Here is a 142,254-nt window from a genome sequence, read left to right as displayed (position 1 = left end):
GTAAAGAAAGCATACATTTAATGAGAACTATAGCAGACAAACCTTTTCGGCCTCCTGGTAGCGTGAATCCAGGTCCAGGCCTAGACCGACAGTGTTGAAGTTGTTCTCAGCAACACTTGTCATATTTTTCTGCACACACACACACACACACACAAGCACATGACTTGCAGATCTCCTCTGCAGATGAGTATTTCATCATATTTATTTTTATTCTATTAAAGAGAATAAACTTACCTGTATAGAATTAAAGACCTCAGATAATTTCACACAAGCCCTATAAGAAGAACGTGTTGTTAATTTTCTCTACTTTTGTTATTCATACTCATATTTCATTTTGTATGCAGATTTCAGACGCATTTACTTTTACTTTATGTGATGTTTGCATGTAACTGATGCTACTATTTGTCTCACTTTGTGAAAGCTTGTTTGGCTGGGTCCTCCCCTGGTTCCACAAAGAGTTGCAAGGCAGCGGCGAAGTGCCCACAGGCCACCGCTATTTCTGCAAACAAAGAAAACAGGAGCCAAAAACTAACATGAGACCTGGGACAAATACAATTTGTGCTGTTGTTTTGGGTCACACTAATGATCTACCTGTCCTACAACAAATATCAACCGCTCAATCTGTACAAAAATAAATCCCATATAACACAAACTGGTGAGCACTTCATGTTTGTCTTTTTAAACCTTCAAACTAAAAAGCAAAAGTCTCCTTACTTTGCTCAGTCAGCACCACATCCAGGAATTTCTGTATGAAGAACAAAGCCTTATTTGTAGAAAACACAATCTGGTCTGCTTATATAAGGGGGGAAAGGGGGAGGGGGGCAAGAAAATAATAAATAAAGTTGTCTGGCTCACCTCAGCTGCAGTCTTGGTGCAGCCAGTCAGAAGAATGTTATGATCACGCTCAGTTTGAAAGAACTCATCCACGTCCTGCGGACACACATAGTATCACAATAAAAACATAACATACAGGTGTAGAGGCTGCATCATTGGTTTGTTTGAGTGCCTGTTGCGTACCTTATGGCCATTTTTCCTCTTTTCCTCCACAGCATGGCTCAGCCGGTTGAAAATGCCTTTCCTTGCTTTCTGTTTGCCTGGTGGCTGCACACAAGATCAAAAATAAACAAGCAACGTTTGTTCAAGTAAATACTGCTTCTTTTGCAAAGTAAACAAGGTGCATGAAAGCTTCCTCACATGGGAGAGGATGCCTACAGGCCAGAGAACGATGATGCAAGAAAACAAGATGCTAACAACAACATTTTTTATTTTATTTTTTAAGATTTATTTTTGGGCTTTTTGTGAATGTTCTCTTTATTGGAGAACGAGGACAGTGGATAGAATCGGAAATCAGGGTCATAGAGAGTGGGGAAATACATGAGGAAAAGGAGCCACGGGTTGGATTTGAACCCTGGATTTGAAGCTCCCTTTGAGGACTATAGCCTCTGTCCATGGGACGCGCACCCTAACCACTCGGCCAACAGCGCCCCCAAACTAACTAACATTAAGCATAAAACTTAATTCTTATTGAGTTCAAAAGTCTCAGGATGAGCACTGACAGACAGAAACTCTGACTTTTAAATAGTAAACTATAACTCTATGTACTCATTCCTGCTTTCATAATGCATACATCTGTTTATAATAGACTCTATAAAGAATTAATTATATGTATTGCTTCAAAAAAAAGTTACTTTAAGCTAATCATTCTATTTAGTTAGAATCCTGCATCTGATTAAAGCTGTTAACTTTATACGTGTACTTAAGAACAAAGTCATGTCTTTTTGCACGCTCTCGGTAATATTTGCAGGCACAGCACGCTTGTGTTGATTCAGTGAACCTAACTTCCCTTTGAAACATTTTGGTGCTCTCTTTTCATGACATTTCACCAGCCTGTTTGATATTTCTCTATCCAACAATGGCACTGTAGCTGTGTCCTAACCACTCTCTTTTAAGTTCACATTACAGCTGATAACAGGCTAGCATGCATACAATAGATACATCCAAATGCGGACATGAGGACACAACTGTTGTGTCATGTTGCTATTTTGTCTCTGAAAAGTCAGTGAAAGTTTAGCCATTTATTGCTGGTCTTTTTCATAAAAAGGCATCACGTTGCACCTTTTTGCAATATGAAACGATTCCCTTTTACCTGAGCTTAATGTTAAAACATGTATGAATAAAACCAACTGATAAATAGCTGTTCATTTGTGTTCACTTACATCTGCGCTTGTAAGGAAAATTTCCAGAGCTGTATTTTTGCTGAGTGTGCTGTGTGCAGCAACCTGCCGGATGAAGGTTTCCATAGCTTTACAGTATGGCTGCCACTCTCCCAAACCAAGGAGGCCTGCAGGAAAACCATCAACATTTTTAACACTTTGAACACCTCATATCACATTGACTCTTAAAAAGAGAAAAGACACAGGAATGAAAAATATAGTCCGTTAATTTATCTTTTTGATCTTTCACATTGTTTTGTGGAGGTGGTTATCAGATGTACTCACCAAGCTGTTTCATCACCTTGGCAGATGGGTTCACCTGGGCCTTCGGAGGAAGAGGAGGAAACTTCAAGAAAGAAGAGAGTAGACTTTTATTATTTTGCATACTGATGTTCAAAGATGTATCTATTGATTTCTTCATAATTGTTTTTCCCATTAGGTGCTTGGCCTGATAGATGAACCAAATAAGGTTAGTACTTTTTTTTAAATGTAAAGTGCATGGATGATAATAAAAAATAACAATAACAGGCCACAGAGCTTCTACCTATTTTTTTAACAGAAACTAGGGCAGCTGGCACAATGACTGAATGAATCAGTTTCCACATCATTAAGAATAGGAGGAGGTAAAGAAGGCACACGGAAGCCTTCAGATACTTGGTCTGTGTTACAGGAACACTTCATTTCAAGTTGGAACGCTAAGTAAATAAAGCTTTAAATTAAGAGCCTAAAAATACAACATAACAAAGCCTGACATGAGTGAGTGAGTGACAGACATGTTTCAGCTCTAACAAACCATCAGGGCGGAAATCTGTGCAAAGGTTTACAAAGGGGTCTGCTTGCAAAAAAAGAAAAGAAAAAAAAAGAACTGACTATGACTCCCTGCAACCCGGGCACATCCTCTTGGGAGAAAAGATGCTGCTGCAGCCACTCAAAGTCATCGTAGATCCGAACCACATGGAACTCTCCAGTCCCCGACAGCTGCCACACAAAAGAGACATCATGACACCCCAAACTTTCTGTGTTGACAACATTGTCATTCAAATAAATAAAATAGACTTGCCCCTCTGGATTTACACATGTACACACATCTAGTGTAAACAAAGTTGGCAGCAAACAACTAAAAACAAGGTTTTCTTACTTTTTGAGATATAACAAGGAAGGTGAGAGTGTCCCCGTCTTTCAACAACTCTGTAACCTTGATGTTGTGACTATGGACACTCAGAGCTGATGTAGCTTCTTTAACCTCTTCCTGTAACATTCAACATGCAACATTAGCGAGACGATATTTGCGTAAAGTAAAATCACATTAGTATGAAAGATAATTACTACATGTCAAGGAAAACACTCAAAACAAACTTATTTTGATTTAAAACACAACTCCTCTTACTTTTTTTTAATTATGCAAACTGAGATTAAAGGATATTAAAAACTTCCCTTAGCAACAATATATGTCTGCATGGAGTAAAAAGCTGTCACATGATTGTCAGAGGTTGGCAGAGAGAGCATTTGAAGGCATACTTACCATCATTGTATAACTTGACAGTTATTCTTTCCAGTACGTCCTTCTCTGCTTTGTAAAATTCTTCAATCCCACTTTATCTTCCTAAAAACAGCAATAAGCTGTGAAGATCTTTTGTCTAAATGTTGGCTTTAGAGAGCTCACTCTCCAACCGCTGAGCAGGCACAGGATTTCCTTTCGGTCAAAGTGCACGCTGGCCCTGTATGAAATGAAGTCAAACAGAGCCAAATGTAAAGTGCTGGCTCAGAGAAAAAGATGTGTAACTTCTATGTTAGTCAGTAACTTGGACACACCCACTCAGTAAAACTAGCATACTGGTCCAATAAGTTCCCCCCAAGCTGTCAACTTTCCAGCCTAAAAACAAACAAACAGTAAACATCCACTGAACATACATTTTCCTATAAGATAAACACAAGTACTCAGAGGTTTGTTAACCTCAATTTCTACATCCTCAATGCAAGACACAGACACCGAGTTAACCATTTCAAATGAAAACTTTATTATTATCAATAAAAGACAATGCATTAAACCATAACAGGTTTCCTGTATACAGGACAACAATGCATGGTAGCTGGTAGCTGGAAGTGGTGCTGTTCTTCAAATTCATTCCCCATCACCAAAATAAAAGCTGAAGCCAGGCTCCTCGAAACTGTAATGTTCATAGGGACTGCCATCATCGTCCACATCCTGACTGAAACTCCAGTGGAAGACCTGCTCCTCTGCAAAGGAACTCTCATCGAAGTCATAAAAGAAGTCTGCAAAACTGAAACTTGACTCATGTCCACCCTCGGGGTTATAGGAGGTCTCCTTATCATTTAGGACAGCTTCATGGCCCACACTGTCATACAGCCACCTCTTCTTCTTGTTGGAAAGCACCTTGTAGGCTAGAAGAGTAGACCCCAGAGTTGAGATGTTTGGATTGAGAAATGAAAGTACAGTTAGCTGTAAGTTCATTAGGTGCATTCAATTGTGCTATAAAATATGTTTATTTTTTATCAATCATTCATTTTGGGCCACTATTGTTGTTTTGAAGGGTTGTGGTGCTGATAAACTGAAAAGCCTAATTTCACTTCATCAGCACTACAACCCTTCAAAACAACAATATAGTTGATCCATAAATAGCAGACAACGTATTGTAAAGCCTAAACCTATTAAGAAATCATCTAGAAATCAACGGCTGTAACTTAAACACATAAGGTTCAGCTATTGCAGGCATGTTTTAGCTTACCTTCAGCAACCTCTCTGAAAGTCTTCTCTGCATCGATGCTCTTGTTCTTATCAGGGTGGTATTTCACTGCCAGCTTGCGGAAAGCCTTCTTTATCTCGCTGTCACTTGCTGTGGGCTCAACTCTGAGAACTTCGTAGTAATTTCTGCTTGCCTCCGAGGCACAAGCAGGCAGGATCTGAGATAAGCAGAGCTGCAGGACCACGCAGGCTTGCATCCAGTGGAAAACACCTTGCACTGCCATGTTGGGCGACTTCATGTGCACAGATGAGGAACTCAAGACAGTTTCACAATAAAGAAGTTATCTGGAATTACAGCTACCGTGTGGTTTGACAGCTCATCTCCGTATGCACTGGCAGTTATCTCTACACGTCAGCGCTCTCTGCAGCTGTAGGCTGAAATACTGCAGCGAGAGGAACTGGCATACTCAAATGACCGCTTTGAGACTCGAGTTGTTTCGCCTGTTTCAACTCAACTAAACACAAAACGTGTTCGACTTGGGGAAATGCTAATGCATCAAATATTACCTCTTTTAATAAATACTTTGTATGACTAAGCGATATGGCTGTAATCTTAAATCTGTGAAACTTTTAAACCAGTGAAAAGGCAAGCACTGTGAAGCCCACAGCCTATAGGTGAAAAGGTGATAACCTACCTGTTTAAGCGCAACTCGCCATTAGGACCACTAGAGGGAGACATTAACACTGACAAGAGCAGAAAACAGTGGAACATGGTATTGTCCTATTTAGTCTATGGTTATTCTACACTGTCAGAAATATGAGGTAGAAAGAAGATGGCCTATTCAAGACAAGGGGAGGATAATGTGCGTATGGATTTAATAGACATTCTACAAAAGAACTATTGCATTTTATTTCATCAGCTTATACAAAGTAACTTGATTGGAAACATATTAATTTTTTGTAAATTGTTTAATCTTTTTTGTTTATAAAAAAAGTTAAAACCAAGTTGTTGTTTGCCAACCTCCATAAACCTCGAAGAACAAGAAGCGCCGGTGCTGTTGTCTTCTTCTTTGTCGGATCATGTGGCAAACAGGAAATTCCAACAAAATGGAAGTAATCTGTTATTGTGCCGATCTTAAAACCAGGGAAAGTGTAATCATACCTATCAAACTACAGAGCAATTGCATTGACATCTCAATTAGTCAAAACAATGGAAAGGATAAACTTCTAATTAATTTCTACAAAGTAAACATTTGTTTTCCCCATATCAGAGTGGATTCTGTAAAGGAAGAAATACAACTGCAGAAATACAACAAGGTTCCATTTTATGTAGACTTGTAGCTCAACAGCTACTTGTAGCTGTCTTTTTTGATGTAGAAAAAGCCTGCATGTGACATGTTATGGAAAGAAGGACTAAATAAATTAGGTGTAGGTTGTTGTGGGATGTTCCCGTATGAGAGCAGCCTTGGTTTATGGTAGTATTGCTTACATGTCAGCAGCAGAGAGTCCTGTAAAAAAAAAAAGGAAAAAAAAGAACATGTGCAGGCCTGGTTTTCACTAATGCACGCAAAGGACCCGGACACCTGGCGTGCAGGTGTAGCATTTTCTATCCCACAGAACACAAACATCAGAAATAGAGAAACTGATCTGCCATCAGTTTACACTGCAGAGCTTTTAGCCATAGTACTGGGATTACAATGGATTGAGGCAAACAATACACTGATTGCATCAGGTAGCCAGTCAGCACTAATCAGCATTAAGTCAGGAAAATAATGCAGACAAGATGTCACCTATGAAATATACGGCATAATACATATATACAGCAAAAGGGTTAATCATGTCAGCATTTGGGTTCCTGCCCAATAGGGTGTAGAAGAAATGAGGGTGCAGTAATGTTAATACATTACTCCCTTTCAAAAAGTTTAAATAAGCATCAGAGTTCCCCAAACCATGTCTGTGAAGTTTGGTTTTTTTTGTGCCAAAAATCCTTGTTGATCCTTAATTTTATCATGCCTATAACCTCTTCCATTTCAGCCCTGCTCAGAACAGGCTGTTTCTGTGTCTTTAGCTTTAAATGTAAATCAGCTGTGTTCAACCTTGGGCTCGGGTTTCTTGGGCTTTCTCGTTCCATGCCCTATTATTGTTTATTGTGAGAAGACAGACTCAGAGTTAGGATCAAAAACCTATAGCTGTGGGAGTTTCCACACACCTAAGGGAGGGGTTACTTACTTCCATTTGGGATGTCATAAAGGGAAAATCTGCAAACAGCCTGTTTGAACATTTTCTGAAAAGTGGAGCAGGCAAAGAGGGAGAGGATTGACTTTTCTCATAATTGGGGGTTTTGTAGACTGACTAGGGACAAATATTAATGTTAGAAAACCATGGTAAAGTGTATTTTGCATAATATGTGACCGTTGAACCATGAGGCTAGGGCTCAACAATACACTTTTCACATTATAGGAAAACACACAACTGGATTATTTACCTACATTGGTCAGCCAGAATCAATTGAGGATGTTTTAAGGAACTGCAGTTTTCATGAGGGGAGAGGAGGACGTTAAGGGGAAAATTCAAACAATTAATGATTGACTAATGACTACACAGTACATAATATTCTGGGAAATTGATCTTGTAAACGATACAATAAATTCATGATATTTGTAAAAATAAATCCCAATAAAAGACAGAAATGAAGGTGCTTATTATCTTCTTTTTTTCCTCGTTTAGTTTTTACTGCCTGTCTTACTCCATTCCAGTAGGTGGCGGTAATGCACCTTTACGCTGGTCGCCAAGAGCCAACTAACCGAAAAGAAGAAGAAACAGAAGAAGTGGTAAACAGGATTGTTAGAAATAGCTCACGTCTACTGAGAGTTTCGAGAGGGAGAATCAGAAGACGTTGTATGTTTCTGTGTGGGACTCACTCGGTTCTTATCCTGGACCCTGCTGCTCGCGTCAATTTTGGTCGGCTCACATTTAGCCAGTAAGCCAGAAAAGGTTCGCTAATCGCTAGCCAAACAAGCTAAAGTGGTGCAACGAGCAAGACAGGCTCGCTGCACCACTTCTGCTTTAACGTTACATATTGGGATATATGAGACAGCACAGGGGGCTTGTTTAGCAGCGGATAACCTGTGTAGTCGTGTAGGCTTAACACGATATGCATCTAATTGTTAGTATTTCTGTAATTGTAACCAAACATTGTGCTGCTGCTCTTCATGAGTGATGAAAACGACACCTACTGCTTGTTGTAGAGAAAGTGTTGTTTACAATGACTTAGTCTACTCTGGACGTACTGTGTTGAATTAAAAACATGTTGCTCCATTTGCAGTACACGACAATGAGCATCAAAATATACTGAAAGGTAAAGAACGTGTGCAGAATATCAGAAGTCATAGTTACTTTATTCACCTTCTGCTTAATCTTTAATAATAAATCATAACGTATAGCGTTACATTGTTTTTTATGTGTTTGTTTTTTAAATTAGTCATTTGACTTGGCAGAGTGACTTAAGAGTATGAAAGTAAAAAGTGCATCAACATTGTTCTGAAGTGCAGCACCTAAGTAAATGTTCTCAAATACTTTCCACCACTTCGATATGTAAGAATACTAAAACAACTTGGTGTATTCAGTACACTGTTCCCATCAGGTCATTTTCATGTCATAGTTTTCCTGATTTCAAAGCTCAACTTTGGTTTATATTTTTTCCCACAGATCTTCGAACGGGAGATTGCACTTCTCCAAGGAAAAGGCTATCCTCCACTCCTCTGTCTGTGTATGATAACATTCGCCTGGTCACATCAGCCCCATCATACACATGAGTGCTGTTTTCTCCTCAAGCTGGGCCAAGCGCCATGCCTGACCGGGACAGTTCCTACCTATCAGGTGGTGGTGGGAGTGCTGTTGGTCTGGGTGAAGAAGGAGGGCCTGGGTCTGGTCTGGTAGGGGGCTTGGCGGAGGGCAGAGGGGGTTCAGGAGGAAGCGTTGGAGGCAACTTATCTGGCTCTGGCAGCATGGGGGGAGGAGGGGCGCTTGGAAATGGTAACAGTTGCGGGAACGGTGGAAGTGGAGGGCAAGGGGCAGGACTGGCGTTAGATGGTGTCTGCAGGGACTTCATACGCAATGTGTGCAAGAGAGGGAAGCGCTGCCGCTTCAGACACCCAGACTTTAACGAGGTGCCAGACTTGGGAGTGCAAAAAAACGAATTCATCTTCTGTCATGACCACCAGAATAAGGAGTGTATGCGCTCCAACTGCCGCTTTGTTCACGGATCTAAAGAGGACGAAGACTATTACAAGAAAACAGGAGAGCTACCCCTCAGACTCAGAGGGAAAGTTGCAGCACGACTGGGTCTGTCGCCAATGGATCTCCCCCACAGCCGTGGGGAGGTCCCTATCTGCAGAGACTTCCTGAAAGGCGAGTGCCAGAGGGGCAATAAATGTAAATTTCGCCATGTCAAAAAGGACTTTGAATATGAGCCTGCCAGGGTTGGAGTGGGTGGTGTAGTAGGGCCCGGTGCCAGCGGAATGGTGAACACAGGGGTAGGGATAGGCGGTGGAGGAGGAGGTACTTGTGGAGGAATGCAAGGACTCGTAGGAGGTGGAGGCGGAGTTGGCAGTAACATGATTGGGATGGGCTGCCCCAGCCTGGGTGGATGTAGAGATCCAGTTATCTCTGGAGTTGGTGGAATGGGTGGAGGTGGGATGAGTGGTTGTCTGTCTATAAATTCTGCAGGTCAGCGGCGGTATGACAGGAGCTCGTGCTCTGTGTATGACCCTCTGCTGGAGAGTGGACTGTTTGATGCCGGTTCTCTGGAGGCTTCAATGGACCACACTGCTCTCCAGCTGAAGAGGCGGCGGTTAGAGGGGCTGCGCTTTACAGATGGGTTAGGAGGAGGCCACTACGAGCTGGGAGTTCAGGCCACCTTGCAACCCCGGCCCCTTGAGTTCAGGTTCTTGGAGGAGGAGAATTCCTTGCTAAGGAAGAGGGTGGAAGAGTTGAAGAAGCAGGTAAATGTAAGATAAAAATGAGTAGAGTAGATAGACTTGAAATGCATCTACTATATCTCATTGTAAAATGACAGATGAGGTAAGGTTTCTCAGGCTTTACATAGAAGAATTTGCATAAGCAATTTATTTTTTATCCAAACAGGGATATTACATCTTCATCTTCAGGCTGGTATGTCAGTCAAATAATTAAACTGGTTACACTGGTTGTTTAAAATGTTTGCCTGACCTTTGTTTTTTGAGTAAATCTTAAAAATAACAATTTACAACAATGGATGATTTCAGCTTGTCTAATGTGACATTTTTATGCTGTTTTTTTTTTTTACACTCATGACAATTACAGTACTTTTTTTTTTGGGTTTTTTTTTTTTAGAAAATGTGATCTAAATTGTTTAATTTCTTGAGACATCCTATTCACAAAATGATCAATGGATTAAAAGAGAATTGTCCAGGTCAAGAACTCAGTCGATAGCTTTTCTAATCCATGTCTCGTGTGTTTCTCAGGTTTCTAATCTTATTGCCACAAATGAGGTTCTTCTGGAACAGAACGCCCAGTTCCGGGGCCAAGCCAAGGTGATGACGCTGTCCTCCACTCCTGCACCCTCTGAGCAGAGTATGGCGCCCCCTGTTGGCGCTGTAAGTTCCTACAATCATGGCATCGCTCAGACACACACCACCCTGAGCAGCGCAGGACTGCAGCCTCGGCCTGTCACGCAGCAAGACCTTGTTGTTTCCACTGGAGCTCCTTCAGCTCCCCCATCAAATGCTGCCCCACCTACAGCCCCTCCACCCCACCTCAACCCTGAGATCACCCCCCTCTCTGCTGCCCTTGCACAGACCATCGCTCAAGGGATGGCGCCACCTGTTTCTATGGCACCGGTTGCTGTTTCTGTGGCACCAGTGGCAGTGTCCATGACGCAGCCTTTGCCAGGCATTACCATGAGTCACGCCACCACCCCAATGGTGTCGTACCCTATTGCAAGTCAAAGCATGAGGATCACCACACTGCCTCACTAACTGATAAGGTGCAAGACTGTAGTACCCACAAGTCAGACTGTAGCATCCTCAACAGGGATTTTTAACATAGATGCTTTTCTTTTACATGAAAAAAACATTGCCCATGTTAAGGGTTAAACAATACTTCTCCAGCAGAGGGCAGGAAATACTTTTATGCTCAGCCCCCCTTCCCCCTGCCTGTGGGCTTTTTGTGCTTTTCAGCCACCATATGAAAGGTATCTGCTCTCACATAGATGCAAATAAAGCCCCAACTGGCTCATCTGTAAGGTCACCAGTGGTGTTTGTACCATTTCTGAAAAACTGCTGTGCTCTCTTTATGGCTACATGAAGACTTTGAGCAGCTTGTGTTTATATGTTTGTGGATTGCTTTGGTGTAAATTAACTTTGGTACTTTGCACATTTAAAAAAAAAAAGAAAAAAAAAGAATAACATCTCAAATATAAATCTTGTGTTGTCCTTAGCTTTATTTACACTTGTCTTCATATTCACTGTTGACAGAGGTAAGGAAAACAAACCATGCCAAGACATACAGGTTCTTGAGACTAGCATGATGTTATAGTGTCATTACTTGACTTGGTTGGGTGGAGTCACATTGTGTAAACTTTAATATTATACCCTCTGCCCTCTTCAGTAGCCTCACATCCGTGTGGCTGTTTAAACAAGAGAAATATGTGATGTTTGTGTGAGAGCAGCCTGGGAATCATGGCTCTGGCATGTGAGCTCCGGGGATTTAGGGATTGAGAAAAATGCCCAGTCTGCTGTTTTAAAACAAAACGGGGATGCAGCAGAAACCAATTGATGGATTAAGAATTTGACACTAAGAGGTGTTTAAATGACTAAATATTATCCTTGAAAATTGAGCCCTTGTAAAATTCACCGGACAGGTACAGTTACATTTCAAGTTACTATTAAAGTAGCATTTGTATGAATACATTGCCTTGGAACATCTTAGCAGACGCCAACCTAGTGCCGCAGTAATAACGATGATTACTTCAAGTTTGATGATTGTGCTGCCACAGCAGCGAAAGAGTCAAAGATGCGTTCAATGCTTCAGCCAGTGGGCGTGTTTTCATCTTCATAACGGTACTCGTTGTGAAGAGCAAAACTTGTCGTCGGCCACTTCTCCCGAGCCTGTGCTTAGGACTTCTCCAAATCAGCTACAGAATTCAAATCCAGACCGTAAGATGCGACATGGACAAACGCTGAACTGAAGGTGACGTTGCAGTAGCCTACATTTGTTCAGACGGTAAGTTAACAAGCCGACACTGGAAATGGGACATTAGAAAAAACTGTCCGAACACGCAGGAAGCTTAATAATTGTTTTTATCGAAGGAAACTTACTTATTTTCTATTGATTTAAGAAGATACCACTATGCAGAACGACAAGTCGGAACCAAGTGAACCCAAGGGCGCCGTGTGTCCGAGCTCAGGCGAGACCGAGAAGAAAGCGTTGGTCCCCGCGGAGACAGAGGCTCCTCAACCCAAAGGGATCAGTGCGGTCGCGGTGCTCTGGACCTTCGGGAAATGCCTGGGAGCCCTGCTTCCCGTTTACCTGGCCGGCTACTATCGGGTCAGCACCAGCCTGCTGGTGTGTGGGATGATGGTCTACACTGGATGGAAACATGCCCGAGAAGCCAAAGAGGCACGACTGCAATCAGCCATTCAATTTCTCAGCAACGAGGAGGAGTACACATCCTCTAAAGTGTCCAAGATCAGACGAGATCTTCCTGCATGGGTAAGAAAAACACCCTACAGCTGTTAGCGAGTGTCCCCTAAAGTCAGTTTTCCTATCCTACCTGAAGCCTCTTTGACCTAGAGTAACCCCATAAATCACAACTACAGTTTGTGATTTTCTTTTCTTTTCTTTTTTTTCTTTTTTGTGTGTATGTGTGTGTGTGTGTGTGTGTGTGTGTGTGGGGGGGGGGGTTACAATCGTTCACTTCCGCATATTTAATAAAAGCCAAACACTGCTGTTGTATTGAATATAATTTATTTGAAAAGGGATTTAATTTACTTGATGACTTTTGGCAGCTTTGGGAACATGCTTGCAACGGCCTGTGCCTGAAGTCCCTTTTTTTTCTGTTTTACGAGTAACACTGTTCCTACTTTTATTTCCTCTTAGGCACTTGCTAAATCTGCTCCGAGTTTGATTCCTCAGTATGTCATGACTAAACTTGTTTGAAAGAATAATGGAGCATTGCTGAAAGCACTGCAGCAAGTACAACAACACTTGTACACACTGTGCAATCTCAGTCAAAGGTGTTTGCAACATTTGATTGAGATGTTGCATGGAGTATAACACTGCTTTGCATGTCATAAATCCTGAGAGTTTATTATGTACCCAAAATGGAAATGCTGTTTACCACATGGGCCTGTTTTGACTCATGTAGCCACACCCAGAAGAGGTTCCTGTTTGTTATACTTTAATGCAGTGAGTGATTTCAGGGATTGCATGCATATCTACCCAGCATGCACACTTCTCTTCTAACTCAAAAAGGAGCATCTTCATGCTGCTCTCAAGCATGCATATCAAATGTCTTGTTAATGCAAGGATAAACAACATAGTAACCAGCTAAAACATTTTAAATGATCGTTGAATGGACATTAGCTGCACTTGTCTGCCTTTCTTCTATTCTTTTAGAATGATTAGCCCTGTGTATGGCCCAGAGCAGAAAACACTGGGATGATATCAACAGTGATATTGATTATATTGAGAGACCGCATGCATCAGCTATGGCTTAATCACTTCCTTATCCTGTTGTGTCTATTTCGGGCTCTCTTTACAAGCTAACTGTGCCTTCATTGTCTTTCTTTCTCCCAGGTCAACTTCCCAGATGTTGAGAAGGTTGAGTGGCTAAATAAGGTAAATATCAATGGATACTATTTAGCTTCTGCTTCACATTATGTCCCCACACAAAGGGAACAGTTCTTCATCCTCTATATGGCACCCGCCTCTATGTTCTGTCTCCCAGCTGCTCTGCCGATTGACACTTCACTTGAGTATGCTCTTCATTAGCTTGTGTTAGCTGATAGATGGTAGCACTGCTGCTGTTTTAGAGAAGGCCACACCTCCCACTAGTGTATGCACTGTGTCTGTACCGCAGAGAGCAGGCCCAGTGCCAGGCAAGCCTCTCAACATTTCCATTTTATTACAGGCTCGCTCATAGGAGGGGGGGGAGGAGCTGCCCAATTCCCCCAAACTAAATACAACTGTGGCCATTGTCTCCGTGCCTTCCTTCTAGCCCTGAGATTCTACTGTAGGGCTTGTAATTTAGACACACTGTAATACAATTATTCCTGCAGGCAAAAACCACGAGATGAATTCGCCAGGGAAAGGAACAAGAAGAGGTTTGAGACTCTCTCATGGAGAGGGGGGTCAGCAGATTGCCTTGTTGTTCAGGCTGCAAGCGGCTGATGACTCACGCTCCACTTATGCCAGACTGAAACCAACTCGAGGGATTTTTTTTCACAGTCTCACAAGCACACAACCAGACTGAGCTGCTGCTTTTGTCTCTTTCCCCTATATGGATAAAAAAAAGTTTCCTCGTTTATGTGGCGAATTTCCCATTTGTTTAAACCGTAAAGGTAGAATATAGAATTATGTAAGGACCTGAAGTAGCAAAGGAACAGCTGATAAGACTGAGCTGGCTACAGCTGTCTCTGCCAGTCCTCTGCTGCTGCTAAAGGAAGCTGAGGAATTTAACAGATAGTTTCATTGCTATGTGGCCTAAATGACAACATTACTTTAAGCTGTAGTCTCTGGTTGCAGGCATGTGCATATGGTATTGTACATCGTATACTGTATGGTATTGTACGTTGTATATGGTATTGTGAGTCTTATTAAGATTCAAAGCTTATAACCAAATTGTTTTTGGCTTACATAGGTGCTGCAGCAGGTGTGGCCATTTGTGGGCCAGTACCTTGAGAAGCTGCTTGTGGAGACCATTGCTCCATCCATCCGAGGCTCCAGCACTCACCTCCAGACCCTTAGCTTCACTAAAGTGGACATGGGAACCAAGGTTAGGCCAGAAATAGCTCAGTCAGAGCACACCTATGTTAACTGATGCATGTCGATCATATTGTGCAAAACAAATATTCTTTCTGTTTGCTCCAGGCCATGAAGGTTGTCGGGATCAAGGCACACACAGAGAACGATAAAGGACAAGTCCTGCTAGATTTGTATATCAGGTGAATCCATTTGTATCTGCTCTTTGGATTTAAAAGTCACCCTCCACACTTTTCGAACGTAAAGAAAGGATTGTTGAAAATCACGTTTTTGGTTTTTACATTTTCAGCTATGTTGGCAATGTAGAGATCAATGTCGAGGTGAAGAGGTACTTCTGCAAAGCTGGAGTCAAAGGAATACAGGTATGTCTTCTTTAGAGTTCAAAGTGTTGTTTGACTTTGTTGCAGAGTAAAAAAAAAAAGACATTCATACAGATATGTTGCCTTACTAAAGAGATAACTGAAAACATTGACAACAACTTGCCATTCTGTAAACATGTATCCATATTTTTTAACAAACATCCCTTCTTTCTTCAGCTACATGGGATGATGCGCGTGATCCTGGAGCCTCTGATTGGAGATGTGCCCATAGTGGGAGCAGTCACCATGTTTTTCATCCGTCGGCCTGTATGTCCATTTAAACTCACCTCTGCATGTCCTTTTATTGTTGCTCCTCTACCCCCATCCCTGTGACTATCATGTATCTCAATATGGACTCGCCTCCTTTTCATTCTATTGATTTCTCATCAGTCCAGGCTGTTCTGCTACACACACAACATTCCTGTGTCTTATCTTCTTCCAGAAACTAGACATCAATTGGACTGGACTGACTAATTTGTTGGACGTTCCTGGACTGAAGTGAGTCGTACTGAAATAACCCTTCATAGGTTTACACAGCAACAACCTTATTATTATGAACACCATTTTATTCATGTGCGGGTTTTATCAGACCATAGACCAGGCCGAAGATTTTCATTGAAATGCGTCCTCTCTTTTGTCTCAGTGTCATGTCTGACAGCATGATTATGGATGCCATCGCGTCCTTCTTGGTTCTGCCAAACCGCCTAGTTGTCCCTCTGGTTGCAGGCCTGCATGTGGCTCAACTACGCTCCCCTTTGCCCAGGGTGAATACACATGGATGTAGAGAATTATTTCATTTCATGTCTCAGTCAGTGCTGTTCTATTACATCTTTTTCCCTTTTTTTTTAAATTTTATTTAATTTTATTTTTTTTAAGGGAATGGTACGCATACATCTACTCGAGGCACAGAATCTAGCAGCAAAGGACAGCTATGTGAAAGGGGTTATGGCTGGCTTGTCTGACCCCTATGCCATATTGAGGGTTGGCCCCCAGACCTTCACCTCCAAACACGTTGACAACACAGACTCCCCTAAGTGGGAAGAGATGTATGAGGTAAGACCAAAGGGGGGTTATGAATAAAACTTTGATCACAAAAAACGGGAGTGGGGAGTTTTGAATTGTTGTCATCATTTCTCTGCATATAAAGGCGTGAGAAGAATTGAATCATTTATCATTTCATATTGTTCTGTGTTTGAGGGATTAAACTGTTACAGATAGTGCTGCGAATTTTCATATCATTCATGGTCACATGAGGCCACAGCCAGCTTCCATATAAATCGTCCTGTCAGTCCTCATGTCCCTGTGTGTGTCTGGTACATCAGGTCATTGTCCATGAAGTGCCTGGTCAAGAATTGGAGGTGGAGGTATATGACAAAGACCCAGACCAGGATGATTTCCTGGGCAGGTACATAATGCATAGTTCATGTATCTTGTGTGCATATGTTAAATCAAGCATTGTCACCTTTCATCTGCCACCTATTATGACCAGGATGAAAAAATAATGTTACCTTTTATTTTCAAGTTTTGAAAGTGAGTGTCTTCGCTTTCAGTGCTGAATCCTTTAATCAAACGTAAACATATGCTCTTACAACTTTTTACTGACTGTGTTTTACACTTTTCCTCCTTGTAGGACCAAATTGGATTTGGGCATTGTGAAAAAATCCATAGTTGTTGATGATGTAAGTACAAAGCAGTTTTTGTTGTAGTCACCATTCTAATAAAGAAAAGTCTGAACTTTGAATCGTTAATGTATGCCTGTTGCTGTCTCTCCAGTGGTTCACTTTAAAAGACACAACATCAGGAAAGGTTCATTTCCGACTCGAGTGGTTGACTTTACTGCCAAACACAGATCGACTTGAGCAGGTTTGAAGCACCTATTTCCACTAATGCATCATAGATGACTTTAGAGTGTTTTACATTTTCATGTGGCATTCAGGGCAATTTATTACTTTGATAAATTATTCAAACTATTTGCAATTCTCCCACAGGTGATGAAGAGGAATGAAAGCATTAGAAGTAAGGCTGGTGATCCGCCTTCTTCTGCCATCTTGGTGGTGTATCTAGACAAGGCTGAGGCACTTCCTGTGAGTCAAATATCTCTACCCTCTCTGTGCCCACAATTGTGTCTGCTAAGTGCTGTTTCCTGCGTGCGGTCGAACTGAGGCAGAACTGTGACTACCACCTGTCTAGCATTCCTCAAAGCTGTTGCCTTGGCCTATAACCCCGTCCACACCCTTTGCATCTGCTTCAGTGAGGCTTTCTTTATCTAAGGCTATTAGACACTCATTTCTGCTGTCACATCATTCATAAAAGGGAACATTAGTGGCAGATTCTTTGAAAGGAAACTCAGTCGTTGTGGTTTAATACAATGCAGATTGTACTTCCTGATTATGCCATGTGCTCTGGTACTTCCTGTTGGTTATTTTTGCTGTTGCTATGGTAGCCTCGTACACACTACAATTCACGTCGACCACGTGTTTTCAACATGGAAGATAAGTCTATTTTTGCTCTGCACTTGGTTACAGAGCATCATTGTCTACATGCCTAACTGTGTATTCATATTTATCTTTAACTCTGTGTCTTTTAGATGAAAAAGGGAAATAAAGAGCCAAATCCCATGGTTCAGTTGTCTGTGGAGGACGTCACAAGAGAGAGCAGGGTATACAAAGTGGGCATTTTCATAACAATACTGTAGAATCTGTTTTCACTTGTTTTTAAAGGATACTCTTTGTTCTTGCATGTAGACTTGTTACACAACCGTTGACCCAGAGTGGGAGGAAGCCTTTACCTTCTTCATTCACAATCCTCACAAGCAGAACATTGACATTCAGGTAATAGCTCAGAAGATTCAACTCTGCACTGGACTTTGTGTTTGGGATTCTGATAACTGAACTAATTGTGGTCTTTTTTATTTTGGTTTTCCTTCACATTGAAACAAATTAGGTGAAGGACGCTGACCGTGTGCAGACATTGGGCAGTCTAACCATCCCTTTGTCCCGCCTGCTGTCCAATTCTAATCTTTCGCTCGACCAGTGGTTCCAGTTGGACAACTCTGGGTCAGCCAGTCGCATCTACATCAACACAATTCTCAGGGTAAAAAGGCACCAAGATCATTTCACTCCTTCTGCACTACATAACAACAATTAGTGGCTAAAAGAACGGAATTGTTTTTAATAGCAATTTCATGATAACAAATTGTTGGATAATAATTTTCTTCTCTCTACGTCTCCTTAATTCTTTTGCACATAGGTCCTGTATTTAGATGAGGAGCATATTCCATCTGATGTGTCATCTAATCTGGAGGGTGGACTGTATAAACAGCTGCCCCAACAGACCTCCCCACATCCTAGCTTTGCCACTGAGGTAACAAAGAGCCATGCTATTTTGATTCTGACTAATGGCTTTCTTTGCGAATTGCTAATGTCAATTTGTTTGTGATCTATTTTCCAGGGACTACTCAGAATTCACCTGTTGGAGGGGCAGAATCTTGTTCCAAAAGATAACATGATGGGGGGCATGGTGAAAGGCAAAAGTGACCCCTACGTCAAGATCAACATTGGGGGTGAAACATTCACAAGTCAGGTGATCAAGAGTAACCTCAACCCCACATGGAATGAGATGTATGAGGTAAGTAGAATAAGGATGTTCATTGGAAGATTGTTGTGAAATGAAGCGAGGAAGCTGAGTTTTGAAATGTGCTGTCTTGTTCACCCCTCAGGTTATTCTCACCCAGCTGCCTGGCCAGGAGATGCATGTGGAGATGTTTGATAAAGACATGGACATGAAGGATGATTTCATGGGCAGGTACAGTACTTATCAATAGTTTGATTATCAAACATGATGACTTCATTCAACTAAACTACATTATACCCCCATTTCCTGACATGCAGACTGAAGATCAATCTGAAGGACATCATTGATTCTCAGTACACTGACCAGGTGGGATCTTCCTTGACAAACACAGTGCTGCATGTTTGGCTTTAAAGAGTTTGGTCAAATGAAGTAATGTGATCTAACCCACATGCATGTTGCATTCATGTTTCTGTTTCTGTTCTCAGTGGTACACTCTCAGTGATGTGAAGTCAGGTCGGGTTCACCTGGTGCTGGAATGGGTTCCAACATCCTCAGAGTCGGAGAGAGTTGACCAGGTGTGTATTCTCCAGATAAGTCATAAACCAATGGACCTGTGCTGGTTAGCTACATCTATACTCACATGTTCTTTCCTGTGTTTTCAGGTTCTTCAGTTCTATTCCAGAAAGTCCTACCAAAACAAGGCAGTCCCTTCAGCGGGCCTGCTATTCCTCTTTGTTGAGCAAGCGGATGGCTTACCAGTAAGTCTTTTAGATTATTGATGCTAAGGATGATGTCAGGATATGCAGTTCATGTTTATTATACTTATGCTTTTATTCTAATGGTTTATCTCTCTCTCTCTGCAGGTTAAAAAGAGCGGCAAGGAGCCAAAAGTGGGAGCTGATATTACTCTTGGAGAAATGTCCCGTAAAACTACTGTAAGACTTTAAACTTTTCTTTTGGCAGTGTTTTGTCTGATATTTCCAATTTACAGATCGTAATATTGTAAGTGTGTCACTATATCTGTCACTGTATCATCAGGTGTGTGATCGTACCACATCACCCCGGTGGAATGAGGCTTTCTGCTTCATGGTTAAAGACCCCAGAAAAGATATGCTTGTAGTTAAGGTAAGGAACCTTTAGTGCATATTAAAGATAACCAGAAAGAGTTTCACTAATTCAGATGAAACAATGCACAATAATACCTGTGCTAACAGCCTACAATACTTTCCTTCAGCTTTCACACAGCTGGACTTTGCCCATTGGTTCCCTGGTGTTTCCCATCAGGGAGCTGCTCTCTGAACCAGAACTGGTCCTGGACCAGTGGTTCCATCTGGACGGAGCCACACCTGAGAGTCAGGTTCTTCTGAGGGCTGAGCTCAAAGTGAGAGAACTCATTGTCTGATGCTTTGTCTTGTTCTCTGTTTGTATTTAAGTTTCCTTCTCACCACCACTCTCACTTTATAGCCCTGATCACACATGCACCCAAACCTCTCAACACTTCCCAAAATGTCCAAGTCGAGCTGAGAACAAAAGATTTTCACCTCCAATTACGTGTAGCATTGATATTAAGGCAAAAACGGTCATCATGGTAACAGACTGTGATGCTTCTCAGCCACCTTGAAGCATTCTTTATTTTATTTAATGCCCCCCCCCCCCCCCCCTTGTGAATAAAGAACTCAGGAAGATTTCAGGGGCAGGCTGTCTGACATTTTCTAGAAATTTTCAGAAGTACATGTGTGAGAACAGCTCATGTTTGTGTCTCTTCCTCCAATCCCTCTGCTGTTGTATCTGTTTCTTTTAGTCGGTCTTAAACGTTGTTTGGCTGTAACATCTCTTTGAGACTTATTCTGTATTTCCTTTCATCTTTTTAACAATGTCTAATATTTATTTTGATATTTTTTCCTTGTTCCTTTGTTTCTAAACTACAGATGCTGATTCCTAGCAAAGTCATTTCAGTGCCAGAACCTCCTGCTGCACCTGAAAAGGAAACAGAAACAGTTCTGAGGTTAGATAGTTTTATCTGAAAGTTTTTGCTGACTTAAATATTTTTATTTTGTTTCCTGTAATTATTGCTTCTTTTACTGATTTTAGGTCAAGTTCAGTGGACGCTCCTCCTGTGGAGACTATAGTCTCCTCACATGAGGATGTTGACATTAAGGAAACAGCAGCGGATGTGATTGAGGAAAAGGTTGAAGAATCAGCCAGCTCTGCCATAGCACTACCTCCTCACACGTCTCCAGATCTCAGCTTCGCCAGTGAGGTATGATTAACACATAGTGGTGGATATATTCTACAGGACATTTCTCCTTTAAATGTAAAAAAAGAAACAAAATAATTCTAAAGTTTGATATCCTCCTGTAGGGGCTGCTGAGGATAATCCTGTTGCAGGCCCAGAGCCTGGTTGCCAAAGACAACATGATGGGGGGGATGGTAAAGGGTAAGAGTGACCCCTATGCAAAGATTAGTGTCGGAGAGGTCGCATTCAAGAGCAAAGTGATCAAGGAGAATCTGAACCCAGTCTGGAATGAGATGTATGAGGTTTGTAGGAATACGGGAATTTAGAGTTTTAGCATTACTTCAAATCAAGATGATTATGAAAACAAATCATGTGAACCACCTTAATGTCAGAGATTGAACTGTTCTGTGCTCCCTCAGGTAGTGCTGAGGCCTCAGTCAGGACAGGAGGTGCAGGTAGAGCTGTTTGACAAAGACATGGACAAAGACGATTTCCTTGGCAGGTAATGGACAACAGCAATGTTTTAGCTGTCCGACTATGTGGGCCCGTTTTAAAGGCCCAAACTGTCGTAACACCAAAAATAAATAGACAGCCAAATGACCATGTGGTGTATTTTTAAAGAGGTTGAATCTGCTTTGTGTTTTTTTCTTTAGCCATGATAACACCGTTTTAATAGTGTAGATGAAATGTTATAGATCATTGTCAGGACGGATGATGTGTAAAATGTGCTTAAATGTTTTCATTGTGAGCAGATTCCAAATCAGTGTGGCAGATATCATCAGTTCCCAGTACACAGACCAGGTTAGCATTACATGCTTTACTGGATCTTATAATTACTGCTGCTGTGTAATTATAGTCTTTAATTCAGTGAGTGTACGTCTCTGTTTCAGTGGCACACCCTGAATGATGTAAAGTCCGGATGCATTCGCCTCATACTGGAGTGGGTACCAGCAGTGTCCCACAGTGCAACCCTCGACCAAGTTAGTGACATTTTTTAATCATCATTTGTTTATATTCCTTCTCATATTCATGCAGAAATGAATGATCTTTGTATATACAGTATATGTACGGTATATATATTGTAATTCTCAATGATTTGCTCAATTCTAAGCCTCATTCCCTGATGAGTCCACTGTACATATCAGTACCAAGCCCTTCAAATGGTTTCATTCTGTGCTGCAGGTGATGCATTTGCAGTCGCTGCAGTCTTTCCAGAACAAGTCCGTTTTCACTGCAGCGCTGCTCTTCGTTTATGTGGACAGAGCACACTCATTGCCTGTAAGTTCTTTAGTAGTCTGGTGAATTGGTAACAAAATACAATGCCATGTGCTGTGCTACGTCCTGTTGGTTACAACTACAATTTTGCTGTCTCTGAATTTTATATAGAGTTTAGAAAGCACATGTAAAAAAAAAAAAAAAAAGAGTTTCTTTACCAGTAAGTTAAAAAAAACACAAGATATTTTTTTAAATTTAACACTGGATTAAATGCAGCATGCTTTGCTACAAAATTCCTATTGTTGGAAAGTGTAATGCTGCAGTTTGAGTCACGAATGTTTATTGCTTTAAAGAAACAGAGCTCTGGCCTCGATTCAAATTACAAACTATTTCTATATGGTCATTTGTTCTGTGTCTTTCCGTGTCCAGTTTAAGAAAAGTGGAAAGGAGCCCAAGGCCGGGGTTGAGCTTGTTCTTGGTGACACAACCTACAAAACCAAGGTATGTAACAGACAATGACAACACTGAACAAACACACTTCAGCTTTCCCTGCTTCGGATGAAACCATTAAATATTTGTATTAATATTAACAATCAATAAATAATTTAGGTTATAAATCACGATGAACTCCTCATCACAAACTGGTGAGCTGGTAAATGGTTTAAGATCAAATTAATGGTCTACATGAAGTAAAGTTACTTCAACTTTGCTGCCCCCAACTGGTGCCACTCAAAAATACACAGGGATTTATATACTGACAGCTAGAACATCATTATGCCCTTCAGATAACCTTTTGAAAATATAAAATGAAGATCAACTTGAGTAAAGATCATTTATCATTTGTTATTGTTATTTCCAGTTCAAAAGAAAACTTTCCCCTCCTCTTTTTCTATCTGAAGGTATGTGATCGCTCCAAGTCACCTCAGTGGAGTGAAGCCTTTTCCTTCTTGGTGCGTGACCCCAGAGAGGAGATGCTCATAATGAAGGTGAGTTTTATCACAACTCTGTATGCAAGCTGTATGTGAAGACTGTTGCCAGCGTCAGGGAAATCTCAGCCTCTGACCGACATTTTTCATGGTCCTTACCTCTGCAGCTGTCGAGTGCATGGGATAAGCCTCTGGGATCTCTTGTAGTCCCTGTGAGAGAGCTGCTCTCTGAACCCCAGCTCGTCCTGGATCAGTGGATGCCTCTCGATGGAGCTTTACCTGAGAGTGAGATCCTTCTGAGGGCTGAACTCAAGGCAAGGGAATACACACACACATACACACTAATATTACAAGTTATGGATTCACCAAATAACCAATTGTATATCAACATTGTTGACAGATCCTCAGCTCAAGGATGAATGAAGCGCCACAGCCCTCTGTGGCTGGTTCAGAGAAAGAAGAGACGCTCGTTTCAACCGAACAGACATTTGAAGCAGCCAGTGAGGACAAGAAAAGCTCTGAGCTGCCAGCAGACGAGTGAGTGTTATGTGCCCAATTTGATAATACTTACATCAAACTCTGCAGACTTAACATTTTAATTATTCAAAACTTCCAAACCACAAAATGAAGTATTTCTCCAAATCAAGTAAGCATCAAGTAAACACTACATTAAAAGTGCAGTACCTGTAGACTAGATTAGGAACAGAAGGATGATATGTGTAAGAAAAAGGCCCCGATAACACACTCCTCCTAACCCAAGTGAGACTAATCAAAGGTAACATTACCTAATTTTAGTCCCACTCAGAATGCTTCAGTTTTCAGTGTTTTGTGACAGCAGTGTGTATTTTCAGAGCTGTTTGTGCACCTAGCCAGTTCAAACACTTTGAAGCAGTAACAGCAGAAGAAGAAGAAGAAGATGCTCCTCCTGCTGAACCTGCAGACATTCACAGCACTTCTGATACATTCCCTGTTGCCATAGTGAGTCATAGCACACGGTAGTCTCTCATTACTATGTTCAACCTGTCTGCTGTCACCATCATAACCTTCATGTTATTCCCCTGCATGTCGAGGAACCAGCTGATATAGAGGAGCCTTCCTCTCATTCAGACATAGCAGCTAAAGGAGACTTTGAACCGCAGAAAATACAAACAGAGGGGTGGGTTTCACATTAAGGCAAATTAAACATGTTTTCCTTTTATTTCAGAGATAAAGAAAAAGAAAGATACCTAACAGGAAATCTTGCTCTGTGTTTTTGTGTGTAGAACTGGTTTGGGAAACCTTGCTCAGGCAACTGTGACTGGTCTTCCTGATAACACTGTGGGTCCAGCAGACGTCCCACAAATCCCGAAAGCCGGGAAAGTTCTTCCGCCAAACACCAACCCCAGCCAGGACTTTGCAAAAGAGGTGGGGTTAGTTCCCACACTGCTAAGCAGAGTGGAAGTTGAATATAAACCTTGTGCTTGGTAGACTCACTGTATGGTTTCAGCACTTACAATCTTCATCCTGTAGGGGCTACTGAGGATCCACCTGCTGGAGGCACAGAGTCTGGTTGCCAAGGACAACCTGATGGGGGGCATGGTGAAGGGCAAGAGTGACCCCTATGTGAAGATCAAGATAGGGGATGTTGCATTCAAGAGTCATGTTATCAAGGAGAATCTCAACCCAACGTGGAATGAGATGTATGAGGTAAGAAGAGGCCTAAGTGTTCAAATGTGTCCATATGTCACTGTGGGGTCAGTATCCCGTACAAACATGGCCTTTTATTTTTATTTTTTTTAACAGGTTGTTCTGGAGGGAAACAGTTTCCAGGAGATCAAGTTTGAAGCATTCGATAAAGATTTCGATTCTGATGACTTCCTTGGCAGGTGTGTTTCCTAACCTTGTTTAATAAGTTGCTTATATCACTGCTCAAGAAATGTTGTCACGTGTTTACAGATATGCATGTGAGTAATTGAAACGAAGATAAACCAGGGACTCTAAAGAAGTCAGCACTTTTATCCATAAGTGCAGACAAAGAAATCCCCCCCTTTGTTTTCCCCTGCTTCATTTCTTTCTGCTTCATATAGTTTGTTTGTTTTTTAAATCAAGAAACAGACTGGGAGAGATTAGTTGTGCTGTTTGTCATTGTTTGTTTGTTTCTGGAAGTTAGACACTGAAGTAATTAAACAGAGTTGTGTTTTGTCGCTCCAAGGTTCAGTGTCAAACTTAATGAGGTCATGCGATCCCAGTACACGGACAAGGTTAGTCAACATTTCATAATCTAAGTCTTGTGATTTCTAAACTCTGTTCCTTTTCATTTCCTTATTTAAATGTTGTTGTTCACTCGTTCTTTAACTGACTCCGTCCCTGTTGCAGTGGTTCACTCTGAATGATGTGAAATCTGGTCGGGTTCACTTGATACTGGAATGGGTTCCTGCTGTGGCAAATCCAGACAGACTGGACCAGGTAAATATTTACCTGTAAACACGCCCCAGCCCCCCCAGCCCCCCCCCCCCAGCTCCAACACCATGATAATCACACCTGACTCGCTGTGCTCTGCATCACAGGTACTGCAGCTTCAATCTCTCCAGACTTATCAGAACAAAGCTGTCCCCACTGCCGCTCTGCTCTTTGTCCACATGGAGAGTGCTCATTCACTACCTGTAAGACCCCTGCTCTCTATTTTCATACTGTCCAGAAGTAAAACAAAAAGAATAGTTGGTCGTATAATGAAATGTGTATGCTGCTTTCTCTCTTGACAGTTGAAAAAGAGTGGAAAAGAGCCAAAAGCAGGAGCGGAGCTTATTCTCGGAGAAACAACCTACAAAACGAATGTAAGACTAGTGATGCACAGTCATGTGTAGTGAGTCAGATAGAAGAATTATCATTGTAATACTTTTTTTTTTTTTTTCCTTAAAAATCTCTCTGAAGCTGTGTGACCGCAGTACCAGCCCTCAGTGGAATGAGTCTTTCTACTTCCTGGTTCATGATCCAAAACGTCAGATGCTTGTAGTTAAGGTAATAGGACATTTATTTACGGTACATATTTTTGTTCAAGTATCTGCACATAGACAGCAGTAATAATGAGGAGTTGTTTTCCCTTTTCTATTCTATCTCACTCTTTCTCCCGTTGCAGTTGTCCAGTGGTTGGGACCAGCCAATGGGATCGCTGGTTGTGCCTGTCAAGGAGCTGCTTGGAGAGCCACAGCTGGTTCTGGATCAGTGGTTCTATCTGGATGGAGCTTTACCTGAGAGTCAGATCCTGCTGAGGGCTGAACTCAAGGTTGGAATCAGAAACATCTCTGTTTACGTTTTTTTTTTTTTTTTTTAAGTTGATCAGAAACGATGATTGTTGTTTGTGTTCTACATTTATTGTCAATAGGTTCTTGAATCCAAAATGGTGGATATGATCAGTGAAGGGACTCTGCCCTGCTCTGCCTTAAGATCATTATCTGGAAACGGGCAGGTGAAGCTGTCTCTGTCATACGCCTTGCAGGAGAGAAAGCTCAGCGTCATCGTTCATGGCTGCAGGTGTGCTGATTAAACTTTGATCAGATAGATAGATCATTGTCATTTACACACTTCAAACATAAGCTTTAGCTTGTGACGCTTGCCTTCCTGCTGCAACATTTAATATGGCTGATGTGAAGTCCAGAGGAGGACTCATAAGAATGTTTGAAAACCTGACATGTACATCTCATAGTAAAATATGTCCATAAGTTCTACTTAAAGGTTTACTTTACTTTGTATTTCTTTCTGCTGCTGATAAAGTCATAAATGGATATTCAGTTAAAGTTGTTGAATTTCATGAATTGGTTGATTACAGTATTCTACAAATGATGTGTAAAGCTAATCAGAAAACATTGCCAAAAAACATCCAAAACAGACTTGAAAAAAGGGAAAACCGTTATAATTTAAAAGGAACAGAGATCTTTAATAAACCGAGATTCAGAAATAAATTGAGAGAAACATTGTTTTACTATAAGAGGAATCGGTTGATGGAACAATCTCAACAGAGAAACTAAAGAATCAAAATCAAACATGATATTTAAAAGAAAAATTAAAGCCAGTTTGTTGTACATGTGTGCCTTAACATGTAAAATGATCTAATAAGAAAGGTTTTGTTTTTCTGTGTACAGGGGTCTGACATCTCAAAGTAAGGAGGGGGTAGACAGCTATGTCTCCCTCATGCTGCTGCCCGACAGAAACAAAGCCAGCAAGAGGAAGACAGCAGTGAAGAAAAGAGATCTCAACCCAGAATATAACGAAAGGTAATTCATAATCTTACTGGCTATTTGATTTTTGTTTTTTTCTCCAATTATATAGCAAATTGTGTTTGTCAATGTCTTTAAGGTTTGAGTATGATCTCCCTGTGGATGAGACGAGATTCAGACGCCTCAGTGTATCGGTGAAGAATAACTCCGCCTCCTTTAGGAGTCGTGACGTCATTGGACAGGTCAGTCTGAAGCTAAACTCCACCTGTGACTCTAATATGGCTTAAAAGATCCACATCACAAACATCCACACCTAACATAAAGATCATTTGACCTTGAACAGCTGCTAGCTGAGCCGGTTCACTTACATTCAGGACATGATTGTTTTTAAGATTGTCTATTCTTTTTTTTTTCTTACACTCTGAGGTGCACTGACTACAATCAGTGAAATACTCTTTTGTACTGTACAGTCTCTAATTTTTCATTTCTGCTCTTTAGGTGCAGGTTGAGTTGGCCCAGATGGACCTGACTTCTGGTGTTACAGAATGGTGAGCAGGCTGGTTTCCTCAAATGATTGCTATGTTCATTTCTTCAAGAGAAGCATTGAGGAAGCTGAAGCGGGGTTTTACTATTTCTAAGAAACATGGACTTTTTGTAAAACATTAAATATAGAGAACATACATCAGAGAGATTATTTATCCCTCAAGCTTAGAATGAAAAGTTTCTGTGGACATTTGGAGCAGAGTATCACTTAAAATCACCTTAAAATGCAAATTGATTTAATCAACTGTTTTCTTTTACTAATTATATCTCTTTATTTACACCAGGTTCAATCTAAAAGATGAAGATGAATAATCGTTTTGCTCCCTGATCTCAAAGTAAAATGTCGATGATGATGATGATGATGTCGTCCCTCTGCTCAATAATGTTCCACTGCTGCAGCTCACACAGATGCCTTCTCCTTCCCTCCTCTGCATACACAACCACTGTGACAGCCTTACCTGCATCCACCCAGATCTCTGTATTAGTACACAGTATAGTGCGGAAATCACTGCACTGTATATTCACACACGTCAGTACTCTCACCAAAGATACAGTCAGTATGCTGAAGTAGCTTCATCATAAGAGAAAAGTGCAAATTCTCATAAATTTAAGATCACTTTATATGAAGACATGATGATTTTAAAATTGGGTTCAGTAAGTGAAAGATGGAAAGGTCAAGAAAGAACAATGACTTATTTTGTGGCTTTGTTTGCTGTATTTTTTATTATTTTTTGCTGCATGAATGTTTTTAATGTCTGCATATCTTGTTTGAAGTGCTGTAACATTCTTAGTGTTTTTATGTATTGATCATGATTGATCATGAAAGCTAATGCCATATCAGTATTTTGTTTACATTTGGAGTTATTTTATTTTCACCGCACTTTGCTTTGTTTGTTTGAGAATTATTTTAAAGGTGAACTTTTATTATGTTTCTTTTATACGAGGCATGTATAAGTTATGCCTTTGTCAAAGATAGATTTTTTTTTTTTCTTGTTTGATTGTGTGTATATTATGGATCCAATCAAATATGGTTGTTGAAAGATGATGACAAAAATAAACAGATTTTGCACAGCTCATTTTCTATAGTATTGTATTAAGTTTTTACTAATCATTTTTTAAAATCCTTCCTGCAGCGACTAACCCCGTTAATCTTTAATCTGCTGTGATAAATAATGTCTGTGCGTGGTAATATATATATATATATATATATATATATATATACTTTATGTGAAATATGGATAAATGATAGACCTTATTTTGGACAAAAAATTAAAACAGATTAAAAACTAACAAAACCAAAGTAACAGTGTCTGAAAAGGATTAAGTAGAAGTAAAACTTATAAATACCTATCCCTTTCTATTACTTTATGTATTATTCCAACAAATCAAATGTCACATCTATTTAAAACGTATATATTCTAAACACCCTTTGACTTTTCTGCATTATCGGCACAAGAAGCCTACTCAGATGTTTACATTAAGTAACAGTACTAATGACCATATCACTCACAGTATAGATGTGTATTATATTAGTGGGTAATGTTGATTGATGCATAAATGTGACAAAATCGTTTCAATCTTTCTCTGTTTAATTTAAGACATGTATACTGCGTGTAGCTTCATTTTCTTGAATCAGAAACTTTGTTGTTGATCATATTCGTAACAATAATGATAGCTGTTAATTAACCGAAGTGTTCAAATTGTTGCTTAGAACATAAGATATAGTTTTAATTCGCTTAAGACCACAAACACTTTTCATTAGTAATAGTGTAAGCCTTCAATGTGACGTCACATGTCTCGCGCAGCTTTCGCTTTCATTTAACAGGAAGAGTCAGCGTTTAAAGCGTGAAGCCTGGTGAAGGTAAGACAAATGCGACAATTCAAGTTAAACCATCTTATGTATTCTTAAGAAAGTTGACAACATATTTGTAACGCATTCCTTTGTTTAAATTGCGTGATACAAGAAAATGAAAGGCAAAGTTAGTCTTTAAAAGTTGCCATTCGCCTTTCGTAACCGAAAGTGCAGTCGAGCTGTGGCGTATATGTTTTTGTGCGGAAATCATAAAGTTTCAGAGAATATTCTTTATAGAATTAAACTATACAACTGTTATTCATTGATGTGGCTGCTACAAACATTGCTCCCATCGTTGTCACGTATGTTATGTGTGTTCCAGGAAAAGGACTCAAAATGTCAGAACCAGAGGAACAAATGGAAGTGAGTTGAACTTTGAAACAGTATGAAAGATTACAGATAGGTATCATTAGGTTAAGTGTTTTTATTGATTTGAATGTCTTATCTCATGGTTGGTACAGTGGCTTTCACAGGCTCCGACGTCTCACGCCAATTGTGACGTGGTAAGTAGGCTATTTGTGTGTGTGTGTGTGTGTGTGTGTATGTGTGTGTGGCGTCTGGGTGTTGCCATTTTGGTCATTTTCCAGCTGGGTAAAAGCCATTAAAATGTTGCATGTTTGTTGTCAGTTTCCTGTAATGTGAAAGTCAAATTCTCAGGATTGTTCTAGTCTCAAATTATCACAGGATCATCTTTCTCTCTGCTGCACTGTGTGGCTCTTTACTTTCTCTATCTGCCTCTTCATATTCCTTTTTACTGGGTCCTATACTCAGAGCACATACAGTTTTCTATCTTTGCAAAACTAAAGTGCATTACAAAAAGGTAGTTTAACTGAATGTCATGGAGTATGTATGTGCTAGCTTTCTTATAATACATTGTCATTAACTGTAACTTGTATGCTTCCTCTGTTAAACTACAGGATGAAGCTCAAGTCACTCTATCTGTCCAGTGGTCAGAGGGACCTCAGCCACCGAGGAGTGATAAAAAACTAGAGATGGCTCTTCAGGCATGGGCCAATAAAAACACAATGAATGGAAACTACTCAGTTTCCAAAGTCTCAGAAGATGGGAACGCTGTGATAAAGATTCAACCAAGTCCAGGTGCTGTATGAATAATTATTAAAGCTAAAGCTACATCTATTAAACAACACTGTGTTCACTCTAACAGCATTCATTTTAAGAAGCATATACTATTATACCTGCTTGAAAAATTCATTTTCCTTTTTAATTTTTGGAGGCAAATTCTTTATTTTTCTTTTTTAGCCCTGAGTGAGCTTCAGAAACTTTGTGGACAAACACTTCCTCTCAAAGATGGCAAACCAGTGAAAGTCATGAATATTACGCTGGCACCACCAGGGCTGGAGACAAAAATATCAGACAACACTTCAACAACCTCTGCTCCTCCCCAATCCAAGTCAGAGCCCCAAGATGTATGTACTGTGTGTAAATTAATCACTTTTAATTCAGTTTAAATCATTTGTTATTTATGTCCAGGTAGCAGGACAACCATGGAAACAAAGTTATGACCTGACTACCTCTACTTGTAATATCCCTCCAACAGATCGAGAAACAAATAGCAGAGGCGGCTTCAGACATCGCTCCTCCTTCACCTGGGTCAAAGCCACGAACTGTATGTACTGTGTGGAGAATCATTGGGTATTAATGATAATTTAAATGTAAGCCTTTCATGAGATGAGTGCATTGTATTTTCATCCAGGAGCAACCTGTGGAGCAAAGTAATACCAGCAGTCCAGAAGCAGTTTCCCCAGCAGATGAAGAGACGCTTATTCTCGCAGTGGGCCTTTTCTGGTACTTGAACCACATCTACAAAAATGAAGTTGAACATATAATGACAAAGAATCAGGTTACAATAACTTCAAATGCACACGTGACATTTAAAGCACAGGAAAATGGAAGCATTCAAAACGCCTCTACTGACTTCCAAACCCTTGTATCCAAGTGTTTTAATGAATTCAATGGTGCAGAGTTTTCTCTCAAGAACACAGATTCAAAACAGTTAATGGACGTACTGAAAAACGTCCAGGAGAAGGAGAACAAGCTTCTGCTTACTTTATCCTCTGAACAAGTGAGCGTATGCGGGCCAAACCAGACTGTTAATGCTCTCCAGAATTATTTGAGTCCATCAAGGTATATGAACCCTTCTGTTGAAGAGTCTACAGAGGCGCATCAATACACATCAAGCATCCGTATGAGCATCAAAGACCCTCTCCTCGACTCTGGGCTCAGCATTGAGGAGAACTACTGGAAGCTGATTAAAACTTCCTTTGGTGAGAAATTAGCAATGATTAAAGAGAAGTTTGGTGTCGACATTCAAGAATCAGTCACCAGTCAAGGCCAAGTACAAGTCAAAGCTCACTACAAGAGAAGTGGAGGAAATGCATCAATGGAAAGCCATGCTCTCAGAGCTCTTCTCCAACTTTACCAGAAGATTGCCACTTCCCCCCTCAACTTCAAGCAGCCCCATGGTGCCACGGTGCTCAATGGCTCGCTGAAGAACTCTGGTGCTGTTCATGCGTCAGAAGAGGCATCCAGTGGAACTGAATTAAACAGAAAACCAGGATACAACACACACAACACTGAGGAACCTGAAGGAGAGGGAGCCACAGCAGGAGACACCAAAGAAGAAGAAAACTGTTCGATATGCATGGACACATTCAAAAAGAAGAAACAGCTGAAGTGCAAACATGAGTTTTGTGAGGTATGTCTGGAACAATCAAAGAAAAGTTTGGGACCCTGCTGCCCTTTGTGCAAAGATGTCTTTGGTAAGATGGAGGGAGACCAGCCAGATGGAAAAATGAACTGGAGATCAGGTCCCAGTTCCCTCCCTGGATACCCACAGTGTGGCTGTATAGTCATCAGCTATTCGATTCCAGGTGGAATACAGACGGTAAATGCCTGATTCAGCTTATTTGGAAGTGTAGTGTACATTTTAAACTGTTCGGTTATTTTCTTACACAGATGTCAGTTTTCGGGTATTTAACTCTCATTTTGCAGGAAAAGCATCCGAATCCTGGAAAGCGCTATGAGGGCATCTCCAGAGACGCATATCTGCCAGACAATAAAGAGGGCAATGAAGTGCTGCGCCTGTTGCAGAAAGCTTTTGATCAGAAGCTCATTTTCACTGTCGGGACGTCAAGGACAACCGGGAAGGAGAACCAGGTGACTTGGAACGATATTCACCACAAAACTTCAATCTCGGGCGGTCAACAATGGTAAGCTAGTGAAATCTTCATTCTCTCTATTCTATCTTTATTCTGTTAATAATGTCAAGTTCACCAAAATGTTAAAAAAATTAACCTTAGTGTCCTTTTTCCACAGTTTTGGGTATCCTGATCCTGGTTACCTGAGCAGAGTCCGAGACGAGCTGAAAGCTAAAGGCATCGTGTGACGGGGAAAAGTTTGATTAAACGAAGAAAAGGAAAAATTAATGAAGATATTACAATTCTATAAGTTGGCTGTTTCTAATCTTCAAAGTGTTCTTAAAAAGTAGAAGATGATTTAAGGTGCAGCGGGCCGCATTTACAGCTTTAAGAGTTTGTGTTGAAGCAAAATGTTGAATCTTTCATTTTAAATGTTCTTTTCTTCATGAAGTATATCCATTTATTGCAGTTGATTGATAACGTTTGGTTGAGATTATAATGGTGGAAGAATACATGTTGAATATATAGATTGAACGTGTAATATGATATCATGTTTGCCTTTTAATGATCATTAAACAAACCCACACAGACCCATCTGTGTTCTTCTATTCATCAGCACATGTGAGAAAATAACACAAAACCCACAGACTTGTTTTCTGTACAATTTTTAAAGTTTTATTTATCACAATATCTGTTACTTAGTTTGTAAAGTACTCCAGCAAAAATTAAACATTATTCTCTTTCCAGAAGAAAGACTGAGCCTCCATGCATTGTGTACTATAAAAGCTATGTGTCATTTTTCATTAAAAAACAAAAACAAGACTAATCAGAAGAAAAAAAAAAACAATTTTGAAAATGCATGTATGATTTTGCATTTTTATACACTATACCGTAAAGTTTGTATCCTGTACAAGAAAGACAACACAATAACTTCATGAAAATTGTTCTCCGAGAGAGAAATTCATGTGGAAATACTGTAGTTGCCATCTGGTATCAACATTGTACATGTGCTATACACAAATGGTGCTATCACAAATCTGTCTCGCACAATCTCGCTAAAGAAACCCAGCAAGACAACATATGTACCGATTTAGAAAACTTTGAGTCACCTTTCAGATGAGATAAGATAATACTTTATTGATCCCAAGAGGGGAAATTGAGATAAATACAGATAGAAACAACAATAGGATGTATACACAAAAGAATATAAATAGTTGAGCAATTCAGGAAAATTACGAATTATGTGTAGTGGATGGCAAGTTAAAGTGACCAGTGATGATACGAAGTGACTTGTGTGATCAAAAAGTTTAAGGTTGGGGCGCTGGTGGCGCAGTGGTTGGTGTGCGCGCCCCATGTGTGGAGGCTGTGGTCCTCCAGGCGGGCGGCCTAGGTTCAGGTCCGGCCTGTGGCTCCTTTTCCGCATGTCATTCCCCACTCTCTATCCCTGATTTCCAACTCTATCCACTGTCCTATCTCTCCATTAAAGGCACAAAAAGCCCAAAAAGAAATCTTTAAAAAAAAGTGCAGTTATACAAAATTAAATATAACATAGTATAATATAATAAAGTGCAATAAGATACAGTATTCTGTTATATACATTGTATTGTATAGAATAGAATAGAATTATTTCCTGCTCAAAGTCAACACAAACAACAAACAGTTGGCACTGGTGAAATGGAACAATGTTTTTTTCTTTTCTATACAATTCATACAAAAATAAAAAATTAAAATTGCTCCAATGATAGCATCTTTTCTTCGGATTTTTCTTGTTTCCATTTCATTTTGCACAGAGGTAGTGGCTATTTAGGTAAAGGGTAAGGGACAAAATGTAAATTAAAAATCTCTCATAGAAAATGTTATTCATTTTTGACCAGAGGAATCTCAAAAGAACAAAATATAATACTGCAATCACATACAAAAGTAGTCCTTCATTTTTGTACATTTATACAGTGTATTTATACAGTACACTTTTTTATCAATTTTCTCTCACACTTATTAAAGATTTTTTTTTCTTTCTTTTCATTTTTGTTAAAGGCAAGAAGAGGGTTGTGTTTGGAATGGAAAATAAGCTGACAGCTGGTTCTGGGTCAGTGGTTCTATCTGGATGGAGCTTTACCTGAAAGTTCTGTTTACTTTTTTTTCTTCTTCAGTTGATCAGAAACGATGACTGTTGTTTGTGTTCTACATTTATTGTCAATAGGTTCTTGAATCCAAAATGGTGGATATGATCAGTGAAGGGACTCTGCCCTGCTCTGCCTTAAGATCATTATCTGGAAACGGGCAGGTGAAGCTGTCTCTGTCATACGCCTTGCAGGAGAGAAAGCTCAGCGTCATCGTTCATGGCTGCAGGTGTGCTGATTAAACTTTGATCAGATAGATAGATCATTGTCATTTACACACTTCAAACATAAGCTTTAGCTTGTGACGCTTGCCTTCCTGCTGCAACATTTAATATGGCTGATGTGAAGTCCAGAGGAGGACTCATAAGAACGTTTGAAAACCTGACATGTACATCTCATAGTAAAATATGTCCATATGTTCTACTTAAAGGTTTACTTTACTTTGTATTTCTTTCTGACGGAAAACCGTTATAATTTAAAAGGAACAGAGATCTTTAATAAACCGAGATTCAGAAATAAATTGAGAGAAACATTGTTTTACTATAAGAGGAATCGGTTTATGGAACAATCTCAACAGAGAAACTAAAGAATCAAAATCAAACATGATATTTAAAAGAAAAATTAAAGCCAGTTTGTTGAAGAAATATGTGGAAATATGTCAGTGAGATGTATTGTTCTGTTTCGTGATGCTGTGACAAAAATATATTGTGATATGCTTTGTACGGTGTAAAATTAATTGTAAACAAGGACCTATGATGTGGCTGTGTTTGCCTGCAGCCAATTTATTTTATTTTGAATTGTTTTTGAATTAAGTTTGTTTTGTTTTAATTAATGCTCTGTGAAAGAGGGGCAGACATTACAAGATTAGTCTTCTTTCTGCTCCTTTTCATTCAAAATTTAAGATTCTAAGTTTTTTAGTTTTTCTTGTTTTTTCTTGTTTGTTTGAATGAAATAACATTTACAAAAAAATAAACCTTATAGGCTCATGGATAAATGTTTCTTAATTAAATAAATGAACCTGTTTGTTGAATTATACTTAGGAATGTGATATACATGTGTGCCTTTACATGTAAAATGATCTAATAAGAAAGGTTTTGTTTTTCTGTGTACAGGGGTCTGACATCTCAAAGTAAGGAGGGGGTAGACAGCTATGTCTCCCTCATGCTGCTGCCCGACAGAAACAAAGCCAGCAAGAGGAAGACAGCAGTGAAGAAAAGAGATCTCAACCCAGAATATAACGAAAGGTAATTCATAATCTTACTGGCTATTTGATTTTTTTCCAATTTTACAGCAAATTGTTATTGTCAATGTCTTTAAGGTTCAATCTAAAAGATGAAGATGAATAATTGTTTTGCTCGCTGATCTCAAAGTAAAATGCAGATGATGATGTCATCCCTTTCTGAAGTAGCTTCATTGAGTAAAGTGCAAATTATCATAAATTTAAGATCACTTCATATGAAGACATGATGATTTTAAAATTGGGTTCAGTAAGTGAAAGATGGAAAGGTCGAGAAAGAACAATGACTTATTTTGTGGCTTTGTTTGCTGTATTTTTTATTATTTTTTGCTGCATGAATGTTTTTAATGTCTGCATATCTTGTTGAAGTGCTGTAACAGTAGGCATGTATAAGTTATGCCTTGGTCAAAGATAGATTTTCTTTCTTGTTTGATTGTGTGTATATTATGACAGATTATGGATCCAATCCAATATGGTTGTTGAAAGATCATGAGAAAAATTTTAAGGAACGCCAAATTCTCAGGATTGTGCTAGTCTCAAATTATCACTGACTTTCTCTATCTATTTTGGTCATAATCATTTTTATTGGGTCCTCTACTCAGAGCACATATGTCATTGTTATGGGTTGTGTTGTGTTCTGTGTCGTGTCTCCCCTCCCTCTCTGTTTCTTTGTGTCTGACAGGTTGGTGCTCCGCCCCTCTCTGGGGGAGATGGGAGAATTGGAATCACCTGTGTCAATAGGCTGCATGCATCAGGAGAATAAAAGGCACTGTGGGCAGTGAAGAAGATGAGTTCATTTCATATGCTTGGAGTCAGGCTGCAGGAGTGCCAGATTGTCTAATTATCCATTGGGCTTCTCAATTGTGTACCTTTTGATGCAGTTAAAGCTTGTTTGCTGTCAGTAGTTTATTTGTGTAATTAAATCCATCCTCTTTATTCTGATAACAAATTCTGGTCTCCACTTCTTCATTCCGGGTAATTATATTTGTTGTTCCCCGCATCCCCTAGCAAGACAGGGAACGCAACAGTTATTTATAATTTTCTATCTTTGCAAAACTAAAGTGCATTACAAAAAGGTAGTTTAACTGAATGTCATGGAGTATGTATGTGCTAGCTTTCTTATAATACATTGTCATTAACTGTAACTTGTATGCTTCCTCTGTTAAACTACAGGATGAAGCTCAAGTCACTCTATCTGTCCAGTGGTCAGAGGGACGTCAGCCACCGAAGAGTAATACAAAACTAGAGAAGGCTCTTCAGGCATGGGCCAATAAAAAACACAATGAATAGAAACTACTCAGTTTCCAAAGTCTCAGAAGATGGGAGCGCTGTGATAAAGATTCAACCAAGTCCAGGTGCTGTATGAATAATTATTAAAGCTAAAGCTACATCTATTAAACAACACTGTGTTCACTCTAACAGCATTCATTTTAATGTCACAGGTATAAAACAAGACATGACATGACCGAGGGATTTCATAACCCAGCACCTAGCTGCTGTTTTTAACTGTCTCAAAGATATTAAATGTTGGATGGCCCAAAGTTTTCTACAGTTAAATGACTCAAAATCATTCTATTCAACTACTAACCCAACTCCCATATCAACCACATATAAAGTTCCCTTGGTCCTATCTCCTCTAACATAACACCCACAGTCAGAACTCTACGGGTTATTTTTGATTCAGAACTCATCTTTGATTATCATATAAAAAAAAAGTTGTCCAGACATGCTTCATTCATCTCAGATCCATTTCCAAAATCAAAACCATTCTGACAAGATGTTGACCCCCTATGTTCCATTGCATGACCTGAGGAGATAAGAGTCAGTAACATCTTTTAAATCGCTTCTTAAAACTCATTTTTATAGACTTGCTTTTATGTGATTTCACCTTTAATCATTTCTATTAATCTATCCCTTCCTTTTCCTTAATTTATTGCCTTTAACCTTTTTATCCATCTCTTCTCTAAATGTCTTAAAAATGTATCCCGTCCTGTATTCATTTTACTGCTCTTAGTCTTTATTGATTCCTACTCCTTTTAATGTTTAACTCTTCAGCCCTCTGTTGCTTTACTCATTTAACCATCTCTTGCTTATTCTTTCGGTTTTTAGAGCATGTGATGTGATGTCATCTCCTTCAATTTTAATCCTTCAATTTTGTTCTCTCCTGGTTGACTTAAAACTAATTTGCCTTCACTGTATTATTTTATAACATTAACTGCCTCTTCTTACCTGCCTGTTGTAGCGCTCTTATTCCTGTTTATACTCTCTGTTTGGCCCGTCTGTGGATGTCTGCTTTATTGTTGTCCTGACTGTTGATGTATTTGTTTTGTCTGTCAAAGCACTTTGTAAACATTTGCTTTTAAAGGTGCGATATAAATAAAGTTATTATTATGTTACAAAAAGCAGAGGGGCGTGGCCTGTTAGCTGAAGGCTCTACCTCCCATAGGACATTTAGAGACTGTACCAGACCTACATTTTGTGAGTGTAAAGTTCTCGAAGGGTAATATGACACTTTTAGCTCTTTAAGCTAAGATAGTGCCTGACCATTTAAAGCTTTGAAAGTGATAAGAAGGATTATAAAATGATGTTCTAGATTTTATAGGGAGCAGGTGCAGAGAAGCCATTAGGCTACAGGGTTAATGTAGTCTAGATTAAGGTACTGGCAGATCTTTCTTTCAGGTCCACCGGAACATCTCGCTAGCCAGGTAGCTGCCCAAGCCGGGTTGGAATAAAGTCTACAGCTTTGGAGGTGTTCATGCACGGCTATTTCAGCCCATCGATGGGTTATGTCCGTATCATCAGCGAGTGGATCAGGAAAAAACTCTTGCAACATGTCAATTCGAGGCAAACTTGATGGCCAGTTCAAATTAGCTTAAGTTATGAAAATTGCGTTCCAAAAGTGATGAAAATAACTTTTGGGGGGGGGGGGGGGAAGAAACAAGCAAGTCCGAGTGGGCTGATGTGAGAACGCGGATATTCTCCGTCGAATTGACCTCGAGGAGATTGTGGTGGCGTTTATACTGTGACTGCTGCACGGTGCATAGACTGTCTGCACACGACCACTACGATCTCCGTTCACGTTATATAACAGCTGCTTTACGTTTTCTGTTCACCGGTATGATGTTGTTCTCCGCTCATTTGTTGATATTGTCATTCCGTTGGACTACAAATAGCATTGATAAAGGCAAATATTTTTATTATAGTGTCTTGTATCGGACTCTGACTGTTGCTCCGCCCGCTACTTCTGTGTTGTTTTTTTTATGTCACGTCTTACCTAAGTTAACCCTCATCTCACTCATCATATAGCAGTGTATTATAATAGTGATTGATGCATTAATGTGAAAAAAATCTCTTCAGTGTTGCTGTTGATAAAGGCTCTGTGTAATTTAAGATTTTTATACTGCGTGTAGCTTCATTTTCTTGAATGAAAATTATTGTTGTTGATCATATTTGTAAAATAATCATAGCTGTAAATTAACCAATGTTGCTTAGTTTAGGTATAAAATGAGATGTAGTTTTAATCCTTTCAGCCCTCCTGTTATGTTCGTTTGTCAGGTTCAGCAATAATGTTCCTGGGTCAATTTGACCTGGTGCATGTTTACTCATCAAAAAGTTGTCAGAAACCAAAAAATTGTTTCAAGCTCATTACTTACACCATTACTAACTATGCAATGAATATTTAGTGCAAAGTTGTTGTTCGTTCTATAAGGATATTTCACTCGTTTTTCATAAAAAAATACATGTTCAAACTATATTGTGTATATATATTGGAAAATTCTTAATATAAGATACATAAGTTTTACATAATATTTATTCCTTTCAAAAAAACCATTTGTTTCAAACTTTTTTTTTCATGGGGTGATAAAAAGAAATGAGACACATTTTCCTGTTCAGGGTCAAATTGAACCGTTTACTTAAAAGCAAGCGAGTCATAAGGATTAGAAGTGAAGGTAAACCTTATCTATGCAATGTTAAAAATGTTTAGAACAAGAAATGAAAAAGTAAACAAGATATGACTTGTATGAACAAGTTGTGTATGTATGTGTGTGACATGATCAAATAACAAGCAATGAGCAACATATCTATCGATTTATGTAATTAATATAAACAAGGTGTTTGTGTGTCTACACAGCACATACCAATAGACTTATAGACCCCAACCAGGATGAGGAGCCCTGAATAATGCTTGTCATCCAGCTCCTTCCTCTTCAGCCCCAAAACCTGCCTCCCTTCAAGAGGAGTCATTTCAACTTGAAATGACTCCTCTTGAAGGGATGTAAAATTTCAAGTATCATTTTCTGTATTGAATTGGGAATGAGGAGCTCAAAAGCTGACTTGTTGTCTGTGAAAACGAGTCACTGCCATCCTGGTGAGCCCTGGCACTGTCTTTATTATGTATTCTGCAGACAGTGTTGCCTGACGGATATTTGTGGACGTCACAAGGTGCACTGTATTTCACCAATTTTCGACTTGAATGTCTCGCACATAATTTACTCATCTGAGCTCTGACAGTGAGTGTAGGCTGCTGTATGTAGCTGCAGAGTGTAAGGTTGGTGGGACTCTCTTGCAGGGACCCTTTTATATGTTTCGCCCCTCCCCAGTTGTGAGGGTGGAGTCCTCCCGTGGGAAAATAAAAGGTTCCCATCAAAGTCATAATAATATCTGCAATTTCTGGCACGTTACAGGTGAGGAGAATAGGGAGATAGATGTGTGTTTGATTGGGGTGAAATATCTGGTGTGTGCGAGTGTGTGCTTGCGTGTGTGCATGTACAAAGAAAGAAATGGTAAATTTGACACTTCTTCTTTAAGGTGGTCCTAAAGTGCAAAGCACAATGACAAATCACAAAACACGTAAGAAATAAGAAAACACAATGACGTTAACTTCTAACGTAAATGGTAGGTTCCTGCGGTCGACAAGGATCGTCGTTGATTGTAAGAACGCACTGTCTGTCTTTTTAACCAGAAGGAAATGCTGCTTTTGCGTGTTTATTTCAAAACATGGGCGCAATCGTTGATTCAGACTTAGTCTCTATACATTTCTTATTTCTTGTGTGTTTGCCTATTTGTTGTTGTGTTTTATGATATGTCGTTGTGTTTGCCTATTTGTTGTTGTGTTTTGTGATATGTCGTTGTGTTTTCTTATTTGTTGTTGTGTTTTGGGGTTTGTCATTGTGTTGTCTTGTTTCTTGTGTGTTTTCTTATTTGACGTTGTGTTATCTTATTTGCTGTTGTGTTTTGTGATTTGTTGGTCTGTTTTATGATTTGTCATTGTGCTTTGCACTTCAGGGCCACCTTACATTTAGCCTCAACTTTCATTGCCGGGTGTCAATGTCATTTCAAATTGACCCGAACAGTGTGTTATAAACATGCTGGAGAGGGTTGCAAATACATAACATTAACCATCTTTTTTAGTATGTTAATAAGACTAATTAAGTCCAGCAGAAGAAGTTTCATATTAGAAAAATACTTACAATTTTTTTTCTTGGATTTTCAAACTTTAAGAAGAGTCAATTTGACCCGTAACATAGCAGGAGAGTTAAGACCACAAACACTTTTCATTAGTAATAAGTGTAAGCCTTCAATGTGACGTCACATGTCTCGCGCAGCTTTCGCTTTCATTTAACAGGAAGAGTCAGCGTTTAAAGCGTGAAGCCTGGTGAAGGTAAGACAAATGCGACAATTCAAGTTAAACCATCTTATGTATTGTCAAGAAAGTTGACAACATATTTGTAACGCATTCCTTTGTTTAAATTGCGTGATACAAGAAAATGAAAGGCAAAGTTAGTCTTTAAAAGTTGGCATTAGCAGTCGAGCTGTGGCGTATATGTTTTTGTGCGGAAATCATAAAGTTTCAGAGAATATTCTTTATAGAATTAAACTATACAACTGTTATTCATTGATGTGGCTGCTACAAACATTGCTCCCATCGTTGTCACCTATGTTATGTGTGTTCCAGGAAAAGGACTCAAAATGTCAGAACCAGAGGAACAAATGGAAGTGAGTTGAACTTTGAAACAGTATGAAAGATTACAGATAGGTATCATTAGGTTTGTGTGTGTGTGTGTGTGTGTGTGTGTGTGTGTGTGTGTGTGTGTGTGTGTGTGTGTGTGTGTGTGTGTGTGTGTGTGTGTGTGTGTGTGTGTGTGTGTGTGTGTGTGTGTGAGACGCGCGCACGTCTGGGTGTTGCCATTTTGGTCATTTTCCAGCTGGCTAAAAGCCATTAAAATGTTGCATGTTTGTTGTCAGTTTCCTGTAATGTGAAAGTCAAATTCTCAGGATTGTTCTAGTCTCAAATTATCACAGGATCATCTTTCTCTCTGCTGCACTGTGTGGCTCTTTACTTTCTCTATCTGCCTCTTCATATTCCTTTTTACTGGGTCCTATACTCAGAGCACATACAGTTTTCTATCTTTGCAAAACTAAAGTGCATTACAAAAAGGTAGTTTAACTGAATGTCATGAGTATGTATGTGCTAGCTTTCTTATAATACATTGTCATTAACTGTAACTTGTATGCTTCCTCTGTTAAACTACAGGATGAAGCTCAAGTCACTCTATCTGTCCAGTGGTCAGAGGGACGTCAGCCACCGAGGAGTGATAAAAAACTAGAGCTGGCTCTTCAGTTATGGGCCAATAAAAACAAAATGTATAGAAACTACTCAGTTTCCAAAGTCTTAGAAGATGGGAGCGCTGTGATAAAGATTAAACCAAGTCCAGGTGCTGTATGAATAATTATTAAAGCTAAAGCTACATCTATTAAACAACACTGTGTTCACTCTAACAGCATTCATTTTAAGAAGCATATACTATTATACCTGCTTGAAAAATTCATTTTCCTTTTTAATTTTTGGAGGCAAATTCTTTATTTTTCTTTTTTAGCCCTGAGTGAGCTTCAGAAACTTTGTGGACAAACACTTCCTCTCAAAGATGACAAACCAGTGAAAGTCATGTATATTATACTGACACCACCAGGGCTGGAAGAGGCATCTAGTGGCACTGAATTAAACAGAAAATCAAGATACAACACACACAACACTGAGGAACCTGAAGGAGAGGGAGCCACAGCAGGAGACACCAAAGAAGAAGAAAACTGTTCGATATGCATGGACACATTCAAAAAGAAGAAACAGCTGAAGTGCAAACATGAGTTTTGTGAGGGATGTCTGGAACAATCAAAGAAAAGTTTGGGACCCTGCTGCCCTTTGTGCAAAGATGTCTTTGGTAAGGTGGAGGGAGACCAGCCAGATGGAAAAATGAACTGGAGATCAGGTCACAGTTCCCTCCCTGGATACCCACAGTGTGGCTGTATAGTCATCAGCTATTGGATTCCAGGTGGAATACAGACGGTAAATGCCTGATTCAGCTTATTTGGAAGTGTAGTGTACATTTTAAACTGTTCGGTTATTTTCTTACACAGATGTCAGTTTTCGGGTATTTAACTCTCATTTTGCAGGAAAAGCATCCGAATCCTGGAAAGCGCTATGATGGCATCTCCAGAGAAGCATATCTGCCAGACAATAAAGAGGGCAATGAAGTGCTGCGCCTGTTGCAGAAAGCTTTTGATCAGAAGCTCATTTTCACTGTCGGGATGTCAAGGACAACCGGGAAGGAGAACCAGGTGACTTGGAACAATATTCACCACAAAACTTCAATCTCGGGCGGTCAACAATGGTAAGCTAGTGAAATCTTCATTCTCTCTATTCTATCTTTATTCTGTTAATAATATCAAGTTCACCAAAATGTTAAAAAAATTAACCTTAGTGTTCTTTTTCCACAGTTTTGGGTATCCTGATCCTGGTTACCTGAGCAGAGTCCGAGACGAGCTGAAAGCTAAAGGCATCGTGTGACGGGAAAAAGTTTGATTAAACGAAGAAAAGGAAAAATTAATGAAGATATTACAATTCTATAAGTTGGCTGTTTCTAATCTTCAAAGTGTTCTTAAAAAGTAGATGATTTAAGGTGCAGCGGGCCGCATTTACAGCTTTAAGAGTTTGTGTTGAAGCAAAATGTTGAATCTTTCATTTTAAATGTTCTTTTCTTCATGAAGTATATCCATTTATTGCAGTTGATTGATAACGTTTGGTTGAGATTATAATGGTGGAAGAATACATGTTGAATATATAGATTGAACGCGTAATATGATATCATGTTTGTCTTTTAATGATCATTAAACAAACCCACACAGACCCATCTGTGTTCTTCTATTCATCAGCACGTGGAAAAATAACACAAAACCCACAGACTTGTTTTCTGTACAATTTTTAAAGTTTTATTTATCACAATATCTGTTACTTAGTTTGTAAAGTACTCCAGCAAAAATTAAACATTATTCTCTTTCCAGAAGAAAGACTGAGCCTCCATGCATTGTGTACTATAAAAGCTATGTGTCATTTTTCATTAAAAAACAAAAACAAGACTAATCAGAAGAAAAAAAAAACAATTTTGAAAATGCATGTATGATTTTGCAAAAATGTCCTTTAGGTAAAATGATTGTACTTATCTCTCCATTAAAGACAAACATACAACAGCATAAAATAACACTCGCTGGCAGGTAAGCAAAATAAAAACTTGTTATTGTTGTTACATTAAGAGATTGGTGTTACTTTTCACATGCATTAAGATATGGCTGACACATTTCTGACAGAAGCAGCATTTTGGGACAGAGGCTGAGCGTGAGGACGTGCCAGAGCGACCAGAATGGTAGCATTAGCAGCAGCAGGGCGAAAGAGAGATAAGAAAGAGTAGAGAAATGCCAGAGAACACATGAATGGACATAATGCACTTAAGACTGAGTCTATACAAAACTGTGAACATACAGACATCACTCCTGTAAAGGTAAAAGATAAATGTAGACACAAATCCAGATGCTATCTGGTTTTTACAAAGGAACTGGACAGAAGAAAAAAAAGAACCTTCTGGGTCACCTTTTTTCCTTCAGTTTTACTGTAATTGCAGCCTCTTTCTTTCACAGGAAGACCCCTTTAAAAGACAACAAACTGCAGACTAGAGAGGATCCATTAGAGTTCTGTATCTGCTGCGGACCTCCGATTATCAGCCACCTATGAAGTCATCCACCCTTACCATCTCTACACGTCTGTGATCTCCACCAACCACTCTGCCTGGAATGTTTAACACATTAACCAACCTCCTCAATCTCCATCATCCTAAATCAAAACACCACTCATCCAGCAACACGAGCTCCAAACGATCACACAATGTCATAAAAACAAACATACCTGTTTGACATCTTAAGGTATAAAGCCTACAGTATACACTATACCGTAAAGTTTGTATCCTGTGCAAGGAAGACAACACAATCATTTCATGAAAATTGTTCTCCGAGAAAAATTCATGTGGAAATACTGTAGTTGCCATCTGGTATCAACATTGTACATGTGCTATACACAAATGGTGCTATCACAACTCTGTCTCGCACAATCTCGCTAAAGAAACCCAGCAAGACAACATATGTACCGATTTAGAAAACTTTGAGTTTTACCTTTCCCGCTCAAAGTCAACACAAACAACAAACAGTTGGCACTGGTGAAATGGAACAATGTTTTTTTCTTTTCTATACAATTCATACAAAAATAAAAAATTAAAATTGCTCCAATGATAGCATCTTTTCTTCGGATTTTTCTTGTTTCCATTTCATTTTGCACAGAGGTAGTGGCTATTTAGGTAAAGGGTAAGGGACAAAGTGTAAATTAAAAATCTCTCATAGAAAATGTTATTCATTTTTGACCAGAGGAATCTCAAAAGAACAAAATATAATACTGCAATCACATACAAAAGTAGTCCTTCATTTTTGTACATTTATACAGTGTTCACACTTTTTATCAATTTTCTCTCACACTTTTTAAAGATTTTTTTTCTTTCGTTTTTTTCTTTCTTTTTTTGTTAAAGGCAAGAAGAGGGGTGTGTTTGGAATATCATGATTCAGGCCTATAAACAGTCTATGCCAGGGGGTCCACAAGGGGCTCCTCGTCTCCACGGGATAACAACTCCTTCTTCTCGTCTGTGCTGGCAAGAGAGTTGCGACTGTTCTGAGCCCCCATGTACAGAGTGGCATATACTGGGTTTGTGAAGTTTGTGGGCTGGAGGGTCAAAAAGAAACATATATTTGATATTACTTTAATGTGCTAAGGCTTTAATGATTGTGTATTTAAAATGAATACCTGGTGTCTTTCCCTTACCTTGTCAGGGTCAAGTGTGAAGTCTACGTCTAGGAGCTCCCCTGCATCGTCATCAGGCTCACCCTCGTAGATCTTGTAGGCAGGGTTTCCAATCTCGACATTCATGGCCCCGTTTGTCATCCTTTGGTGCTGGAAGCCTTTAGCCCTGCAAGAAAATATAAAGCACACAGTCACACCTTGTGTGTCCTAATCGAGGTTAAATGATCCTAATCCTGATGGAACAAGCAGGGACACAGCCACATTATGTAGGGAGGGGCGAGGCATCACATGACTCTCATCATCATCCAGGCTGAGGGAACTAAGCCACAGCACAGGACACAGTACCAGCAGTCATGTAGCACACAAAATATCCACAAACAGTGAGCCTGAATACCACAATGTCAATGTAACGCACTTAAGATAACAACAACACATAGATACAACAGATGATCTAAAATGCTGGATTTTTCACATTGCATTTTCCAATCTGAGCTTGGAAGATGGCTGTTACCATTTCTACCACACTGCCACAATACAAACCAAAGCACAAAACAGGAAGTACAATATGGAACAACTTTATGGTCAACACTAAGGCGTCTATCTACACAACTGGTAAGTGCAAAAACAGATCTATTCAATGCATGTATTCAATAGATCACTGCAGCTGCTCTGATGCGGGCTGTCAAACAGAACTACAGCTCCCATGATCATCAAAGAGAATGGTGCGACATTCACCACAGGACCAAACACTGTACAGCAACCAAGACTTATGGGTAAGATAGAAACAGAGCGAGAGAGAGAGAGAGAGAGAGAGAGAGAGAGAGAGAGAGAGAGAGTATCAAGATGCAGAATTGAATGAGATTGTGGAAAGAAAGCGTGGAACCCTGGCAAAAGTTACCGCAAGCGCCTGGAGCCGGTTTTGCCGGGCCGGCTAGACCTGAGGAGCAGAAGACATGCCATTACAGGGAGGAGAGGAAAAGAGTAGACGAGAGGGGGGAACGCAAGGAAGAAAAAGAGGTCTTCATCGTTGCTTGTTTTTAAATGTGTTGCTGTAACTCACCCTCTGATTCTTCTTCTGTACCAGAACAGAGCTCCTGCAGCCAGCAGAACCAGCAGCAACAGCAGCAGCACTGGGATCACTATGGAGGCCGTTCCTATAAGCACACATACATAAAAGAATTGAATCAGTCATCCTCGATGATTTCAAATGAAGGAACTTCTGTAATGTAGTAATATCAAAGTCAACTTACGTCCACCTGTACCAGGCTCAACATCAATGCTGGCCACCGACTCACAGCGATGCCCCGCCCAGCCAGGAGAACATCTATACACACAAACACACAGGAGAGAGACTTTACCACTTTTCTTCTTCACCTACCTTATCCATATTGATTTTAACAACAGCTAAAAACTCCCTGAATATATATATTTTTTTCATGTCTTTCAAATGAAAAAACAAATCTTTATTTTGCTCATCTCTTGCTTTCTTCAGTATGTTTTCTATCTGTAGTCTTTTGAACACTGATATTTAGTTGTTTTTTTTAAGGTGATTCTTTGGGTGATTTACAGGATCCACCGCACCAACACACGCTTTAATATCTTTCTGTGTGTTGTTGTTTTTGTGTGTGTGAAAAAAACCAACAACAACCAACCCTAAACAGTCATGGTTGGAAACATTTCTCCTCACCTGCACTCTGGCAGCCGGGTCAGTGGGTTGATGGAGCACTGGCCATTTGCACAATACTCATTTGTATCACATGTGTAACAGCTGGGTTGGATTCTACCATTGGAGCAGCTATTGGAGAAAGAAAATAAAATGTAAGTTTCCATGAGAAAAAAATAGCATGCTTTAGATTAGCTTGATTGTTTGTGTGTGTGTGTGTGTGTGTGTGTGTGTGTGTGTGTGTGTGTGTGTTCTTACCGGCAGGTGAAGTCTCCTGTAGATGTAAAACTGTTGCTGGGGATACATTCTCCGTCTCGACAGTAGTGACACTTGTCAACCTCACACATGCCGCCAGTGTACTGAGGCAGACAGCGGCACAGTTTGGAGCCGTTTTCCCTCTGCAGACAGGTACCTTTGTTCAGGCAGTAGCCTTCACAGCTCCCTGCACACACAAACACACATACACGTATATACACGGGAAATGCTTACTGTACCAGCTACATTAAAAAATAGTTGTATCGCATATCTAACTGCATTGTTTTGTTTGAAAGGGGTTGGGGGACATTTTTCGACAATGTTTAAAAAAAAAACAATATTAGCAAGACAGTTGGAACACTGACTGTATTGACACTGGTCGCCCTGGAAGTCAGCGGGGCATCGGCAGGTTGGCTGGTTTCCCGCACTGACTGTGCAGTTGCCTCCATTTTTGCAGTAATCCTTACAGGTGTGTAGGTTACAGTTTGGTCCTGTAAATCCTATCAGGCATCGGCAGGTAGGAGAGCCTGTTGAGGAACAGAAAATGTTGAGGTTAAATAGATGGAAGACTCAACAGAGAGGATGACAAAGAAACAATATACAACCACTAGGCAAAAAAACAAAACATTTTGGTGGCCTGCAAAGCCATATTTTAGCCAACATCGCGTTATTTTAACTTCCAATTTCACGACAGTACCATTTAACACATTACTAGCACAAGATGAAAAAAAAGGTTGCAATGTCCTCGTCTTACCTGTAGGGGAGGGTGTACATGTGCCTCCATTCTTGCAGTAGTCCCTGCATTGATCAATCTCACACCGATCCCCTCCGTAGTTCGGCTGGCAGCGACACTTAGGCTGCTTATGAGCGTTCAGGAAACAGCTGCCCCCGTTCATACACTGAACCAAGCAAGGACCACTGGGGGGTGCTGTGGATAACGAAGTGTTTTAGTCTTACAGGGTTTAGATACTAGTAACTGGGTGTGTCTGTACAGTAAGTGGAAATGTGTGTCAACTCACAGATCGGAGATAGAGTGGGAGGGGGCAGCTCCACACATGTTCCGTTGTCCAGCGTGCGTCCATTGGGACAGATGCAGACGGGACCACTGGGGCTCAGAAGACACAGCCATTCACATTTCTTCCTGTCGCATGGATTAGTCACTGGAAAAGACAAGAAGTGAGATTAAAAATAAGGTTAAAAACAACTTCCTGCTGTTAAGAGGTCTCTGTTAAGTGAGAATTCCTGCTGCTGAATGTTTTCTACTCACTCTCAGGTTGCTTATAGCGGTGGTACAAAACTATATCTGTGGCGTGGTTCATTCCAGTTGTCAGGTTCTCAATAAGGCCTTTACCAAACTTATTCACCCTGAAAACATAGTTGTTGGTGTAGGTGACACCGTAGATGAAGTCCTCAAACACATCGATGCTGAACGGGTGATGGAGCTCTGAGTAGAAACAGAGAGGACACGTTAAAGGAGCTTCACACACTGTTTGTATCCTCACATTTCTTCTGCTATGTCTGCCTTCGTTTCATTGAAGCTGCGTCAACGAAATCAGTCTTGGAAAACTCTTTTAAAATCTTAAAGCTCCTGTGAGGGAACTTTCAGATTGTATCGATTTTGGTGAACTTCCTGGACAAGGTGGTACCTTTTTCTCAATGCTGATCTTGTGCTCTACATTCTTTTGTGTTTTCTAAGTAGCATGCTGTTAATGCCCTCTTCTTAGACCTACCTGGTAGGCAGAAGTGACAGGCTTACAAATGACAAAATTCAAATGTAAGCTCATCAACCAAGTTTTATAATCCATTTTCTTACTTTGAATGACTTCGAACTGACCCAATATTCAACTATGGCAACCAATTGACTCACTTTCAAGTGTGTTCCAATTTCTTATGTGGCCTTCATTCGAATGAAGCCAGTTTTGATATTAAATGAAATATGAAAATAAAGGAAATGTTGTTTCTTGTGTGAAATTTCAACAGCGCGCATAGAGAAAGAAATGAAAACACAATACAAGATACAAGGAAATCTCAGGAAGATTATGTCTTGGTGCTCTTTTAAACCCCTCAGCAGGCTTTGTGTTATTTGTTATAGGTAGAAATGAATAAAACATGTTTTGGCCACTGATTAGGAGGGTCCGGCTGAAAAATATTTAAAAGGGGGTACATTTAAATATTTTTCAGCCGGAGTAAAAAGTGTTTGAGGACCCTTTGATTGTGCCACTCAACTGTTTTTAATGCTGTTTACAGCCACAGCAGCATCGCTTCCATTCAGCCTCACACTGCAGATTAGGGAGAGTTTAGCATCGGCCCAGTACAGACGCTCGTTAAAGTAGTCCACTGCTAGACCTTTATAAAGAGAGAGAACAGTATTAGAAAAGGTTTGAACGATTATAAAATTACATTTAGTATGTTTTGTGTACAGTATGTGCATGTTTTACCAGTCGGCCACTGAATGTTTTCCTCTACCAGCGTCTCTCTCATGGTTCCGTCCATAGCAGCTGTTTCAATCTTTGGGTGGTTCCCCCAGTCTGCCCAGTACATTTTTCTAAAGAGGCACAAGTGAACCCTTCATGAGTCACTGCTCGTATAACCATTTTATCAACACTCACATTCTTTTTGTTTTCTGTAAGTAACTACATTTGCTGCTGTTATCAGCTTTCAGTCTCCGTAGAACCACTTACCCTCTCGGGGGGTCGACCACAATGGCGTAAGGCTCATCGATCATGCCTGAGATGAGAGTTTTACGGTGGCGTCCCCCATTGAGCTGGGCCACCTCGATGACATCTCGACCAGAGTCAGTCCAGTACAAGTTCCCCGCCACCCAGTCCACAGCAATGCCCCGGGGCATCTTCAGGTCAGGGATCTAAAAAAACAGAAAAAGAGAAAGAGAACTTAGACCCTCCACATTTAGAAACATAACCTCTCCCTATCTTGAATTATTTACATCATATACATACATAAGCGACATTGCATTCAGTGTTTACACACTCACCTCCACATTGTTAACCCTGGAGTCACTTTGGCGGCGGTTTCGGTTGCTATTTGGTGACGAGGAGGACGAAGGCAAATCATAAGAAGAAATACGCCCTGTGTGCCAGTTTGTCCAGTAAATACGATTGGTCTTGACGTGCAGGTCCATGGCATCAATGCGCACGTTGGCGTCGCCCTGGAAGATCTGCTCATAGCGCCAGTTTGGCATAGAAGGGTCGAGGCTACGTATCTCATTGTCGTCAGCGATATAGAGCACTTGCCTGGGAGCTGGGGATGTAAAGCAGGGAAAAGAGAAAATTATAGCTGGAAAAAGTTTTCTTTGTCTCAGATCCTCTTAATATTTTCTACAGACTATTTGGTTGAAATTCCCCCATTTGCCTGCTTTGTCTGGATGAGTCTTTCATTTAGGTTCCATCATGTTACATCTGGTTTGCATGATATGCACTGGTGGAGAAGAGCAACAAATCTTTCTTTCTATCAGTCATTGTTTCATCCATTTTGGCTTAAATAGGAGGTGCAAAGGCTACAGTCCTCAACACATTGGCCGCAGGTTTCACTCCCTTTAGCACATGTCTTACAATATGTGTCCTTCCCTCATTTCCTGTTATGTTTGGTTAAATCAGTCGTGATGTCAGTGTTGATGTTGGCCAGTAAATGTGCAATGAGCCAAACAATCAAAATAAAAAATGCTTTAAAGCTCAAATACACATCCTGTTTGTATAGTGTAAGGAGTAGAAGGAGAGTTATTGCAGTAAAATAAAGGGAATATAGTGAAACATTTTAAGAAAATGAAAGTCAAGGCACAGATACTTGAAAACTACGCTTAAATACAGTGCTAACGTATAAGTTCTTTGTGACTTCCCGCCTCAGGTAAATACATAGAGAAACGTGTTTGAATCATGGGTTACATGTGGTAGAAGTACCCACCATCAGCCTTGCAGGTGTCATTGATTCTGATGAAGTACTTGTGGCAGCTGCACTTGTGGGAACCCTTGGTGTTGTTGCAGATGTGGGAACAGATTCCAAACTGCTTACACTCGTTCTTATCTGTAAAACACCCCGAAGGCCACATGACTCACATTATCTCATCATTTCCAGTCCTCAAAAACAGATATTAACAATCGCAATCAAAAGCATGTGAAAACTGGATGAAGACTGCACCTTCACATCTGTTACGCCCATTGGACTGGAAGCCCGGTTTGCAGGAGCAGAAAGAGTCGGTGCTGTTCACCACACAGTGAGCTTCATCCCCATCTCCACACACTGTCCTGTTACTGCGGCAGTCATTCAGCACCGTGTCTGCAAGCGAAAAGATAAACAGGCTGTCACCCTCGTCATCGTGTGTGTCAACTATTATGAAGACAATCATAGTGTGGGAGAACACACCTTTCTTATTGCAGTTGATTTCATCAGAACCGTAGTCCTCACAGTCGTTGAAGTAGTTACAGCGAAGCACGGAGCTGATGCAACGGCCATTGGAGCACTGGAACTCGTCCTTTTGACATATCGGTGTGGAAGGAGGCAGTACTGAAGGAGAAAAGGGAGTCACAGAGAGGTTAGGACCCGGTTTATCAAGTCAACACAAGCTTATATTAGGAGTTATATCCCTTTGCAGTTCAAATAAAAAATATATTCTGTAACTATAAATATGACTTTTCAAAACTCTCTTTTTTTAAATGTCAAACATGTGCAAACAAACTCACAACAGTTGACTTCATCGCTGCTATCTCCACAGTTGTTGACCCCATCGCAGCGTTTTGATAATGGCAGACACACACGATCGTTATGACAGCGGAACTGTCTTGTTGGCGGGCACTGGAATTTGGCTGAAAGGACAGAAGCAGAGAAACATTCAGAGACGACTTCATTCAAACAAGGTGTAAAAGAAGACTTAAGGACATGTAAAAATCACAGATTCTCACCACACTCCTCTGGATTCTCATCTGAGTTGTCTCCACAGTCGTCCTCACCATCACACTTCCAGCCGAGTGGTTTACAAAGAGTGTTGTTGCACTGGAACTCATCCAGGGGGCAGTGTCTACCCACTGAAACACAACAGCAAGAGAAGATATAATAGAGAGTGACTGATACATTGTAATCAGATGCTACATTCATCCTCCTCTTCATGTGTTTGGCTTCACATTTGTTTCTTACCACCACTGTCACATTTCTCCTCATCACTGCCATCCACACAGTCAGCATCAGCATCACACCTCCAGCGGATGGGGATGCAGTGGCCGTTTTTGCACTGGAACTGATCGCTGTCACACTTTACATCACAGCCATTCTGGACCGAAGACACATCATTATTCTGTTATTGCCTGCAACCAGTCACATTCTTAAAAGCAGATTGTTCATGAATGGTTGAGGAATACCTCGTCTGACCCATCGGCACAATCGTGGTCCCCATCACACTTCCAGCGGCCTGCAATGCAACGGCCATTTGTGCAGGAAAACTCGCTCTCTGAGCACTGACGAGGCACTGAGGACGGAGAGAAAACTACTTGGAAGAGGATTCTTTAGAACAGACAGAGAGTATAGGCAGGGAGCGAGGACAGGTGGAAGGGAAAGGAAAAGAGAAGAGAAAGGTGGGAAAAGAGCTGACGGCTAAAAGAACAGCTGAAACCAGATACACATGAAAAAAACAAGGCTGATAATTCATATCACAGGATTGACTCATGGGGAACAGAGGTGGGGATGGTACAACAGTCTGGGCTTTAATTAGCGGAGGAGCTAAAGGAGCTAGTGGGATTATAGTTTAGAGAAAAGGAACACAGAAAAAAAGACAAGCCGGGGGAACAGGAAGGACTGGGTAAGCGGAGGTTGTGGATGTTGGAGCTGAAACTGTGAAAACACCTACCTCTGGCTCACATCAACAGGCCAGTGTGAAATGCAAAATAGACATGAGATGATGTGAGATGTGCAGATGGAAAGAACCAATTAACGCAAAAAAGAAATCAAAGTTTAACCCGACAAACACACAGTGAAATGTGATACAGTGCTTACCGCACTGCTTTGCATGTGAACATTCTGCACATAGATTTTTTCAAAAATTGTTTTCGTGCAGACAATCGGTTGATTAATATGAGGAAAAAACTGAGAGATCTTACCACACTTGTCTTCATCAGAGTTGTCCCCACAGTCATTGTCGTAGTCACACTGCCAGCGGCCGGGTACGCAGCGGTTGTTCTTACAGCGGAACTGGTACGGCTCACAAGTGCGCTCATCTGGGGATCAAATCAGAATAGTAAAGCACCAGCTTGGCTCCGTTTCCAACTTCCTTTCATTTTTCCTTCACAATCCATTCATTCCTTACCACACTCCTCTTTGGGTTCATCTGACGCGTCTCCGCAGTCGTCTTCTCCGTCACACTTCCAGCGTGCTGGTATGCAGCGGCCCGAGTCCTTACAGCGGAACTCGTCGACTCCACATGTCATTTGAGCTGCAATAGAAAGGAAAAGAAATGTTGACACTGGATAGAGGAAAACAGACTTATTAACTCTGTTTCTGTCTGTCTGCATAAACACCAGTGTACTTTTCCTCTAAATGTATTTTTTATCGAGCCTCCCATCAATATACACAGTGAGGTCATATAAGAGAACTATTTTCATGCTGTAAAGGAGAGAGACGTGTTTCTAAAGCAGAGGTGTTTCCTACAGTAACACAGAGGCTGTGTCTTACTGCAGTTGGCAGGCTCATCAGATCCATCCACACAGTCGTTGTCCCTGTCACACACCCACACCCGTGGGATACAGCGCTTGGTGATAGCACACTGGAACTGGTTTGGGGCACATGTCACTTCAGCTACACAAAAGACAGACAGACACTCAACTTAATATTGAAAAATCCCAAAATTGATCAAATTAAAGTGACTACAATGGAAAAAGGCCCTGAAGGCTACAGTCTTCATAAGATAATAACTGGTGCTGATTTTGCTCTTCTTATAGCCTTGTGGTCGAAGGTGCTAAAATGTAAATTTTGACTTTAGGATAGTGTGGGAAAACAGATGATTTAATATTCCCCTCTGTGCAGGATGAATGTGCTTAGCAAATGTCATGGCAATTATATTATGCAACATCATTTGGCTAGAGGATGTCCCTAAAGGAAAGGTCAGGATGGGCAGACATCCTCTGGGGAGAATGAAAGGGTTCATCTTTTTCCTATCTGCTCAGTGTATGTTAACATTTAGCACATGAGTGGAAACTTTTGCTTAAGGGAGGTGATAGGGGATAGACTAAGAAGTCACTGTAAACCACAGGGTTTATCCTGTTGGCACAAAATTTAGCCAAGATTTAAGTACAAGATATATATTTGCTCTAGACAGGTGTTTCATACTGTTCTAAGTTCATCATCGTGAAACTGACTCAAGAACTGAAAAGTTAACAGAGGGCCCAAAGGAGGGCACAGAAACTCACGGCAGTCCTTCTCATCCTCTCCCTCTCCACAGTTGTCCTGTCCATTGCAGCGGAAGATGCCAGGGATGCAGCGACTCGGGTGGCTGCATTTGAACTGACTTGGCAGGCACACATGGATGTCTGGAGAAAGAGAGACAACAGGAGATGAGTTGCAGTGCATACTGGTTATCCTAGATACACATAAGAACAGGGGTCTCCAATACATCGCTCAGAGCTACTGGTAGCTCATGGCTGTGTTTCAGTAGCTCACCAAGAACTTCACAGACTGCAAGCAAAAAATACATAGACAATAAAAGCATTTAAAGCCTCTTCCCACTTTAATTTGAACAAATACTCAGATTATCATTATGCTACATTATGTGACTTTTTGTAAGTGATGTCTGCAAGAAGCTATTGGCCACTTCAATCTTTTCAAAATAGCTCTCAGAAGAAGGGAGACCCCTGCCCATGAAGCAGTTTTAAACCATGTAACAATGTCTAGGTGTAAGTACCGCAGTTGGCCTCATCAGAGTTGTCCTGGCAGTCATTGTCTCCATCACAGATGTAGGCAGGGTTGGTGCAGATGCCTGTACCACACTGGAACTGACCCGGTCTGCACTTAAACTCAGCTACATGGACAACACACAGCTCATCATCAACCAAATTAAACAAAATCATTCTGCAAAGTCATGGTATCAGGACTATGATCGTCAGAATGCAATCATCACTCACGGCACTCTGCAGGCTCATCTGATCGGTCCCCACAGTCATCCTCTGTGTCACACTTCCACCAGAAAGGAATGCATTTGTCATTTTTGCAGACAAACTGAAAGAAGAGATAAGCATGTATTCATTCAGTTAGATCATGTTTACCTAAAGGCAAATGTCTAAATCAAGAGCATCGACATAATCTCTATCTCACCTGACTTGCAGTGCAGTTAGACAAGCACTGTCTACCATCAGCTGCCAAATAGAAGTTAGTGGGGCAGGCACACTTATAGCCACCTCCAGGTGAGAGCAGACACAGGTTACTGCAGCCTCCATTGTTGGTTTGACAGGGATGACCATCCACTGAGGCAAAGGGAAAAGACACAAGTAGAATTCAGAGAAGATCACACAAAAGTTGCAGTAGAAAAAGACTTAAATGTACTCTTGAAATAAAGGGGGTTAGGTGTTACCTTGAGGCTGGCGGTACGGGTGGTAAATGTGGACATCCATGGGTCTGTGTAAGGTGCTTATCAGCACGGTCTTGTTGACTCCCTGAGTTTTGTGAGCTCTGTTGATTGACTTTGTCTCCCAGTCTGTCCAGTAGATGTACTCCTCAAACAGGGTCATAGCAAAGATGTGGGGGATATCCTGAACCATAACTACAGGAGCACAAAGCACAGCAGCCAAAAAATTTGTAACAACACAAAAAAAAAAAATAATAATAATGGGAAAATAATAAATTGTGTTTTTTTTTTTACGTGTGTGTCTGTTGGTTCCATCAAGGCTGGCGAATGCGATGTAGTCCTCTCTAGCATCAGCCCAGTAGATGCGATCGTTGACAAAGTCCAGAGTTAGACCATTAGGCCAGGTGATCTTATCTTCAACAATGACACTTCTGTTGGTGCCATCCATCCCAACCCTGCCAATGTGGGGGCTGTCACCCCAGTCTGACCAGTACAAGTACCTGTGGTGATGTGCTGAATTAGTTTGGTTTGATGGTCTCAACAGAGCAGAATTCTTTACAACTGTGTTTTTTTTTTTTACTTAACAATACGTTTTAAACATATTTGCTAAATCAGAACAAGTGCATGACTTACAAACAGTCTAACTCAGGCTGTATATAAAAAGTGGCCAACGCCAGAGTGCCCTAAACTGCATCCTTTTGAAAGACCAGCATCGGGTCGACTCCATCGTTTGCAAAAAAGGTCAGATTTTATAAAACCAGATGAGAAAATGAACCTACTTCTCAGGTGAATTATCACCCCAGCAAACATTTTCCTAAACATGTTTTGGCCTCTGTCACTATTTCAAAGTCTTAAAATAGTATGATGATATATGGACCTACTGAATATAAAGTGTAAAATCCTCCATAAAGCAGGGAATGCTTTGCAAGGTGGCTACATCTACTTCTTTTATACACTCTTTGAGTCAACTATATATCTAACTCTGTTAGCAGTTTCTGAATTGACAGTGTTAATGAACTGAACCGACATGACATACAAAAAGTATGAAACAAAATCAGCTAGCTTAAAGGAACATTTCTTACTACTTTTGACCCACATCTGTAAAGTCTCGCTGTGTTACTCTTACCCGTAGCGTACGTCCAAAGCCACCGCACGTGGCTCCCTCAGGCCGCTGTTGACCAGAACCGTCCGGTATGCTCCATTCAGCTTAGAAACCTCAATGGTGTCCCGTCCTTTATCACACCAGTACAGGTTTCCTCCCACCCAGTCAACTGCCAGACCATCTGGGTTGCTGAGTGATGTGCGATGAAGGACCTAACAAAAAAAGGCAAGCAGAATAATCTTTATGAATCTTTAAAACATTTTTATAGATTATCGAACAACACCAACATAAACATGAAGATAAATGAATCATTTTTAAATTGGTCTCTAACACTAACAAGGTACTTTCAGCACATGAACTGTTTACTGCTTTAGTCAAGATCCTCTAACACTGACCTGAACATCGCTGCCGTTGATGTGCATGCGTCGGATCATGCTGCCTTGTGTGGTCACATCGGTCCAATAAATCATCTGCTGGCGATAGTCAAAGTCCAGAGCCACAGCATTGTTCAATCCCTGTCAAAGGAAAGGAGCTGCATCAGTCCGGGCCAAAGATAAGCCTCTGCAATGTCATATGCAGGATTCCTAAGCGCTTCTACAGAATTCTATCTGCTGGTCTCACCTGTTTGAGCAGAGTGTAATTGGAGCCGTCTAGGTTGAGCTTTCGCAGGTAGTAGCGGTTGGCAAAGATCAGGAAGGGTTCTTCATCTGCAGGGAGAGAGGCATAACGTTTGAGTGAATTTACTTCTAACTTCTCCTTGGAGCCATTCATCTTGTCATGTTCCTTACCAGAGGTGGATTTGCATATGGTGGGGTTTTCAGGGCTAAGCTGGAAACCCTCCACGCACAAACAGTGGAAGCTTCCGTGAGTGTTGATGCAGCGCTGCGTGCAGGGATAGGTGGTTGTGCACTCGTCTATGTCCACACACGTCTTCCCGTCGTCCTTCAGACGGAAGCCAGGGTGGCATCTGCACTGTGAGAAGGCAAAGTGCAGACAGAGCAGATAAAGCAAACTGTGCATGCTTATTTAACGTCTATCTGTTACAACGGAACCCACGTCAGAATTCCACGCTGTTCTTTTACCTTGAAGCCGATCTTGAGGTCTTCACAGAGCTGAGAGCAGCCGCTCAGTTTGCTGTTCAGGCATTCGTTAATAAAGCAGTTCAGCTCGTCTGAGCCATCGCCACAATCGTCTTTATGATCACAGAGCAGTGTCTCATTGATGCAGTTTCCATTATTGCAGGCGTAAGCTGTGTCGTTACATTTCTTCTCTGTTTGATGGCAAGATGAAACAAAATGAGAAACAAATTAAGTGTAAATGTCAACCTGTGCAGCTTATATCATTTCAGTGTGTTAGTATTGACAGAACTTTCTAGATAAAACCAAATAATGGTGTTATATATCTTTTTGGATGTCTGTTTTCTGTATGAGCAATAATGTAGTTTATCCTCATTTGGCTGCAACTTTCTTGTTTACATCATCAAGCTCAAAGGTGACAGATGAAAATAGGAAACAGCAATTTGATGCAACCACATCTAATTCACTCTAATGTCAATGACTAACCAGATACTGTAAATACAAAAAGTTAAAGTAGTTAAAAGTTTGGTGAGTCTGGAGAGGCTATGTTGACTAACCTGATCCGGTGCAGCGAGGGTTCTTTGGGGCTTCATCTGAGCGGTCATGGCAGTCAAAGTCTCCATCACACTCCCATGAACTCTGGATGAGGCATCGGCCATTGGCACAACGGAACTCGTTTGCTCCACATGTTGGATATTCTGCATCAGGGGGGGAAAAAAAAGGACAAAAGAAAGAAGGGGAGTTGTTAAAAGCATGGATGATGGGGTGAGAGCTTTTTTTATAATGGCCCCATCAGAACTGAGAGGTCATGGTTCCACTCACCGCACTCCTGAGACTCGTCTGAGCCATCGCTGCAGTCGTTGTCATGGTCACACACAAAATGTTTGGGGATACACTGGCGGTTCTGGCACATGAACTCATTGCTGCTGCACGTGTTGTTGAACACTGAAATACAAATATTCGGTGAGGAAAACACATTTTACAACCCCTCCGATGAAGAACATTGAATAAACCTTTTTAGATGATGACCCTTGCACTCACTACAGCCAGCTTTGACGCTCTCGTCTGCCCCGTCAGGACAGTCTTTGTCTCCATCGCACTTCCAGCGCTGAGGGATACACAAATGTGACCCTGGACACTGGAAGGCCTCGGGACTGCAGGTTTTGGCTTCTGTGATGAAGAGAAGTTCATAAGATACCCTTTAAAGTCCCCATAGGGAAGTTAGTAGAGATTTTATTAAAGATCATTTTGAATCTTTTCTGTATCCTAGGTAACCAAAAGGCTATGAGCTCCAAAAGCAACCACATAGTTCTATCACTGCAACATTTCAGGGAGAGAAAAGGCACTCCTAAGTTTTCATACTTTTTTTTTTAGAATGACTTTTTGCCAAATTTTTGGTGCGTACATGGTGAGTATAATGCAGTATTCACCTGAAGAAGTGGCAAGAAGTAAGAAAAAAATAGAATAAAAATGTCCACAAATGAGGCGATTCCTTTTAGTTTTAGGAATAAAACGCAAATACATATATTTTTCTATTATAAGTAAATATGTTTACAGCGTTTGTATTTTTATTCACACATGCTTTGTGCACAACACTCACTGCACTTGCTGTCCTCATCACTGCTGTCCCCACAGTCGTCAGCTCCGTCACACACCCAGCGGTTGGGGATGCAGCGGTGGTTCCCACACTCGAACTGAGAGGCTGAGCAGAATTTATCTAGAGGTGCGAAAAAAAGAATGTAATGAATGCAAAATAGAAGAAACAAAACAAAATAATCGTCCACCGCAGCTCCGCTTTGTTTAGGAGTTTTGAGTCTCGACTTACCACAATGAGCCTCGTCTGCACCGTTCTCACAGTCATTCTCCTTATCACAGGTCCAGCTCATGGGGATACAACGCCCACTAGGACAGGCGAAGAAGGGCGTGGGGCACTTTGTTTTCCCGCTCCCTGGCAGGAAGACAGAAAAGTTAAAGTAGGAAACCTCTCAAACTTAAGCTAACATGGAGAGGGATAATACTGAATTTCATTTTTTCCCCTCTCAAACCACAATCTAAGGGATAGAAAAGTTCTTAGTTTTTTCCATTTAAATGAATTGCTCCTATAATTCTGTGAAACCCATCATTTCAATTATTTTCTTGACTATTGCATGTACTTTAAGAAAAATCAAGTCATGTGTATTCCAGGAGGGGATAAAATACCTGGGCAGTTTCTTTCATCTGAGAAGTCTCCACAGTCGTTAGCTCCATCACACAGCCATGAGGGAGCATAGCAGAGTGTGGTGAACTCACACTTCTGAAATGTCACTCCCTTCACTCCCAGGTGGAAGTAGCTGGAACAGTCCGTGGCAGCTTAACAAAGAGAGCAGCGTGACTTTTTATTTTACTGAAGTCTGGGAGAAGGTGATATAGTGGGAAAAAAAAGTGGATCATTTTGAACTTACTGCAGTTCATCTCATCACTGGCGTCTGCACAGTCCACTTTCTGGTCACATTTGCTGGAGTTGGAGATGCAGCCTCCGTCTCTGCACTGGAACTGATCAGCTGAGCACAGTGTGGCTGTTAAACAGAAACAAAGGAGTCATTTAGGAGGACCTTCTTTTGAAAATATCACAAGACCTCAGGTGTGAAGAACCTGTTTAATCATTAGACTTGACTCACAGTTACAAAAGACTTCATCAGAATTGTCTCCACAGTCGTCCTGCCCGTTACACCAGGAGCTGTGCCCCACACAGCGGCTGTTCACACACCGCCTGTAACCCTTCTTACACACACGGTTTGCTGAGAACCGCACATGAAGAGATACAGAGTCAATGAACAAGTGTCAACAAAACGAACATTACTGACACTGTTTATTAAAACTCACCACAGTAGGACTGTTTCTCATCAGACTTGTCCTTGCAGTGGGCCATGCCGTCACAAGTCAGTGTGTAGTTAACGCAGTCTCCGTTTCCACACTCGAACTCATCAATGTTGTTGCATGTTGTGTTGAGAGCTATGAGGCACAAACAGAATAGTTTCCTTCAACGAGGCTATCGGCATGGAAAATTGGTAGTACTCCTAATCCATTCCACACCTAATCTTAGTTCTATCTTTTAACTTTAGTAGATTGTGATTAGCTTAACAAAAAGTTTATTTACACACACCAGTATCTGCATATTCAATTAAAAAAACTTTACTACAATATCTATTGTATATATATTGTATATAATATCTATTCCTTCTGAAGAACTTTTTTTTTTTAAATTCCCTGCCATGTATTATTACCTATGCATGTATTGTCTTCCAAAAGCTTCCTGTCGCCACGGCAACTGCAGTTGACCCTTCCCTCAGAGGTCAGCAAACACAGGTCCTGACATCCGCCGTTGTTGACACGGCACAGAGAGAACTCACCTATGCAGAGATGAGGAGAGTCAGGGGAGGTTAGCCACACACACACACACACACACACACACACACACACACACACACACACACACACACACACACACACACACACACACACACACACACACACACACACACACACACACACACACACACACACACACACACACACACACACACACACGGGTATCCACATCAGCAGACGGACAGATACACTTATGTGCCTCTGCTCAATGCATAATTCAATATGACTCAATCTAAATGGGATTTGCAGCTATGACTGCGGACTCTCAGCTTGTATGGTTGCTCTGGGTATTGGAGCGTAAGCGAGTACGAAGGAGGCAACTTGAGGGAGAAGATGGCTGTCGATATGGAAGAAAATAAAATGCAGGGTAGAATACAAACACTAAGCTGGGAACAAGGTGAGGTGAAGAAAGAAAGTTTGGAGTGTATGCAGTGCATCTGCTATATCACTCCTGTCATTTCATTATCTGCTCTGTCGGGTCAGAAAAGCTGCCTTGTTCATGTGTTTTCAGTTTGTGATTGTTTCAGTGCAACTCTCAACTGAAACAGAGGCTATTTAAAAACTTTTCAGTGAATTTTTAATTTCATGTTACTACCAAGGAATGGTGATTTGTATTGTTAAAGTTCACTAAACAGAACACATCATAAACATTAAAAAAATGTGTCCAATCCATAAGCTCCATAGTGATGTTGGTAAATTTTAAGTTATATGAGATAACATAATGTTTTACATTTAAAATTGACAATACATTTCAAACATTTACTGTTAATTTTTGATTAATCAATTTTTTCAATGTGATCTTTTTAAGTGTTTTTTTGGCACATATGAAAATAAATGCTTCCACTTTGTATTTTACTCCCTTCAATATTTCATAATAGATTTTTGTCCCTCAATTAATTATTTTTAAAGTTTTAAAATTAATTTAACATTCATGCAAGATGTCAATATTCATAAATGCAAACGGGTCACCTATCATTTTAGTTTATTTTTTAATTAAATTTAATGTAGTGGAACTTTTTTAAATTTATTTATAAAACATTTTATTGATTTATACATCCCATTTTTATATTGTATTCTTCTAGATGATCTTTTTGTGTTTTACTATATAATGTATGACATCATCTTAATTTGCTATCTTACATTTTTACGTTCAACCTTAAGATCTGTTGTTTATGTAAAGCATTTTGTGTTACTTTAATGTTCTTAGAAAAGTGCTATACAAGTCTGAAACAGTGCTGTAATGAAGGATTTTATCATTCCCGCCAACAATACCCTTTTTTAGTCACAGAATTTCTTAGACAATAGTTATGACACACACACACACACACACACACACACACACACACACAAACGCATACACGCGCACCAGATTATCAAAAACTGCTACTCACAGCTGTTGGTGTCGTTGGCCACAGCAACAATGCCCATTGGCTGCTGGGGAATATCGGCTCGCAGCACCTTCATATCTCCTCCTGTGTATTTGTCGGCCCGGAGCACAGCCCTCCTCACCCAGTCTGTCCAGAAGATGTAGTCCCCGTACACAGACAGGCCAAACGGGTGAACTGGCTCATTCTTCAATACCACCTGCAGGGGGAGACACAAGCACAGACATGATCTCATATATTCAGAATATTACATATTTGCAACAAACTTTTAAGAATAAACACAACTGATAGCAGTTATTAGGCAACATCATATTACAATCATGCTGCAGAAGAAGTATTTCTCCGCAGCTTGATATGCGTGCCAACCACGTGTGTCTGCATGGGAGCATCACTCACATAGCGCCTGGTTCCGTCATACTCGCAGCGTTCTATCTTGTCCAGCGTGGCGTCAGAGAAATACAATTTTTCTGCACGGTGGTCAATAGCGAGGCCATTGGGGGTTCTGATGTCATTGCCTATGATGACCAGAACATTGGAACCAGTGAGGGTGGCACGCATGATACTGGGAGACTGCTCGTTCCAGTTGGTCCAGAACATGAGGCTGCAGAAGAGAATGCAGATCAGTGATGTACACATGTTGAGATGTTGTGAATGAAAGGTAGGTGTGCTCTGATTTAATGAATTTATTCTAACCTCTGACACTCATCAAGGACAAAAGCTCTGGGGTGGTCGTCTCCAGACATGGTGACCACGGTGTGCCGGTCTACAGCACCCCAGCGGCTCTGATCCACCGTGTGCCGGGTGATGGTTGAGGTAGTGTAGCTGGTCCAGTACAGCATATCCCAGCCCCTGTGGTAGGCCAAGCCCTCCACCGAGCCCACATCTGAAAAAGAGGCAGGGGAGAAAGATAGCGATGAATACAGATAAAAAAGGAACAGAGGGAGAAGACAGGAGAGAAAAGAGTGAAGGAAAAAAGCACGTCAGTCTCAGCGCTGTGTTAAAAGGCCAAGTGTGGATTCTCTCTCAGCAGCTCAGTGCTGGCAGACTGTTATGTTTCAGCACAGAGTCAGTGCTGCGGACATGACAGCTTGGTATTAATGACCAAGAACACAGTGTGATTCAAGGCTTTTATCCAGCAAATAGCTCACTAAAAAGGTCACATTAACAGTTGCTGGCTATCGCATTATTTTCCATCGCACTACCTCATTAACAGATGAGAAGTATAAAAGTCATTCTTTCTGCTCCTTCAGTGTTGAACTAAGCTCCCTGCCTGCACAGAGGCCAGAGGACAGACAACAGTCAGCCAAAAATGGGGGGACATAAAGTTCTGTAGCGGAGGAAAGAAACAGCTGCTGGAATTTAGAGAAACAATACTTGCACACACTAAGACTTAATTTGAAAACACATCAGTCTAATACTTGCCTTTTGACACTGTGACTGCAAAGGAACAGTGAAGGTCCCCAGATTAGCAGCTTTCAAGGCATGAATGTGATCTCACTCTATCACAGCTGAGGCCGCAGGATCAGTGAGGTTCACTGCCAGGTGGGACACTTAACACTACACCTCAAAAACTCAAGTGCGAAGCAGGCCGGCAGACATGAATCAACATTTGTCTGGCTCGTGTTAAGAGGCTGTGAATGAAGCAAAGCATCTGGCGAGCCGAGTGAAGGCATGCAGTGCAAAACAACAACCACGTCTCTGCTTTTTGCACTCGTAAATCAATGCCCTGAAAACCAATGAGAAGACCCATGAAATCCATTCTCTCCTATTTCCTCTTCCTTGTTAGCTGTTAATGAATTGTAAATCTCCGGCTTCAAGCACTCTCCACTCACGTTCTTGCTTTTCACTTCTGTTTGTCTTCACTTTGTTGACCAAAGCCTATCTTGGTGCATGTACATTTTTGGCTTGTTGTTTACAGCTAAATAACACATGAGCTGAATTACAGCTCTTGAGCTCAGCTGGTTTTACTGACACTTACTTTTTATTGCAGTGGGAGTGACAGCAGTTCAGCGTTTCGCTATCAGTCAGGCAGTCAATAATTACCCTGATTTCTGAAGGCAAACAGTATTCCACCCCGCCTGTCTCTCATCGGTAAACCTTATCTGTGTATGTTCTGGTTTTTTTGTGTTAGACAAAACTTTTAGAAAACATAGGTATCCTTTCAGAGTGTGAATATAAACATTGGACCCTGGGAAAATAAAAACTATGTTTGGCTTTAATAGGCCCTCCCACAGAGAGAAGGCCAGCCCATCTCCTGCCAGCTCGCTGATAATCAGTCCAGAGTTCACCTGCCACTTAGCTCAGTTTTATCGTCTCCTACTGTCGAGGTATTTGCCTCTCGTTTCTCTCTCTGCAACAATTGCGTTTCTCGGGAGGTCTGTCCCTCAGAGGCTGATTGTGGATCGCTGAGCACAGGCCTGATTGAGATGTCGTGTGGAGTAACTGAGGTGACAGGAAATCGCACGATCGGGGGCATTTAGCCCTCAACGCTTGTGTCCTGGGAGAGGGTTGAAATCACCAGCAGCAGAGAAATCAGAAGAGGTCTTGACTTCCACAGAGACATCTAATGTTATTTCAGCCTCGTTACCACCCTCAGCCAATCAGAGGCGGGCCTGATTGCAAGGTCAGGAATGGATTCACATACAGAATATTTTCAGCGGCTTGAACTCAACTATGTAAAACAATTACAGGAGTGAACGAAACCTTATTCTATATGTTCACAATATAAGAAGCAAAGTGAATGTGTGTTTTTTAAGTATTTATTAATGTACTTTAGTACTTATTCTTTATTTTTAACATCATCAAGGGAAAAAGTGACATCAGTGTGATGGAATGTCTGTGTAAAACTGCTAATGAAGCCCTGTATGAGTTATTATTCCCACATGTACTATCAGCAGTTTTATGACCTGCTTGGGCATATTTGACCCAACCCAAAGCAAACGGTGTTAACAGTGGCAGCTTGAGTGGGAGACATATCCATTACTAAACACAGGATGCTGCTGAGAAACTCTAAACACGCAGAGGATCCAATTGGGAACAGCAGTGGCTCTGAACAGAACAATGTGGAGCAGATCCTTGTCCCGATATTAGATGTTCTGATTCTTCTGCTGGGAGTTGGAGGACACATGATGGTGATGGTGATCCTGTGTGGGAGGCGGAGACGCAGGGCTGGACAGTCTTCTCAGCGTTCCCTTACAGGCACAGGAACAGATGCCCTCCTGCTCACTCTGAGTGCTGCAGACCTGCTTCTGCTCTCTATGCTTCCCTTCCACACCGTTGCCATAGTGATGCAGCAATGGCCGTTCGGGGACGTCATGTGTCGTCTGGTGGGCTTCTTGGGATCGGCCTGCTCCTCTGCCAGCGTCTTCACTCTGGCAACGCTGGCTGTGTCTCGCTACCTGACTGTGGTGCACCCTACCAGAGCGCACAGCCTGCTCTCCCCTCGACGGGTGTCTGTAGCTGCTGCGCTCCTTTGGGTGCTCGCCTGCTGCCTGGCTGCTCCACAGCTAGTTTTTCGCTTTGTGAGAACCCCACGACAATCCCCCGACGGTCTTGCTTGCTTTTCTTTCAGTTCCCACCGAGACCAGCTCATCTATGGATTGTTTCACTTCATCGTGGCCTTCTTGCTTCCACTGATTACCATTGCAGCTGCATACGGCAGAATCTACATATTTCTGTGGCTCAGTCAGCAGGCCGGCAGAGCCCCTCAAGTCGAGCGCTACCAGAACAAAGTGACCCACACGTCGGCCATGTTAGTGCTGGCTTTCACAGTGTGCTGGCTGCCGTCCTACGGCCTGACGCTGGCATTATTGGCGGATAAAAGAACAGGGGCCACAGGCGTCTCACCACGTTATGGACCCTTCAGTGTTTTCGCACGCCTCATGGCTACTTCTTCTACAGTGATGAACCCAATCCTTTATGTTCTGATGTCCCAAAAATTCAGACAAGATCTACTGGGGCTCTTTAAGAGAAGAGGGCAAAGGGCCAGCGGGGCTGTGGCCATGGCTCCTGCATGACAGTAAAACTATGAACTATACTCTTATTTAACTGAACAGGAACTGATTAAATCACAATAAAACTATTACAAGCTGTAGCCCTGGAATGTGCTTCTCCACAGAGACCACGGGACAAACAGTCTTGAATCATGCATCTCTTGTAAACAGTTTAAAGTAAAGGCCCTTTGGTAAAACATTAACAGTGCACCTGTGTGTTCTTGTGCTGAGATAGGAGGAATGAATGTGTTCTCCGAGCACTGATAAAAAAGGTTTTTGTTCTTTTTGTTTTTTTGTGCTTTGGCAACAGCTTCAGAATAGGGTCTTCTTGTTTCTGTTTGGATCAGTGGGAATGTTATGGGTGCCTGCAGCTGTTTTCTTCTATGTGAATACTTACAGTATTGGGGGGGGTCGGATGTTTACAACGAAAGTTCTTTGTTATAAAAAAAAAAAGTAAAGAAACAAAAAATGACTAATGACAGGCCCACTATCAACTATGGGAGTGGGAATACAGTGAATATATTGTTGGTAATAAATCATGTGGAGGTGGATGGATGAAGAAAGACTATTATAAAAGCTTAACACGATGTTATGTGTGGGAATACTCACTCTCTACGACAGTTTTTCGGTCTGATCCGTCATCACTGATCCGCTGGATGTTGCCGAAGTGAATATCACTGAAGAATATTCGATTAGCACCCTTTCCTCCCCCTCCTCGGTAATCAAAGGTGAGCGCTATGACATTCTTCATGTGCTCTGGGTCCTCGAAGGGTTTTATCGGCGCATTGAGGTTGTTTTCATCCGACAGGTGGACACTCTTTAGTATGGTGCGTTCCGAGTAGAGCAGGTAACCGTCATAGTCGCGGCAGCCACAGCCGTCTTCGGCAAGCATGCCATGGGCGCAGGCACACGTGCGCTGTGCGTTGCCACGGTAAAGACAGAGCTGCTGGCACCCGCCATTTTTGTCTTTACAAACGTTTGTTCCTGGAGATGACATTAAATAATTATCGAACCTGTAGAATTTAGGAAGTGAAATGTTTTAAGTGACTTTTGATGAAGTGACCGTTACGCTCACGCTCATGCTTACCTTGCTGTCTGGCCCTGTTGAAAACCTTGATATCTTTAAGCTGCACTCCAATACCGGTCCTCAGGGACACAGAGTCAGTGGCGTTGTCCTTGCTTCCTCTCTTTATGGAGCCGTTAGCATGAGTCCTGGTTAAAAGAAGAGAGACAAAAATGTAAACAGAGAAGAGATAAATATTAAGACTACAGATGAATACCATTCACAAATAGTTCAAAGAGTATTTATCAGTGTCTGACCTGTCACTCCAGTAGATGTAGCTTTCAAACACGGACACAGAGAACATGTCCATGTTGTTGTTGGCCAGCACCACCTCCCTGTTCTCTCCCGTCTCCAGGTTGATTCGCTCAATCTTGTCCGTTCTGGCGTCACACCAGTACAGCAGACTCTCCTTCATGCACACAAACAGTTGTGGTTCAGATAACGCCCACTGTTTGCGTTTTAATACAGAGAAAGAAATGCTTGGGTGGTCTGTTATACTGCACCTCGTAGTCAATGGAGATGCCGTTGGGCCAGCTGATACTAGCATTGACCAGGACGGCCCTCTGAGTTCCATCCAGACGAGAGCGTTCGATACGGGGGTATTGGCCCCACTCTGTCCAGAACAGATAGCTGCGCACACGCGCGCACACACACACACACACACACACACACACACACACACACACACACACACACACACACACACACACACACACACACACACACACACACACACACACACACACACACACACACACACACACACACACACACACACACACACACACACACACACACACACACACACACAAAGCAAATAGATAACTCTGTTAGTAATTGATAATGAAAAAAAAAAGAACAGAGGCAGAATAAGGAAAGCTAGAGTTGTTTCCTCTTACCCTTTCTCAGGGTGAACAGTGATGGCTCGAGGTTTGTCCAGGCCCTGCGATATCACCACATAACGGAAGGAGCCATTCAGTCTGGCCACCTCAATCACATCGAAGCCTTGGTCTGTCCAGTAGATGTTTCCTGTATTGGATAGACGAGAAACGCTGATGATCTGATGGCAGATTCTTAGCATTTTTTTCATATAGATATTCAAAATAGAAAAAGGCTTCAAACATTTATTTCATAAGACAGGAGAGTGTAGGAGAGCAACGTGTCCCATCAAAAACTCATGCACACCGTCTTACTTGCAAACAAACGGACTAGAACTTTGTCAGTGAATGTTTGTTTGCAATTAAGACACTGTGCGGGAGTTTACCTTTAAGCAAATAGATATTAACCTGCTTGACAGCCACTATAACAAATATCGTGACCTTAAAAAAAATAAAGTCCTTGATCTTTTTTTCCTACTGGGTCTGTTTATGTTTCTCTTTACTGTTGTTAACAGTTGGCACAAAAGGTCCTTTTTTATTGCTTCTGATTCATCTTCCTTCGCTCTCTCCTCCTCTGGTTAATGATTATAGATACGCTGACAGTATGCGAAGTGAAGCACAGCTCATCTTTATGTATGAGTTACACTGTTTGGGTTGCACAGTTTTGATCGGGTGTGTTTATGCCACGTCTCGGGGAATCTCTTACCTGCTATCCAGTCGACGGCGATGCCCTCCACCCTACCGATGCCATTCGTGACCACGTCCTCTCTCCAGGTTTGGTCCCTCTTGGCCCTGCTTATAGTGCTCAGGCCCATGTCCACCCAGTAGATAGTGTCGTTGTCTGTGAAATTTGCATAAATTATTAAATATATAAGAGGTATTTTAAGATAAAACTTGGGTACCTTCATGCTAGGGTAAAAAAAAAATCACAAATGAGGGAAAAAATGTACCAGCATGGAAATCTATGCCCACAGCCAACGATGTGCCAGACACTGGTACCAGAGCGTCCGACTTATCTGATGGGTCCAAAGGAATTCCACGTATGCCTTCATGCACAGAGTACAGCAGGAAAGAGCCAACACCTGCAGAAAACAAAAAGAAATAAATCCCATGTTCTGAGCAGTTTCGAGGTTGTGTTGCATTACATATTTGTAGTTTCCATCAATTCTTTTGATTCCAAATTTAGCTAATTCAAGAAGGTAGTATGTGACATACCCTCACAGGACTGTTGCCCCGTGCGCAAGCTGTATCCTGCAGTGCACATGCAGGCTCTGGTGGTCGGGGAGGTGGGGAGACACAGCTGGGAACAGTCTCCATTATTATTGCTGCATAGGTTTGTGCCTGGGAACACAAAAGCAAAAGAAAAAAAAAATAAACAAAGCAAATCAAAGAGGAGTTAAAGAGACATTAACAGATGTGCTTTGAAATAGATAAACAGGCTAGGCTACACGCAGCAAGCAAATTTTATTTATTATTTATTCTTTGGCTTAGTCATTTAACAAAAAACAAATGTTGCATAGGCTCACAAAAAAAGCCAACCTCTCTGTACAGTTTCGTTGTAGATTTTCATGTGCATCATGGGGGATGTGCTATTTCTCAGGACTTTCCAGCTGCCACCATCCTCCTTGTCACAGGTTCCAATCTGGTCAGTTCCTTGGTCCGCCCACCACAACTTGTCCCCTAAAGAATACAACACAAGGCAGGATGGCAAACATTTAAAGGCACATAGGAAACAAAACCGGTTGTAATTTGTCATGGCTGAACTCATTGGTTAAATTTAAGATTTTCTGGAGGCTTACCCATGATTGCCAGAGCAGTAGCTTTGGTCAGTTTGCCTTTTACCCCCTCAAGCACCTCCAGTCCAGAGCCGTCCAGTTTGCAGCGGTTTATGGTGCTGTTTCCTGAGCTAATCCAGTAAAGCTGCTCTGTGTCGAAGTCAATGGAGAGACCTGGAAAAAGCAAAGTGATTAAGTGTCGTGGCTAGGGGTGAGCCCACATCGAATATTCTATGATTCGTTTGAAAGAGCTTCGAATCTCACAGTCGAACACCTGCTAATGAAACAAGGCTCATTCTAATCCAGCTAAACACACATTACAAAAAAGACATCTGCAGATAACAACAAGTTGGTTTCCACAAATATTTCTATTTGGTGTTTGTAAAGTTGATGTCCTTGATGGAAGGGGTAACAAATACTGTTTTTAAAATGATACAGTTGTTTGTATTACAGTCTGTTGTGCTGAGATTTTAAAAGCCCTTACAAAATAAAGAGGGAGTTCAAGTTTTTCTAACTGTTTCAGTTATTGTTGGATTGCAGCAACATGTATAGCCTATTTTGAACGAAAAATCTGTTATTCTATCTGTACAGTGGGATTTGTGATCTGTGACACCACTATAAACAAATACATGTTTTTTATCCAGCTACTCTGTTTTCCTTTTTAACTTGAAGCTAACAACCTTCTTCTGTCACCTTAATGCAGACTTAATGAGTGTGAACGAGGATGGATGAAGTCAAAATCACCAAACAGATTTGCTGCATGTAACTCCTTAGTAGGGGACACCCAGAGTAGTGCCCTTTCACTCGGGTGTGGTCACACAGAGTTGGAGAATACAACTCACCAACAGGGCCTTTCTGGTTGCTGAAGAGGACGCTGCGGTTGCTGCCGTCAGTGTTGGCCATGTTGATGGTGTCCCCATCGGTCCAGTAGAGTTTCCTGAAGGATGTGAGGAGAAAGAGAGTCAGCTAAAATCACAGCACACAAAGTGCTGTGAGAATGAGCACACAAATGAGATTTTTTTTGGTAATTCATGGTGACTTGATCACCAAATTCCCACCACAGGCCGTCTGATTCCACATAAAGGCCTCACAACACGGCCCGACTATGTGACTAAAGGTAAAACAAACTCATTATTTGGAGTTCCTGTTGCACTGAAGCCAACCCATCTCACACCTTTTCCCTATTTTAATCTCAAGTAAATCTACAACTGCAGAAACTAAGACATCCCATGTTCTGGATTATATTATGTTATGGTTACATAAGTAAGTATTGTTGAAAGATCAAGAAGAGTTATGCAATTGTTGTTTTTTTTTTTTTTTATCATTTAATTCTTTCATAATTTAATACATAGGTCATAACCTTTTTCCACATAGGAGCTCATAGGCGTATAGCGTTTCTGAGTATCTGCTTGGTTCGCAGTCTTCGAGCTGAAACCACATATGAACTTGGTATTACCTATGTCATGAACTTGGCATGACCTGTGGATGCATCACGTTTCTGCGAACGTGCATTGTTGAGGTGTTACAGGATCTTGAAATAAAAGAGATTTTTTGGCTATAAAAACCCTGTAGAAAATCTGATCGAGGTTCCCTTTTGCTTTGCTAAACGAATCCACGTCACTCTAACTTTTGAAATCCCATTTTGGGACTTAGTCTCTGAGCCAAGATCTTTTAAAACCTCAAGTGTCTACACTCACAGGTTTAGAATTTGGTCTTTGAGTTTTCATTTTCTTTTCCATTTTTTATATTTTACTTTTACTGTTTTGTATTTGCATTTGGAATATCATTTGAAATTTTTTTAAAGAAATTTTCAGAAACTTTTTGAAATCATTTTCTGACTGAAATCATTTACACCACAAAGACTGGAAGTTCCCCTTAAGGACCCCGTGTACCTCGGAAGGTAAGTTTTGAGCAGTCACACCACGGCACACTTGTCTTACTGATTTACATTACACACTTCATACACACCTAACATCCTAGCGAGGGGAGTTCACAGTTATTCCCTCTCTGGGGGGTAATCTAGAGTCCTATACCAGGGGTTATCCTTGAATCTAATTATTCTAGAAATGAATGTTAGGCAGATAAACCTGGGGCTGTGATTATAACTTGTTCATCTGTCCTCCAAAGGGTGTTAGAGGAGTAATTTTACATAGCTCCTTCCACTAGGAAAGAGTAGACTAGCAGGTTGGAAGGGAGTGAGCTCTCATTTAGTTCAATAATTAGTTAACTAATGTGTGGTGAGCTTCCGTTAGCTATAGTAAAGTTATTCACCCCTTTTTGCATGTCCAGGACATGCTACAGTATGAACAGTAATTCTAGAAACAAAACAGGAACAGTCTGTGTGGCATCTGGTCTGTTAATCACAACAAACTGAGTGACTTTAGTAGGAATGTTTTTACAATACAAGATGTGCTCTCAATTTAAGGCTGAAAAGAGTTTAAACAAAAGTATAGCTAAGGTTGCACACTGGGCTCAATTAACCCACTGAAAACATTTTTAAACCAATCATTGAGGAGCTGAAATATGATAGATGACTGGTCGTGGATGTCTAACACCCAAACCCTCAAATCTCTCACATACACCTTTTTTTAGCCTCAGGTTTTTATTCTCCTCACACTGTTTTAACCCCTCGCACCCACATGAGGAGGATACAAGACAATGTGAGTGTGCTTCTCTTTTTATAGACCACAATGTAGCGTATGTTTAAAGGGCATCTATCCTCTGCCCCCCTCACCCACTTCCTTTTACCACATCCACCACACCCTTCATGTGTTTGCTAACATGCCTTTAAATAAAGTTTCAGGCGCATTTAAACACCCACATGCTCGTGTTTTATTTTTTTTGTGCTCCCTGACTCTCTTTGCCCCCGCCCACTCCTAGACATCATCTGGGCTGTGTGTTTGTGTGCTAGACAGAGGAGATGGCCCCAGCATGTGGATCCAGCATCTGCTTCTCATCTTTCCCCCACGCCAACTATGCTCGAATCGGAAACATTCCTCTGCACAAGTAGACTTGCTCTTTGAAAAAGAGGAAGGAGTACACAAAGAGGCAGAGACATTTCTTAAGGAAATATCCCATCTTCTTCCACCACAAATCCTCCAAGAACAAATATTCCTGCAGGACAGTAGTCAATCTATATATACACAGATCAGATGGTCTGTTTTTGCTCTTTCAGGACAGGCTGATGTCCAGGTTCTGTTTGGGGAGCTGAGGGGGGGGGGTGAAGTTTCCAGAAGGGCGAGGGGAGGGAAGAATGGACATTTGCTTAACAAGACAGGAGTGGAGAGGGGGAGCAGGATGTAAGATAAACACAGGCACAGAAATAGTGACAGAAAGCGACAGAGACACTGACTGTGAATAATTCATAGATAGTCTAAGAGCAGAAGCTTTCTTTCAGAATAAAAAGTGGAGGGAGATACAGAGTGAGAGCGACAGAGAAGAAAGATGGCATGAGAGGAGAGAAATTGGAAGCACTTCCCGAGTGAAAAACTGTCAGAGGTCAGCGACCATCAATAGCACACTACTCAGCCTGTCATCGCAAAACCGTTAAGCCAGACAGCCACACTTCATTTTTGAGTGTGTATGAGTGTTTGGGCACTACTATTTGTGTTTGTGTGTGTGTTTGAGTTTAAAAGGGAAATCAGGAGGTTGTCTCAGGGAAGTTTGTAAAAGCTTCATTTTTACTAAAAGTAGTCACAAGAAGTAGTGAGTGTTTAGTGTCTGGGGGGGCGGCTTACCCAAGTATTGGATGAAGCACTAGACAGTGTGGTTTGTCCAGGCCCTGGATGACCGCATTTTTGAAGGAGCCATCAAGTCTGGCAACGTTAATCTGTTTCTTATTGGCATCATAACTGGTCCAGAACAGGTTTCTGGACACCCAGTCCACTGCCAGGCCATGAGCGTTGGGCAGATCTGAAAAAAGATAAACATATAAAGCCTTTCAACATATTTCTAACTCACGTTGTTTGATATTCTAATACATAAAACATTGTAGCTAATTAACTAATAAACGCTAACTCTGTGGGTTGTTTAACAAGTTAGCTGATGGCAGATGTTTAATGTTTTTAGAAGCATGGTGTGAAACATAACATTACGCAAGATGGTCTCAGGTACTTGATCATTACACTCTGCATGATGCCATGGCAAAAACTGATACTAAAGCTAAATGCCCAGAGAAAAAAGCCTGTGCATAGTTTAGCTCTCACTTAGCTCAGGCATGTGGACTGCTTTAGTGAGAACAAAGGTCAGAGCTACAGAGATTTGGTTGGATACAGGAACTCTTGACAAAAACGCACAAAATAAAAAGATTTGAAAAATTCCGTTTTCAAATGAATCTGAGAATTTCCTTTGAATTTCAGAAAGCTGAAAACTTTCTTCTCTACAAGAGGTTAACCTGAATGAAATTCTGATGTTAACAACCATACATTCCCTAAATATATTAGCACAACTGTGAGAAAGAACCCCTTGAAAATCAGTGTCCAATATGAGCAGGCCATCCAGCTTTTAAAAGCATCATTTGTTAGTTAAAGCTGTTAACTCATCTCTGCCTGTCTTAAAAATATCTTATTTTCATCCAAAAAATCTGAGAATAAGCCTAAGTGCATTTGGTGTGTTCTATTATGTCCTTGTGTTGCTCCGTACCAGCAGAAACGACTGTCTCGACTCCGGTGCCGTTGATGAAAGCTCTCTTGATGGTCTGTGTGCGGACATCTGACCAGTAGATACGGTGCTCCAGAGCGTCGTAGTCCACCACAGTCACGTTGTCGATGTCCGGCACAGTAAAGGAGATGATGTAGTTGTAGTAGGGGTTGTCGATGTCCACCCCTCTGATCTCGATCTGGCGAGCGTAAAGCAGGAACTGACGGGATTCTACGGGGAGGGGAGGGGGACACATGTTGACATGCATCCTTCAGTAATTCACCAAAACATCAGCCTTCAATGGAAGTAATCAGGAGTTAAATGCAGCTTCGAGTCAAACGTCAAATGCTTGAGCGCACTAATGTAGGGAAATTGTAGGGAAGTTTGTAGGGAAAGGTCTTTGCAGCATGGTTGGGTGCATGTGTGTATTATTCCTGCCCACTTGAACAAACAGTTAATCCAATTGCATCGTTGACTCTAATGATTGTGTCTGGCCGGCTAACTCAATAGCGCAACCATGACAGCGAGAGTGAATTCAATCAGTGCTGATGCATTACAAATGCATTGGTCTCAACAGTCCCATCATCATTTAACCATGTGCAGCTTAAATGATAGACAGGCAGAACAGCAGAGAGACAGAGATGGGAGGAGAGTAATGACAGAGTTGGGTTGCAGCGGCCGGGCCAGACTAGGTGGTGGATGTGGAGTCGTGGCTGATGTCTGCATCAGACAGAGTGGGGTTCTCTATTTCATTACCCCCCGAGATAATAGAAAGTGATGCCCTGAATACTAAACTCTTAACTGAATAAACAAGCCCGCTCTTTCGCTTCACAGACGGACACTTCAATGTGCTCCTAAGCTGTCACGGCAATAGCAAGTCAAAGTGAAAAAAAGCCTACATTGTTTCATCTGTCCTTTTCTCTCCCCTCTCTCTAACACACACACACACACACACACACACACACACACACACACACACACACACACACACACACACACACACACACACACACACACACACACACACACACACACACACTCTCTCTCTCTCTCTCTCTCTCTCTCTCTCTCTCTCTCTCTCTCTCTCTCTCTCTCTCTCTCTCTCTCTCTCTCTCTCTCTCTCTCTCTCTCTCTCTGCATGTACAGGCTGAGACATGAATATGACAACGTTGCTGAAGCAGGCAGAGGGGAGCATTGTCTGCTGGTTTATCTAAGAGTATCTTTTCAGATACTGCATTGAAGTACAGAGTGTGAACACTGTGTGTTCTGGCTTACCATAGCATGTGCGTCTGTCAGGGCCGAGCTTCATGAGGTGAGGGCAGGCACACGAGAAAGTCTGATTGTAGTTTATGAGGCAGAGATGTGAGCAGGGATCCTTGCCATCTTTAGCAGCACATGGGTTAGGAGCTATAGGGAAATAACAACAGAAAAATATTACAGAGGAAAGGACACTCAAACATCTCATAAATCAGTGTCTACCATCATAATTCATGTATTTTTTTAAATTTCTTATGTTTTAGGCTATATTGAAAAGCTGCACAAGGTCTACATTTAGACACTATAGTTTAACAGGATGTTTGTTCAAGAGTGTTTGTTTCTTACCCTGCGGCTGTCTGGATGGATGGTACACCTGCAGGTCAAAAGGTTGTGTGTTGGTTCTCTGAACAACAGTGACGTTGCTTCCTGTCCACTTGTTTGCTTTAGCCAGCGTGTTGGTCCTCCAGTCCGTCCAGTAAACCTCTCCTCCGTACATCGTGACTGCGAAGGGATGTGACAGATACTCGTGCCCCCTCAGAACCTCAATCAGTCCAGAACCATCGTATTTGGCTGAATAAATGGCATCAGACCTGCACACAACACAATTTTTCAGTTAGAATCTGGGCCTACCTTAAATATTTTGTACATGCATAAATTAATCGTGTGATTGTGTTCATGTCTGTGCACTTTTTTTAAATTTTTATTACCTGGCGTCAATCCAGAGGATGCGGCGCTCTAGATAGTCCACAGTGAGTCCATTTGGCCAGCCTCCGTTGCCCGTTTCTTTATGGATGGTCTTCCTTCCTTCTCCACTCATTGAGGCAGCTTCAATCCTGGGCAAGCTGGCATCCCAGTCTGTCCAGAAGAGGATCCTGCAAACATTGATATGCAGATATTAAAACATTACGATACAACAAAGCCTGTTCAAGATCTGTAGATAGACAACCCAGAAATCATTCAAACGTTATAAAACACTGTGGTTCTTTAATGAAATGTTTTCTGTTTGATATCAGCTGGAGATAGAGCATGCAGTGTTGAAGTTACCCATCGCGAGGATCCAAGGCGATGGCTCGGGGGTGCTCCACCTCTCCAGCCAGTAGAGTGGTCCTCATGGTGCCGTCCAACTTGGCCACCTCTATCTGATCCAGGTTGCTTTCCACCCAGTAAATGTTTCCAGCTATCCAGTCCACAGCCAGGCCCTCGGGGGTCGCCAGCCCGTACTGGATTACGACATCGAAACTGGTTAAAGCTACAAGGATGGGAAAAAAACCAAGGAGAGAAATGGTCAGTTATAGTTTCTTTAAACTGCTTTACCTTCTTTAAAAGGTAGGTCAACTTACATTTCCCCTATTATTAATAAGACAAAAGTAGAAACTGCATAATCATTTTATTGTGTCTACCTAATTATCTACTGTAGAAATGTGAGAACGAGCTGGTTCAAATCTGTGGGGTTTTTTCATTCTCTTCCTTTTGAAATAATTGGATCTCATCTAAATATCTTATTACTCAACAAAAAAAAAACATTCCTCTGAGGCTCTTAACTTTATTAATGAATTAACAAAATATTTCAATATGTACGCATAAAGGCATCAACCATGCAATTGGCTGAAGGCGGTGTTTTAGATTGTACTGCGCTGATCTACTTTGCCTCTCAGTATTTAAAATTCATGTAAATGTGAACAAGCTATTTGGATTCATAGTGAATGTTGCGAAACAAACTGAGATTTCCTTAAAGCAAAAGGTTAGATGATATGTTCAGGATAAAACAACATGTCAGTACAGTGAATAGGAACATAAACAAATACAGTAGAGGCTCAGCAGGGGGGTGTTAAGACTACAATTACACTGTGAGCTTTAAAAAAACTAAACATGTGGCGTACTGCAGGGCTGAAGAGACATTTCATCCAGCCTCTTCCTGTCTCTTTTATTTTCCGGTGGGACCCTAATCAGAGGGAAATGTCTAATTATTCCAGATGAGTCATTATCCTGTCTGGAGCAATGAAAACACACACACACACACACACACACACACACACACACACACACACACATACACTGTCTGTAACCCTGTTGGCTAACGTGGCACGCAGAACAACCACGTGTACACACAAACACACACATCATTTTTCAAACTTAAGTTCAGACCTGTACACATAATGTTGTCTTCATTACTGCTTCAGTGATGATGTCATCATCTGACACTCTGCTCACATGAAGCCACGATAACACGACCAACACTGCTGACATTTGACATGCTGTGCTGGATATTTTCAACAACAGGGCCATGTCACAGATATTCTAGGCATAATAAAGTTGTCAAAACTGAACTCTTGACTGAAAAGTCCAAATGGTTTACCTCAACAGAAATAAATATTAAACCCTGGTGTGCAATATCGTATTTAGAGATTAAAATGTTATGACTCATAAATGTCTCTAAGCCTGTAAAGTCAATATGGTAAATTGCCCCTGACACTCTGAGGGGCTTAATTTTTTTAGTAGAAAGTCACTTTTAATGCAAGTCTTACATTCTAAATGTCCATCTTTTACAAAATGTGATGGTTCTGCATTTATTTCTAAATGTAAATGCCCTGATGTGAACTAATTTAATGCTATCTCAATCTATGAAGACCATGTCATGTGTCAGTGGAAACCATGTAAGTGGATCTTCATTTTATGTCATATTATCCAAAAGATCTGGTGATTGTGTTTAAAACGCCTCACCTCCATTCTCGGACAGCTTCCCGCGATATATCTTGTCCTCCACCACGTCCGTCCAGTAGAGGGCGCTCTCGCTGAGATGGAAGTCGAGAGCGATGGTGTTTCTCAGTCCTGGTACCAAAACACTAAATTCTCCTTTATTCAGATCAATGCGTCGGATCTCGTGGCGGTTTGAGAAGATAATAAAGGGTTTGAAGGGATCTGTGGGTATAAACCGGAGAGATCAGTGGCCAGGTGGTAAAGGGTTAAAATACTCGGCTTAGTGACCATTGATTATCAGTGAAAATACTGCAGAGCAGCTTCACTTCATGCGTGGAAACCCTCACATCCACGCTCCACTGCGGACCAGGGAGAGAGGAGCTGTGTTCAAAGCAGCTCTAATCCCCGGTAATTAAAACACAGTGTAAATAAGACAGGAGTTATCACTAGCTAACAGGCAGCCAGACAGGCAGCAGGATGAATGACGGGGTGTTAGTGGCTGGTCTTTAAGGCCTGGTAGTGCAGCACACAATCATTATTTCATGTTTCCTATTGGCTAGTAGCTGCAGGCAGATATAATACTAAGATGAAATGTGACAGAGCAGTTTCCTCTTTCTTATACTTTTCCCCCAGACCACTCTAATGGAGCGCATATCTGCTCATTAGTTTTGATGTTTTTTCATAAAATAATAACAGCTCTAAAACATTTCCAATGTATTTTAATGTTTCCTTTGTGGACCTCTTCCCTCCATCTTATTCCTGTTTAAGAGGTATTCAAGCTGCTTTTCTGTTTTTGTCTGCAGTGCTCTGTCTACTGTCCAAACGAGTATCGCATTCTGGCAGAGTGAGCCTTCTCCAACCACACCGTTTCCTGCTTGGGCGGTCTCTCCTCTGCTTGAACCCACACTACACTTCTTGATTCTGCAGACTTGAACTCTGACAAAGCCCAGAACACAGCCACTTCTATAGCGTCCTTCCTTACTGTAGCATTAGTATCAATCAAACTTTGAAATTCCTCACTGAACCTCCATTTTCATCCATTTGCCACTCTGGTGCTGTTTTCTCTTTTCCTTACCAGTGCTCTTGCAGTTCTCCATGTCAGGCTCCAGCTCCCAGCCCTCGTAACAGGAACATTTCACACTGAACTTGTCTTGTTCACAGCGCTGACTGCACTTCAGGTGTTTGGCGCAGAAGCTCTGGATATGACAGGTCTTATTGTCGGCCCCTAACTCCATGCCCAGTGGACAGGAACAGATCACCCCCTCGCCAGGGGCCACTGTGCAGTTATGGCTGCAGTCACCATTATCGAGTGAGCACAGGTCTGTAAAAGAGGGAAAATTAAAGAAGCAATGACACAAGTGATAAATACAAAGAACTGTTATGTTTCCACAGAGGACATGGTTTTAAGATGCAGAGTTTTGCTTGCTGTTTTTGGCATCCCCTGTACTAAAACCCAGCCTGTTCTCTGTTGTCTCTTACCGCAGAGCTTCTCATCAGAGCCATCTGGGCAGTCATCAGTGCCATCACAAAGTTTCTCTGCAGGCAGGCAGATGGTGGAGTCGTTGGCACACACATGGTGGGACAGCTTACACACCAGCGCCTCGCAGTTGTCCTCATCCGAGTTGTCCTCACAGTCACTGTCGCCGTCGCACACCCAGGCTTTGCTGATACAGCGAGCTGTGGACAGACGGCGGCAATTACTTTAAGAATAGGTAATCAAGCTGAATCTAAGTAAACTGTATTAACATGGAGTGTGGCATCCTCACCAGAGTCCCTGCAGCCGAACTTCACAGCTGGATCGCACATGTGTGTGACGCCCTCACAGTTCTTCTCGTCGCTCAGGTCCATGCAGTCGGTGTCCCCGTCACAGCGCCAGCGCAGAGGGATGCACAGGCCGTCCATTCGACACTGAAACTCATCTGTGTGACAACCTCCTGGTGGACGGGTGGCTGTGGAGAGAGAGACGTCATCAGACTCTGACAGGACCATCTTCTTTAGTCCCTTCAGGACACAAAGCTTGTGCAACATCAACAGACACAAAACTAATGAGTTGTCTGTTAGAAACGTGGACGGCAAAAAGTGTTAGCCACAGGAAAAGGATACAGATTCAAGTATGCATTCACACAGAGTCATTGTTTCAGTCATAAACACAGCTGCCAATGACTCATTTTGTTATTCTTTCAATGTTGCTATTATCCAGAGATAAATGACTCATAAAATTACAAGAAGGTTTATCAAAATCTGCCTTGTGTCTTAATCTAAAAGACAACAGTTATTATATCACTTACTAAATGAGATGTATTATGTGCTAGTAGCTAGGTTGTACCCATAAGACTGGTTTGTGCCTGTGTGACTAATAGCAACCAGGGACCTCTTAAATCTACTGACTTAAATAAAAACACTCACCATGTTTGTAGTGCACGGTGCACTTCAGGGAACAAATGACAGAACAGTGCACAGATGCAACCATCCAGCATGATAATAACAACCACCTGTCACAGCTGTATTCAATCAATAAGGCTGATACAAGAGGTACAGGTTTCCCTGTGTGTTTCTTTTTGTGAATAAGGCCTTTCAACATCAGCTTTAGTTTTTATATTGCCAATATGTGATTGTATGCTATGGTTGGAAGTTGTGGTTTATTGCACCATCAAACAAAACCAGGTAGAGTGTTTAAATATTTAACAGATATTTAAGTCTTTACGGTCATTTCGATCAAAGTGAAAATATATTGTCTCCCTGCAGGTTTTCTGTATGAATAGTGACGGGAATTTAACACGCACTAAGACTATCCAGCTCAATATGAGAGTGCAGCCTTAATACAGCTGCACAGAGACTTAGTGGTTGTATGAAGACGTGCTAGTTATTACAGTTCCTTTTTGTCTCATTATAAGAAAAGGTTACTAACAGTTGGAAATCCTTCAATATTAATTCTGATTCTGTTTCCCATACACTGATCAGGGACTAGGCCAGGAACTGAGAACCCTTGCAGCACCAGTGTAAAAAAAACCCCACAACATCCTGTTATAACCAAACAGCTGTTAACTACTAACTCTGTACTGATGTGATATGACGGCTGTATGCTCTGGCTCAGTGCTCCGAACCAATACAACGCATGGCTGACATTCTGCTGAACTTTCAGAAAGAGCCACCAACGCCTTGATGAAAATCCTTTATTTTTGTGTCTCTACAGGCTTGCATGTCTTTACTTAAAATATTTGAAGAGATACCACTTTGAAATGTTTCATTGAAACACTTAAATTTTGCAACATATGACTTGTGTTGCTTTTGCAGCTCGGATCCCAAAATTCTTCTTTACAGCAATTAAAACCGTAGATGTTGGTTGTAGATATATATATTTTATTGTTGCTATGTAGGCTAAGAGTTTCAAGAAGAATACAGAAAGAGATTATGTAAGGCTCTTAAAAATGTAGTATTGTTTCGAGTGCATGGAGCGGCTTACTCCAAAACGCCTGATACTGATTTTTAGGCTGTATTGGAGCCATTCCAGTTACTGATACTCGATTTCATCTTTCTTATATAATTTCTTTTTCAATTAAGGTAGGGAACTCTGCCTAATCCTCAGGCTAACACTCACCCTGATTGGTGCAGTTAGCATGGGTCTCGTCACTGTAGTCCCCACAGTCATTATCTCCGTCACAGGTCCAGTAATCGGGGATGCAGCGGCCGCTGTTACACTTGAACTGAGCGCTGGAGCACGAGTGACTACAGCCTGCCTCGTCGCTGTTGTCCCCACAGTCATTATCTGAAAAAACAAGCAGTCAGACAACACTCACTCTCTCACATTATGAGGCGCCCGCTGCCTCAAAGGAAACATATCAATAAAAATATGCAAACAGCATAACACAGAGACAGTGAAAACAATGGAATACAAATGGAACAGAATATGAGAGGGTAAATAATGGCAGAAACTGCATAGATCACACCATGCACCATGAGGGAATGTACCGAGCGCTGATACATTGAGCTTGGCAGCAGAGCATCATAAGCCTATTATGCCCATACTAATGTTAAAGAAAACATAAAGTATTACTTTAGCACTTTTTAAAGCAGTTGATTTCATATTCATTGGGGACAGGAAAATCTATCCTGTGGTTTCACTTTTTCCCCTAATTCAAGAATTGATTGCTTACACAACAACTACACCTTCACTTTCCCTGTGAATTTGGTTGCTCTAATAAAGTATTTACATTTAATTAAATAAGCTTCAAACCCCTCTTGCAGAAACCTACAGGTAATTAATGGCAGCAGTTTTTTGGCCTCAGCTTGTGGCCGTGTTCAATTAGCAGAGAGAAGCAGCCCTAACAGTTTATTAGCCAGCCTAACTGGACGCTCCTAGAGCTCGGCTAGCATCACGGCTGTTTTGGTGCATGTTGATCTATGCACTAACCGGTCAGGTTCGGACAATTCAACTCATCAGAGCCGTCCCCACAATCCTTTTCTGAAAGACATAACCAACGGAAGACAGCAGAGTGGGCAAACACGGGACAACAAAAAACCAAACAACATAGAATAACAGAAGACAGGCGAGAAAGTAAAAACACACAACAACAACAACAACAACAACAAGACGGTGGCAAAAAAGTAAAGTGTTTAAATAACATGCACAGCAAACTGCGACAAAGGAAAGCAAGGGTGTTGCCATTTTAACAGGAACACAGAGAGAGAAGAGGACAGAAGAAAGAGCAGACACTAACCATTATCACAACGCCAGTTTATGTTGATGCAGCGGCCGTTGTTGCAGGTAAACTGGGTGAGGGGGAAACATGTGGGGTAGGCTGTGGACAAAACAAGAGTTTCAACATGTTGCTCTTAAAAACTGCTCACTTCATATCAAAATAGCATCCACAGTAAGAGAACTACAAATCATTAAAAAACCTGAGACCAAACCAGACTACAAGAATAAGTAGACCAACCGCACGAGGCAGGTTCATCTGAGCGATCGCCGCAGTCATCGTCCAGGTCACACGTCCAGGAGATAGGGATGCAGCGCCCACTAGCGCATGAGTACTGATTAGGAGGGCAAGTACGAGCTAAAGGACAACACGGAGAGGGGATCATGAGGAAAAGGAAAACAAGAAACAAACACCACTAAGATTTCAGTATGGGGATGTGTTTGTTTGTCTACCTGAACAGGTGGTGTTTGATTCGTCCTCGTCGTTCCCACAGTCGTTGTCCCCGTCACACAGCCAGCGCAGAGGGATGCAGCGGTTGTTCTTGCACTTAAACCTGTCTGTGGGGCAGGTGTGCTGGTCTGGAGAGAAGAAAGGATGCATTGAAGAGCAAGACGGAAACAGGGGGGGAAAAAAATGTGAGAAGCTGTGTTGGAGAGAGGAATACAGCATATGAAGAGGTGAGAAAGTGGAGGGATGTGATGTGCAAATGAGTGAAAGATAAGAGTTATTTTATTTTGTTTTTCTTTCTGGACGGGTCTTTATTATGTCTGGGAGAGGAACTTGTCTGCACCACAACCACAGGCAGACACACAAGAGAGCTTTTCCAGATTGCATGTGCTCACACATACACAAAATGAGATGGCTTAAACACACACTCACTCGATTTCAGCTCTCTCATTTTATTCTGGCATCACCAGACTGTAAAATTCAGCTTCTCTGGAATCATATGACTCAGTACCAACAAGAGGAGAGCTGTTTTTTTTTCCAAAGAATTGATACATTCGATGAACGAATGTGTTTGTGTAACTCACGGCACAGATCAAGAGCCTCGTCGCTGTTGTCCAGACAGTCGTTGTCTCCGTCGCACTTCCAGCGCTCCTGGATGCAGCGGTTGTTCTTGCAAGCGAACTCCCCGGGCTGGCACTGGGGAGGGGGCACATAGGACGGGTTGGCTGTGGAAGAAGGAGTTGAGAAAAAAAAAGGGATTAAAGAAATGTGACAGACAGTTACAACATTTTGAGTTACAAAATCCTGCAAAAGTTCAAAAACCAAACTTATTGAAAAGAGCAATTAAAGGATGAGAAAAAAGCCGGTTTAAACCATCTATCTCGTATCAAAAATAAAGCTCAGAAGACTAAGACTTGAATATAAGTTCAAACATTCAAGAGGGGACAGAATAACAGATAAACACTATGTAATATAGAGTCTAATCGATTCATTAAGACTTTGTCAGAGGTGATTAATTTGTCCAGTTTTTTAGTTTATAATCTGAACACAATCGAGGCTTTAAAAGGGACCTACTTACTGCAGGGGATTTTATTGGACTGAATTACATAACGCAGCTGCTTTTGTTATTTTGCCCACCTCTATGTGTTCATTATTTTTTGTCAAACACTTCCAACAAAAACCCACAGTCACACAGCCTGACTCATCCTCTCCCAACATACCAAAAATAAAAGCTTAATGTTGAGAAAATGAAGTGCCATGAGAAACAACCTTTTAGTCTCACACACACATGCACACACACACACATGAAGCATCCATGTTTGCACTCACCTTTGCAGCTGGTGTTATCTGCTGGGTCGAGTATTTGGTCTTCTGCACAGGCACACTGCCGGCCGCCTGGAATGGCCAGACACAAACTGCTGCAGCCGCCGTTGTACACACGGCACGCGTTTGAGCCTGTAAATGAAGAAACATCCGCAGATGTGTAAGGATGAATGCAAACACAAATTGGTTTCATGAATGCCTCATGTACTGTATTTATAGAGCCATCATTTATGCTTGGATGGACAGAACAATAATCCCTTGTACCTTGCTGCTGTTGGGGGTCGTACATTCGGATCTCAAAGATGGGCGGTCTCTCGTTGCGCAGCAGAGTGGCGACGCCAGTGGTGGTGTCCAACTTGTAAATGCTGCCACTGCGATACTCGTTCCAGAACAAGAAGTTTTTATAGTGGCAGAGACCAAAGGCGTGGTTCAGCTCCTGACCTTCGTACACAGTCTGGTGATGTGGGAAAAGCAGCAAAACGGTCAAATATTCTTCCTAAACAGACTGCTGACCTCTGTGCCCAGAATGACAGTTCCAAACATTTTCATACAAATAAAGATAGAAGAGAGTATACACAATTTAAGATGAAGTGTGATGTTTTTTGTTTTCTCCCTTTGACATTTCAATCAATTATGCTAAAACTCTAAATCTATTTGCCTTAAAGCAGAGATAGATTTAATAAAATAAATTTAAAAAAAGGTCATGGATCTCTCTGGTAATAAAATACATTCTTCAGTATGTAAGTAACATTTTTGATTTTAGTTTTTAAGCATGAACTGTTAAATTCCACACACTGGATAATACATTGAAAATGCTTGAAACCCTGCCCATTAAAAAAAACAGCACAGAGACCCGTTAAAACAACAAAATGCTGAGGAATGAGCAGTATTAAAAAGGCTAAAGCCCACAGTCTTCAGCCTGAAGGACCACACACAGTCCTCCACTGCTTTAAAATACATTCTTTATGAGCTCCCTCAGCAAATGCCAGACCCCGTCAAAATAATCCCCTGCCTCCATTCCGGTGCACCACTCCGTCTGTTTACTGCATGAAATAATCCTGGTGATGGCGAGCGAGTGCTGACCTTGCGTTCTGAGCTGTTGAGGTGGACCATCTCGATGCGGTCGTAGTAGGCATCCACCCAGTAGAGGACTCCCTGTGGGATGTCCAGACTCAGACCATTGGGCCACAGCACCGTCTTACTGGTCAGGAACACGTTTCTGTTGGAGCCGTCCATCCAAGCCCGCTCGATTTTGCCCCTTTTGCTCTCCTTAGGGTCCTCCTCCCAGTCCGTCCAGTACATCCACCTGAGGACACACAAAGGGGAGTGTAATGACTGACATGTGGTAGAAAAAAAAGTTGAATTTATATTCAGTCACTTTGAAGAGTCTCTGGGCATTAACAGAGCCGATTGCATATTGGTAAATCTCTAGCTACCCTAAAGCGCAAAACAGTCATCAGAGCATCCAGGTAGCTCCACAGTTTTTCTCAGCTGATCACCCAGAGGCAAACCAGGAACTTAAATACCTGTCAATCTTCTCCACTGATCTCAGCTCAGCCTGTGAGCCTCAGCTGTCAGGAATATTCCGCAAAACTAGACACAATCCCCCATACTGGAAGATGACTGGCATTAGCATTAACATTTCATATTCCCTCTTCCTTTCTTTTCTGCAGATTTCCCCCTCCTCCTCCTCTCTTCTCCCTGAGCCTGACTGATTACAGGCATTAGTGGAGGCGAGTGCCTTTCCCTTGGGGAGTGTGTGGACACACATCACCCTGTCACTAGCAATCCAAATAGTGTGTGTGTGTGTGTGTGTATGCCTATGAGAGCGTTTATTTTTTTTTATAAGAGAGTGTAAGGTCAGATCGATGATACTTATCCATAAAAAGCAAGATTAAGAGCTATTTGAAATAGTGCGAGAGATATGCCTGTGTGTTAAAAGCTTTGGAGGAAATCTATCATTTAACACTGAAAATGATCCACATGTTTATTAAATAGTGTGTGATGATGAGTGTAATATATAGCCACATCACATTTTTAAAAGCCATGATTTACAATGGATACTGCAGAACATTGTGAAGAGACATGACAAACACCCCTTCACTGCAAAACAGCTATCTCAGAACTGGCATCATTTGAACTGCTGCCTAAATCTCTACCTGGCAGAGCGGCTCTTACTCTTGATCCTTCTCAGTGACCTTTATGTACTATCTCTGGACTAAAAACATCAAACTCCATCACTCCCTCCACCTCTTTGTCCTCCTTACCCGTTGACGGGATCCACTACGATGGCTCGAGGGTGAGTCATTTTTCCCTCGATGAGGGTTTTGCGAGTCTGTGAAGCCTTTTCCAGCCGAGCCACACTGATGGTTTTCTTAGGCCCATCATCTGTCCAGTACAAGTTGTCAGCCATCCAGTCGACGGCTATGCCCTCTACTGTGTGAATGCCTGTCAGAAAAATATACTGTTTTTTTAGAACACGCATTAAAGCAATACTGACTGCAAAATCGCTTACACCTTACTACACAATAAGCATGTATTTATTAGTATTTTCATCATTTAGGCTTTTAAAAGTCTAAATTTGTGTCTTCTCCTTATAAGGATCATGTGGACAAAAATAACCCAAACCTTTTTTTTTTAAATAATTTTAAAGCCTATGGTTGATTATCACTCAATGTTAACCTGTTTATAAACCTTACATGATTTCAGAAAATACACACTGGCCCTTGTACTGTATTTTCTATCCAGATTTTGTTTCCATCATTTTTGTTAGACTAATTAGATATCCTACCTTCCTTCACAATAGTATCTCTCTCCGTTCCATCAATCTTCTGTCGTCCGATGATGTAGCTGGTGGCGTCGGCAAAGTAAATGAACTCGCTCTCTGAATGAAAGTCCAGAGCTCTGGGGTTCATCAGATTCTCAATTGGGATCATGTACTCGTCTGGCACCTTGGCATTCAAATCCATGCCCCTGATGACCCCTGGCCGACCTTTCCCATACACCAGGAAGAGTTCATGTTCGGGTTCTGCGGAAAAAACAATAAATCAGAGAGAAAAAAAGACTGTATGGTAGACCTGGATTTATGTGTGCGGAATACAACAGACATTTGACACTAACTTCTTTCACCTGCCTATAGCCTGCCCTTTACAGATTTCTGTTGACAAATAATCAAAAAACTAGCTGCTGACTCATGGTTTCCTCTTTTCCAAATAATGTGTATTGATTAAACAAGCAAATAGCATGCAAGACCAGCAAAAGGCCTAAATGAAAATTAAGTGATTTTCAATCATGGCAGAGAAAGATTAGCCGGAGGAGAGGGCTGCCTATAGTTGAATCAATTGTGTTTTTCTCAAGGACAGTTTATTCTCAGCAGGCAGATCGATGTGATTTCATTATTGGTTGATAGAATATGAAAACACCTCTCAGAACAAGCTGAATCAGCCTGACAGCTTTATGTGGAGGTCAGTTCAGAGGTAGAGAGTAAGACCTAGTTCTCTGCTCTTCTTTTTTTTTTGCATAGCTTTCTCCCAGCCCCCCGGCCCAGGGGAGAACCACATCCCTGATCCAACCTTGGCTGCCCTTGTCTTCAGGTCAGTAGAGCTGAATCACTGCAGCCCCTGACTTAATACTTACAGTTAGGCTGGGAGCACGCAGAGATCAGCTCTGGATGTGCTGAGTCTACACTACAGTGCAGCGGTTCCCTTCTTTATCAGATATTCACCCAAAGTCCTGTTAGATGAGCTTCTTGGCAGCTAAAGTGATAATGTGAATTTATTCTAAACTTATTTTTCTTGAATACATTAAAATACCAATGTTGATGTTACATCATTTTTTTTTAATCACAATTAAACTGTCAATGTTATTTATCAATAGTTTCAACAATGTATCCAAAATTAAGTTAGCTATTTTTAACCGCCATAATTTCCACTACTTTTAGCTAACCACGACGAATTAAACCATTAATGTATACAGCTACTTTACAGAACTATAACAAGCTAAAGTAGCCTTCAGCTACATGTTTTTAATTTTTTATTTATTTTATTTTTTATTTTTTTGTTAATTTATACATTAGAAAATAAGGAACTTACGTTTGTTTTTGTGTGTTGTTTTCTTGTTAAATCTTAACCATAAAGCCAGCATTTTAAGCTAACTGTTAGCTTCATTGCTAGTTTACCAGATGTCACCAATGGTCTCCATAAGGCTCAGTGCATACTTTCTCAATTTCTTTCAATTCAAAGAAGTAAAAAGAAGGCAGGCATGAGACTAGTTGAACATAAAGATAACAAGTGTTTAGCTCTTTGTAACTTTAGCTAGTTATCTATTTCAATTATTGGGTTATTTCGCACCTTTAGGTCACTTCACGTTTTTTACTTTAAGTAGAATTCAACCAATAATTCATAACTTTATTATGCTAACAATATTTTACCAGTGTGTTTTATAAAACAATAAATGTACATATTTTTTTACAAGTGTTTTACTTTACTTTTAGGTCTGAGACTGTGAAAGAGTATTTTGACAGCTATCTCACAGTAACAACTGAAATCTCTTTGTAGTCATCATTATTTAATTTCTCTGTAGTCCCACTCACTTTTGCAGGATTTGCCATCACTGCCTAGGCTGAATCCAGAGCGACAGCGGCAGGTTCGGGTTTTGTGGCCGTTTCCCAGCAGACAGATGTCAGAGCAGCCTCCGGCCTTCCCATTCTGGTCCACCTCACATGCATGGCTACGTACTACACACCACAGAGATCGGAAATTAACACCAAAGAACCAGAAGCACCAAAACAGTTTTTACAAGTGCATAAAATAAAAAAAAACATTTGAGTCTACCTGGCGGCTGGCGTCTCTGGTGGTAGACGTGCAGTGCTCCTCCTTTGTCTACCCTGGTCACCACTTGGTAGTCTGTGCTGTTGAAGCGGTTAACTCTGATCACGCTGGTTTTCGGCTGCATGTTAGCGTTGTCTGAGTTGGTGGCGTACAGATAGTTTTCAAACACAGTCAGCCCGTAAAGGTGCTCGATCTTTCAGTCGGGAAAATGGAAAGTCAGAATACAAAAGCAGTTAAGGGAGACTGTAACAGAGAGGAAGATGGTATTTGTACTAATGTTTTTTACTTGGTAAGCATAAAATATGTGTTGTGGATAAAAGACAGTTCTACACTCACTGATTTTCACTCTGGATGTTTGTTTCTGGATGTACTATGCCCTTATATAAACATATTGGACCATGATGGATAAAAATCTCAATATTCAATGTGATGTTCACTCCGGTTAGTCTGGTGAGTCCATCCTTTTTCTTATATGGAAAACCTCAGTCCATTACTGCCATTATACATGGCCACTTACCACAAAAATATAATTATCCTCCATGTTCAAAAGAAATCTTTTTAGTAACTTTTCCCCATGGTTAGTTATATTTTACAAGTGACTGTAAAATAGTAATGTAGCACCAAGATGTATCGTTGCCATGGTTTCTTTTAATTTAAAAACCTGCTGTGTTGTGGTGCACTGTTAACTGTTTACCAGAAGTCTTTTAGAGGTGTCCTGTTACACATCTCTGGCAGCTCTCTGGCTTTGGTTGTTCTATATTTATTTTTTGCTTATGGTACACAATAGTGTTATATGGTGATGTAAAGGGTAGAACTGTGAGGAACCAGAATAGCTTCCCCTTCTCCAACAGAAGGAAAATCACTGACAAATCAGTCCTCTATCTGACAAAATGAGGAAGAAAAGCAGGGCTAAGACTTTGAGATCTGACCAAACATAGTCAGTGACTCAGTGTCCCATGAGGCCATGTCTGCAGCGGCAGTAAACCTGAGGTGTCATTGTGGTAGGCTGCAAGGAGCTCGCTGGACCAAAGAGAGACACGCAGAGGGACACGGACAGTGAGTTAGATAAAAATGTTACTATCATAGGCTGAAGTACAAAGCTCTGCTGAGGTGACACTCTCTATGGAGACCTGCTGAGCTATCACACTGTCCAAAAAACACGATATTGGTGGAGGGCAGATGTCCAAAAGGTTAGGTTTGAGTCCAGCCTGTGGCTCCTTTCCTGCATGCCATTCCCCCCATCCCTGGTTTTCTACTCTAACCACTGTTCTATCTAATAAAGGCACCAAGGCCAAAATAAATCTAAAAAAAACAAAAACAACAACAAAAACAACACATTAGTTATAGGGTACTAGTTCAGCTCAGTTGGTGGAGCAGGACTAACATTTACAAAGGTTACAGTCCTCTTAGCATTGGTCGCATGTTCAACTTTTAAAGTTTCACCTTAAAAAGAGAGTATGTCAGGCCTTTGTAAAGATAAACATTCTTAATAAAACCGCCCACTCTAAGCCCCATCAATAACAACCTCCCTTTTAACCTTTACTTGAAGGATGAGCAAGTTCTAATGTCCTATAACAGGTGCTAACACACACACACGGAGCAAGAGAAGTGGTTTTGTTTGTCTTTTTTCCCTCAGGCTGGGTGAGTAAATGAAGCCATTACTTCTTTACAAATCACAGTTAAAGCCATGGCAACACGTTTAAGACCCTCTGTGCTTCACCAGCGCTGCAACATCTAAACAACAGCTTCAGTATTAGACAGAATTAATCAGCCACTTGAATGAAAAGGCAAATGTCCACGATCTTTTCGCTGCTCATTAATCAGTGTGCAAGAAGACATCATGGGAGCACACAGGAGAAACATCAGGTGTGTTATAAATGTAAAGGGAGCAATAAAGCACACTTTATAGTTCTTCAAACATTATAAAGGATTCACAAGACAGCAGATTTAAGAGAGATTATTCGATGCTAATGTTATGAACAGTAGCTGTTCTTACCAGCAGGCCTTGGATGATGGTGTGTCGGTTCTTGCCTTCGTAGTCCACGACCTCGATGTAGTCCAGATATGCATCAGCCCAGTACACCAGCCTGCTGACCAGGTCCAGCGTGATGCCATGCGGAAACACAATCTTACTGTCCACTAGCTTGGTTCTGTTCTGGCCGTCCATGTCGCAACGCTCTACTTTTGGGATCTGACCGTAGTCTGTGAAGAAAACCTTCCTGTGGACAACAAAGGATCAGACCTGATCAGGACACATGGACAAGATTCCATATTTGGCTCATTTATCTTTGTTAGTGTTAGTTTGTGAGTATCCCTAGTTATTTCAAGGCTCTGGAGCTTCTGGAGTGTATTTGTGAACATTTGTAGTTTTTCAGTCAGGGAATATTTTGAAGGAAAACATTTTCACTGGAAACCAGATTTATCAAGTAAAGTTTGTCAGAGCATAATCTTTATTTTCCTAAGTTTAACACTGCTGCTAAAAACAAAAACATAATTACACTTATCAAATATCTTGGGATTTCCTGTCAAAACGAAACCTAAAAAAAACTTTGCGAGTCATTCCGGAACCAGTAACCAGCAAACAAAGAACAGTAGAAATTTGATCTTGCTTTTTTTTTTTTTTAACAGAAAAAAAATGTCTATGTAAGAAGTGGTCATTGACCTTTAAGCTCAACAAAGGATTTTATTTTCTGTTATTCGTTCTTATTGCTGTTTTTCTCCCCCTCTAATGACCCTGCAGACCTGACAAAAGAAAACAGCTCCTGGGAATCCACCTAACCTTGTTACTGGGAGAACCAACTACACCCAAGGATATGTGCAGGAACGCATGCAGCTCCGAGCAACTTAGCGCACATACACAGATGTTTTCATTTTCCTTCGCTCAGACATATGTACACTCACAAAAACATGCACCACAGTTATACAAACACTTTGAGGAACTCAGTGATAAGGGCTGGTACCAAACAACATAGCTGTTACAAAATCATGGGTTTTTTTCAAACTGAAAATCTAGCATCAGCATACCACAGAGAAACAGGACATCTGTACTCAATTACTCCAATGTCAAAGCCTTCGTTTGGCCTCCCCCCGTTTCAACAAGTTTGGTAACAATGACAGATTAAAAAAACGGACTCTTCTTGCTCTCATGTAACTGTTAGTTTGCAAGGTTTACTTAGAGGGAATCTTACAGTATGTGCACATTTATAGTATATTTCCTTTCATTTCATGTGTGTGTGCTTTTGTTATGCATTAGACGGATAGAAAGTGGTCTAACTGACCCCATGGTGGGGTCCAGGGCGATGCCTTTGGGGTTGTACAGCTCCTGGTCCAGAAGGGTGACACATGTCTGCCCGTCCTTGTCACACACAAAGATCCTGTCGTCCACGTCATCCACAAAGTAGAAGTTTCCGGTGAGCCAGTCAATGGCCATCTGTTCCACATCTGGAGAGAGAGAGGGGGGGGAGGAGAGGAGGGGGTTCGACGTGGACACAGGAGATACAGGAAGAAGGTATACAATTTCAGTGTGTGATGTTTTTGTACACACTTGCACAGATGAGTAAGAGGTTTGACTCATAGTCATGTGATGAAGTACATTTGTCAGCAATACTGTGTAGAAGCTATTTCAAGAGCTGCAAAAACACAAGCACACATTCATACACAGTCCAGATTTTTAGGTTTGTATTTAGTGTAGTTTTCCTGACTGACAAATGAGATGACATACAACACAACTTAGCATATGTCTAAGTATCATGTCTATCATTCAAAGTTACACAGATGGACAGATAGTGAGACAGACTGTTTGGTGCCTCAAGGTGTGAGATGTTGCAGAGATGTAGCTAAGCCATGACGAATGTGCTTTTTTTGGTTATATTTCTTTTCCAAACTCTCAGCTCAAGGGGCAGGCTGGGCATGCATGAAAATCAAACATTTAGACTCATTACATGGCTTCACACACATTTAATGGAAAATTTACAGTCTACAGAATTTCAACAGAGACTAGGCTGTAAAAGAGAAAAAAAAACACTAGAATAACCCCGCTTCGTCGGAACTGGTCTCAATGCGGTTCAGGACCACATAGGAGGGTATGAAAGAAGAGAAAATAGTGAAAAAAAAAAAAAAAAGGAACGACATGAGACATTAATATACCCCTCTCTGTCTCATTCCCTGCTCTTCCTTCCTTTCGTCAAACACCAGCTCAGCCACAGTGAGCCCGAGCCAAGGGTCAGAGACAGAAAGCTATTGTTAAAGCTGAATGAAAGGAGATGTGAGGGAATTAAAGGTCCAGGATGATCAATTTACTGCAGCAAGTAAGTGGTGGAGAGCAACAAAGTCCGCCTTTAACATTGTATTTGACGTGAGATTCTTGCTCTTTTCTGAAGTTGTATTCATTTATTCAACTCCATATTTTTACTCAAAGTATTTCACAGCTAGAGTAAGCGATTTCATGGCAAACTTAATGTAATTCATATATTTAAATAAATATGTAAGCAGTATATTAAATGTAATGCACTGCTGAAAAAAAATATCAAACTACCAAACAGTATAAAAACTGTAAGAATAAGCTCTACAGGGGCTCAGTGTAGACTAGCGGTCATGTAAAGCGCCCCATGTGCGGAGGCTATTGTCTTCTAAGTGCTCCCCCTGCTCCTTCCCTGCATGTCATTCCCTACTCTCTCATCCCTGTTTCCAACTCTATCCACTGACTTATTGATACAGACATAAAATCCCAAAGATAAACTTAATAAAAGGGTAAGCTCCTCGATTAAGCTAGCACAATGCTTTCCAATAATTTAAAATATGATGACAGGTACAGGGGTCTGCCTGCATAGCTGATACTTTCAATACAAATGTAGCAATAAAACAGACGGTTTTGGCCCCTTGAGCTCAATGCAAACCAGCATTGCACAAACAGACATCGTGTTGAAAAGTTGTAATTAGGCAACAGTTCATTTCCATTTCATTTCTGACTGTGGTTGTGCAAAGGGACTGACTCATACTTCATCAAGCATAGACTTTTTTTAAATTTAAATAAAGAAATCTTAAAAAGTGAAATGAAGCTATACATGGACATTTGAATGGGCAAGAGAGTGAGAGAGGGAGGAAAGAAGGAATGGGAAGGAGGGCTTTACAAACCACAGGATTTGTATTTTAACAGCTGCCACAAGCTCTGCTCTCCACAGCCACACACAATAACACACTGACTCTCACACAACCTCTCAGACACCGGGCTAAAGTCGTGCTGCGGGGGGCCCTGGTCGTGCAGTGGGAGGTGCTAAGGGTGGAGGTCTAATAAGGTGGTATGTTTACTGAGGCGACTGGGTCACTGTGATGATTTGGGGGAACTCAAGGATCGATTTTCTCCAGCCGGAAAGGAAAAGCTTACATTGGGGAAATGACGAAGCAGATTCCTCACCATAAGAGCACATTTAAAATAATTCAGAGAAATTCCAGAGGAGAACTCAAGGTTTCGAAAAACTGACACGCTTCTCTGCAGTGTGAAAAGCAAAAGGGGGGGGGGGCACTCAGAAACTTTTAGTCTGAGTCAAAGTGGAAAACAGATAAAAGAAAAATGCAGAGAAAAGAAGAAAAAAGAGAGAAGAAAGAGGGAAGGGGTGATCCGATTTCCACTCGGGCAAACTTGGTCGTTGTGTAAAAGCATTTCTGAGGTTTAGGGGAAAGGGGGGGGGGCGTATTCCCAAAGGTGTTCTCAATTCTTCAACTCTGAGTTCTCCACTTAAATGCTTCCAGCTGCCCAACAACACGCTCATTCACTGATTAAGCAACGGATAAACAAAAAAAAAAGGAGGGGGGGGGGGGATTGTGCAATATTCAAAAAGTTTACTGAAGACTGAAAAAAGTTCATCGCCTGCTTTCCATTTTCCAAAATGGCTCCAGTGAGGTCAAAGACGTTTTCTATCTCCTCCCATTCTCCTTTTCTCTCTCTCTCCTCCTCCTCCTCCTCCTCCATGCATCATCCCCCTATCCCTCCCCTTTGTCTGTTCCCCAGAGGTGGAAAAACAGTCTGGATTCATTAACTGCAGCTCTGTCTGTCTGAAACTAGGCTATAAAAAACAACACAGCATTATTGAAAAAACAGAACCGGCTGCCTTCTTCATTTTTCCCCCCAGCTTTCTCTAAACAACTTGTTGTCCGCATGTTTTCTTATTCATCCCTGTTGGTCCAAGGAAAACAACAGGCGAGTGAGTGGATGTCTACATTATGTATTTAAAATGTAGCAATGGTAGTCAGAGTTTGTGAGAGAACAAGTGAGTGGCATACATTTTTACAGAGACGTGCTTGTACTTTGCCTCAAACACTGGGTATCCATAGTGTAGTGAGATCACTCGTATTACGTTTAAAGCACGATATTTTTAATCGTATCGTTTTTTTTAACTGTGATTGAAGCATTAACCCTAACTGCCCAAGCACCCCAACCCCCACTACACCTCGCCAAACTCCCGCAGTCCAAAACACTCCCTAAAGCATCTGGAGAAGGCGTCACAGCAGAAAAACACAGATGGGGGGGGGGGGGGGGGAGAGCATGACAAAAAAAAACAACGCAATTTTAGTGTGTGGTTTTGTTCAGATCCAGAAGAAATACAAAGCTAGACAGGAAAAAGTGGATAACTTGAAGCACTGAAATGTATTTCCTAGCTCAGAGGGGGAATGGTTTAAAGCTGAATAAAGTGTTGAATTGAGAGAAGATTTGAAAATGTGCTGACCGGCCTTGCCTTTTAACAGCACATGACCTCTTAAGGAGATTTCAGGCCAGTGTCTGTGCTAAGGAGACCGCTGTGGCTCGCTGAGCAGGTACTGGAGCTCTTTCAGTACAAGCAGAGAGAGAGGCGGCTTAGTGACAGCTCTGGAATCAGCCCTCCTGTGCATAGCTTGACATATAATACTTAATGTTGAGCTGTTTCACTTACACAGGGAGCCTTCTCAGCCCCCCTATGTTAGAATAACTGATTAAACTTAATGTCACCTTGACAAGCATATGCATGCAAAAGGTGCTTCATATAAATAATGTCCAAAGCATAGTCATGCAATTTACAATGAATTGCCAAGTTGTGAGGAAATGTTAATTAGATGCACCAGAGTCCCTGAAAGTAATCAACAAACAACAACAAATGTTTAAAATGCGCTGTGTGTGCTCTGCAAATGGTATTGTTTATGCAGTCTGGCTGTTCTTACATTTTTACCGTCACATGGGCCTAACATCACTCCTTTTTTTTTTTCACGACTGACAATGACTTTGTGCGACTTGTATAATTAGAAATGGCAAGTTAGAGACGGGGACAAATATAGAATGAGACTACGTGTATGTGTCATGTAATTTGGCAGAAGAAAGTGAGACTGAAAAAACAGCCAAAGGGAATGTAATGAAAGTAAGGGAGAGGGAGGGAGGGAGGGAGGGAGAGAGAGAGAGAGAGAGAGAGAGAGAGAGAGAGAGAGAGAGAGAGAGAGAGAGAGAGCGCAACGGGGGGCAGGGACACATCTGGACAACTCATCGTGGCATACTGGGGTCATGAGTCACTCCAACCACAAGCACATCATTTGATGCATGTTTACCCCTGCCATTAGTTGCTTTGGGCTTCCTCTATGTTGACTGTGGGTATAAACTTGCTCCTCCTATTCTGTCACACTCATGCCAGCGGCCGGTCAAAGAGACCCACTCTGCTGCCTCGACAGTCACTCCAGATTATTGACTGGGACAGACGACAAAATCCTGCACTTTTGTGTTTTGTATTTTTTTTCTGCTGACACGGGGTATGCTGTTTTTTTTAGACATAAGACCTAAGACCTTTAGACATAATAGCTACAGTCATCATTAACATGAAGATTCATACCTGGGTACGCCTGAGATTTGGTTGCTTTTCCTCTGCATATATTTGTATCTTCCATTTAGATTAGAATTTGTAATATTGTCAATTTGACACAAGACGATCCCTTCAGTTGTTTGTTTACATCATCAGTTCTGCTCTAATCGTTCATTATTAATGATTAGCATCCCGCCAATGCTCTTTAAGGCAGCCCCGTTTTGTCTGTCTGTGTGCACATTCTGTCACTGAGTTTTGTGTTCAAGAACGCTTTGCTGCAGTGTGTGTGGGAGTTTGCATGTGTGGGGGACAGCCGTGGAGAACCCAGCTAAAGCTGCTGGAATTTCCTGCAGATTTTTCTGCTTCTTAAATAGTCGAGTCCAATGTGAGCCAAGGTTTGGGTAAAGCTGCACCATTATAGCACAGCAACAAACCCTTGTTTTTCAATTACTCTGATCATTATTACTTTTAATAAACTCTGTATAATGACAGAATACTGCCTATTAAATTTTAAAACAGTCGGTTATGGAGCCTGATTGATTACGGTCTGTTCTGTATGATATGCTAATAACAAAAGTTCCATTAGCAAGGCTCAGAATAAACAGAGAGGTACTGCAGGCTCGATCTTCATGTTAATTCTGTGAGGGACACGGCCGCCTCATGCATAATTCTTATAGTTTGGATCTTGTCTGGTGTCATCTGATGTGAAACAAACATATTTCCACATGACAGCTCAACCACATTGTGCGTGCGTATGGAGGACAGAGCAGCTCGACTGTCATCATTCGGTGGTTTCATTTTCTCTGATGGTCAGCACTGAGAAAGTCATTTCTGCGATGTTAAAGCAATCGCTGTCCTTGTGGAAAAGAGATTTGAACGGAGACAAGCCACTGCACACTATGCTCATAATTCTTGTATGCAAGTAAAAAAAAAACGAAGAGCAAGAGAGAAGCGTAATAAATCTAAGGTGTTACTCCATGTCATTTGAATATGTCTGCAGTAAACCCTCTGGAAATTTGGCTTTAAATAATAAAATGATAGTTAACCACTCACATCTTAGAACACAGTGTCTTTCTAACTATTAAGAAACCTTAGTTAATAAAGAGGTCATTGAACTCTTTAGATCATTATAAAGACTGTGCAGGTGTGGCAGACATCCTCTCCCTAGCTCCCTGTTAGCATGAGCTGCTAACTTCGCACTTTGATATTTTATTAGAAAGTAAGCGAAGATGGTTTCATGTTCATATGAATACTTTAAATGTAGTGCTACATTTTTGCTCCAAATTGGTCAACAGAAATTAATCCTTGAAACTGACAGCAGTCAAAAAACCACGCAGACAATACAAGCATCCCGCAAACATATAATGGCAATTTACAAAGTGTTATGATTGGTTTTATTTTTGATTGCATAATTATTTGTCATGTATATCTAAGTTTGACAATGAATCAAAACTTTGATTGCAACTTATTTGTAATTCTTCGTAGATGGTCACAAATGACATAGCTGTAAGTACTGACAGTTCCATTGGCTTTTGTACTATTTAGCAGCAGAAGCACAAAATAAAAATAATAACCATGGACAGAAATGCATAAACTATAAATTCCTTTAACTAATGTTTGCAGATAAGTATGATAATGCTGACCATGTCAAACCACACGCAACCAACTTCCGAGAAGACACTGTAGGACAATCATGACGCAATTGTTTGTATAAATGTGTTGTTTCTGTTGCTGCTTTGCCTCTGAATCACCAAGACGACAAGCTGCCCAAAACTCAGGCCAAAACACGGCCAGAAGCTCGGGGCCTTGAATGATGAAAGGATAAAGGAAGGGCAGAGAAGCTGGCAGGTTGTCTACACTCAGTACACGCATGTATACTCATCTGTGTACATTCACGCCCCTTAAGATCGCCAGAGGCCAACTTTTAGTTTCAATTCTCCAGGAAAAAAGAACAAAATGTTTTCTGCAAAGAAACTGAAGTCATGGAAAAGCACAGCTGCCTTTAATGTGCAGCCACAACAATATGTCTGACTCACAGGCACAAGAGAAGAGACGTTGAGGACACGTCTATTCCACAGGTATTTATGCTCCATTCAGTCTGGCTACATTTTCCTGGAAATTTTTTTTTTATTTTTTTAAATCTGACAAACATTAGCATCCAGAGGTAGGATTATCGAAAGGCCTGTTCCCGGGGACGGGCTCTATAACACCCTTTTCTGATGGGTAAGAAAGAATATCAAAGAACAAAAACCCAGCTGAATCACAATTATCTAAAAGTCTAACTCCTTGGTTATATTTTAGAAAGACGGAGACACATTACAGATAGCAACAGGGACAAAGAAAACATCTGATTCCACCTAGTTTTACTGTTTTTAACAAACAGAAATAAAACATGCTTTCATGCTTATTCAATACATTCAAGGTCCATCTGCTGCAGGAGCCAAGGCTAACTGGACATCTGATGTGTAACTTTCTCCAGCTTGAAACGTATTACAGTTTACTTTATGCATTTCATCCATGCTTCATTTTTTGTCAGACCTGCAAGAATAATGGAAGTATGGAACATGTTTTTTTTTTTTTGAGAGCATGATGATACAGAGCTCTTCTTCTTCCTCTTCCTTATATATGAAATATAAATGTTCCTGCGTCTTCCACAAAAAGCAAAAACATGACTTGTGATGTGGCGATCAGTAATGTTTTTCATTTTAAATACAGAAGGTCTGTGTTTTTGAACTGTGTGGAACACTGACAATAGCAATCCCATACAGCCAGGACAAGAATATGTGGCATTATTACATCATGAGATGACATGTCACTATCTGCTCCTGGTACATGTGGCCACCAGAACTAAAATAACCACACACAAATAAACACACGCTCACATGCAATCACTCAAATACACATTACTTGACTTGCTGCCGTTTCAGTCACCTTTTCTGCTGTTGTATGAATATATGAAGAACTACTTTATTAATATGTCCTAGGTTTACTTACGGTGCAGACTGAGCGATATGTTGATGACTCTCTCCTCTGTAAAGCCCTTCAGATTGGGGATCTTGGCACATTTGAGGTGCGTGGATGAGGGGGAGTCACCCACATGGATCCAGCACACAGTCTCCTCTGCGTAGAGGAAGTCCATGGCAGTGGTCTGTTTGGTGCTGGTGGACAGCAGACTGTGGACCGTGGTGCCGCTCAGGGAGGTGGCCTGGATGTTCTGGGAGTTAGCGATCAACAGGACAGGCAGCCGGTCTACTGGCACTGAAAATAACATCGACATGACTTCAAGCTTGACTGAAGGAACATCTACAGAAAATCCCCACAGGCTCTGTCAAGACTGTTTTGTATTCAGTCCTGCTGCTGTCTGCTGGTACAGTACTCACCATTCTTGGCCTTGCAGGAGCGATTGTCTGGCTGGGACAGGTAGCCCTCCACACAGGAGCAGGTGTAGGATCCTTCAGTGTTGGTACAGGACTGACTGCAGGTTCCATACACACTGCACTCATCGAAATCTGAATCAAGTAACAAGTGATGTTTTTACTGCTCAGGTAGAGCGAATAAAAAAAGTCTACTTCTGGAAATGGACTGAAAACATGACAAATGACTAAAAATGAAAACACAATGATGCCACACTGTTAAAAATAAGTTACATTCTGGCATGTTTGACATTATTTCAAATATATATGCCAAATGAATCATTTTATTTTAATTTAAAGGTTGCTAAGCTTTTAAGGTTTCTAATTGCGGGGGATGCTCCAATCTCCCAGGCGCCCTGAACAACCCACTGCATGCTCTCTACTTGATTCAGTTTGGAAAAAACCTGGGTAAACACTGCTGCAGCTTTGGGCTCAGATACTTCAGCAGCCAGAGAGGAGTTACCTGACAGGTTACAGAGGCTTACAGGATAGAGTTTGTTATTGATGAATTTTACATATATAAAGTGATTAACAAAAATGCAAAGACACATTATTATGATATAATATTTTATAAATATTTGCAGCACATGCCTAACCACAGGTTTCATGGAGCGTGGCTATTGCATAAAGGAACTCACCTTTGCATGTCTTTCCATCCTGACTGATCTCATAGCCGCTCTTACAGTAACAAGCAGGTCCTGCTGGCGTCACCGCACAGCTTTCCTGACAACCCACGAGAGAGCAGTTGGAGATAAACTCTGAAAAGACAAAGAAAAGGAAGGGGGAGGAGGGAGAAGACAGGAGTGAGTTTTCAGGTAGCACATTGTGATTTCTGGCAGATGAGAGGTGTGCCTGTCGGTAAAAGGAGCAGGTGCTGCTCAAGCTAGCACAGTAAACGCTTTACGGGGAATATTTACAGCTCAGCGTGGTGATGAAGTGCATAAATATTTGATGTAGGTGGCTAAATTGTTGACCTACACTCTCTGAGGCCTCTTTCTTGCCAATGAGGCACACACAAATAACAAGCAGACAGCTTGAAGACACATCAGCTCATCATCAATCAGCATTAGATGAGATCCACACTGAGTCATGATGAATGTTGTTTAAATTCACGTCAGCACTTTAGACAAAACAAAACAATATTCTACGAGGCAGAGCCACAGATGAGAGAAAAGAGTTCAGCATCAGAGCTCATTAACCAGACACAAGGACTTTGTGAGTTAAATATATTAGTGATTTTAATAGTTAACCCTTCGAGGTCACAGTCTTATGTCACATTGTTTTGACATCTCTGCCTGAAAACACAACACATTCTTAAATCTATATGACACCTACATTACTGGCTGGTCCTGAGTGACATGGGGGGAAATCTAACCGCTAGTCCATCGGCGCCCAGTCTAAGCAATGGGTGACTCATATTGGTTAAATCAATAAACTATTAAGGCCTTTTTAAGAGAGTGGATTTTTCCCTCAAAGTTTAACCCACATTAAACTTTAAATGGAAGAGACTATTCTGACAATGGAAATCTTTCTGTACCTCAACCACAATCAATTCCTCTCCTCTAACCCTGACATCTCCAAAACAGCACACACATCAAATGAGGAAAAGGCACAAGCACACAATGCTACTATTGTCACACCTTCCAGTCAGCTAACCGTCTCATGATTGAATCTCAGCAGAGTTTTCAACAGTGCAGTGCGCATCCTGTGAGATACAGTGAGTCATAGTCAAACAAACACAGTCGTGTCAACCCAGGCTGAGATCTATCAGTCACAAGTGATTCACTTTGCCCAGAAACAGGGGAGGAAAATTCACACTAACGCAACACCTCCGGAGAGAGAGAGAGAGAGAGAAACGGGACCAACAATCTCACCACACTTTGAGGATGAAGGAAACAAACACCCACAGTTTGGTGTTATACTTGACTGTACTATACCTACTGTACTCCTGCGGTACAGAAAATACATTCCCTTAAATCGATTGTGAAGTTATACTGCAGCCTGAAAAGTTTCAAACTGTTTTAACAGCTGAACAAGGAAAACATAAATTGCAAGGCTCAGCAGATTTTCATTGTTTTGTGCAATTTTAGCTTTTGTTATCCCAGACTTTTGGTTTCCTAATTTGCTCTACTTTTTTTTTTTGCATATAACCAGCGCCCTGATTGTAGCTGAATCTGTGTCCATCAGGTAGGTAAGGTTATTTAATCAGGGACTTAAAAGCACTAAAAACACTGTTAGGCACACAGAGCAGATGAATGACCATTAACCAGTATGTTTTATTTTTTTTTTAATATAATTTGTATCTTAAGTTCTCATTTGTGCCTAAAGTCATAGTTGTTATATCTTTTTTTCTTTTTTTTATATATTTGATCTTTTAATGTCTTATCTTTTAATATTCTGAGTGTTGTGTTTTTAACTCTGTAAAGCAATTTGAGTTTCTCTATGGATGAATGTTGCTCTATAAAAATAAACTTGCATGCCTTGCATTGTATTGATACTAATCCATGTACACTTCATTGAATAATGTAGAAAGTTAAAAAAGACTCTGCACACTAGAGTCTTGGCGAGACAACCACAGGTCAAATTACAGACATGCCCGGAATTTTCCAAAAACAAGTCTGAGCACCCAACAACTGAGATGTGTTTACAGAACCAACATGGGCAACTATGTAAACAACCTGAAGTGACACATACCACACTAAATATTTGATCATTGAACCAAACTAAACTACATGAAATGACGCCTTAGAAAACAAACAAAAATCAACAAGAGGAATGTGACTGACACATATATACATTTACACACACACATAATAATGTATACACATTTCAACATACTCTTACATTTACCTTCAACCCAAGTTTAAACCATGAAAAACAGCTGCTGTTCATTAGAAAGCTTGTGCAACCCTCAAGTGGAAGAGAGGGAGATTCTGTCCGCTTGAGGGTCTCACACACACACACACACACACACACACACACACACACACACACACACACACACACACACACACACACACACACACACACACACACACACACACACACACACACACACACACACACACACACACACACACACACACACACACACACACACACACACACACACACACACACACCCTGAAAGTTCATGAAATTTTGATGTCCTCTTCCATGCCTCGCTCCATGTTTCTTTAATAAATATTTCATCCCCACTCAAGGTGTAGTGGTGAAAAATATCAGATATGGAAGAGACGATTGCACAAACCACGCCAATTTCATTATCAGAGCCTCCAGATAGAATAATAAGTATTATTTTTTGTTTTACTATCAAAAACAATATAATTTGTAAGACTTTGATGGAGCAGAAGGTGAGATATGAAGTGTGGGGATGAGTATTATCAAAATAGTCATTTATACAAATCAAGGTTATGAAACAGATAAAACAAACATCAGGGTACACATTCTTAGTGCTGCAGTAGTGATGCTAGTTTCTTGTTGTTCTGTTGTTGTTGTGGTTTGTGTGTGTGCGAGTGTATGTGTTGGGGGGCTTTTATGCCTTTATTAGGACTTTATAGGACAGGATATATGGGGAGTGAGAGTGGGGTTTGACATGCACCAAACAGCATCAGAACCTGGAGTCGTGTGAATGGACTACATCGTCTGTGTATGGAGCCACCGCTGTACCAACTGAGCTAAACTGGCGCCCTTCTGCTAGCTAGTTTAAAGCCTATTTGGCTTTAACAATTTAAAAGACAAAGCAGCTTGGTGGACATATTTGAATTATCTACCATTGACTGTGTTCCTCTGCTAACCTTTACACAGATATGACTTCATGTAGAAAAGTTTTACTTCCCTTTAGACCTTCACTCTTTCCTGTAATTGCTCATCCCAGACACACTGTATACGTACTGTTTTGCACAATCCAGATCTATTTCCTCTCATTATGTTCAACAAGATCAGCACATTTTTATAAAGGGCATTATATTCATCGGCCTCATCTTAAACGTCTTTGTGGTTTGAAAATGACCACTTCTCTTATTTAATGCTTTAACAGAATTATGTAATGACAGCTTGCTTCACATATATCCACATAGGATGTCACATAGTACAGACTCATCATTAGGTCGAGTCTAAAGAGAGAGTGGAGAATGCATGTGGCTTGATAAAAACCACACACACACACACACACACACACACACACACACACACACACACACACACACACACACACACACACACACACACACACACACACACACACACACACACACACACACACACACACACACACACACACACACACACACACACACACACACACACACACACACACAACGAAGCACAATCCAGTGTTGTTTCCATAGATCTGATAGACCAGTCTGTTGCTGTCACTTCACTGATACTTCACAGAAGATTTCAGAGGTGAGAACTGTACGATAAGCAAGCGATAAATATAACAGAAAACCAGCCAGACACTCTCACTTTCTCCCATTTCTTTCACACAGACATGATCCACACTAACACAAGAGCTGTATCGCTAACCTGCACATCTGCTAAAAACAGATATGTGTATTTGTAGTTGTGTATTGTGTGACAGTGATACCTCTGCAGTGTGGTCCCTCATCCCAGCCATCGGTGCAGTCTGGAGCCCCGTTGCACAGTTTGCTCATGTGGATGCAGAGTTCAGTTCCTCCACACTGGTACTCGTTGGTAGGGCAGCGGGAGATGGTGCTGTGTGGACCTGAATGAGACAAACACCAAAACGGATTACTGAAAAGGTCAGGACAGAATAAGTAGTGCTGTTGCATTTAAAAATGTGAACTTTTTTAAAACATGTGTGTAGCCTTTTATAGGAATAATCTTACAAATAATAAGTAGTCTATATCCTGATAGATTAGCCTCTAAAGTAGAGCCAGATCAATTAATCTGCTATCAGAGATAATATCAGCCGGATATCATGGGAATCGGCTGATTTTATCTCTGATATGTGCTGATACAACTAGGTTTATTCAGTTAAGTTTATTATTTCTTTTTTTTATATAGGCTAGTTTCTTAATTATAGTTGTTAGTTTCTTAATAAAAATTAGTGTTTCAGTGCACTATTGTTATTCTGGCCAATAAAGGTTTTTGTTCATCTGTAAAAAAAATAATAAAGAAGGTCTTCTTTACATATCTTGCTTGATTACAGCATTTGAGGGATCAACACAATTCGTGTGTGTGTCTATCTATCTATCTATCTATCTATCTATCTATCTATCTATCTACCAATAAAGTCAAAGATAGATCTAAGAGAGATATCAGAGATTCGTTGAAATCAGATATTATGACTTAAAAAAATACATGTTACCTTCAATCCTTAAAAAATGCTTCAATCCTTGATATCTTTTTCATTAATTGATAAGTTTACCACTTATCCAAGTTGTTTACATATCACATATTGTCATCTTCTTTTTTATCTTCATCTTTTTATATATATATATATATATATATATATATATATATATATACTGTATATAAATGTTGAACTTTCTGTTGTCCAGCAGCAAACTGGTTGGATTTTGGGGATATCTGTGAGCAACTCTTCACTAGATTTACTAGACTTGTTCTTTCTGCATGAGCTTGCAATAAGAGCTACTCAGTCAGCAGGCAGAAACACAAGCAAAATGTCATGTCAAAAAAGAATACCAAAACTCAATAAACCCCCGAAAATGTTCACCCAGATCCAGCTGTGCCTCCTCTGTCACACACAGTTTGCACGAAGCTTTGTATAGTACCCACATGCAGAACCATGAAGCTATGATTCCCTCTGATTGATCTCACCCTGGGATCCTTGTCAAGTGCCTACTCTCTTTGTCTCTTTCATCCATTTGGTTTTGACTACAATCTGTTCGGTAAAGCAGAAAAGCTTTAATATCAGTCTTTTATAAAATGCTACCCTTTCATTCTGCCGATGGATGACAGACTTTCTGACAGACACCGGGCCTCTCTGTGTGGCTGAAAACATATTTGTCAGAGGGAACAGACACAGAAATCTTTCTCCACCATCTCCCCCCCAGTGAGCGCACATCGAGCTATCATCACTGTGACGGGTCTCCTCACAAACCTTCATACACACAGACACACAACAACCTGTGGTGTGTGGGCTACGAAAACAAAACAGAGAAGATGTCGACTGACTGAGAACACTCATGTTCACCCTCGCTGGACATCGATAGGCCAGCTCGATCCCTTCATGTAACCCGCTATTCCCCTTAAATATTATCACAAAAATATAAGAAATGTCACTTTGTAGCAATCCATCATGCTCAGGGTCTTACAGCCACTTCTGATGAACAGAAGGGAACAAAAGGGAACAATCGATATTAGTCCTGTTCTAAGCACAAGATCAGGTCTGTAACCATCATCATCTGTCAGCACACCCCTCATCAGATCAGGAAATACACAACAGAAAGAGCAAAAAACAACATGCATCAAATATCTTCTCCAATCTGATCTGAAAACTCCCTTTCATTGACTCTCTCTGCAAGAACACCACAAAGGCAAATTCATTTTCATGTTATCAGAAGAAACCCTAAATTGATTTCTTCAAGAACTGTACCTTTCTCATCCAGCATGAATTTGAATTCATCTTTTGTTTCCTGCCAAATAAGCAGGCAGAACCAACAAGGCACAAATTCAAAAGAACCAATGTGGCAGCAAAAGATGGCCACTAGAGAAAACTAGCTGGTACTACAAACACCCTATTATCCAAGCAGAGCCAAATGACTACCTTCACTGCATCTGCAGCGTACACACAGCCATGCCAGAGGAACAACACCAACACTCCTGCCAGTGGAGTGGGACACATTTGGTATTGTAGTAAAGTTCTGAGAAAGGACTTTGGGATCCCTGGAGAAGAAAAATATTTATCTTGGATGAATCCGCGTTTGGCCAAAACTTTTCCCTCCATGACACTAAATCTATGCAGCTATACACAAAAGCAAAGGCTTTTCTCCTTAGTGAACTTATTGCTGAACTTCCATCCACATAAACACCAATGACTCAGCACAATTCTTGAGTCCAACTAGCCAATGTGTTGCCCACAACTCTGTGCTATACATCTAAACTGCTGCGCTACTTTCCCAAGTTTCTCTTGTTCAGTTGGTTGATGACCAACAGACCAATCAGAGACAGTGTTTGAATTTTGCTTCAATAACAACAAATATATCCCAATTAAGAACTCCTTATCTATAACTTACTGCTTATGTTTTTAAATTATGTTTTCATTAGGGCTATTTAAAAAGAATAGAATGATATTTGAAATATGGTAGACAAAAATGCTTTGACTTTTTGTGAAACACTCTCACTCTCTCATGAGTGAGATGAGAAGATTGATTTCACTGGCTATGATTAGCTTAGCTTAGCTTAACATTAAGTCTGAAAACAGAGGGAGTAGCTCTGTTCAATAATGGTCTTTTTTTGGGTTATGCTTACTATCATTATGTTAAAAAAGATAACTTAATAAGGCAATTTAATGTTGAGCGTTTAACAAATGTTTCCTGTTTTAGGGAGGGTTTCTTGGCAAACAGTTTCTGAGCTAACTGATAAGTACGGAAATTTGGATTTATCTCTCAGCAAGAAAGCAACAAACAAGCGTTTCAAATTTTGTATGTATTCCTTTACATTCTAAATAAATATTTAAGTAAGATGCATGGACGTCTTGCTTTCTTCTTTTTCATTTAAGGCATGAACTTTATTTGAAACCAATCACTCCTCTACAGAGTTCATTTCGCTCGGCCCATGTGGAAAGTCTGTCCCTCCTCCTCCTCCTCTTCACTCTCTCACATTTTTTTTTTAATCTCCTCCCACCATTTTTTTTCCTCCAACATCTGTTGACCCATTTATAGTTTAAGTGTACAAGAGGAGGAGGGTGATATGTAGGAGAAAAACACGGAAAGAAATAGATCGAGAAAAAGAGAAGTGAGAGTGGAACACCTAAACCACAGGAAGTGGATGGTGCCCCACAAGGCCTCATTCTTGTGCGAGCTGGCAGCAGTCGGCAGGGCTGCAGTGGAAAAGGCATTGCTAATTTGAATTAAACAGGGTCTTTTATTTAACATTCCTTTAGTGTGAGTGAGCCAGGTTAGCTGGCCCAAACTTTGGGAAGTTTCTATTTGCTCTATTTCTTTTAGATCTACACAGGCTGGCCTGTACAGCGTCAACTATTCTGTTTGGCATCCAGAGAGAAAGGGAAAAAAAGTCCTGGTGTCTCCATCATCAACCCGTACCTTGTGACAGAGCTAGTGGCTAAAAAAACTGAGGCTGAAGATTTGACTATTCTTTTCCGACGGAGAATTTGTTCCAAGTCTTGATTTCTCTGCTACGGACGTCACATAGACGTAACCAGATACCACAAGAGATTTCATTTCTTCCATAGGTCTAAATGACTCAACAAAATCACCTGAGGACATGCAAACAACTCCAACCTTCATGCAGTGCGATCACATGAACGTAGAATCCACATTTCTATAGGCAACAAAGTAAGCATTAGAACCAAACAAAGACTTTCTTCACTGAGCATATGTCAAAAGTTGATTGCAGCATGCCGGATTCCAGACACCTTGCACGAGTCTTTAAGCTGCTGCACATAGATCACATGCACTTTTTCAGTCCGAGGGTGTGAGGGCAGAGGGGGTGGCAAAGCGAGGGAGAGGTGGGGGCTGACAAGAGAACTGCAGCCATTGTTTGGATCACACAAATCCGCTGTGGCCCCCTACAAAGCAGGCTGAGCTGCAGTACCGTAAGCAGCGTCACGTGCCAAGCCTGATCTGAACTGTGGCACGGCCAGCGGCAGGAGGGAGTGCTGGGGAAACTGTGAGGGTCAGGGGCCGGTGACGGAAGAGGGAGCTGACCCTTTCTTGTTATGTGCTGTTTGAGGATTAATACTCCAAGATATATTTTGCTAAGTCCATGCTAGGACCTTTCATAGAGGGTTTTTTACTTTCACAAGAAACGTTTTTGCAGAGTTACTCATCTTGGAAAGCATATCATGATCCGTGTCTCCTTTCCAGTAGTGAAAGGAGTCCAGATCTGGGTCTGGTTTTCCTGAGCCGAGAGCTTGTTAGGCTGTGGGGATTTTCCATTTACTTGTTCAAGTTTCCCCCTCCGCATACCGGTCAACCCAATGCTTATTCACCCAACAACAAACGCACAAACAAATAACAAGATGCTGCCAGTGATGGAGCGAAACATAAAAGGGACTTTATGGGGCCCAGAATGAGGCCAACTGTAATGAGCAACAAGGCCTGCTCGCTGCCTTCAGTTTATTTGTAACATGTGAAAAAATGTTAGAAGTACACATAAACATCCAGAGTATTAACTCACATTCTACCAACAAGTACTTGATGATTAAAAATAATCCTGCTACTTTTCCCAGACATCAACCATCCAGATTGAGTTGAATAATTTAAAATGTTGATCCACAAATATACCTCATGAATAAATAGTGCTGCACCAGTTTGCTGCCAGCACCTCTTAATGACAATCTAATACAGGGTTTTTCTGACCATCAGTGACGGCATACTCATAAACCAGCTGGCCCTTCTCAACCCACATGACACACTCTTGGACGAAGCAACTGAATCCTGACCAAGCAGCCCCGAGGTACCCCCATTCGCCCCCACTTCTACCCCCTCCTTCTCCGCTGCCCTGCCAAAGAAACAAACTTCACACAACTAGGACACAGCACAACAACGAAAAAGAAACATTAACACACAACAACAGCCGAGCTTCATTGAGGCTAAGAGAGGACACGGTGGGAGGCAGGAGAGTTTGTGTTTGAAATTTTACACAGTCATAACAAAATCACATGAAGCAGTCGAACAGCAAGCAGCAGAATAAGAAGTGGACAATGACTGCGCTTCTCTGCTGTTTATTTGTGACCTATCCTCGAAATACTTCCTCAAACAACACATTAACCTGCAACTCCAACTCCTCCTCTGGATGCCTCGTAAATACTATGGGTTTTATTTAGGGCGGCACAACAAAATGCAATTTCATGGTTGTTGTGTTAGGAGAAAAATGCAATAAATACATCCCAAAATACTGCGTTAAGTGTAATGAATAAAAAAAATGATATCCAACAATTGACTTTTCAGATACATTTGCCAAGCAATCACTCCATACAGGTCACAAAAAGATAGATAGCCTGCCAGATCCCTAAAAGTGAAGCCAAAGTAAGTCAGTTTCCCCCTAGAGGCTGCCTTTAGTATTGACCATAAAGCCTGCCTCCTCCATGTTAACAGATGGGTCATGGGTCTTACTGAAAATCAAAAATACTCTGCAAACAAACGTATCTTGTGCATTCTGCGTCAACCTCAGGGTTCTTTGTGTTTTATCGGTAAGTTCAATGTGTGTTTTGGGTAAAAGAAAGTAACATCAACACCTCAGCTCAACCAGCCAACCTCTACTGCAACTATTGGGGTCCAAATGATGTAACCAGCAACAAGATGTCAGTGTCAATATTTTAAAAAGATTTTTCCCTTCCTTTTGTACAATGATGCGGATTGGAGACACAATGTCCATTTTTATACACAGTCATTGATTCACACCATTTTAGCATAAGCTAGCATTCCGCTACACTCTGTGCCACCGGGATTTAACCTCGGAGAAAAACGGTGTCCTCTGCGCCAACCCTTGGTGGATGTTGGGTTTCATGCTCCCTACTCATCTCTTTCCTTCACAGTTATCAACGCCACATTTCCATGTCTTCCTGGGGGGCTTTGGGGTGGCTGGCAGGGTGACAAGCAAAGCAGGAAGGCTAAATCCAGCTCTAGCAAGCACAACAAACTAAGCGTTCTCCAAACACAGTAGCACCACTGCTCCCCAGGGCAGAGAAACCACAAAGCAAACAGTTCTATCAGCAGAGTAAATTGCAAGATTCATGCAGGACAACACCGCCAGATACTCTGAACAAATAAACAGATTGAGCATATATCAGGATTGCTTATGAAACGAGAAAAGTAAAGGAATATGCACACAAAGGAAATCAAAAAGTTGTGTTATTCACTTCGCGCACATATTTCCTTAAGAAAAAAAAATAGAGTCATTGCTGACTGAATAAGGCTCTTTTATACCGACCCTGTTCAGATATGGAGGAGACTCACTATTTTATTCGTTCGCCTCTTATTTCCTCACAATAAACTGAGGATTAGCTTAAAACTATTAGTATTGTATAAGTGTTTTTTTTTTTTCTTGAAAGGGGACTATACAGCTGCCCCAGAATGGCTAAAAATATGACAGAGTCTGTTTTGGCTTATAGAGTTTTCACCCAGAGAGCAAGAGATTCACTTTAATTGTCACAAATTAAACACCAAGCCATCTCTCCTGACAGTCATCCTCGTTTGTTACAGAGTTGTTTGTCCTTTGAATTCGTTTTTTAATTATCACATAGATTAAAAAAGGCAGCTATGCTAATAACAGGAAAGGCCCAAGGGGGTCAGAGAGGAGAATGAGAGTAATCGTCTTTGTGAGTGCCAAGAAACCCGAGGAGACCTGAGTTAGACAACCGCTGCAGCAGACAAGCTGTGTATTCAATAATGCAGCCTCTCAAAGAGGATGTAGTCATTCATTACAGCTACTCGCCAGACACAAGTTAGTTTGCCATACGGAGAGAAAGATTAGGCACGCGCTACAGCCAGGTGTTTTGGTACTGCTTCCGTTAGCCAAATGATCATATCGATATTGTTGATGTCTCTCATTCTTCTGTTTCATAAACCTCCCTTTTTTTATCTTCTCTTAGTCTCAGTCTTAGTCTCCCCGTCCTCCCTCTTGGGTGCCTCCAGTCGGCCCCACCCCCTACTGGGGAGACAGCCCTGCTGTGATTACATAATGCTCTTTTTAAAATTTAAACCCCTGACACGCTTTTCTTGGCTGAACACTCTCGTCTGCTTCAAGGGGCCAGCTTTGCCCTCTTCTGCCCCAGCCTCAACTCCTCGGCTAAAAATGTCCCACCGGTGGCCAGCGGATCACATCCGCCTCACCACACCCATAAATAGACCCTGTATACACATATTAAGTTTATATGTTGTCCGTCTGTCGTTCATACATCTTAACTGTAACAGCAGCCCAAATTCCGTCTGAAAAAAAACTCATTTTGAGAGCCTTGTGAATCTTTTGCATACTTGAGTTTGAATATAACTTTATTCTTAATGTAAAAACTTAAGCTACAATATGTACGATTTTGGTTTGGTGTGCCTTGGCACCCAACAAAGGTCTCTGCCTGCAACTGCACTGCGGTAAAGACACAAGTGCATCTGTTGACAAGCAGAGGATGGGAAGGCTGGCAGACATTGTGAAAAGCCTAACAACCATGTAGACTGACAAAATACAGTAATATTACCAGACTTTGCCCAAATATGACTCTTATAGCGTCTTCAGTCTGTTGTTTGGAGTATGTGGCTGTGTATTTAACTGTTACCATGACGTCTATGGGCCTTGGCTACATGGCTAACATTAAAGAGGATAATTCATTTCTGTTCCAAACTTAAAAATCTAACTTGAAAATAGAGAAAGGGAAGACAATTTTGGTGTGAGATGCATGTATTTATTGTATTTGTATGCAAACCTTAGACATAACTTGGGTTAGATGACTGTCTGCGCCGGTACAGCTGCTAAATCAAGACAACAATGACACAGATAATGAAACAGCCTAACGCATAAAAATCTGTGATAAATAAATCTGCAGGGATGTACACACCACTTCTTGCTCGGCCACTCTCTCTTTTTCTCTTCTAAGCCTCATCCATCACCGTCCTTTTCCTCTTAGCCTCAGAACATTGTATCAAACTGCACTGGCTAATGGGGTACACACAGGTTTAAACTCTTATTTAAAGAAAGATAAATACTGCCTCTACTGTTTGTAGAGCCGAAAAAAGAGAGGAGATGGTAGAGATCGGATTGGCGCTCATGCTCTCACACCTGCAGCATGTTCTTGCAGGAACAAGGTGCTGCAGGGTGACAGACTCTTTCATGTTGAGCTGAGCTTGTTTTCTCTGACATATTGATAGCTATCTGGACTGGGTGGAGGCTGCCTTTAGGAGACAGTAACAGGACCAAACAGGTCACTTCCTCTTCTACATCTGAACAGCATAACCACTGACTGTGGGTCAACTGTCCGCTAAATGACACCACTGATCAAAACAAACACCAAACAATAAAGCCCCATGTCTCATTACAACTTCTGTGGGTCTGACTTCTGAGCAAGTAGATCAAAGAAAAAACATATTTCATTTCCACTTATTAGTCTTTGATTTCTATCGATAGGAGTCAGTGAGACTCGCATTACATCATGAAAGATGAGCTTCTCCACTCTGAAAGTGGCTGTTACAAAAGTGCTTCATCTCCTAAAAGCTAATTGCAGCCTAGGTGAGAACTGTCTTTAAACTGCCCCTTAAACAGGCCAGACGCAGGGGACGTCATTGCAACGTTACACACTTCCTGTACGTATTTATTATTTCACAACCCCAATAAAGTCTGCAGCCTGAGGAGATGGAGCTCAGGAGCCTCTGCCCTACCTGCAGGCTATGGAGCAGACTCTTTATCTCCCCATGTAACTCCACTGCACTGTTTTCAATTATTCATTCATTAGGGATGCAGATCAAAGTACTATATAAAAAGGTCATTTGCCCAGACAACCATTTTGTTTTTGTTTTACTCTTTCAGCATCCCTCTATGCCAGTCTGACCCAGCACCCAGGGGTACAAAGAACTGCATTGTGGGGGTGACACAGCAAGGCAAAGCAGCTGCACTGGACAGTGGCTGACTTCCCTGGCAATAGCCAAAGCGCTGACAAAGGCCACTGTGAAGCCCTGTCCACATGAGTGAATAAATAAACCTCTCTCATGCATGGTTCAATCAGCAGCATCTGCAAAAGTGACCTCCCAGAGAGCACTTTTATTAAACAATCAAAGTCAAAATGTTAATCAATATATTGGTGTTGGAACATGTTCATACAACTCTCTTGTATGAGAAAGTTGCATTTCAATGAATTTTCAATCTCACTGTGAGTCCAGCTCAGAAAAGTGGATCTGAAATTGTTTATATTTACCGGTATTTAAAAGTATATTTACAGTACATATGAGCAAGGTAAATGCAAATCAAACATATTTCACGAGGTTGAGATTTATTCAGTATCTCGGTAATTCAGCCCCAAACACCCGTTCTGCACCACACATCGCGTTTCTAAGCTTTTACTCAAAGTCGCATCTGATTTGATTTGATTGATAATTGACAGTACAGAGCATCGGTACACATGTGGAGGGAGGGCAATACACTTGAGACAAGGCTCTGAATGACATAGTGGATGCTGTGGTGGCACAGTTTTCCTCCAAGTGCATGTCAGCGAACAAGATGCACAAGAAAACAAATTTCATAATGCTGGAAACATACTTTTCAGTTCTCAACAAATAACACATTTGGACCCAAATTAACAAGTTAGTCAACTTCTCATTCCTCTTCGATTGTCCTGTCTCTAACTCTCAGCCCAGAGTCTTTTGGCTTCAACTGAAGAAGCCAATCTTTAAGGTCACAAATATGTACATTTATTTGATTTGATTTAAGTGTGACTGAAAGTAATAAAAACGTCATTAGTTTTGGACTATCTAAACCATTTATTCTGTGCATTAGAGTATGGAAGAGTGTATGACTGATTCATAAAGTTCCCAGAGTCATTGTCCAGGAAACGCCTGACCAACTTATATAATTAGTCTCTCAGTTTAGTTGCGGTGGGGCGTCATCAAGAGGTGCGGCCCAAAATGTCTCTGGACACTACAATCAATCACAGCAACATAATATGCTGCATAGCCGTATCTGCTGGACAATTGCTAGCATCAACCACAAATTCATCATAAGGCATAAACATGAATCAGTAACCAACACATACACACCCACTCTAAAATGCCCATTTTACAGCAAACATAAACATGTTTATAGCCTGGTTCAAAACACAGAATTTGGTCTGAGCAGATCATTTCTGGACACACTGATCAGGGGGGTGGGATTTTCTTTTAATCCGTTTTGATATGAAGGATAGGAGTTATTCATAAGTAGAAGCGTGTCTGTTTGCCCCGAGGCAAAACATTTTGAGATGTCATTTCCAATATGGCGACTTCCATCAAAGGGGCTTCAAAAATCCACTAGTCGTCACTGAGGCTACGTCCATGTTTTATCCAGTGTGAATAGACCTGTGTTTGCCACAAGCCTGAAAAACAATGTCAACAATCTTTACCTCAAATCAACAACAGCATTTAGAGAAAGTGAAGGACAATAAGGACTAGCATCTCCATTGTCTCCCTAAATTGTTTTTTTGGGGATTTCCAACCACAAACTGTGAAACGCCCAAAAGAGCAATGAGTCTTTTAGTGTTTAGGAATAACCTTGAGTGAGTACCAATAGATAAATCTTTGAGTTACTGTTGTTTCTGTCCCAGATAGAGACAGGGAAGGAGGCTGGCTCACAGATGACTGGGTAAAGAGCAGGTTGTGAAAAACAGCAGGTTTCTCCATTGCCTTGGGCGAGTCTCAAATGACTTCCAGACCTCCTCTCTGACAGTCTGTCGGCGTCTAGACTGCAGCTCCAGCACTCTGCCCTGCCCTCCAAGTCGCTCGCTAACTCTCTCCCAAACCGACCTCACACTCACACAGACACAGACACACACACACACACACACACACACACACACACACACACACACACACACACACACACACACACACACACACACACACACACACACACACACACACACACACACACACACACACACACACACACACACACACACACACACACACACACACACACACACACACACACACACACACACACACACAGTGCCCCCCATCCACCCGAAGCCCTCTGTCCTCTTAAAAAACTACAGGCGTTTTGAGAGCCAACCAAAAAGACACTGTTGCTTTCATTCCCTCCCCAGGGTTTCTGCTCTGAAGTATCTCAACTCAATGAAGACTTTAAAACGACAGATGGACGTCTTTTTATAGAAATGCTTTCTGCTTGGTTTTTTTTTCTCTGAAAGCTTTAGCCACTTTGATTTCAAAATCACAGAAAGAAATCACATGAATCTAACAAGATAAACTTTGCACATTTCCTTAATGAGCATGAAATGACTGTGTAAATGCAGAATGACCTCTATCACTCGCTGATAAAACATCCCATTGTTTTCTTCAGCCTTGCTGTGGTTAGCCAAACAAATCTAATAGGTTTCAGTCTGTTAGCTCAAGACTGTTTTCAAGTCAATACAATCTAAAACATTTACACAATGCCAAAAACATCTTGTGCTCGGACTGGCTGAAGATGTTACATGATTTTTGTGACGGCAAAAATCAAAGGTTTGGCACATATGGCACATAGATTTGTAGAACTAGTCTCTCTTGACCTGCTGTGAAAATGTACTTCTTTTTTTTAATGGGAGGGAACAGGAGAAGTCACAGACCGTATGTAGTGGTTTGTATTATCTCTGTAGACTCCAATGTTAACCCTGTATGGTTACATTTCAACCAGGCTTCACTCGGTTTTTTTTTTTTTCAAACACTTACAAACATCAGGCTCCTCATCAGAGCCGTCTGGACAGTCCTTCTCTCGATCACAGCGCCAGCCCTTCGAGATGCACGTCACCCCATCTTTACACACAAACTGCTTGGGGCTGCAGGTCTTCGGGGCTGAAAAGAGACAAAGAAAAAGGTGATTTAATTAAAAGATTCTGAGATGAAAACCGCTCCTTTTGTGTCACTGACTTTGATTGCAGAGGTCTCATTAGCAAGCGGGGTCTGTTGTGTTCTGAGTCAATAGTGGCCCTCACTGGCCCTAATTAGGCCCTGGAAAACTGTTATTTGGCATAGGGGGAAGAGAATGGATTCACAAAACACACTCACTAACACACACACACTAATGCAGGAATGGAAGAGCTTTACATAAACCTTCTGCACTTCAATATCCAGGTCAACCTCCCCAAGCCAACTCCAGTGATGAAAAACGTCCGTAGGATATCAAAAGAACATCTTGTTCAGTAAACTCTCTGTCTCTCCCCCCCAGCACCAATCATCCATTTATCTTTCAATCAAAAGCTTCCAGAAAAAGAAAGACTGCCCACTTCAGCCAAAGCCAGAAGGAGGAGGGAGGGGTAAGTATTCAAACCCACGTTAATTGAAGTCTTCTATGATTGGCATATAAACATTTTGACAAAACACACTCACAGGCAACCGAGCTGAGTCACCCTGAGGAATTTGAGTTGAAGCTCTTGATGAGGGAGTCTGATAAAGCCTACAACAGCTTGAAAAAGCCAGTGTTTTTTATGATGTAGTTAAAGATGCAATAGACCAAGGAAAAAAGAAAATAAAAATATATAAGACTTACACCTGTTACACCATTTATAATATTTGTTATTATACTGCAGTTAGTTTTGAATGAGTAGGCCTACTCCGATTAGACAAGCACCGAGGCAGTCCATGACCACTGGTATAAAGATCAACATCACTGGGACTTTTCACAATCTGTATCACTCCGCCTCAGCCAGGTGTTCTGAATACAGTAAGTTTACATTAAACATGAGTTTTAATTGGTAACTCCCTGCATGATAGGTTAAAACAAACAGATTAATGTCCAAAAAACTGGTGTCTGGTCTGTGGTAACCATTGACACAAACAGTGAAGTCTTGCAATGGTGCAATACAATGTTTGAGTTGCTTGGTAACACGTCAGTCCCAGTTTAGATGTGGAACTAGTTATAATCAATTATAATCTGCTGCAATTACACATAGCAACGGTGTGCTATTCCTTGATAACAGACTGTTGTTAAGAAGAAATAAATGATACTCTGAGGAGCAGACGGTTGCTAGGGACGTGGCTCTGATAACAGACTCTGGGGGATCTGTTAACAAATCAATCCTCGGAAAGAAGTCCCGTTAATTTGATATTGGTCTGTTTACTATGAGAAAAGGAGACGATAACAGCAAAAGCAAAAGATTGTAAGCCACAAAAACTGCAAGAAATGACAGAAAAATCTATAAAACTGAAGACTGGCACATCAGGTTAAAAGGGAAAGCTGGGCCCTTAGCTGGCAATCTGATCAAAACAGAAGCTTAAACTTTCACTTATGTACTTTCCACAATGTAGCGAGTTACTGATACTATACGATTCTATGCTGCTATTTTGATGTTTTTTTATTTCTTGTTAACAGACTGAAACAAATGCCTACCTCAACATGTTAAAAAAGTTCAGGCTATTAAGGTTGGCACTAAGGTTTAACACCTTAGGAAACGTGCAAACACTTTCGAGTTAGAAAAGAGTGTTCTTCTTATTCTAACACCGATACATACTCAAAAATTAGCATTAACTGTCAACAGCTATCTTAAAATTAGCCTTGATTTTAAGTCTTAATTAAAGTACCTTCATAACTAAAAGTTGAGTTAACTTTGCTAGCCAGCTTAGCCACGGTATTGAGACTGTTTTGGTGATATTAAAATTCATTCCCAGCTGGTAGGAGGGGTGGTAAGGTAGAATATGGAAAAAACATGTATAACTTCCAAACAAAGATTATTTCTGAGGCACATTAGATATCATGCAGGTAACAGACAACATGGCAAAGTGGTTTTAAAAAGGGGAAGACCTCTTAATATCATGTTGCACAGCATGTCACAATACTTTTTTTTTATTTCATTGAAATTTCTGATTGTAATTTATGGCGCCATCTGGAACCTTGTCATATTGTGTTTTGTAGCAGTAGAGGACATGGGGACACTAAAGGACATGTTGATAAGGCACTTGTTGATAAAGTGTTTGTCTTTGTGTGCTGCTTTCATCAAGCGTTTCTTTATTCCAGAACTTTTTATCTGTTTAAACCACAGATCTAACCAGCTGACATTAAAATACAGCAACCAGCAATCCCAACCTATAACTGGATTTCAGTTTTCCATAGTTCAGAGTGTGAAGATCTCTCTTACATATAGCTTTTTTGTATTTATTACCTTTTGAATATCAGTGGTCTGAGACCGCCATTCAAATATTTTACACATTTTAATGTTTTATTTTTTTTTTACAAAGTTTGATGTCTGGGGAAAGTTTACATTTCTCTTTCGAACCAATCGGATTTCTAACATTAGTCTGTTACTTTGGTAAGAATATATTTCACCGATTGGAGATGGGAATGTTATGGTAACTTTAACATTCTGAAGGCATGTAGCATGACGAATAGGACAGTAGGAAGCAAGTGGTAGAAAAGGGGTGGATGATGGGATAAAGCAGGATAAACTGGCTTGCTGTATTTACATTATAACCTAGCCACCAACTCCAGCAGTGAGGGGGATGGAGCTCAACCTAAATACCATGAATTCAACCTGACATATTGCCGCACACATGGACACACTCTCCACTTATCCCCCTCTATGTACTGCTGTGAGCTGTGCGTGTGTGTGTGTGCGGGCTAGTGAATGTGTGTGAAGTCCTAAGGATTTGAATTATTCATAAAATGCAACCAGGCATGTGTAAAAGATTTTTCTCTTTGCCCATCATCTCCTCATATTTTGTGCTTGTGTGCATGTTTATCTGTTTGTTTGTTTGTTTGGTGTTGTTAACAACGGATATTGCAGGCAGCTAGATTGGGTGCATCTGTCTATTGTTAATTGTTTATTTAGATGCTGATATGCTAGAACTTGACATGTCCGTAACCTGTGGGGGAGGAGGAGCTCACACTCGCCTCAGACTCAACCACAAGATGCAGCTGACAGAAACATATCAGGGAGCATAGGAAGTAGGTCAGGAGGTTAGCTAGCTGAAGGTGAAGGCAGGCAATCATAAGGGAAAGGTGCAACTGCCAAATCAGCTTTCTGCGATGGTTATTGAGTAGGAAAGTCAGGATACACAAAGAGACCGTGTACAGAAGTACCATTACAGTCAGTCTGAGGTCATCCAAAATGGAAGTACCACATACAGTACAGAAGTTAGATGTTGTGATTTTTAAAATCTGCTCACTTCCTTAGCACAGGACACTGGGGGTCCTCACATTTCTATATGTTATTCATGGGGAGGTATCATCTGCTCTAATTGTGAGAGCTGCTAAAACTAATTCACACAGCTGGTGATTTAAAATTGTGTAGGTATAATATAGTTCTTGTTACTGTATTTTAATTGTGTTGATTTAAGAGTAAGCTGTAACTCTTATCCAGCCAAAGATACAGTATTTTCCCCTCATTTGTCTGTTTCAAGGTTTTTCAATGATTTTTCAACTGTTTTACTGACAGCAGGTATCACTTGTGTCTTTTGTTTGCAAAGGAAATGATAAATGGCCAAACGGATGAAGCCAAAAATTGTAAACATAGAGATGTAACATGGGGTGACATAACAGAACCCTCTGGATGAACTGCAGCTATGAGAACAAATGTAGAGGGCGAAGTGAGGGGGAAGGGCTCCCACAGCTGGGTTCAGGGCCTTAAGATCTGAGAACCGACCAGGCTGGGCTGGGATACTAAGATGGGATGGAGGAATGTCACACATGGTATCAATGAGCTGCCTGTGTGTTTACCAAAGTGGTGGCTGCATGAAAATGCTTTGGGTCATCGCCATTTTGGACAAATTACAAGCGCACTGCCCTCTGCCCCCACCGCTGTCTGCGAGTCCTCCAGGATGAGCTCAGTCTGGTTTGGAGCAAGAGTGCAAACACAAGCCTCGCCCCCAGCCACAGCCCCATTTCCTCCAACACCCACATCAGGGCTATAAATAAGCTGGAGGCCTGCCCTCTGAGATCAACCAGGGAACTACAAAAGCTCAAGTGGGCACCAGCACCTCATCACACATCACTCAACAGAAGTTGAAGTAAAGGTGGACTTAAAGTTGTGTCAACAGAGGTGCTGAAAGGGAGCCTGAGCAGTATGGAATCCAGCTTTCAAAGCTGTGTAAGGTATCCTATTGAGAGACTGTCCTTTAACTGGACAACAACAATTCAGGTCCCCGAAAGAAAGACAATGTCCAAGCTACACTGCTGTTTTTTCTGTTATTGACCAAGAGCTTTGACCTCAAAGTAGAGGTGTATAAAACACCTTTATTTAAGGGAATGTTTACCAACTGAAAACACAATAGATGAGACACTCAAAAATAATTCAAAGGTCTCCTTCACACACGCAAAGTCCAAAGAAAGTACTGGAGCACACAAATCACTTACAGCAAATGTATTAAGGTTCAAAGGACACCTTCCTCAGACTCAAACCTAGATAGAGACGCTCATTTGAAAACCAATTAGCTGCCTTGAGACTAAGGCTAACTCAAGAATTACTAAGAGAAACAAAACAATATTATCTAGACTGTTTTAGTTAGCATAGCCTTCATAGTTAACAAGCTAATATGTTAAAGGCAGAATGCGCTCCAGATTTTCACTTTTTATTGTGTTGTCAGTTTCTGGTCAAATAGGAATTGGTTAAAATAACCGATTTTTTTCATTCTCCATTTTATATGATTAGTAACCTAGCACTCGTAGGCCGTTCAATGTTATAATTACTATTAAAAGGCACCCATGCGTATGGCTAACACACTGCTTTGAGCAAAGTTTAGCAAGCTACCCTGAAAAATTGGCAATGCAAACATGTTGATGCTAAGCATGTAAAGTAAAGAACATCTTCATCCTCTTGCTTACATTACTAATTAGTGCAATTATAATTTTTTGCAGGTATTTACAGCTTCAGACAATCTTCATATTTTGTCCTTTAGAAAACATTTACATTTGTACTAATTTTCACAACAATCCATCAAAATTGTGTTAAGATATCTTACTCAAAGCTTTAATTGTCAAGCACATGATGACCTTAGATAAAATACAATGGATCATAAGTACCATGGATTAATCCTCTGGAAATCATTAAAAAATCTACGATTATTCACCAAATCTTTGATCAAATAATTCAGTAGATTAGAATGGCAGTTAGACCAATTCATAGAGATATGCTGCTAGAGCATTGCTAATTCTTCAATACTCTTTTACACTGTGGATGATCAGTTTTGGGTTAAGTTTGTTACACAAGTCTCATTTCTTAATCCTGGAATCTACCCATCTCTGTGCAGTAACAAGAGTCTGTTTTTTCCTGAATGTTACAAGTCAGGAAGAACAGATGTAATACAAAGCAGTCAGCAGTATGCCAAGACTGAAAAAAACACCTCCTGGAAGTCTGTGTCCACACAGATCAGAGAAGGTGATTCTTTTTGGTTTTTAAACCTCTAGAACTGATTCATCCAAAACTGTTGAAAATAATACAACTGGCAAGCTGCACAAAAAGCACCAGGTGGGTGTGCTGGATGAAGGATTTCAAAATGGCAACAGAGACTGCTGCAATGTCTGCTGGGAAAAAAAGTAGTTTAGTCTACTGAACATAATTTGTACTCACAATAATAAAACACTTTCTCAATCTTTTCACAGTTTCTCAAGGGTTGAGGATTTTCCTGCTATCCCAAATACTCCTGACTTTTGACATGATAAAGCTGCATTATATTTTTTAAATATTTAACAAAGGGAGGTTTATATGAGACAAAGAAAAACAATGTAGGAGTCTGTGTACTGTAAACCATTTTGAACAATGACGCCACTTGGCAAAACATTGAGTTTAACATGGACTCAGAGCTGGACATTTTGAAACAATGTGAGATAAATAACCAGCAGAAATGCAGCAGAAAATTAATGCTAAACAAGTTGAACCAGAGCACAAAAAAATGAAGGGTTAATGATAATTTGGTTCCAGTATTACTGGAGCCGCCTGCAGATAATGACACTATGATCTCCTTTTTAGATTTAAATGACACAAGGTGAAATCTGGCCAGTAATTAAACTGCAAAAAAATCAATCCAGGGAAAAGATATAGAAAGAGACTGTAAGGGGGGCGTTAGGGTCTATTTTGCCAACCTTTGGGCTGACCTGAGGGGTTCTCTTAACCCCTGTCACCTCCTCATCCTTCTCCACAAACAAGCAAGGAACACTAAAGGACTTTGTATTGGAAGAGAGTGAGGAGAAGGAAGCGAAAAAAAGTTTTCCCATTTGTCATGTAACAAAAAAGTCGACCAAGGCTGTTTTGTTTCAAGTATTTGTGATAAGCTCAGCTAACCAGCATGTCTTACACTTTAATAGACATAGGAATGCGGCATATCTTCTGGTCTTACATTCGAAGAAACGCAACATCTCAATGCTACAAACAAAGATGTTGAGGGACACATGCAAAACACATTCAATTTGCAGACAGTGTGTGAAGTCTTGTAACAGTAGAGCATATTCTTTTCATAGAAACTGAAACTGCACAAGCACAGGGTCTGCCCACATGAAGATGAGTGTGGAATAACCTCCACAGTACATGCAAAGATCATTTGCATGACAATGGTGTACAATATTCAGAATTGCATTCATAGATTTATTGGATGTGATACACCCACGTGGCTTTTGTTCAGGCGGAGGTCAGAAATACCTATTGTGTGTCCACTACAGCCCATGTGAGGAGATTTCTGCCACAGAGTGAAGGGCGAATGCCTGCTTGAGGGATTATAGTTACAATTAGGCTTATGTTAAGGTTATGGTTGGGTACTTTGTGTTAAGGATTAAAAGTTTGAAAATAATTCTAAATCACAGTTGCATGAGTCGTGATCTTTATGCTGATGTGACTGAGCATGTGTGTCGCTCTGCGCTGTCTGTAACGTACCTGAAAACAGAGTTTTCGGGCACGGTGACACTGGCCAACCGTACCGTGCCGTACTCAAGCACAATTGGCCCCCCGTTGTGCTATTCGCATAACGTCGTTATACAACACATGCATGCTTTATGTTATTATGAAGTGTGCTCAATTGACAAACAGGCGGACTCGATCGAGAGAGAGAGAGAGCGGTCACACTGGCCAAACGAAATGGACTTTAGGGTTGAAGCGTGCTAGGGCACGGTACGGATGGCCAGTGTGACTGCGCCCTTAAGGCTGGAAAAGGGGGTAGGGAATCTTTTTAGGGTTGTTAAATTGATCCCGGAAGAATGGATGTCAGTAACTATGTTTACATGATGATGATTACAAAGTGAAGTTATTTTTTTAGTCCAACTAAAACTGGACTTTTAAATACATTTTAACATGTTTCTCTGAATGAAATCAGTTTACTCTTGCATGTATGCACTTCCATTAGCCCCAAACTGTCATGGGAATTTTGCACAACAGCACAAAGAAAACAAGATGAAGATGTGAAATTGGTGAGTGCAGAGTGACAACCTACAAAATGTACAAAGCTAAAGTTGACTGCGTTTTCGCCATTTGACATAGTTATCAGCTGAAAAGGGGCATACTGTACCACTGCCTACCATAGCTTCAGTCAACTAATCGATTCACCTAGCAGCTTGTATACTAGGACAAGGACAGTAGTCCAATTAATTGGCCTAACCGAGCTAAAACCATAGCTCAACTTGACTGTGCATGTAAATGTACTGAGGGGCTTAAAGGGTTTGAATGAGTTTATTTGTTGTGTGGGTTCAACTATTTCATTCTGTAACTGGACTAAAAACTCAACAACTTCCATAACAAAAAAGGATTACGACTGTTGGAATAGTACATCTAATAAAGTCATTGATTTGTTCAACGTCCTGCAACACATTAAGCGATATAGACTTATTTGTGCATTCCACTCCTTCATTGTAGTACCAATACAACATAACATCTGTCAGAAAGCCATCCTATTTTAAAGTTCACTACTCAATATCCCAGATTTGATGGTGATATGAACAGCAATGAACTTACTAACTGAACTATTGTGAGATATTGATGCTAACAGGTTATTCGTGACTACTTTGTCATTAATGTTGGTAATACGCAGGCTGACCAAAGGTTCACTTCCTGTATCATATTGATCTGTTGAACCAGTGTTAAGTTTAATTCTGACAAATACTACTTTGTCTGTCTTACACACATTCTTACTAATGAAGACAAGGTGTATTTACAAATTATTAAGAGAGTATGATCTCTAAATCAGAGTGTTCCCTGACCAATGATTGTGAATGCTACTAGCACCAAGGAGTGACATTTGCCATGATTGGTCTATCAAGTGAATGGGTTCAGTAACTAAGTGTTTTTGACACTAAACTAAAGAAAGCTATGGTAACAGTATCAAAGCAAATGTTTTATTTGCACATGACTTACAATAACGTATGTTTTAGGCATGAGATCTATGGCTGTTATTATCAATATATTTTGATTGCTAACAATGGATTACATGGGTGTATGTGAGTGTGTCAAAGGGGTCCCTTACATTGATTAGTTACCTGTCATTTGATTCTCCTGAGCTCAGCTGAAGTATATTTAAGCTTGTTGTTTTGGTTTTTCACCCAACTGATTTACCTTTGGTTTACTCTCACTGCTTTACAGAGTTTTACAGAGCTCTATAAACCCATTTGACACTCAGATACAACGTATGTCCCCTCCTCATCTGCTTGATGCATTCATATACAACTGTTTGCAAAAAAAGTTTTCCATATACATAAAAGGTTATAATATGTCAGAGTAGCAACCACAACTGGTTTCGCTGCCCACCAATGATAACAAAAAAATCTGATATATTCCAAATTTTAAGATGAATGTCTGTTATCGTTTCTTTCAAGTATACTTTTCTTTTGTGTATCAAATGGTTGTTGTTGGTGGTACACAATGAAAATGTTACTGACTTGAGCAGTTGACTTGTTTGATAAAACTAAGGAAGAGTGTGCACTCTAAACACAACTTGACAACATTTCCACATGCAGCAAAAATAGTGACCCAAAAACTTGATTAGCATTTTGAAAAGATGGATGTTCTTGTTGGTGTTTTACCTCAACACTGCACTGTACGGACAGATACTGTATACTAACTTTAAAACAGTGAGGTCCTTAAAATGAAAATCTCTCTAGCCAATAGAATTCCTAATGTACACCAAAACAAAAAAAGTATTCTTAGTTTTAATAAGTAATTTTGAAATTTTAATCCTGTTGAACAGATTTTTTTTTCCAAATAAATGTAATACATCAGATTGTCCTGGCAGTACGACTTCCCCTTAAGCATTTGATCAAAGCTACGAATGGAAGCAACTGCCAGAGAGGCCTTTGCATTTTACTCAGCCTTCCTTTTCCAAAGATTTTAATCTTTTCTTTCTTCCGGCATTGATAGCCTTGTGTCAACAGCTGCCTGTTTAATAAATTGTGAATACACATGATATACCCTAACAAGTTTCTGTTCATATATTCTTTAAGAGGGTTTCCTGAGACTGTCTTCTATCTCCAGTCCTTAAATAGCCTTATCTTGATGGTGTATCTCAATCAGTGGGTAAAGACTGTAAAGTGGGTCACAGGGCTGGACTGCATATCCTCGCTACAGAGCACTTAGCAGTAAAAGACGTCAGCTTTTATAAGACTTCACCAGTGTTTTCAGATTATTAAAGATTATAGGGGACATTTAATTTCTGATTTGAATTGAACAAAGAAATTTGAAGGCATCTAATATTTATATACAATATCTGGAGCCAGGAGATTGTCAGGGTAACTTAACTTTTGGACTCTTCTCTGGTTGGCTTAAAGCTGTAGGTAGGTGAATGTAAACCTTTTACAATAGGTCTATGTAGTCAAAATGCTAAGCTAAGCTAACCAAACTGCTGACGGGCTACATACTGATCACAAATGACTGTGGTATCAATCTTCTTAACTAACTCTTGGCAAGAGGGTGGATGTTTATTTTGCTAAATGTCTAACCATTACTTTCAGGATCATAATACAGTATTTATTTCATGACAGAACAAGACAAATGGAGGAAGTGTTGTAAGTGTTTTCACAGATGGACAGAACTACTGTGGCCATTACAAAATAGAAACCTCCAGGACACTATGGTTTCAGATCTAGGTTAACGTACTTCTATTGACAATTGTTGTTATTAAGGCTTGTGTCAGTGGAATCTGTATCTCCAGAAGCGCAGCATTTCACATAACAATCAGTGTACTAATGTGATTGAATTTAACTTCGCCTCTGAGTTGTTTTTCTTGAGAGAAAAGCTGCTGACCAAAGTACTAGATTTTATATCTGCTCAGATATGCAGCCGTGGCTGGTTTTCAGAGTGTCATAGAAGCTATTTAGCCAGCAACTGACATTCTTTCGATAATGCTCTTATTTAAAACCACATATTCATAGCAGTTTTAAATATACTTGTCTCATGTTAAGTGCTTTTCCGCTTTTAAATCTTGCTAGCATGACAAACATTCAAGAGCAAAGAGGGATTGACAAAAGTACTCTCTTTTCCATATCCCCCTTCGATGTCAGTAAACAGCTTAGTGGAAACCTTTTGGCCATGTGGATGCCGTTGTAAAGGCAGTGTTGCATCAACAACAGCCAAATGCTGCGCCAGTTAAAGGACTTCCACCAAATGCTGCAGCAGAGGAGTCCACAGGGGGAGAGTGTCAGGAAGTGGAAGCACTGAATGGTGGGTTAATTAGGAGGAACTGTACCATCAAGTTAGGATGTGTTTTAAGTGAATCAGACAGGTACATTTCAGGCTTAGAAAACAGGGATTGGAGAAACAGGTATATTAGATATCAGATAGATACGACTTAATGCAAGTAAAGGGTTTGTTTTTAAAAGGGCAATTTTTTTTATTTTTGTGATGTTTTTAAGGTCTTTACCACCATTTTTGTATTGAAATTATCTCTTTTTGCATTACAGTACTTTCATGTAGTGGAACAATGCGAATTCTTTCATTAAGTTCTTTTTCCACTGGTCCCCCAATTAGTGGCGTCTTCTGAACAATTTGAGACTGTTAATGGAGGTCCCCTCTGGGAAACAAAGAGCAGTTTGGACCCAATTAAAGTCAGGGTTTGTTGGTGGCCTGAGGACTTTGCTCTGGCTACAGTACTAACATACAGTGAGAGAAAATCTTCAGAGGTTTGGAGAATGGAAAAAGAAGAGTGCAAGGCAAGAATGAAAACTTTACAAGTAACATATGTGGTTCAAGGGGGCTCTATGGATTAAAGAGGAAATTAAAGAGGTTACAAAAGCGATGTAGCCATGCTTGGGAGGAGGTAGCATGCTCTGTAGCTTCCTCTACAAGTTGCATGTTCAAGAAATAGGCGTGAGGATTACAATCTTATTTTCAGTTTCAAAGATTCATACGAGTCAACTGTTGACAATTTCTCTGTGTTTCATATGTTTCCTCAGTCAAGCACAGCTGCATCTCAGAAGCTTTTCCAGTAAAGCAAAGGATTGAAAATCTGATACACTGCACAGGGCTGACTCACCGTGTGAAGGCATGATTACTGACAGAGGGGAAAATTTCACGAAAACAATAACAGTGAGTTGAGGGAGAAACTGTCTGATGGCGTTATGATTTCTCTGCTTTTGCTGTTAGACTGAGGAGGAGGGTGAAACTGCAGGTGATTGTAGGCTATCTAAGTCTATCTTCAAGGTGGTCATTTACGTGGATTTTGCTCCCCAAGAACCTCACAACACTGGATTGCCAAGTCGATGAGACGACTTCAAAGGCAGAGGCAGAAACTTTTATAGCCTGACACATCTCCAAAACGCAGCTCAGTGGTTGAATTCAGTCATGCATGCAGAGTCTTACTGAATTTAATGAAATGTTAAATTTAGAACCCTGATTAGCTTTACAGCAACCATTCCATAATGGAAACAATTTCTTACCAGTGAAACACGACGAAACACCATAGACCATACATTCCCAAGATAAATGGTAGGCATTATGTGTCTTTTAAAAATAGAGTCCCTTCTTTTTTTTTTTTCACCTGTAAAGAATTCAACAAATCTGTGTGCAATCAGTCTTCTGTGATAACGCCCTTTTCCTTTTCTTACCAAACAGAGACGCGTGTGAGTGCAGACTGCGCAGCTTAATAGTTTCCAGAAGTTGTTCTAGTCTATGAAGGTATTCAGGGGGTCCTATAGCCCACACAGCTCACTGACTAATCAATCTGATACACAACAATGACACAGTGCAACACATGCCTGTTTATGGCAGCACTGAACATCTGAGCTTGCATGTGAGAGAGAAAACCATGACATAAATTGATATAGTGATGTAAAAAAAAAAAAAAAAAAAAAAAGTTTTATTCAGTCTAAGTGTGAAAGTCACTCTCCAACAACAAATAAGAAACTAGAGTTGTTCGTATCAGTTTTACCTTCCTGGTAGGCCTACTGATCGTAATGTAGGCTACAGATACATTACTCTCCCCTTTAGTATTACAGTGTTGTTTGTTTGTTTGTTTGTTTGTTTGTTTGTTTGTTTGGCTACATGATACAACCTGTTGATTTTTGATGAGGCTAAAATATTGTGGTATCAGCTCGTAGCATTGCCTGGCTTATAGCAGTTGTAAGATAGGCCAACTACATTTCAGGAAGTATCAGAGGATGACACTGCTACAGGTATCATATCTGATGGTATCAGACAGTGTAGTGGAAGAACTCTTAAAAAAAAAAAAAAAAGAAAACCACAAAAAAAAACACTTTCATTTCTCATCTGGGTGTAACTAATATGGTATTGTAAGATTGAGCAATGGCACTGCTGTCAACCCATCAAGCCACTACTTAAAATCCTATCAATATGAACTGATAAAACTACAGACCAATTAAAAAAAAAAAAAAAAAATGTAGGCTATATAACGCTGATATGTGTTAAGATAGGAAGCCAGGCATGGGTTTGCCTCTCTGTCACTGAAGCAATCAAAAACTATAGTAGTGTGAGAAATAAAAGCATCGATCTGCATACCGGGGCCTTTGCTACAGATCCATCACTGACTGTCAGTGGTGAATGTGAGATCAAGTGGGGGGGGTTGGGAGGGGGGTTGCTTGCGGAAATGTGCGATCACTGCTGTGACATTGCAATATTCACATGTGGCAGTGGGGGACAGAAACAAAAGAGCGCTTTAATTGTCTCATCCCCTCCACGTAGCTTCACTCAAACGAGCAGTGAGTCCTTCAAGGCGCAAGACTTCTCTACTTGCACGCAGATACAAAACATAGTAAGCCTTACGATAATCCCCATGACCACAGTTATAGTTATGAGCAATTTTTTTATTTTTATTTATTACTTATTTATGGGCGAATCAGTGTTGCTTACCATCAATAGCCCTCCCTGGAGCGATTACTTCCAAACTGTGCAACAATCCCAAGAAAAGCAATCCAGTTGCCAACATGTTGGCCGTGGCGCGCAACATTGTAGCCTATCTCAAAGAAAATTAGTCATCAATCGCCTCTTTAGTCCTGTCAAGCTGGAGGTTGCAGACAGGCGACGACGTGTAACCCACCGAGCCCGGGCTATGATGCTCCTCTGTGGAAATCCGCTTTCTGGGTGCGCAATGAAGCTGACAAGGATGCTGCTGTGTGTCCACTCGGGGGGGGGGAGGGGGGGGGGGGAATTTTCACAGACTGTCAAGGCAGGAAAAAAAAGCCGAGGCTTCTCCCAGCCCGGGGTTTCTTTAGGGGCTCCACGGATGCATGGACAGCCTTGCCACAAAGGCTGCTAGCAGGCTGAACCGAGCATCAAGCTAGCCCGGCGTGCAGTCGAGATGAAGGGGAGCTGGCGCCTCTGGTCGGGCAGTGCTCTGTCTTTTGTTCTCACAGTGTAGAAGCCGCAGGAGGGAATGAAGAAAGTGGATATAATGTTGCTCTCCTCCCCACCAGCACCACCACCACCGCCGCTGCTGCTGCTGCTGCTGCTGCTGGCTGCAGATTGAACCTGAAGCCTGCTGAGGCTCAGTCAGTCAGTCAGCTCTGAGTGACGTCGCAGCAGCAGCAGCTTGCGGGCCCTCCCCTCTGTCCCTCTCTCTCCCCCAGCACCCAACAACCCCCATAAGGACCCATCCACCTCCTCCCTCAGATCACACCCCTTCACCTGAGAACTTTCTGCAACAACGCTCTGTGTCGTGTGTCAGTCCCATTTCTTCTATATTTTTTTTTGTCATTTCGATTTAAGCTTCTTTTAACTTGCACCCAAACTTTTTGTGTTTGTGGTGCCAATAATGATGATGATTAATTGTATTGCTAATGTGTTTATTAAAACAACTGCAACAGTAGTAAAACGTGATGGTAGGTTCTCTTTTTGTTTATTTATTTTTTTTTATTTCGAATGAGCAACAAATAATTTTGCACAAGCTCATTTTGTTCAACCAAGTATTTTTTGCACAACCACAACAATTATTTTGAATCCTGGTCCATTTTTTCCCTCAGAAGTTAAGTACGGAGAAGCTCCAGAACCTTGCAAACATGAACAACCAAACAATTATAATCAGCATGAAATTAATCACTAAAAAGAAGAAATAATTAAAGTTCTCAATAGAACGATAAAGCTATTCATAATTTCTCACTATTATAAAGTGTAATACAAAGCAACAGGTGTACAACACTGATTTTTGACCTTTTGAATGGAAGTCAAGACACATCTTCAACTCAAATGCACTGGGGTTTCATTGACCCTGGCTTAAGAGATTCTTTTTTCATTTCTAGCATTTATCAGGGTACTGATTTTAAATGACAAGCGATAAACATTGAATACACTGCATCTGATATTTGATTGGTTTTGTATTAACTTATCTGGAACCTTTAATGGATGGTCGAGGGTTCGACCCCCAGCTCCTGCTGCGATGTGTCCTTAGGCAAGACACTTAAACCCAAGTTGCTCCTGCTGCTTCGTTTGCGGCATATGAATGTGTATGAATGTAATTAGTTACTTCTGATGGTCACTTTACATAGCAGCCTTTTCAATCAGTGTGTGACTGGGTGGTGTAAAAACACTTTGAGTAACCAGAAGAATGTAAATGAGAAAGAGACAGACAGACAAAGAGGTAGGCAGGCAGGCAGGCAGGCAGGCAGGTAGGTAGGTAGGTAGGTAGGTAGGTAGGTGGGTTGTTTGGTAGTTAGGTTGGTAGGTAGGTAGGTGGGTTGGTAGGTAGGTAGGTGGGTGCTTTGGTAGGTAGGTAGGTGGGTGGGTAGGTAGAAGGAAGAAAGATATTTGTATTATAATTTATCTTGGGAAATCTTTTACCGTAGTTAACATAGGACATTGTCACTACCCAGTGGACTGGTTGATTTTAAATACTGAGTAAAAAACAATAATATCCTATTGGAAAACCTCAACCTAATCTTAAAAGATTATTATGAATAATTTAAAGGTATACACTTAATCCCTGATGTGTTTTGTTTAGTCCAACTGCACTCCCATTCATTTTTCTATTTGGTAATATCTTATGTACTTGTGGATCCATGAATTTTCTTAATACGAGAATTTGAATCTGTATTCAGTAGGCTTCTATCTCAAGGATTGTCTTCTTTTAAAGATCCAGCCATTATGTGGCCTTCAAGTCAGACTGACTGTATGCCTCTATTGACATGACACAACAGAGGATTGTTACATCATCAAATAATCCTGCTTGCAGTCACAGGAGGACCAGAACAGGGACCAGCATGCAAATTAATTTCAGAGTGGTTGGTGGCCAGTTGTGTCATTCAAATTCTAGAAAAAAAAGGCTACATTATGAGACCTTTGAATGAGTCTTTCAGATGGTCTTCTTGTCTCTAGCTCCTACTTGTAAGTCAGATATTCAAAGCAACTAAACTGTAAGAAGGAGCCAAATACACAAAGGTTTTCAAAAAAGAAAAAGAGTAAACCTTAGCAAGACGAGGAAAGCCAGGTTTGTTTGTAAAGCCCCCTTTCAACAACAAGGGGATTCAAAGGGTTTTACATAAGATTTAAAGAAAGGGAATAAAATAAACTCAAGACAAACATTGTTATAAGTATGTGCTACTTCAATGACACATGCAGTTATGGCTCCATTTGTCCTACATGTGTTGAGTTTCATATAAGGCATCACGAGCAAGGGGTTTAAACAGTCCCTCTCAACTAGATCCCACTCACAAAAATGCCAAATTTTGTTTAATAGAATAAATGGTTTATAAATAAGTCAGGGGTAGTAATGTCATGGGGCAATTTGTGGATTTTAATCTAATTTAGATCTACACTGGTCAGGATCGGAAAAAGCAGGAGTAAAAGAATCCCATCTCTTGTTATTTCTTTTAATCCACATGACATTCCACTCTCCTTATTCTTGGGCAATGACTTGACATTTTATTGCTCTGAGACATAACAACTTTCTTGATTTCCTTCTGGCAGATTTATCCCAACAGACATAATTTATGGCTCTTATGATATGCTCACAACACCCAACTGTATGCATGTATGTACTGACCAACCCAATTTCAGTCGTATCAGTTGTCTTCCCATTTGAAGGGTTATAAGGTTCAGACACTTCCAACCAAAAACACTGAAGATTGAGGCTCCATATAGCAAAAGACATTACATCCCACAACCCATATTCTTGGCTCTCCAATAGAATATGTCATAAATCCTGGTCTTAGCTTTGTCTTTTTACTAGCCTTTGTAAAACTCACTAAGCAGAGAAGCTTCATGGAAGCCATAAAGAGTAAGAGGTTTACAAAGTCCCTCTGAGATCCCTCCCTTAACATTCTTGTGACATCACCAACCTGTTTGGATCACATGTGCAGCAAAAATCATTTGATCCCTCACCAGATTCCAAACTACTTATACTGAAAACTGCGTCTTTTGGAATTGATTCTTGGACAGTGATACCAATAGCATGGTGATTAAGATATCCCTTCATTGCTTTTCTATCTTGAAAAAACCCAATTTTACATATAAACTGAGAAACCCAACTTCAGCAATATGAGATGTATCTCCCTTTAAGAAGTAATGAGCTACAGACTCTTCCAACCAAACATCTCATAGATTCAGGTTCCATCGTTTGTATAATTCAATACTCAATCATCCACATAGCCTTTAGTGGTGACATAAGGTTTGGCTTGTTACTTTGGAAACCATGCTGGAAAAAAATTGCAAAACTCTTGCAAAAAAAATCAAATCAAAAGAAGGTTATATAAAGGTTAAATGATTTCAGCCAAACTTTTTACATCACTTTAAAAAATAACAAGGTTTCTCTATTAAGTTTCACATTCAGAAAATCTCTTGTGCAAGAACAAATGAAACCAGATTTGTTCTGGTATTAAACAACACAAAAGCAAACAGCACTCAACAATTAAAGCCATGTATTACCAATATAGGCAGGCTTTACCCTTTCCTGTTACATAAGGACATGGACATAAAACAATCCTGTTGTTTAGTTCAAATCAGTCACTCTGAAACACAACAAGTGTAACTGACCTTCAGCCTTCAAACACTGGCCTGATGTCTGCTCTGAATATGTTTTTACAGTCTGCTCTGAGGTTTGGATGAGTGTGAAATCATTTAAAGGGACAAGTCCAAAGCTAGTCAGAGGTTAATTGCTCTAAATGTAAGTTGGAGGACTTTTTACACGTATTATTTCTTGTGAATCAAGCTGGACCTAAATCCAAGTCCGAATTTGACTTAATCTGTAAATTATAAACAATGGGAAATGTCATTTACCTTTAAGTTATCACAGCTCCTCTTTTATTGGTTAGTTTTCACACCTATTTGTAATTTTACATGTGCCATTCCAGTGGAAAAACACAGTCAGGAAGCATCTGGCATAGCACATAAGAAGAGAAAGAAATGCGTCGACGTGTCTCGAAAAGAACAGACTTTTCAATCCAATAACGTTGACATCTTCAATATGTTTCAAGAAGAGGAAGATTCAGTAATTCTGTACCTGAATAAATTCAGGCCAAGGCATTCTTTGATACAGTTTTTAAGTAGTCTCCAGCTGGTTTGCATTTCTTATTTGGCTGATGAAGTTAAGGAGGCTTATACCAACTGGTTTGGTTTACATTAACCACCACAAACGGATCTTCTTTGTGAAAAGTTGCACAGCACTGACCCCTAGTGGGTCTGCATTGGCTGTATGACATTTTAAAGAACAATAGATCCTTTGTGTCCTTTTTATTTATTTTTAAAGTAATAAAAAGAGAAAAATCAGTTATCCCATAAAGAGTCCATCAAAACACATTACAGAGCTGTATGGAAGAGTGTAATCCAAACCATCTTCTCTTGATTTTAGGGCCTTGCTTTCATTGTATTTATTGAGCTCTTTCCTGTCAGGCTGCTGGAAGGGAAACAGCTCTTTTTGAACAAATTACTTCATTATCTGAAATGAGGCTGTTAGGCTTACAGAGGCAGACAAAGTGCCACTTTAAACGAGCTTTGTCGTGTGATATGACAGTTATTTTACTGATTTACTCTTCCTGATGTGTTTTTAGTTTCCCTTAGTTCTTTAGCTAGATTCTAGGTGCTTCATTTTTTTTTCTTTCAGTGTGGCATACAAAGTCACAGTTGCACAACGCTGATTCTCAACCTTGGAATTAAAAAATAAACCCTCAAAATAAATGTACAGGGTTTTCATTTAGCGAGTGTAAAAATATTTTTTTTGTTGCATTTTTTGCATTTTAAGCTTTTATCAGGGTAATTGGGTAAGATGTAAGAGGATACAGATGTAAGATAACACCCAATAAAGATTGAATTTAGCATCTGTTATACAAATTCCAAATGCTGGTTGTGTAGTTACTTAATTCTGAGACAAGTCTGCTTATACTTTGATCATTGTCAGGATCTGAAAGAGAAAATTCATTTTCTTTCACATTTCAACTTTCCCAAAAATGATGTCCCTAAGTGACCACTCCTTCATTAAAGACACAATAACTCATAGACATGTGACCTGTATGGAGGATTCACAAGAACATATGACTTCATATTGAGATGTCACAGTTAGATAAGTGTGGAATTACAAAGCATTGCTTGATTAAGGGAAGACATAAAACACACAGCTGGATCTGAGCACATGAATAACTCTGCTGCTTACACAGACATTCCTTTGGCTCATAGAAGAAGAAATGTGATCTTTCTTAGTCTGAAATGCAGTTGTGTTTCACAAAAACTGCCAGCAGATGGAAGTATAACACAGATAACAGATATCCCAATGAACAGCAGTCCAAAATTCGTTTTTATTTTGATCTTAACTTCAAAGTCCAACCACAGATTTTTTTTCAAAGTGGAAGGTAAATTAGCATCTGTGTTCGAAATAATTTCGAAAAGAAAATCAGTTTCCAACAAGTTGTGTGTGCGCATGTGTGTGTGTGTGTGTGTGTGTGTGTGTGTGTGTGTGTGTGTGTGTGTGTGTGTGTGTGTGTGTAAGAGAGGCACAGAAAGAGGAGTTGAGCTGTAGTTGCTCATGCTGATATTTGACCCATCAGTCGATAGAAAGTGACTCACTGATACTATATATATGTGCGCATCATTCATTAATCTAGCACTGTGCCCTCCATTATTCAACTCATTTATCTCAGCTATTTGCTCCTCCATCTGCAGCTCATGTTTATTGATCTATTCTTCTGCAGAATCATGTCGTAACATCATCCTCTATCTGTCACATGACTCATGCGTTGCATGAGAAGGATTCATTCATAACAAAATTATATCCCTTAGTTACAGATTTGCCTTTTGATTATCCGATTTCCCTCAAGTAACCTTCAAAATAAAGTACAAGAGTTGTATTTTAACATTTATATTAAAAGCGTAACAGATGTTGGTAGTCCCCAATATGTAGAAAAACAAGACAAACGTATCAAAGTGAAGTATCAGTGAGTGTGAGACTGTCACCATGATGCAGTAGGACAACAGCTTTCACTTTCTCTTCACAGGATTACAAACTGGTAAACATCAGTTTCAGTAGACCGACAGCGAATGGGTGATTCCTTTCCAAGCAAGATTGATTTTCACACCTTCACTGTTACATTTCAGCAAAGTGCAGGTTATTAGTCTCCTGCTAAAAGAGCTCCCCTGCTCTGCGGGCGAGTTTCTATCCAGGGCGATTTTATTGACGGAGTAAATGAAAACACCATTCATCTGGTTTGTGTCACGACTGGAGCAACTATTTCATGCGTCATTCTTTCATCCACAGCTCGGGCCCATGATGCACCTCCGCCCATGCTCACTGCAGCTGTGATGGAAGCCAGGCTGGAGTAACAGAGAAACAGGTCACACTGCGTTACTGTTAAGATACATGGCATTTCTAATTATTCAAGCAATCAAGGATAGACGGCTTAAAGATATAATGTAAACATTTATTTTCATCTGACCACGGACAAAACAGGCCCTCATATGCACAAAACACATCTGCCTACACACACATCCATAAATCTGTAGACTGCATCATGATTTGGGCCCATACATCATCACTCATCCTCTACACTCCCTCTCTCCCTCCCTCTCCTCTCCCTTCGTCAGTGCTCTCGTCCTCTCCTCCCTCGCTTCAGAGCCAGATGGATTACCTCATCAATCAAAGTTCCCAGAATCACATCCTGTGCGTGTGTGTCCCACCAGCATAGTCTCAATTCTGGAGGAAAAGAGAGCAGGGAATTTACCGCAGCCATTTTGAAACAAAAACAAAAAAAGAAATGTATTTTGATTCTTTCTTTTTTTTTTTATCATGCTTCTCTTTTCAACTACTCATTCTGAAGATGACTCACAGAACACTGTTAATCTTGCCAGTGCATGAATTCCTCTTTTGCAGCTGTTGGAGTAACGGGCATTGGTTTGACACATACCAGACGTCAGGCTGTAGTAAAGAAGAAACTAGAGGACACTTCCTATTTAGTTTATGATGTTTTTTAATTTGCTATTATTGAAGCTTAGTTTGCATATAAAATAAATGTTGAACATTTTTCCCACTTCTATTAATAAGGACGTTTTTATAAAGAAATGTTTAAGAGTCTAACCAAAGTTAGATGCTTTCTTAAGTGTTAAAGTAAAATGAATAACCATGATGTTATAAAATAAAACTCATTTCCAAGCAAAAGAAGTTCTTACAAGTCTGCTGAGCTACAAGACGCTGAAAACACAAAATATTTCATAGACTTATTTAACAGAGGGAACATTTGAGTTACTTCACAAAAGAATCACAACTTGATTGCAATCTAGAACAGTAGGTTATTAAAAAGGTTTTATCATCAACAACAGGGAGAAAGGGCAGAATTGTTCTTTAATCTACATCTTGAACATTGTAAGAAGAGAAAGGTTCAAAGGAGACATTTCAAAGATCAAAGTTACAGAGGCCCCGTCTTTAGGACTTTCAACAGAGACAGAGCTTTACTGGGTTTTACAGTCAGTCGTTTTTTTTTTCCTCTTCCGAAGGAACAATTATGGACCAGGCAATGCTGATAACACCTTAGGAATTCAAGGCATGCACAAACAGCCCTTCCCCCAAGAGCTTTGCATCGCCCTCCCCCTCCCCCACCTCACCCCCCCCCATCCCTCACCCCCTTCCCTCCTTCTCTCCTTCCCTTGCTCCATCACCAGACTTTCTCTATTTCTGCCTCTTTACACTCGAATCTGTTGCTCAGATTATTTCCAGCTGCAACCAGAATCTAACAGCAAGCTTCAGGAGAAGTTGGAAACCTCATTTGCCAAAAGAAAACAAAAACAAATGTTGGACAAATTAAGGTGAAGCTTTGAGTTTAGCAATGTTGTGCCAGAAAAGATAGGGCTATGATCCAGTTTTTAAGTTTTGTTTTCAATTATTACACAATTTCTTTAATAAAACTTGTTATTCATTCTCTGTGGTGGTTAGATTGCACATGTGAGGTATAATAACTGCATCCAGTAGTAGTGACGGAATTTCTATCATCAGAGTTTGGATAATCCAGTAAAAAAAACAAAGCGTTAAGGCAGAAAAGCAAACACGATGTAAACCACTTGACTACCTAATTAGATTAGACTTGCATGAGTATCTAAAAATAGATATGGCTTTAAATCAAGTGAAATGTTTATTTAAGTTGAACCTTGAAGTTTGTTGGAACTAATGTCAATGTAACAAGATGTGACCATTAAGTTTTAAATGTTTAAAAAAATGTCTGTTGAGAACCTATCACCATGTAAAATCATTTCATGGTGAGTGATTGTGTTTGCAGATGATGTTAGACATTAAAATGAATTTATTATTAGTCCTTTTTTTTTGGTTTTGCAGGCCGAGGGTTCAATGTCTTAACTGCTAAAGGCACCAAACTTTGATCAATCTGCAATCAAGCTTCTCTTAAAAGGAAACAAATGAAATAAAACACATCTTGCTTCAGATCTTGCTTTGCTAAATGTGCTTAAATAAAGAAAAACAATCACTGGGCGTACACCATATTAATTTTTTACCACACCATTTAACACATAATAAAACATTCTGCTATTTTCTGAACAGGGGAATTTTGATGTGTTTCCCCCACATACATACACATACATACACACAAAGTCACATTCACAAATGAAACAGACCTTTTTCTACACGCATAGTGTTTGTTTTGTTTATGTTCAACCATTCCCCTCAAGCCTTCCTCAACAAAACTTCCTCTCTCACACTCTCCCTCACAAACACATTCCAACCACAATGCTTGACGGATTGTCTGCCGTCTGAGTGTGTGTGTGTGGTCTGCTCAGTG

The 142,254-nt window shown here is 40.8% G+C and overlaps 8 protein-coding genes across 15 annotated transcripts in view; 5 read left to right on the top strand and 3 right to left on the bottom strand.

Annotated features, from left to right (window-relative positions):
* si:dkey-28n18.9 (sorting nexin-5) overlaps positions 1–3,972 on the bottom strand; it is a 4,894-nt gene extending 922 nt beyond the window's left edge. The window contains exons 1-11 of one of the 2 annotated variants that reach the window (XM_020645150.3): positions 3,736–3,972; positions 3,352–3,462; positions 3,084–3,191; positions 2,499–2,559; positions 2,217–2,341; positions 1,018–1,101; positions 856–930; positions 715–745; positions 412–499; positions 235–274; positions 43–129 (exon numbers count right to left, since the gene is read on the bottom strand). In XM_020645150.3, coding sequence (XP_020500806.1) covers positions 43–129; positions 235–274; positions 412–499; positions 715–745; positions 856–930; positions 1,018–1,101; positions 2,217–2,341; positions 2,499–2,559; positions 3,084–3,191; positions 3,352–3,462; positions 3,736–3,741 — 816 coding nt within the window. In that variant the 5' untranslated portion in view covers positions 3,742–3,972. Of the gene's footprint in view, positions 1–42; positions 130–234; positions 275–411; positions 500–714; positions 746–855; positions 931–1,017; positions 1,102–2,216; positions 2,342–2,498; positions 2,560–3,083; positions 3,192–3,351; positions 3,472–3,735 lie in introns of those variants that run through there. The other variant, XM_065954929.1, reaches the window with a different exon arrangement.
* Positions 3,973–4,207: 235 nt separating this feature from the next.
* On the bottom strand, positions 4,208–5,556 carry LOC109992474 (dnaJ homolog subfamily B member 9). The gene is made up of 2 exons (XM_020645099.3): positions 4,961–5,556; positions 4,208–4,616 (listed from the first exon to the last, which is right to left on the bottom strand). Exons 1-2 carry the CDS (start codon positions 5,214–5,216, stop codon positions 4,336–4,338), a joined length of 537 nt encoding a protein of 178 aa, XP_020500755.2. The 5' UTR covers positions 5,217–5,556; the 3' UTR covers positions 4,208–4,335.
* Positions 5,557–7,708: 2,152 nt separating this feature from the next.
* zc3h10 (zinc finger CCCH-type containing 10) lies at positions 7,709–11,378 on the top strand. 3 transcript variants are annotated; one of them, XM_020645097.3, is made up of 3 exons: positions 7,709–7,897; positions 8,626–9,920; positions 10,422–11,378. In XM_020645097.3, exons 2-3 carry the CDS (start codon positions 8,766–8,768, stop codon positions 10,932–10,934), a joined length of 1,668 nt encoding a protein of 555 aa, XP_020500753.1. In that variant the 5' UTR covers positions 7,709–7,897; positions 8,626–8,765; the 3' UTR covers positions 10,935–11,378. The 3 variants fall into 3 exon arrangements, with proteins under 3 accessions (XP_020500753.1, XP_065810999.1, XP_065811000.1); XM_065954927.1 differs by having other exon boundaries at positions 7,709–7,911; XM_065954928.1 differs by lacking the exon at positions 7,709–7,897 and adding an exon at positions 7,921–8,275.
* Positions 11,379–12,017: 639 nt separating this feature from the next.
* Positions 12,018–29,061, top strand: esyt1b (extended synaptotagmin-like protein 1b). Of its 3 annotated transcripts, none has more exons than XM_065954923.1 (53): positions 12,018–12,180; positions 12,299–12,669; positions 13,756–13,797; positions 14,819–14,953; positions 15,049–15,122; positions 15,230–15,302; positions 15,477–15,566; positions 15,742–15,797; positions 15,943–16,063; positions 16,176–16,352; positions 16,622–16,704; positions 16,930–16,978; positions 17,073–17,162; positions 17,288–17,383; positions 17,887–17,958; positions 18,044–18,130; positions 18,243–18,392; positions 18,549–18,662; positions 18,750–18,926; positions 19,018–19,103; positions 19,190–19,238; positions 19,358–19,447; positions 19,535–19,630; positions 19,736–19,807; positions 19,911–19,997; positions 20,107–20,253; positions 20,801–20,877; positions 20,964–21,132; positions 21,234–21,410; positions 21,528–21,610; positions 21,861–21,909; positions 21,999–22,088; positions 22,291–22,386; positions 22,753–22,824; positions 23,223–23,309; positions 23,417–23,563; positions 23,650–23,786; positions 24,101–24,229; positions 24,316–24,405; positions 24,512–24,653; positions 24,759–24,935; positions 25,032–25,114; positions 25,441–25,489; positions 25,605–25,694; positions 25,796–25,891; positions 25,991–26,062; positions 26,160–26,246; positions 26,365–26,511; positions 26,611–26,759; positions 27,368–27,499; positions 27,582–27,684; positions 27,941–27,990; positions 28,270–29,061. In XM_065954923.1, the coding sequence occupies exons 2-53, from the start codon at positions 12,307–12,309 to the stop codon at positions 28,295–28,297; spliced, it is 5,484 nt and encodes a 1,827-aa protein (XP_065810995.1). In that variant the 5' UTR covers positions 12,018–12,180; positions 12,299–12,306; the 3' UTR covers positions 28,298–29,061. The 3 variants fall into 3 exon arrangements, with proteins under 3 accessions (XP_065810995.1, XP_065810996.1, XP_065810997.1); XM_065954924.1 differs by having other exon boundaries at positions 12,296–12,669; XM_065954925.1 differs by lacking the exons at positions 24,101–24,229; positions 24,316–24,405.
* A 712-nt stretch (positions 29,062–29,773) lies between these two features.
* Positions 29,774–33,585, top strand: LOC109992514 (E3 ubiquitin-protein ligase DTX3L-like). Of its 2 annotated transcripts, XM_020645155.3 has the most exons (9): positions 29,774–29,846; positions 30,160–30,200; positions 30,299–30,340; positions 30,755–30,935; positions 31,098–31,264; positions 31,396–31,464; positions 31,552–32,742; positions 32,850–33,067; positions 33,174–33,585. In XM_020645155.3, exons 2-9 carry the CDS (start codon positions 30,174–30,176, stop codon positions 33,241–33,243), a joined length of 1,965 nt encoding a protein of 654 aa, XP_020500811.3. In that variant the 5' UTR covers positions 29,774–29,846; positions 30,160–30,173; the 3' UTR covers positions 33,244–33,585. The 2 variants fall into 2 exon arrangements, with proteins under 2 accessions (XP_020500811.3, XP_065810994.1); XM_065954922.1 differs by lacking the exon at positions 30,299–30,340 and having other exon boundaries at positions 29,784–29,846.
* An 8,344-nt stretch (positions 33,586–41,929) lies between these two features.
* Positions 41,930–44,537, top strand: LOC109976882 (E3 ubiquitin-protein ligase DTX3L). Its single transcript, XM_020626850.3, has 6 exons — positions 41,930–42,014; positions 42,309–42,349; positions 42,888–43,068; positions 43,231–43,697; positions 43,805–44,022; positions 44,129–44,537. Exons 2-6 carry the CDS (start codon positions 42,323–42,325, stop codon positions 44,196–44,198), a joined length of 963 nt encoding a protein of 320 aa, XP_020482506.2. The 5' UTR covers positions 41,930–42,014; positions 42,309–42,322; the 3' UTR covers positions 44,199–44,537.
* Positions 44,538–44,594: 57 nt separating this feature from the next.
* LOC109992516 (low-density lipoprotein receptor-related protein 1) lies at positions 44,595–133,496 on the bottom strand. 2 transcript variants are annotated; one of them, XM_020645158.3, is made up of 90 exons: positions 132,908–133,496; positions 119,373–119,495; positions 107,387–107,524; positions 103,437–103,556; positions 102,766–102,894; positions 102,380–102,643; positions 94,847–95,009; positions 93,565–93,787; positions 91,572–91,761; positions 91,331–91,474; positions 89,531–89,767; positions 89,007–89,187; positions 87,823–88,045; positions 87,004–87,193; positions 86,746–86,871; positions 86,001–86,141; positions 85,422–85,547; positions 85,210–85,326; positions 84,991–85,071; positions 83,871–84,038; positions 82,039–82,221; positions 81,752–81,949; positions 81,348–81,593; positions 80,297–80,494; positions 78,620–78,824; positions 78,283–78,447; positions 77,921–78,165; positions 77,594–77,725; positions 76,322–76,549; positions 75,418–75,592; positions 72,523–72,617; positions 71,705–71,854; positions 71,445–71,585; positions 71,121–71,246; positions 70,856–70,987; positions 70,612–70,746; positions 69,927–70,056; positions 69,531–69,657; positions 69,285–69,436; positions 69,052–69,176; positions 68,574–68,948; positions 64,666–64,855; positions 64,369–64,573; positions 63,979–64,171; positions 62,443–62,568; positions 62,042–62,170; positions 61,837–61,956; positions 61,621–61,734; positions 61,379–61,528; positions 61,005–61,127; positions 60,780–60,896; positions 60,221–60,349; positions 60,002–60,124; positions 59,737–59,877; positions 59,186–59,373; positions 58,892–59,075; positions 58,725–58,810; positions 58,499–58,618; positions 58,128–58,315; positions 57,296–57,501; positions 57,008–57,196; positions 56,752–56,900; positions 56,562–56,655; positions 56,342–56,458; positions 55,851–55,970; positions 55,117–55,239; positions 54,752–54,877; positions 54,546–54,662; positions 53,811–53,917; positions 53,590–53,722; positions 53,358–53,480; positions 53,139–53,261; positions 52,822–52,962; positions 52,597–52,734; positions 52,363–52,482; positions 51,437–51,702; positions 51,126–51,307; positions 50,883–50,989; positions 50,671–50,790; positions 49,712–49,888; positions 49,464–49,604; positions 49,199–49,372; positions 48,810–48,971; positions 48,448–48,631; positions 48,214–48,321; positions 47,777–47,850; positions 47,587–47,680; positions 47,425–47,463; positions 46,548–46,692; positions 44,595–46,448 (listed from the first exon to the last, which is right to left on the bottom strand). In XM_020645158.3, the coding sequence occupies exons 1-90, from the start codon at positions 133,002–133,004 to the stop codon at positions 46,308–46,310; spliced, it is 13,710 nt and encodes a 4,569-aa protein (XP_020500814.1). In that variant the 5' UTR covers positions 133,005–133,496; the 3' UTR covers positions 44,595–46,307. The 2 variants fall into 2 exon arrangements, with proteins under 2 accessions (XP_020500814.1, XP_065810993.1); XM_065954921.1 differs by lacking the exon at positions 47,425–47,463 and having other exon boundaries at positions 132,908–133,495.
* On the top strand, positions 66,252–68,167 carry LOC114920897 (galanin receptor type 2). Its single transcript, XM_029279563.2, has one exon. It carries the CDS (start codon positions 66,966–66,968, stop codon positions 67,986–67,988), a length of 1,023 nt encoding a protein of 340 aa, XP_029135396.1. The 5' UTR covers positions 66,252–66,965; the 3' UTR covers positions 67,989–68,167.
* Positions 133,497–142,254: the final 8,758 nt, after the last annotated feature.

Source organism: Labrus bergylta, chromosome 5, assembly GCF_963930695.1.
Source record: "Labrus bergylta chromosome 5, fLabBer1.1, whole genome shotgun sequence".
In the NCBI taxonomy this organism is placed as follows: domain Eukaryota; kingdom Metazoa; phylum Chordata; class Actinopteri; order Labriformes; family Labridae; genus Labrus; species Labrus bergylta.
This window is presented reverse-complemented; position numbering and strand designations above follow the sequence as displayed.

Bases quoted from the DNA above. Each gene is read 5' to 3' on its own strand.
- LOC109992474 (XM_020645099.3), bottom strand. From the start codon at position 5,216: ATGAAGTCGCCCAACATGGCAGTGCAAGGTGTTTTCCACTGGATGCAA. The intron at 4,617-4,960 runs GTAAGCTAAAAC...CTACTCTTCTAG, and splicing joins TTTCAGAGAGGTTGCTGAAG to CCTACAAGGTGCTTTCCAAC.
- zc3h10 (XM_020645097.3), top strand. From the start codon at position 8,766: ATGCCTGACCGGGACAGTTCCTACCTATCAGGTGGTGGTGGGAGTGCT. The intron at 9,921-10,421 runs GTAAATGTAAGA...TGTGTTTCTCAG, and splicing joins TGGAAGAGTTGAAGAAGCAG to GTTTCTAATCTTATTGCCAC.
- esyt1b (XM_065954923.1), top strand. From the start codon at position 12,307: ATGCAGAACGACAAGTCGGAACCAAGTGAACCCAAGGGCGCCGTGTGT. The intron at 18,131-18,242 runs GTAATAGCTCAG...GAAACAAATTAG, and splicing joins AGCAGAACATTGACATTCAG to GTGAAGGACGCTGACCGTGT. The intron at 24,654-24,758 runs GTGGGGTTAGTT...TTCATCCTGTAG, and splicing joins GCCAGGACTTTGCAAAAGAG to GGGCTACTGAGGATCCACCT.
- LOC109992514 (XM_020645155.3), top strand. From the start codon at position 30,174: ATGTCAGAACCAGAGGAACAAATGGAA. The intron at 30,201-30,298 runs GTGAGTTGAACT...TGGTTGGTACAG, and splicing joins AACCAGAGGAACAAATGGAA to TGGCTTTCACAGGCTCCGAC. The intron at 32,743-32,849 runs GTAAATGCCTGA...CTCATTTTGCAG, and splicing joins TTCCAGGTGGAATACAGACG to GAAAAGCATCCGAATCCTGG.
- LOC109976882 (XM_020626850.3), top strand. From the start codon at position 42,323: ATGTCAGAACCAGAGGAACAAATGGAA. The intron at 42,350-42,887 runs GTGAGTTGAACT...GTTAAACTACAG, and splicing joins AACCAGAGGAACAAATGGAA to GATGAAGCTCAAGTCACTCT. The intron at 44,023-44,128 runs GTAAGCTAGTGA...CTTTTTCCACAG, and splicing joins ATCTCGGGCGGTCAACAATG to TTTTGGGTATCCTGATCCTG.
- LOC114920897 (XM_029279563.2), top strand. From the start codon at position 66,966: ATGCTGCTGAGAAACTCTAAACACGCAGAGGATCCAATTGGGAACAGC.
- LOC109992516 (XM_020645158.3), bottom strand. From the start codon at position 133,004: ATGTTGCGCGCCACGGCCAACATGTTGGCAACTGGATTGCTTTTCTTG. The intron at 82,222-83,870 runs GTGAGTGTTAGC...CTCTCTCCACAG, and splicing joins TGCTAACTGCACCAATCAGG to CCACCCGTCCACCAGGAGGT. The intron at 49,889-50,670 runs GTTGAGTGGCAC...GTTTCTACTCAG, and splicing joins TGTAAACAGCATTAAAAACA to AGCTCCATCACCCGTTCAGC.